The sequence below is a fragment of the Anomaloglossus baeobatrachus genome, chromosome 1 (genome assembly GCF_048569485.1).
Source record: "Anomaloglossus baeobatrachus isolate aAnoBae1 chromosome 1, aAnoBae1.hap1, whole genome shotgun sequence".
Lineage (NCBI taxonomy): Eukaryota > Metazoa > Chordata > Amphibia > Anura > Aromobatidae > Anomaloglossus > Anomaloglossus baeobatrachus.
This window is the reverse complement of record NC_134353.1, coordinates 141,103,185-141,247,363: the sequence shown is the minus strand read 5'-3', so window position 1 is coordinate 141,247,363 and position 144,179 is coordinate 141,103,185. Positions and strand designations below refer to the sequence as shown.

The window sequence follows — 144,179 nt, the reverse complement described above, 5'->3', positions numbered from 1 at the left end:
ACAAAATGTTAGGCTCAGGCTCTGTTCACACTAGAAAATGGGTTTTATCAAGAAATACCTTGAGAGTATGAAAGATTAGCACACTTGCGGTCAAAAAACGCACCAATAACGCACTGTGTTTTTTTCCATAGGTTTTGCTGGGGAATGTCTGCAGAAAGGTTACAACCATTTTCTCAAGAAATTTCTGCAGCAAAAACAAAAAAAAAAACGTGTAAAAACGCAATGTGCGCACAGGGCCTTAGGCAGTATATTAACAGTAATGCATTTACATTGCTATGTGACAAATGGTCGGGGAATTTTAAGGAAAATGTCTTTTCTGACAAACTCCCCACTTGGTAGGTGCTGACTTCTTAACATGAAAAAAAGAGGTAGTGTCTATAGTTTTAAAATCTTTGATTGTTATATTAGTATGTGGAGTATACGTGTATAGTCTTTCATGTAAACTTTTAGGGTATCATGCATATTAATGGGTTTTCCATCCTAAATATTACTCTTTACCATAATTTAGCACCTGACCATCTTCAAGTGTAAACTCAGTATGCAGTAAAGCACAGCAATTAATTAATTAATTAATTGTTTTATTTCATTTATTAATACAAGCATTTTATTACAAGAACTGTCTAGCAAAGAAGGTTTTTTCGTGTTTTTTTTAAGCAGCTCAAATTTATTTCTGAAACTAATTAAATAGGTTCACCTCACATATCCCACCTCCATTTCAATTCTGTCTATTCTTTCTTCTGCAGCTATGACATCCTGACATAGGAACATGTACCCGTTTAGCTAATAAGATTATCCTCACATGGTCTTTCTACGGTGAGCGCAGGTAAATTATGATTTCAGAATTTGTGTTTCAAAGCGGTTCTCCAGTTAAAGATAACATGTTTAAATGTGCCTATAGTATTAAAGGCACCCTGATCCTCAGTTCTCTGCTCCGGAGGTCTTCATAGCTCTACCTCCAGCTTGTATTTGGCGCAGCATTGCCTGTTACTACACACAGGGCGCTATCTGACTGGCTCATAATACCTAACCAGAGTTTCCAACTTGACTTTTTATTTTTTCTGGGCAGCTTATCAAAAAAAATCACAGACAAACAATATTTTTTGAGGTCACATTGTAAAACCATAATATAAGGGGTGTACTGGACTAAACAATTAATGATATATTTATATAATTAGTGGTGTCCGATACCCGGCACCTTCACAAATTGTCAGAAATATATTTTGCTTGAACACAGAATCATCTACGGATATTACTTATTATATGCACTATAAATAAAAATATGTTTTTATTTGCTGTAAATTGGCTGGTAAAAATATACTGAATATGTGCAGTTAAAATTTTGAACATTTTGCTTGTAAAAATGGTTACATGTCCCTGTAGGATACAGAACAGACAGAAGACCGCACCCTTCATTTATTCAGTAAAGGAACTAAATGCTCGACATTAATAGATGGAAAGTTTTTCCCAGAAAATCAAATGATGCCTCATTACATCTGTATTTCCACTCCAGACTGAGAGATTTGCATCACTATAATGGGAAATTATTACTTAGTGTTAGGGTAGAAGGATAATCAGATTTCCTAGTAATGAGTAATTAACTGTAGCTTAAAGGCAGCTATAAATGATGTGCACATGCACTAACAACCAAAGCTACAGAGGATATTGCAGTCCTACAGGTCACAGAATTGTGGGGGTGTAGACTGTATATGATAATTATATAGGGTTTTTCTCTTTAGTAAACAAAGACAGACAGACAGACAGACAGATAGAACCTCGCGCCCCCTTTCCCCACAGATCAGTGCCCCGTGATCACCTTTGGGTCACCTGACTATGGGTAGCCTCAGAGATCAGGCCTGCAGCATGATCACTAGAAATATCAAAAAACTGACCCACACATCCAACAAATGTGAACAGGTGCTAACTGAAAAAACATAGTAACTATAAATGCAAACAGTTGCACACTGAAAAAAGCAAAAATGTACTGGGAAAAATATGGCACTGCATTACTGCAAAAGAGAGATATTTAGTTTATGTATTGGCCAATGCATGTAAGCCCGGAAACCAAACGGCAAGGTATATCTCTGTATTCCGGGAACCTAACTTAAATGCCACTATCTAGGTTAAAAACATCCATATCTGGGAAAAAATGCCACTATTTGGACTGCAAACCTCCATGTATGGGCAGCTAGGCTCCTGCTATAATGGTTATGAACAGCCAGGTCTTAGGGCGGAGTGCCCAGTCAGAAAGAGACGCACTAGAAATATCAAAAAACTGACCCGCACATCCAACAAATGTGAACAGGTGCTAACTGAAAAAACATAGTAACTATAAATGCAAACAGTTGCACACTGAAAAAAGCCAAAAATGTACTAGGGAAAATATGGCACTGCATTACTGCAAAAGAGAGATATTTAGTTTATGTATTGGCCAATGCATGTAAGCCTGGAAACCAAACGGCAAGGTGTATCTCTGTATTCCGGGAATCTAACTTAAATGCCACTATCTAGGTTAAAAAAGAAAAACTTTTTTCAGTGTGCAACTGTTTGCATTTATAGTTACTATGTTTTTTCAGTTAGCAGCTGTTCACATTTGTTGGATGTGCGGGTCAGTTTTTTGATATTATTAGCGAGTCTCTTTCTGACTGGGCACTCCGCCCTAAGACCTGGCTGTTCATAACCATTATAGCAGGAGCCTAGCTGCCCATACATGGAGGTTTGCAGTCCAAATAGTGGCATTTTTTCCAGCTATGGATGTTTTTAACCTAGATAGTGGCATTTAAGTTAGGTTCCCGGAATACAGAGATATACCTTGCCGTTTGGTTTCCGGGCTTACATGCATTGGCCAATACATAAACTAAATATCTCTCTTTTGCAGTAATGCAGTGCCATATTTTTCCTAGTACATTTTTGGCTTTTTTCAGTGTGCAACTGTTTGCATTTATAGTTGCAGCATGATCACTGACACTTCTGAGTACAGCTCTGACAGCTAAACTTTACTGCAGTGATCAAGAATGGCAGTACAGTGTAGTTACAATAATAGCAGCAAAAGGTAATATCCCATATAGGAACTTAGTAAAAAAATTTAAAAAATGCAAAAATATTTTAAAAGAATCAGAAAATAAAGATCAAATTTTTTTTTACAATAAACAGTTATATTTGTGTACAAAAAACAATACAGGTACACTTATTTAGTATTATCCCCGTACAACCCAATCTGTAAAACTGTCACACTAGTTAACCCATTCAGTGAACACCATAAAAGTAGCAAAAGACAGCTGACAAAAAAAGTGGAATAAAACGCAATCAAAAAGTTATATATAAACAAATGGTACTGATGAAAATGTCATCTTGTCCTGTAAAAAGCTATCTGCCATTCAGCTCCATCAGCAATTTTTTTTTTAAAAAAAGCTATAGTTTTCAGACTATCGCAATGCAAAAATTGTTTATTTTCTATGAAATTGGTTTTATGATGTAAAACAGGCAAAAAATTAAAAAAAAAACTATATAAATGTGGTATCTCTGTAATCCCACTGACCTGAAGAATGAAGTACCAATCGATAGATTATTATCTTTGCCCTTTTGCCTGGAGTGAATATGGTCGCCGCTGTACAGCGCTGCCATGGAGTCCTTAGCGCGCACTGGCCCGACCTCGGCACTATGGTTTCTGGGTATGACATCACCGGGAGGATTTCCTGGAACCCGGAAGTCATATTGAGTGCCGGTATCCGGAGATATGCGCGCGCCCAGCTGAATCCGGACACAGCAGTGAGTGTCACAGCGAGCCCCCGCCTCCTGCGTCTCCATATTTATCCACCGCCGGCACACTGCTGGTCACGGTCTCCCGTCAAAGCACACACAAAACACGTGTCGGGACCGGTCCCACAAGTGAGGTCGACAGACTCCCCCCTTGGGGTACTACACTTTCCAAGGGTAGGTCTTCAGGTGCCACTCCACCACCAATGTATGATTGTCCATGATGTTGGGTACTATACATATATATCTTTGGTGGCTATGATGTTTTTTATATTGACACTCATATAGACCATACTTTTTGTGGGTTTTGTTAGTGTACAAGTATTTTTTTGTCCTATTGGTCCAAGGGGTATATACTTTTACTCTGGTTAATGTGAATACCTGTTTATGTGCCTCTCTTGGATCTAGGGACATCCCCTTATTTATGCAGGGGCCTGTCTCCCTTCATGGGACCCCTTTTTCCTCCTTTTGTCTTCTTTAGACCTGGTTTTTAATCATGTATGTCCAATTATTAATTGTTTATCACATGTGACTATAATATTTGCATTTTTGTAATAAAATTATACACTTTTTCACAATTGTTGTACCAGTGTTTAATCTTCAACATTTTAATACCCCTTATTTTTCATAAAGTTTTTGTATTATACCATGGGGTTCATGTATATTACCATTAAAGGTGGTATTTTCGGAAATACTTCCTGTGCCACGAGCCACACCAGAGAGGCAAAGAGAGATCAGGGAGGTTAACAGGTGGCTCAGGAATTGGTGTAGGAAAGAGGGTTTTGGGTTCCTGGAGAATTGGGCCGACTTTTCAGTTGGCTACAGATTCTATGCTAGGGATGGGCTGCATCTTAATGGGGAGGGTGCAGCTCTGCTGGGGCAGAAAATGGCTAGAAGGTTGGAGGAGTGTTTAAACTAGGAATGGGGGGCGAGGGTATTCACTTTATAGAAGGGGAATGTAGTGCAGATAGTGACCAGGGCACAAGTAATGAAATTGGGGGTGGTACGGGGGGAAGGGTTAGGACAGTTAATACAGTAAGCAGGAATACAGGTACAGAGTCATACGTAACGTGCATGTACACTAATGCCCGAAGCCTCACAAATAAGGTGGAGGAATTAGAATTAATATTGTTGGAAGAAAATTATGATATAGTGGGGATATCAGAGACATGGCTGGATGAGAGCTATGACTGGGCTGTTAATTTACAGGGTTATAGCCTATTCAGGAATGACCGTACAAATAAGCGAGGGGGAGGTGTGTGTCTATATGTAAAATCATCCTTAAAACCCATCCTGCGTGACAACATATGTGAGGGTACTGAGAATGTAGAGTCCCTATGGGTGGAGATAAGGGGGGGGAGAATGAATAATAAAATACTGATAGGGGTGTGTTATAAGACGCCGAATATTATGGAAGAGGTAGAGAATATCCTCATAATGCAAATTGATAAAGCAGCGAGTCTCGGAGAGGTAATTATTATGGGGGACTTTAACTATCCTGATATAAATTGGGGAACAGAAACTTGCAGTTCCAGCAAAGGAAATAGATTTTTGATAACAATGAAAGATAATTACCTTTCACAAATGGTACAGGACCCCACAAGAGGGGGAGCACTACTAGACCTTGTACTAACCAATAGGCCAGACCGCATATCAAATATACAAGTTGGGGGTTACTTGGGGAATAGTGATCACAAAATAATAAGTTTTCATGTATTCTTTAGTAAGATGTATAGTAGAGGGGCTACAAGGACACTAAACTTCAGGAAAGCAAATTTTAAACGGTTGAGAGATGATCTTAGTGCAATAAACTGGGATGATGTACTAAGTAATAAAAATACACAAAGCAAATGGGAGACTTTTATGAGCATCCTGAATAGGGCTTGTGCAGAAAATATACCCTATGGGAACAAACATGCTAGAAATAGGAGGAAACCCCTATGGCTAAATAGAGCTGTAAGGGAAGCAATAAAAGAAAAACAGAAAGCCTTAAAAGAATTAAAGAGGGTAGGTAGTGATGAGGCATTATATAATTATAGAAAATTAAATAAAATATGTAAAAAGCAAATTAAGTTAGCTAAGTTTGAGACAGAGAGACTCATTGCGAGAGAAAGTAAAAATAATCCTAAAATATTCTTTAACTACATAAACAGTAAAAAACTGAAAAGCGATAGTGTTGGCCCCCTTAAAAATAGTCTTGGTGAAATGGTGGAAGGGGATGAGGGTAAAGCCAACCTGCTGAATGACTTTTTTTCTACGGTTTTTATACAAGAAAATGCCATGGCAGATGACATGACCAGTGATACCATAAATTCACCCTTGAATATTACCTGCTTAACCCAGCAGGAAGTACGCCGCCGCCTCGAAATCACTAAGGTTGACAAATCTCCGGGCCCGGATGGCATACACCCCAGAGTACTACAGGAATTGAGTTCTGTGATAGATAGACCATTATTTTTAATCTTCTCAGATTCCTTAATAACAGGGTCGGTACCGCAGGACTGGCGCATAGCAAATGTGGTGCCAATATTCAAAAAGGGGACAAAAACTGAGCCGGGAAATTATAGGCCGGTAGGTTTAACCTCTACGGTTGGTAAAATCCTTGAGGGTTTCTTGAGAGATGCTATACTGGAGTATCTCAAGAAAAATAACCTTATGACAGAGTATCAACATGGGTTTATGAGGGATCGATCCTGTCAAACTAATTTGATCAGCTTCTATGAAGAGGTAAGTTCAAGCCTGGACCAGGGAAATGCAGTGGATGTTGTGTATATGGACTTTTCAAAAGCTTTTGATACGGTGCCACACAAAAGGTTGGTACATAAAATGAGAATAATGGGGATAGGGGAAAATATGTGTAACTGGGTTAAAAACTGGCTCAGTGATAGGAAACAAAGGGTGGTTATTAATGGTACGTACTCGGACTGGGTCTCAGTTCATAGTGGGGTACCACAGGGGTCAGTATTGGGCCCGCTTCTTTTCAACATATTTATAAATGACCTTGTTGGGGGCATGCGGAGTAGAATTTCAATATTTGCAGATGATACTAAACTCTGCAAGGTAATCAATACAGAGGAGGATAATTTTATATTACAGGGAGATTTATGTAAATTGGAGGATTGGGATGAGAAGTGGCAATTGAAGTTTAATGTAGATAAATGTAAGGTCATGCACTTGGGTAGAGGAAATAACATTTATGATTATGTACTTAATTGTAGAACACTGGGTAAAACAGACACAGAAAAAGACTTGGGTGTATGGGTGGATGGTAAACTTCACTTTAGTGGACAGTGTCAGGCAACTGCTGCCAGGGCTAATAAAATAATGGGATGTATTAAAAGAGGTATAAGTGTTCATGAAAAAATATAGTTCTACCTCTGTACAAGTCACTAGTGCGACCGCACTTAGAATACTGTGTACAATTCTGGTCACCGATATATAAGAAGGACATAGCTGAACTGGAGAGGGTGCAGAGAAGAGCCACCAAGATTATTAGAGGAATGGGTGGGCTGCAATACCAAGACAGGTTATTAAACTTGGGGTTATTTAGTTTGGAAAAACGAAGGCTTAGGGGGGATCTAATCACAATGTATAAATATATGAGGGGACAGTACAGAGACCTTTCCAAAGATCTTTTTACACCTAGGCCTGCGACTGGAACACGGGGGCATCCGCTACGTCTTGAGGAAAGAAGGTTTAATCATAATCACAGACGAGGATTCTTTACTGTACGAGCAGTGAGACTATGGAACTCTCTGCCGCATGATGTTGTAATGAGTGATTCACTACTAACATTTAAGCAGAGCCTGGATGCCTTTCTTGAAAAATTTAATATTACCAGTTATGTATATTAGATTTTATGACAGGGTATTGATCCAGGGAACTAGTCTGATTGCCGGATGTGGAGTCAGGAAGGAAATTTTTTCCCCATTGGAACTTGTTTGCCACATTGGGGTTTTTTTGCCTTCCTCTGGATCAACATGTTAGGCTACGGGTTGAACTAGATGGACTTAGAGTCTCCCTTCAACCTTAAAAACTATGATACTATGATACTATGAATATGAGGTCCGCTATACTTGGTGTTTGGTTTCTCAAAACGCATGTAAAATGCATGCAAACTGCATCCAAAATACATGCATTTTTGATGCATTCTTTTTGTCAACACGCAGCGTCAAGTCTGCCAGAGGGTGCATTTATTTCTCACTGGTCAGGACGCAGTGTGCGCATGAGCCCTTATACTGCATGGTGTGCGGTGTAAAAAATAAATAAATAAAGCGAATTCTCCAGCTGTTGTTGATTTGTTTTTTTTGCCTTCCTAAGATTACAATGCGTCGCGGCTCATATCTATTCTGTGCTTTACGCTGAGTGCTTACACCGGAGATTATGTGTACATGACCCCATCCATCCTCCCTTCAATATGGTGCTGTGCCGCCCCTGTTCCAGCAGCCGGGCTGCTCGGATCCAAATCCATGGTGGCTCGGGGGTCGTGCGGCCACTCGAATGAAGGGGGGTATTTACAGGGAGGGGTGTAGTGAGAGTTTATGAGAGTTTGTGATGCCACCCGTGGTGTGTGGTAAGGTGGAGTACCACCGCTGCAGCTGGGAGTAGCTGGTGGCGATGGAGTGGGCAGCCAGGTGTTTAACCCCTCCACGGGTAGGGTTGATGCCCCGGAACTCAGTGATGGTGGAGGGACGTGCCGTTGGGGAGGTAAGGGTCACTTTTGTACTCATTTAGTCCATGAAGCTGACACCGACAACTTAGTAAACGAAAATTCTGGACACCGCTGCCGCTGAGGGGGAGCACGTTTGGGTCTCGTTTCTGCTGGTGTTGCCTGTTGATCTGTGTGGCTAACTGAGGGAGCTTGCTCTCAGGGTTCACGCTTGGGATTTCTTGGACCGTATTTGTGGAAAGTCCTATCCCCCTCGTTGTGCTAGTACCCCGATTTTGGAGCGAGTGGAGAGCGGATCTTGAAGGCTCCATTCTCGTCAGATAAATTGTTAGGTTGCCTGAAGCTACTCCCTTACCTGGGGTCCACGTACCCCGTCGTGCCCTGGTCCCTGCCTGGTGATGGTACAAAGCCGCTGGCTGTCCTCCACAACAATGCCGTGCCCCTTGTCACAATCCCCTATGACCGGGGGTCCAGCTCCTACCTGGCCCAGATCAACGTCTGCTACCTAGTACTTACAAGGAGCGCAGCTCCTGACCTCCTCTCTCTTTCACCTCCAACACTACACGCTCCTACTCCTGACACTCCTGACCTCCCCTTAACCAACCACCCAAGTGGACGACCCTATTCTACTCAGGCCATCCACTGGTGTGTCTGGTGGGTGTGGTGCAGAGTGTTCCTAGGATTTTGATTAGCTGGTTTTGGCAACACCAATGGTTAGGGACCTGTAACCAAGGAGGAGGTGGATATTGCACAGAAGGGCAGATTGCACTATACCCTGTGACAACCTGATAGACCAGGGTGTCACAGAGCAGTCGTCCTTTCTCCTTTGCAGTAAAGCACCCGCAAAGTATGATAGATGAGGCTGCTGATAAGTCTTTGGCTTTTTGATCTCCTTTTGTTTCTATGGTAACGAATGTTACATGACATAAAATCCTTATGTGTCTAATACAGTATATGTTTTCAATGTTTCATGCGGGAAAACAAAATGGTCTAATGCGATATTCACAGCAATTGAGAGCAGAGGAGTTCCTTGTTTTTGCAAGGAAAGTCTGCAAAGGATATTCATGGTGATATGTTGGAGACATTTGGGGATCAATGCCCTTCATATTCCTCAGTTAAGAACTGGGTTGCCAAATTAAAACGGGCCACTTCAGCACCAAATTTGAGGAATATCCTGGATGACTGAGAGTGGTTATTGCTCTGGAGATTGTCGATGCTGTACACAACCTCATACTGGAGAATCGACAAATTTCAGCTAAACCAATAGCAGACATCATGGGGATTTCATGTGAACATGTTTGTGTCATTACCCATGAACATTTGGACATGAGGAAGCTATCTTCAAAGTGGGTCCCCAAATGTTTGACAACAGATCAGAGAAGCACATACCTCCCAACCATCCCGGATTCTGCGGGACTTGCACGATTTATCAGGGCTGTCCCGCACTCCCGCGGCTCACAGCTGATGTCCCGGCTCCTCCCCTCAGTGGAGTGAATAAATTAAATTAAATTATCATCGGCTCTGGATTTTTGGGGCGGCCGGGACTCGAACTCATGGAACTGTGAGTTCATTGTTTCAAAGGCAGCAGCTTTACCACTGAGCCACTGCCTGTATTGAAAGCAATAGGAAGATTTTGTTATCTTGACCTCTATACTGCAGGTGAGACACCAGAAGCAGATTATTCAGCTGCAAAGATGGATGGAGGGATGGATGAATGGAGAGATAGAGGGAGGGATAGAGGGAGGGATGAATGGAGAGATAGAGGGATGGATGATAGAGGGATGAATGGAGGGATAGAGGGAGGGATGAATAGAGGGATAGAGGCAGGGATGGATGGATGATAGAGGGATGAATGGAGGGATGAATGGAGGGATAGAGGGAGGGATGGATGGATGATAGAGGGATGAATGGAGGGATAGAGGGATGAATGGAGGGATAGAGGGAGGGATGAATAGAGGGATAGAGGCAGGGATGGATGGATGATAGAGGGATGAATGGAGGGATAGAGGGAGGGATGGATGATAGAGGGATGAATGGAGGGATAGAGGGAGGGATTAATGGAGGGATAGAGGGAGGGATTAATGGAGGGATAGAGGCAGGGATGGATGGATGATAGAGGGATGAATGGAGGGATAGAGGGATGAAAGGAGGGATAGAGGGAGGGATGGATGGATGATAGAGGGATGAATGGAGAGATAGAGGGAGGGATGGATGATAGAGGGATGAATGGAGGGATGAATGGAGGGATAGAAGGAGGGATGAATGGAGGGATAGAGGGATGAAAGGAGGGATAGAGGGAGGGATGGATGGATGATAGAGGGATGAATGGAGGGATAGAGGGAGGGATGGATGGATGATAGAGGGATGAATGGAGGGATAGAGGGAGGGATTAATGGAGGGATAGAGGCAGGGATGGATGGATGATAGAGGGATGAATGGAGGGATAGAGGGATGAAAGGAGGGATAGAGGGAGGGATGGATGGATGATAGAGGGATGAATGGAGAGATAGAGGGAGGGATGGATGATAGAGGGATGAATGGAGGGATGAATGGAGGGATAGAAGGAGGGATGAATGGAGGGATAGAGGGATGAAAGGAGGGATAGAGGGAGGGATGGATGGATGATAGAGGGATGAATGGAGGGATAGAGGGATGGATGGATGATAGAGGGATGAATGGAGGGATGAATGGAGGGATAGAAGGAGGGATGAAAGGAGGGATAGAGGGAGGGATGGATGGATGATAGAGGGATGAATGGAGGGATAGAGGGATGGATGCATGGATGATAGAGGGATGAATAGAGGGATGGATGGATGATAGAGGGATGAATGGAGGGATAGAGGGAGGGATGGATGGATGATAGAGGGATGAATGGAGGGATAGAGGGAGGGATGAATGGAGGGATAGAGGCAGGGATGGATGGATGATAGAGGGATCAATGGAAAGATAGAGGGAGGGATGGATGATAGAGGGATGAATGGAGGAATGAATGGAGGGATAGAAGGAGGGATGAATGGAGGGATAGAGGGATGAAAGGAGGGATAGAGGGAGGGATGGATGGATGATAGAGGGATGAATGGAGAGATAGAGGGAGGGATGGATGAATGGAGGGATGAATGGAGGGATAGAAGGAGGGATGAATGGAGGGATAGAGGGATGAAAGGAGGGATAGAGGGAGGGATGGATGGATGATAGAGGGATGAATGGAGAGATAGAGGGAGGGATGGATGCATGGATGATAGAGGGATGAATAGAGGGATGGATGGATGATAGAGGGATGAATGGAGGGATAGAGGGAGGGATGGATGGATGATAGAGGGATGAATGGAGGGATAGAGGCAGGGATGGATGGATGATAGAGGGATGAATGGAGAGATAGAGGGAGGGATGGATGATAGAGGGATGAATGGAGGGATGAATGGAGGGATAGAAGGAGGGATGAATGGAGGGATAGAGGGATGAAAGGAGGGATAGAGGGAGGGATGGATGGATGATAGAGGGATGAATGGAGGGATAGAGGGATGAAAGGAGGGATAGAGGGAGGGATGGATGGATGATAGAGGGATGAATGGAGGGATAGAGGGATAGATGGATGATAGAGGGATGAATGGAGGGATAGAAGGAGGGATGAATGGAGGGATAGAGGGATGAAAGGAGGGATAGAGGGAGGGATGGATGGATGATAGAGGGATGAATGGAGGGATGAATGGAGGGATAGAGGGAGGGATGGATGCATGGATGATAGAGGGATGAATAGAGGGATGGATGGATGGATGATAGAGGGATGAATGGAGGGATAGAGGGAGGGATGGATGGATGATAGAGGGATGAATGGAGGGATAGAGGGAGGGATGAATGGAGGGATAGAGGCAGGGATGGATGGATGATAGAGGGATGAATGGAGGGATAGAGGGATGAAAGGAGGGATAGAGGGAGGGATGGATGGATGATAGAGGGATGAATGGAGAGATAGAGGGAGGGATGGATGATAGAGGGATGAATGGAGGGATGAATGGAGGGATAGAAGGAGGGATGAATGGAGGGATAGAGGGATGAAAGGAGGGACAGAGGGAGGGATGGATGGATGATAGAGGGATGAATGGAGGGATGAATGGAGGGATAGAGGGAGGGATGGATGCATGGATGATAGAGGGATGAATGGAGGGATAGAGGGATGGATGGATGGATAATAGAGGGATGAATGGAGGGATAGAGGGAGGGATGGATGAATGGAGGGATAGAGGGAGGGATGGATGGATGATAGAGGGATGAATGGAGGGATAGAGGGAGGGATGGATGATAGAGGCATGATAGAGGGATGAATGGAGGGATAGAGGGATGAAAGGAGGGATAGAGGGAGGGATGGATGGATGATAGAGGGATGAATGGAGGGATAGAGGGAGGGATGGATGATAGAGGGATGAATGGAGGGATGACTGGAGGGATAGAAGGAGGGATGAATGGAGGTATAGAGGGATGAAAGGAGGGATAGAGGGAGGGATGGATGGATGATAGAGGGATGAATGGAGGGATGAATGGAGGGATAGAGGGAGGGATGGATGCATGGATGATAGAGGGATGAATAGAGGGATGGATGGATGGATGATAGAGGGATGAATGGAGGGATAGAGGGATGGATGGATGGATGATAGAGGGATGAATGGAGGGATAGAGGGAGGGATGAATGCAGGGATAGAGGGAGGGATGGATGGATGATAGAGGGATGAATGGAGGGATGAATGGAGGGATAGAAGGAGGGATGAAAGGAGGGATAGAGGGAGGGATGGATGGATGATAGAGGGATGAATGGAGGGATACAGGGAGGGATGGATGGATGATAGAGGGATAGAAGGAGAGATGAATGGAGGGATAGAGGGAGGGATGGATGCATGGATGATAGAGGGATGAATAGAGGGATGGATGGATGGATGATAGAGGGATGAATGGAGGGATAGAGGGAGGGATGGATGGATGATAGAGGGATGAATGGAGGGATAGAGGGAGGGATGAATGGAGGGATAGAGGCAGGGATGGATGGATGATAGAGGGATGAATGGTGGGATGAATGGAGGGATAGAGGGAGGGATGGATGGATGATAGAGGGATGAATGGAGGGATAGAGGGATGAAAGGAGGGATAGAGGGATGGATGGATGATAGAGGGATGAATGGAGGGATAGAGGGAGGGATGGATGATAGAGGGATGAATGGAGGGATGAATGGAGGGATAGAAGGAGGGATGAATGGAGGGATAGAGGGATGAAAGGAGGGATAGAGGGAGGGATGGATGGATGATAGAGGGATGAATGGAGGGATAGAGGGAGGGATGGATGGATGATAGAGGGATGAATGGAGGGATAGAGGGAGGGATTAATGGAGGGATAGAGGCAGGGATGGATGGATGATAGAGGGATGAATGGAGGGATAGAGGGATGAAAGGAGGGATAGAGGGAGGGATGGATGGATGATAGAGGGATGAATGGAGAGATAGAGGGAGGGATGGATGATAGAGGGATGAATGGAGGGATAGAAGGAGGGATGAATGGAGGGATAGAGGGATGAAAGGAGGGATAGAGGGAGGGATGGATGGATGATAGAGGGATGAATGGAGGGATAGAGGGATGGATGGATGATAGAGGGATGAATGGAGGGATGAATGGAGGGATAGAAGGAGGGATGAAAGGAGGGATAGAGGGAGGGATGGATGGATGATAGAGGGATGAATGGAGGGATAGAGGGATGGATGCATGGATGATAGAGGGATGAATAGAGGGATGGATGGATGGATGATAGAGGGATGAATGGAGGGATAGAGGGAGGGATGGATGGATGATAGAGGGATGAATGGAGGGATAGAGGGATGGATGGATGGATAATAGAGGGATGAATGGAGGGATAGAGGGAGGGATGGATGAATGGAGGGATAGAGGGAGGGATGGATGGATGATAGAGGGATGAATGGAGGGATAGAGGGAGGGATGGATGATAGAGGCATGATAGAGGGATGAATGGAGGGATAGAGGGATGAAAGGAGGGATAGAGGGAGGGATGGATGGATGATAGAGGGATGAATGGAGGGATAGAGGGAGGGATGGATGATAGAGGGATGAATGGAGGGATGACTGGAGGGATAGAAGGAGGGATGAATGGAGGTATAGAGGGATGAAAGGAGGGATAGAGGGAGGGATGGATGGATGATAGAGGGATGAATGGAGGGATGAATGGAGGGATAGAGGGAGGGATGGATGCATGGATGATAGAGGGATGAATAGAGGGATGGATGGATGGATGATAGAGGGATGAATGGAGGGATAGAGGGATGGATGGATGGATGATAGAGGGATGAATGGAGGGATAGAGGGAGGGATGAATGCAGGGATAGAGGGAGGGATGGATGGATGATAGAGGGATGAATGGAGGGATGAATGGAGGGATAGAAGGAGGGATGAAAGGAGGGATAGAGGGAGGGATGGATGGATGATAGAGGGATGAATGGAGGGATACAGGGAGGGATGGATGGATGATAGAGGGATAGAAGGAGAGATGAATGGAGGGATAGAGGGAGGGATGGATGCATGGATGATAGAGGGATGAATAGAGGGATGGATGGATGGATGATAGAGGGATGAATGGAGGGATAGAGGGAGGGATGGATGGATGATAGAGGGATGAATGGAGGGATAGAGGGAGGGATGAATGGAGGGATAGAGGCAGGGATGGATGGATGATAGAGGGATGAATGGTGGGATGAATGGAGGGATAGAGGGAGGGATGGATGGATGATAGAGGGATGAATGGAGGGATAGAGGGATGAAAGGAGGGATAGAGGGATGGATGGATGATAGAGGGATGAATGGAGGGATAGAGGGAGGGATGGATGATAGAGGGATGAATGGAGGGATGAATGGAGGGATAGAAGGAGGGATGAATGGAGGGATAGAGGGATGAAAGGAGGGATAGAGGGAGGGATGGATGGATGATAGAGGGATGAATGGAGGGATAGAGGGAGGGATGGATGGATGATAGAGGGATGAATGGAGGGATAGAGGGAGGGATTAATGGAGGGATAGAGGCAGGGATGGATGGATGATAGAGGGATGAATGGAGGGATAGAGGGATGAAAGGAGGGATAGAGGGAGGGATGGATGGATGATAGAGGGATGAATGGAGAGATAGAGGGAGGGATGGATGATAGAGGGATGAATGGAGGGATAGAAGGAGGGATGAATGGAGGGATAGAGGGATGAAAGGAGGGATAGAGGGAGGGATGGATGGATGATAGAGGGATGAATGGAGGGATAGAGGGATGGATGGATGATAGAGGGATGAATGGAGGGATGAATGGAGGGATAGAAGGAGGGATGAAAGGAGGGATAGAGGGAGGGATGGATGGATGATAGAGGGATGAATGGAGGGATAGAGGGATGGATGCATGGATGATAGAGGGATGAATAGAGGGATGGATGGATGGATGATAGAGGGATGAATGGAGGGATAGAGGGAGGGATGGATGGATGATAGAGGGATGAATGGAGGGATAGAGGGAGGGATGAATGGAGGGATAGAGGCAGGGATGGATGGATGATAGAGGGATGAATGGAAAGATAGAGGGAGGGATGGATGATAGAGGGATGAATGGAGGGATGAATGGAGGGATAGAAGGAGGGATGAATGGAGGGATAGAGGGATGAAAGGAGGGATAGAGGGAGGGATGGATGGATGATAGAGGGATGAATGGAGAGATAGAGGGAGGGATGGATGATAGAGGGATGAATGGAGGGATGAATGGAGGGATAGAAGGAGGGATGAATGGAGGGATAGAGGGATGAAAGGAGGGATAGAGGGAGGGATGGATGGATGATAGAGGGATGAATGGAGAGATAGAGGGAGGGATGGATGCATGGATGATAGAGGGATGAATAGAGGGATGGATGGATGATAGAGGGATGAATGGAGGGATAGAGGGAGGGATGGATGGATGATAGAGGGATGAATGGAGGGATAGAGGCAGGGATGGATGGATGATAGAGGGATGAATGGAGAGATAGAGGGAGGGATGGATGATAGAGGGATGAATGGAGGGATGAATGGAGGGATAGAAGGAGGGATGAATGGAGGGATAGAGGGATGAAAGGAGGGATAGAGGGAGGGATGGATGGATGATAGAGGGATGAATGGAGAGATAGAGGGAGGGATGGATGATAGAGGGATGAATGGAGGGATGAATGGAGGGATAGAAGGAGGGATGAATGGAGGGATAGAGGGATGAAAGGAGGGATAGAGGGATGGATGGATGATAGAGGGATGAATGGAGGGATAGAGGGATGAAAGGAGGGATAGAGGGAGGGATGGATGGATGATAGAGGGATGAATGGAGGGATAGAGGGATAGATGGATGATAGAGGGATGAATGGAGGGATAGAAGGAGGGATGAATGGAGGGATAGAGGGATGAAAGGAGGGATAGAGGGAGGGATGGATGGATGATAGAGGGATGAATGGAGGGATGAATGGAGGGATAGAGGGAGGGATGGATGCATGGATGATAGAGGGATGAATAGAGGGATGGATGGATGGATGATAGAGGGATGAATGGAGGGATAGAGGGAGGGATGGATGGATGATAGAGGGATGAATGGAGGGATAGAGGGAGGGATGAATGGAGGGATAGAGGCAGGGATGGATGGATGATAGAGGGATGAATGGAGGGATAGAGGGATGAAAGGAGGGATAGAGGGAGGGATGGATGGATGATAGAGGGATGAATGGAGAGATAGAGGGAGGGATGGATGATAGAGGGATGAATGGAGGGATGAATGGAGGGATAGAAGGAGGGATGAATGGAGGGATAGAGGGATGAAAGGAGGGACAGAGGGAGGGATGGATGGATGATAGAGGGATGAATGGAGGGATGAATGGAGGGATAGAGGGAGGGATGGATGCATGGATGATAGAGGGATGAATGGAGGGATAGAGGGATGGATGGATGGATGATAGAGGGATGAATGGAGGGATAGAGGGAGCGATGGATGAATGGAGGGATAGAGGGAGGGATGGATGGATGATAGAGGGATGAATGGAGGGATAGAGGGAGGGATGGATGATAGAGGCATGATAGAGGGATGAATGGAGGGATAGAGGGATGAAAGGAGGGATAGAGGGAGGGATGGATGGATGATAGAGGGATGAATGGAGGGATAGAGGGAGGGATGGATGATAGAGGGATGAATGGAGGGATGACTGGAGGGATAGAAGGAGGGATGAATGGAGGTATAGAGGGATGAAAGGAGGGATAGAGGGAGGGATGGATGGATGATAGAGGGATGAATGGAGGGATGAATGGAGGGATAGAGGGAGGGATGGATGCATGGATGATAGAGGGATGAATAGAGGGATGGATGGATGGATGATAGAGGGATGAATGGAGGGATAGAGGGATGGATGGATGGATGATAGAGGGATGAATGGAGGGATAGAGGGAGGGATGAATGCAGGGATAGAGGGAGGGATGGATGGATGATAGAGGGATGAATGGAGGGATGAATGGAGGGATAGAAGGAGGGATGAAAGGAGGGATAGAGGGAGGGATGGATGGATGATAGAGGGATGAATGGAGGGATACAGGGAGGGATGGATGGATGATAGAGGGATAGAAGGAGAGATGAATGGAGAGATAGAGGGAGGGATGGATGCATGGATGATAGAGGGATGAATAGAGGGATGGATGGATGGATGATAGAGGGATGAATGGAGGGATAGAGGGAGGGATGGATGGATGATAGAGGGATGAATGGAGGGATAGAGGGAGGGATGAATGGAGGGATAGAGGCAGGGATGGATGGATGATAGAGGGATGAATGGTGGGATGAATGGAGGGATAGAGGGAGGGATGGATGGATGATAGAGGGATGAATGGAGGGATAGAGGGATGAAAGGAGGGATAGAGGGATGGATGGATGATAGAGGGATGAATGGAGGGATAGAGGGAGGGATGGATGATAGAGGGATGAATGGAGGGATAGAAGGAGGGATGAAAGGAGGGATAGAGGGAGGGATGGATGGATGATAGAGGGATGAATGGAGGGATGAATGGAGGGATAGAGGGAGGGATGGATGCATGGATGATAGAGGGATGAATGGAGGGATAGAGGGATGGATGGATGTATGATAGAGGGAAGAATGGAGGGATAGAGGGAGGGATGGATGGATGATAGAGGGATGAATGGAGGGATAGAGGGAGGGATGAATGGAGGGATAGAGGCAGGGATGGATGGATGATAGAGGGATGAATGGAGGGATAGAAGGAGGGATGAATGGAGGGATAGAGGGATGAAAGGAGTGATAGAGGGAGGGATGGATGGATGATAGAGGGATGAATGGAGGGATGAATGTGTTGCGGGCGGGGAGGAGGGTGTCAGCACACTACGCTCACCCCTTCTGCTCGGGTCCGGCGGCTGCTGCTCAATGGTGGCTCGAGCGGTGGGCCGGATCCCGGGGGTTTCTCGAGCGGCACTCCTCGCCCGTGAGTGAAAGGGGTTTGTTGGGTGTGGGGATTGTTTATTGTCCGTGACGCCACCCACGGTTGTGGTGATTTCACCACCACTGCTCAATACGGGGCTCCCGGGGGTGGTGATGCGGAGCAGCCAGGTGTTGTGTTGCCCCTCCGTGGGTAGGGGTGGTGATCCCGGGGCCCGGTGATGGCTAGGGAGGTGCAGGGCCTGGTGGGCGCAGGGGCGCGGGGGCAGCGCTGTGCCTTGCGGCACTGTGGTACTCACTCAGCCTGAGACGTTGACACAGTTTTTACGGTAAACCAAACGGCTGGTAAGACGGTCCCACGGACGGCTGCGATTGCTCTCCCAGTAGGTGACAGTGATGTCCCTCTTCCTTGCACCTTTGTTTACTTGTTGGTTGCGATGGGTCGCCACCGGTAACCCGCTCCCCGGCTTCAAGCTGGACCGGAGGAGCTCTACTCTTTGCCCGCAGGCGCTGGCCCTAAGAAACTGGTGCCTTGGCGGTGGCGGTGTCTCTCTTACACTGGCTGGGCTGTTGCCTTCAATCGGGACTTGGTTGTTGGGGGATCTACGTCCCCTTCACTGACGGATTCGGCAAATTTGGCGACTCCTAGCCTTGCCGGGGTCTGAGAGGCCCCTGCCCTGGTGCTGACTGTCCTTCGGAACACTGCTCCAGACCGCCGGGCACACAGCCTCCGGGGTCCTTCCAGGAACTTCCAAACGGTCCCCCTCCAGACAGTCACCGCCGTTGCTGACCTTGCTGACCTGTCCTGCACACAGCTGGACTACTTCAGGCTTTTCTCTCTCTGTCACCACTCTTGCTTTCCTCCTTTACCACTTTCCTTCCTTCACTTTCACTTAGTTGTTTACTCCTTTCTAGCCCTCAGCTAGACTTCAACTCTTGCCCTGCCTGGGCTCAACTCCTCACTTCATCTGCCCCTAGCTGGACTGCCTGGTTTCTTCTTGCCTCCAGAGCTGTGAACTCCTCGGTGGGCGGAGCCAACCGCCTGGCCCACCCCCTGGTGTGAATCATCAGCCTCTGGAGGAAGGCAACAAGGATTTTTGGTTCAGCTTAGGTGTTCCTAACTGGGATGTAGGGTGTGGTGGTGTGTGACCTGTGTCCCCTGGCTTGCCCAGGGCGACACATTCCCCCTTAGCAAAACGCAGACCGTCCGCGGGCTGCCGTCCAACACCGGTTTTATTTTTCTGCAAAAGATAACATGGTAATTCAAACAAAAATACATTTTTAATAACTCTTCCCTTACGGGAGGCACATTTTACTTTAACGTTGCATAACGGTTTACAGTTACGGTTTCCGCTCTCTCCCACCCAAGTAACCTGGCCCTGATGCTGCCCCTAAAGCCCAGGCAGCACCCTTTGACCCACAGTCCAGCACACGGTACCCGAGCGGGATCTGTCCTTTCCCTCCAGAGGGTAGCCACCGGTTCCTTTGGTGGCTGGGCCCTAGCCTGCTCTGCTCAGGGCCCTCCCTCCAACCTGCCTCTCCGGAGGCGGCCTGCGGAAAACGGTAACGGTAAACAACATATTTACAAGCCACTAACGTCTGTGGTTGCCCTGCAAGTTCACGGGCTTGTCCATGGATAGTTCCCGTGCAAAACTTTTTAAACGGTCCCCACGGGGACAACGGTGCCGGCTCCGGCCGGTTGCAAATCACAAGCAAATCAGGTAACTTCTTCGGTAATCATTTTCATCATTAGCAGAACTTTCAAACTTTTCAAACAAACAAGCACTGGTGGTCCCAACGGGGACTGTGCTGCGGGCATCCGCTGCCCTACTCCGGTTCCTCTGCTAAGGCGGACCCATCCTCTGCCACCAACACATCAAACATGCACTGACATGCCTGCTGTGACAGAGGTACCCGGTACCCATTTCCACCGGTACGCGGGGTATGGTAAACCACGGGGTCTCCCACATAGCGGGAACGCTCACTTGCTCCTTCAACTGCAACAGCGGACCCGAAGCTGGGGCAGGAGTCATCATCCCTTGTTCCTGCGTCAGGCGGGTTGCCGCCAGCTGCCGCAGCCCCCTGATCTCCAGCATCCAACGCTTCAGATCCCTCGGCAGTAACGTGGCATAGCAGACCAGGCGAGTCTACACTGAGGCACCCCATAAGTAGCGGCAAGGGTGATGCATAGGCCGAGACTAGGCCGGGCCCCTCAGCCGCAGCGGCCGGTCCTGGGAGGACATAGGGACGTGGGTCACCAGTCGACTCTGCTACATCGGTTCCCTCTCCGTACATCGGGACGGCTGTAATCAGCATCTCCACCTCGTTGGTCCACTGCTCCATCATCCGGAGGAGTTGTCCCTGCTGACGCCGGTGGAACTGAATCACCCGGGCCTTCATCCAGGCCACGGTTCCGGGCTCAGGGTCTGGCACAGTCTCTACTGGGACTTCAGGCACCACGCTGTTAAGGGGCCGTGGTTCTAGCGGTTCCCCTTGGTGCACTTCAGGGCCGTCTTGAACGTCTGCAGCCGGCTGGTCCGCCGAAGCGGCTGGGCAGGGTATCGCTACCGATGGGGCAGGTAGCGGGCCTAATGGCGGGGCGGCAGCAGCTATTACGGATAGCGGGGAGAGAGGCAGGGTGAGCGGAAGCCGGCCGGGCCCCTCAGCTCCAACGGCCGATCCCTCAGGAATACAGGGGCGTGGGTCGCTTACCCGCTCCTCCAAATCCTCTTCTGCCTCGCGTCTCCACATAGCAGCCACCACGTCCGCCATGTCGGTCTCCCACTCCTCCAGGAGGAGTTGCATATGTGCCTGCAGACGGTTACTCAGCGGGACGGTCCGGTCCCTCAACCACGTCGCCGTGCCGGGCGCGGGGGCTTCCTCGTTGGGAGTAGGGTGGTACATTTTGGCAGTCGTGCCTTCCAGGAACCCAATACTGCTGCAGAGTCCTGGCGTCCCTGCTTCTATAGCTGCAGCTACATGCGTCCAACCGCCATCGCGTCCCCCTTAGCTCTTCCCGGCCCCTCCTTTTTCGGGGCGGGGTTTTGGCCTTCGCGCCTCTACTACTCGAGAAGACGCTCGAGCGGGAACTTTTCGCGCCAAAGATGGTGGCTTCTGAAATTTTCCTGCCGGATACCTCCGGCGGTAACAAGGCGCACCTCTACCTGACGGCAGAGCGGTAAGATCCTGTTTGTGACGCCAAGTTGTCGCGGGCGGGGAGGAGGGTGTCAGCACACTACGCTCACCCCTTCTGCTCGGGTCCGGCGGCTGCTGCTCAATGGTGGCTCGAGCGGTCGGCCGGATCCCGGGGGTTTCTCGAGCGGCACTCCTCGCCCGTGAGTGAAAGGGGTTTGTTGGGTGTGGGGATTGTTTATTGTCCGTGACGCCACCCACGGTTGTGGTGATTTCACCACCGCTGCTCAATACGGGGCTCCCGGGGGTGGTGATGCGGAGCAGCCAGATGTTGTGTTGCCCCTCCGTGGGTAGGGGTGGTGATCCCGGGGCCCAGTGATGGCTAGGGAGGTGCAGGGCCTGGTGGGCGCAGGGACGCGGGGGCAGCGCTGTGCCTTGCGGCACTGTGGTACTCACTCAGCCTGAGACGTTGACACAGTTTTTACGGTAAACCAAACGGCTGGTAAGACGGTCCCACGGACGGCTGCGATTGCTCTCCCAGTAGGTGACGGTGATGTCCCTCTTCCTTGCACCTTTGTTTACTTGTTGGTTGCGATGGGTCCCCACCGGTAACCCGCTCCCCGGCTTCAAGCTGGACCGGAGGAGCTCTACTCTTTGCCTGCAGGCGCTGGCCCTAAGAAACTGGTGCCTTGGCGGTGGCGGTGTCTCTCTTACACTGGCTGGGCTGTTGCCTTCAATCGGGACTTGGTTGTTGGGGGATCTACGTCCCCTTCACTGACGGATTCGGCAAATTTGGCGACTCCTAGCCTTGCCGGGGTCCGAGAGGCCCCTGCCCTGGTGCTGACTGTCCTTCGGAACACTGCTCCAGACCGCCGGGCACACAGCCTCCGAGGTCCTTCCAGGAACTTCCAAACGGTCCCCCTCCAGACAGTCACCGCCGTTGCTGACCTTGCTGACCTGTCCTGCACACAGCTGGACTACTTCAGGCTTTTCTCTCTCTGTCACCACTCTTGCTTTCCTCCTTTACCACTTTCCTTCCTTCACTTTCACTTAGTTGTTTACTCCTTTCTAGCCCTCAGCTAGACTTCAACTCTTGCCCTGCCTGGGCTCAACTCCTCACTTCATCTGCCCCTAGCTGGACTGCCTGGTTTCTTCCCGCCTCCAGAGCTGTGAACTCCTCGGTGGGCGGAGCCAACTGCCTGGCCCACCCCCTGGTGTGAATCATCAGCCTCTGGAGGAAGGCAACAAGGATTTTTGGTTCAGCTTAGGTGTTCCTAACTGGGATGTAGGGTGTGGTGGTGTGTGACCTGTGTCCCCTGGCTTGCCCAGGGCGACACAAATGGAGGGATAGAGGGAGGGATGGATGCATGGATGATAGAGGGATGAATGGAGGGATAGAGGGATGGATGGATGATAGAGGGAGGGATAGAGGGAGGGATGGATGGATGATAGAGGGATGAATGGAGGGATGAATGGAGGGATAGAGGGATGGATGGATGAATGGAGGGATGAATGGAGGGATAGAGGGAGGGATAGAGGGATGAATGGAGGGATGAATGGAGGGATAGAGGGACGGATAGAGGGAGGGATGGATGATAGTGGGATGGATGGATGATAGAGGGATGGATGATAGAGGGATATATAGATACACAACAGATAATAGATAGATAGAGATAGAATTATAGATAGATAGAATCATAGAGAAATAGAATCATAGATAGAGGGATAGAGATAGATAGATAAATACTGTATCTCAATGTTGGTGAAAGAGTCAGATTCATTTGTTCCCATAAAACTACTATAAAGAAATGAGGAAAAAAATACAAATACAAATTTTTTTTTTATTTTTTTATTTTTACCACCTTGGATTCAAACCAGCAACGTTCAAAACTTGTGTCCAACAGCCTCCTGGCTTTCCTAGCTGCTCTAGCTGTTGAGCCACTAGGATTGATGATGTCAGAGGGAGGATTTCACATAAATAAACCTACAATGCAGCCTCTTACACAGCAGATTACACAGGACACAGCTGCATTGTACAGAGCAGCATCTCTATGTCCTGTATTCTAGAGGGAGAGGAAAAGAGGATTTTTTTTTCTTCTAATAAAGTTACTAAAAATAATAAAAAAAAATAGAATAATGTAATTTTATTGCACTTTTTTATAAAATAATAAACATCACAAATCAGCAAATAACATGGACATATTTGGTGTCCCTGTAATCGTAATGACCTGAACAACACAGCGATCAGATTATTTATGGGGATCGGTAAATGGCGGGAAAAAAAGGCGCAATTTATTTTTCTTTATTAAAACCCATAAAAAATGTAATAAAAATGGATCACTGAGGCCGTGTTCACACATATCGTAAATGCTGCATTTTTTCTGCAGGTGTCCGCGCCACGAGTGCAATAACAATGTTCTCTGATTATTGCGTGTTTGCGGTATTTTTTATACATTGTCCCCCTTATTTGATACATGTTTGTTGCTGATGTGAATCCTGAAGCTTATAAAGAAAGAAACACCAAATCCGCACAGTTCAGCGGCGTCTTTCCACGCACCAGGAGCGGAGATTTCAGGACGTCTCATCCACTTTGCTTGGACAATTAGTCCATATTCACATGTAGTGTAAATGCTGCATTTTTTTCTGCTGTTTCTTTGCACATTTATTCTGCTGTGTTTAATTGTCCAAGTAAAGTGGATGTGATTCCATGAAAAGACGCTGCTGAATTCTGCGGTTTTCGGGTTGGGGTTGGGGGGTTCTCTGGAGGTTTCTATGTGGAGCTTAAAAAAATGCAGGAAAAAACTTCTCTGTATGATAAAAACACTTAAAAACGCAGATTCACATCTGAACCAAAAACGCATTAAATAATGGAGAAAAGGCAGAAAAAATGCAGCAAAAATGGAAAAAACAGAGAAGATTGTTATTGTGTAGTTTGGTGCCGACAGAAGCAAAAAGAAACAGAATTTATGCAACGTGTGAACACGGATTGATAGGCACAAATAAGCAACATGTCATATAGTGACACAGAAATATAAAAAAATTCTGACTGCTATGAATATGAATGAACAGTGTGGGACATCTGCTGAATGACCCTTACTGCCAAATGGGTGTGGCTAGGGGTGTGGCTAGGGGCGTGGCGCGCCACATACTTTGTCCCTCTTTCCTTTCTTGAAAAGTTGGGAGGTATGGAAGCATGCGAGTTAAAACTTCCCGATCCATTTGTCAGTGTTTCCGGACTGATAAGGACTGATAAGGACTTCCTGGATCGACTGGTCACTATGGATGAGACCTGGATTTATTTGTATGACCCTGAACACAAGGAGCAGTCAAAAGAGTGGAGGCACAGTGGTTCTCCTCGTCCAAAGAAGTTCAGGGTGCAAAAATCAGCCACTAAGGTGATGGCGTCTGTGTTCTGGGATAAGGAGGGCGTGCTGCTAGTTGATTACCTTCAAAAGAGTTCCACCATCAATGCAAGGTATTACATTGAACTCTTGGATCAATTGAAGGCAGCTCTGAATGCCAAAAGGCGTGGCAAGCTGTCCAAAGGAATCTTGTTCCTGCAAGACGACGCCTCCGCTCACACTGCACAAGCGACCACAGCAAAACTGTTAGGCTTTGTCCGCACGTTGCACATGTCAATTGTTTTTGCCATTTGGGTTTTGCACTGCAAAGCTGAGTTTTTGACCAAAGTTCTGCAACAAAAAGGCTGGAGTTTGAACTGCATAGTGCGGACAAGAAACCCAAATTCCCATAGACTTTGCTTGAAAAGCAGAACACAACCATTTTGGCATTAAACGCTGCAGTCGAAAAAGCAGCAAAAAAGCAGGTAAAAAGCAGGTAAAAAGCAACGTGCGGACATAGCCTTAGAGCTGGTTGATCACCCACCTTATTCACCAAATCTATAGCTCCCTCCGACTATCTTCTGTTTCTAAACCTGAAGAAACACCTCAAGGGTACCAAATTTCACACCATTTCTGATGCCATGGCTGCTATGGATGCCTGGTTTGAGTCACAACAAAATCCTTCTTTTTGCTAGGCTTACAGAACTGGAAATACTGATATAAGAAGTGTGTTGACATCAATGGCGAGTATGTGGAAAAGGGTAAGCACACACAGCGAGTAATACAGAGCGATTGGAATGCGATAAAAAAAGTCACATTCCACTTGGACCAATATTACGCTATGGGGTCACTCCCATGAGCGATTTTTTTTTTTTCTCAGCTCTAATCGGACCGAGAAAACAATCGCAGCATGCTGCGGGTGGAATGTGATCCTGTTTCACTTGCACCCATTCAAGTCTATGGGGGCGAGAGAAACATCACACTGCACTCGCATTACAGTGGAGTGCAATGCGATTCTCACATCAGCCGGCAACGGAGGAGATGGGGAGATAAATCCCTCCCTCTCCTCCGCAGCGCTAGCCCTACCCTCAGCAGCTGTGGTCTGATTGCAGGATCGGCCACAGTCGCATGACACTCGGCTCCCTCTGTGCTGCGAGCATGAGTAGAGTGTCATGCGAGCACTCGCACTATTCCCCTTGTTGTCTCAGCCATAAACGTAAAGTTTCATCATCCTATCTCGTTTCTTTCTGGGTAAAGCCAAAGACTTATCAGCAGCCCCTCGTATTTATATCCCCATGCTTCATGGTTGGGACGGTATTCTTGGAGTTGTACTCATCCATCTTCTTCCCCCAAACATGGCGAGTAGAGTTAATACCAAAAAGTTCTACTTGGACTCATCTGATCTTCTCTCATGTCTCCTCTGGATCATCCTGATGGTCATTGGTGAACTTAAAATGGGCATGGACATGTGATTTCAAGTGCAAAGAGACCTGTTTGTGCAGGATTTTAATCCATGATGGCATGGTGTGTCTTGAGTGTGTGTAATCTTTGAGACTGTGGTCCCAGCTATCTTCAGGTCATTGACCAGGTCCTCCCGTGTAGTTCTGGGCTTATTCTTTACCTTTCTCAGAATCATTTGTGGCGCCCCAGAGGCTCTGGTCGCCACAGGGTGCTGCAGCTCAGTTAAGGCGCAGTATCTGTGCCGCCCTCACGCCCGCAGCAGCCGGGCTGCTCGGATCCGGACCCGCTGTGTGGCTTGAGGGATCCTCCGGACCCGGGGGTCACGCGGACACGCCGAATGAAAAGGGGGACGTAGTTGTACGGCCTTGGTCGTATTCGGTTCGTGATGCTACCCACGGTGTGTGGTGAAGTGGGACACCACCGCTGCTGTTGTGGGATACCCGGGGGAGATGTAGTGGCAGCCGGATGTTAACCCCTCCGTGGGTAGGGATGGTTGCCCCGGGGCCCAGTGTCTCTGTGCAGAGTATGGCGATGGCAGGCGCTCGCGCGCCCGGACGTACCAGGGGATGTTTGGTTACTCACAATCAAATGAATCACATGATTATTTTGGTAAACCAAGGTGCTGGTGGCCAGCCGCCACCGTCCGGTTGTACTGTGGTCCCCCACCCGGGCTGGTGGTCGCCGTCTTTTCCTCTGCACTAGTTGTGGTTGTTTGCTAAGCTTTCTGTGTGCCTGAGGAGCTGTGCCCACTGACGCTGACCCATGGGATCCGTGGGCCCTGGCGGTTGCCCTATTCCTCTCTGTAGGTGGTTGTCTGCTTTTGGGACTTTGGTTGGGACAGGACCTGTAATCCTGCCCTCAATTGGTTGATTAGCTAGGCCGTTGGTTCCGGTCCTGGCTTCAGGGTCCGAGTACCCCCTCTGTGCACGGTTTCCGGTTGGGTCTCCGGTGTCGGTACCGGCGGGCTCCAACCCTGTCCCGGTCTTCCTCTGATCTGCAGAGCCGTCTTCCCGTCTCCTGCTAACGGAGACCACCGTCTGCCACCTAGCCAAGGTACCAGGGCTCCAACCCTGGCACTGTTCAACTTTAACTTCTCCTCTGCTGGAACTAAGCCTAGCTCCAGCCTCCACTCCTCTCAACTTGAACTCCAACTTTAATGTGAAGCTTAACTACTTGTTTTACTGCCCCGGGCTGTCTAGACCCCTAGGTGGGCGTTTCCTAACCGCCTGGTCCCGCCCACTGGTTTGCCTGTCTTGCCCTGTGGGGGTGACTAGAGTTTCAGGTCGGCTGTATGTGACCTAGGTGAGGGAAGGTGTTATGCGGGGGCCTAGTGTGTGACTACCTGGTTTTTCCAGGGCGTCACATTCCCCCTTGGTTTTATACAGGCCGTCCGCGGGCTGTCCAACCACCAACATTTATTTAACAGTAACTGAAAATAGAAAAAGGAACAGTTTACAGGTATACTAACATTGAATACATTGGTTTCTTTCTTTCCTTACGGGAGGCACATTGCTTAAACGTTACACATTTAAAACTGGGACGGGATGGACCGGGTCCTTCCCACCTCACCCCCACCCAAAACAACGTGCCCCCTGGTGCTATCGCTAAGCACTGATGCGCACCCCTTGCCCAAGTCCAGGACAGGTCCGGGTGTTGCCCTTAAAAAGTTCCTTACCCGGCAGTCTATCTCAAGGGCCCCACGTCCAGGGGACCCCTGGCCCGGAGGGTAGTCACCGGTTTTGGTGGTGACTGGGCCTCAGCCTGTTAGGGTGAACTCTTACAAATGTCCACAAGTTGCCTACTGCCTGATTCTAATTGGTGTTCATCGAGTGCATGCTTGAAAAATGAGATCAGACACACTGTCGGATATTCATCCTTCCTTGACCAAAGTCGGCCCAGACTCTGCCTGATTTATTCAAGGGCATGCCTTTATATAACCTAGGAAAGGGGCATGGTCGGCTCTACAGTGAGCATACTTGGATGTGTCCATTGGTCAGTGGGTTGAACAATGTGTTAGTCCATGAGCTGATTGGTGGGCGTCATCGTAAGCGGGTCTATGACGTCATTGGATGGATCCATGGTGATGGTGATGGGAGGGATGTAATCTGGTGAATCAATGCTGATGGTACAGTCTGCGATGTCATTGGGAGCCATCTTGGGTTCCTCTGAAGAGTGACTGGCTTAAGTATAGAGAATTGATTTAATTGAACACACTTCTCAGGCTATGTGCCCATGCTGCGGATTTTGCGCGGATTTTGCCGCGGATTTGCCGCGGATTTCCCGAAAATCTGCAGCAGCGGCACTTCCAAGCCATTTCAATGGCATTTTGGAAATGCTGTGTCCATGCTGCGGATTTTTCCGCTGCGGATTTGCCGCTGATTTTGATCCGGAAAAATCTGCAGCATGTCAATTGTTTGGTGCAGATTTGGTGCGGATTTTTGGTTTTGAATGGGGAAAAAAAAATCTGCATCAAAATACGCGGCAAATCCGCGGCAAATCCGCGGGTGCGGATTTGCCGCGAAAGTCGCGGATTTTCAGGCAGAAAAATCCGCAGGTACATTCTACCGTGGACACATAGCCTTACAGTGCTCTATGTCCAGAGGTTAATTAAGTATTTCATCTTATGGCTCTCTCCAACAGTCCCCCCTAAATACTTTATTAACCTTCTGACCCTACCGTGGTCCTCTAACACATCAGCTCTAATGCTTTAACTGCAACTTTTTTCATTTTGCTATCTACTATACAAGAAATGCTAAGCCTTTGCCCCCACTGGTACAGACTGTTGATCAAAGAGTTTATCACATCCAACACACACAGTTCACAGAGCCATAGGTAACGTCCCAGTCCTTAGAACAGATTATTTAATGCTGAAGAGCTCACCCAGATTTTCAGATTAATCGATTAGAAAGAGTAAGGCAATTGTAAGAATAAGCTTCTTAAGGTCCAGTCACACTAAACAACTTACCAGCGATCCCAACAACGATAGGGATCGCTGGTAAGTTGCTAGGAGGTTGCTGGTGAGATGTCACACTGCGACGCTCCAGCGATCCCACCAGCAACCTGACCTGGCAGGGATCGCTGGAGCGTCGCTACACGAGTTGCTGGTGAGCTCACCAGCAACCAGTGACCAGCCCCCAGCGCCGCGTGGAAGATGCTGCGTTTGGTAACTAAGGTAAATATCGGGTAACCAACCCGATATTTACCTTGGTTACCAGCGCACGCACCTACACGTGCAGAGAGCAGGGAGCAGCGCACACTGAGCACTGGCTCCCTGCTCTCCTAGTTACAGCACCCATCGGGTTAATTACCCGATGTGTGCTGCAGCTAAATGTGCACAGAGCAGGGAGCAACGCACAATGCTTAGCGCTGACTCCCTGCTCTCCTAGCTACAGCACACATCGGGTTAATTAACACGATGTGTCCTGCAGCTACATGTGCACAGAGCAGGAGCCGGCACTGACAGTGAGAGCGGCGGAGGCTGGTAACAAAGGTAAATATCGGGTAACCAAGGACAGGGCTTCTTGGTTACCCGATGTTTACTGTGGTTACCAGCCTCCGCAGAAGCCGGCTCCTGCTGCCTGCACATTTAGTTGTTGCTGTCTCGCTGTCACACACAGCGATCTGTGCTTCACAGCGGGACAGCAACAACTAAAAAATGGCCCAGGACATTCAGCAACAACCAACGACCTCACAGCAGGGGCCAGGTTGTTGCTGGATGTCACACACAGCGACATCACTAGCAACATCGCTGCTACGTCACAAACGTTGTTCGTTAGCAGCGATGTTGCTAGCGATGTTGCTTAGTGTGACGGGGCCTTTACTGTTATGCTGCAGCTTTTAGCGTTACTGTTTCTGAAAGACTGATTCTCAGTCAACATCTGAGTGCTATCCGCGTCCTTGAGACTTTTCTACCTGAATACACCTAATTGTATCACAACTCGGTGGACAGCCAAAGTTAATACATGTTGACCTGCGTAAAATTGGTATGCTTGAGGGTCTACTTACTCTCCTAGTGGAAATGGCAGGTACATCGACTGCAGGAATCTCTGATTCCATTATGACGGGTGGTTCTTCTGCTCTAGGCGTTTCAATGGGTCGTGGAAAAGTTATCATCGGTATCAAGTATACACCATCTACTTGTGGCCAATCTGCAGGAAGTTTTCCTAAAATTGTCTTGACTATTCTTTATTTCTCTTCTTTTCTCTGAATAGGAACTCTCTCTACTGGTTGCAGCTGTTGAGGGTATTTCTTTAACCCTTTCAGCCCCCGGGCACTTTCCGTTTTTGCGCTTTTGTTTTTTGCTCCCCTTCTTCCGAGAGCCGCAACTTTTTTATTTTTCCGGCAATCTTGCCATATGAGGGCTTGTTTTTTGCGGGACAAGTTGTACTTTTAAATTACCATATAGTGTACTGGAAATCAGCAAAAAAATTCCAAGTGTGGAAAAACTACAAAAAAATTGTGATTGCACAATAGTTTTTGGGATGTTTTATTCACGGTGTTCACTATATGGTAAAAATTATGTGTGGGTATGATGCCTGAGGTCGGTGCGAGTTTGTAGACACCAAACATGTATAGGTTTACTTGTATCTAAGGGGTTAAAAAAATTCACAAGCTTGTCCAATAAAAGTCGCGTACGTTTTGCGCCATATTCCGAAACCCGTAGTGTTCTCATTTTTTGGGATCTATAGCTCACTGATGGCTTATTTTTTGCGACTTAAGCTGACGTTTCTAATGGTACCATTTTTGCGCAGATGCTACATTTTGATCGCCTGTTATTGCATTTTGCGTAAAACTTGCGGCGACCAAAAAACGTAATTTTGCCGTTTGGAATTTTTTTGCCACTACACCGTTTACCAATCAGATTAATTGATTTTATATTTTGATAGATTGGGCATTTCTGAACGCGGCGATACCAAATATGTGTATATTTATTTACAGCGCTAGACCCAATATTGCAATGGTTCTGCAGCTAATTTTTCTAGGCAAAAAACCCTTTAATGCCTTGAAATAAATTCATATGTATAATATAGAGATACCTATATGTAAAAATTTGCGCTGAACCACAACAATGTATTGAGGAATAATGTTTTATTTTGTTTTATTCTCCACTCACACCAAAAAAATATATAAACTGTACGAAAACATCACATAACATAAAGGACAAATATACAAGTACTTGATTATGATTTAAAACAACTGAATATAAATCTCAAGAAAGGGGACCTCATCCCTACTGTACCTAAATTTACCTATAGAAAAGCAAATAATATAGGGAATTTAGTTGCACCCAGTATACAGAAAAGTATGGCCAATCGACAGATTAAAGGCAATATTGGCAGTACGAAAGGTTTTTTTCCATGTAAAAAATGTATTGTTTGTAAGAATATAAAAAGTGAAACCAGGAAAAGTTTTTTTAAAGGACAGGAAGAAATTATTATTAGGGATTTGATCACTTGCCAAACAAAGGGAGTGATGTACTGCATTCAATGTCCGTGCCAAAAAGATATATTGGGAGGACTATAAGACCCCTATGTAAAAGAATTGGGGAGCACATTAGAAATATAAAAAACAAATGTAGCAAACACCCCCTGTCCAAACATTATCTATTGGAACATGGAGGATCCTTAGTGGGATCCAAAATATGGGGCCTTCAGAAAATTATAAAGGATTGGAGGGGTGGAGACTTTATTAAAAAAAATGTCCAGAGCTGAGAGCCAGTGGATCTTTGAGCTTAATACATTAATACAATACAAAAATCGTGACCGCGCATATATACATCTCGCTGCCAGACTTTGGCAGCGAGATGTAAGGGGTTAATGCTACGGGTGGAATGCGATTCCACTCGTAACATGCAGGCACACATGTCAGCTGTTGAAAACAGCTGATATGTGCGCCGATCGCTGCATCCTGCCTGCGGCAGGGGGCGGGGCTTAGCAGCACATGCTCCATGACGGAAAGATCCGTCAAAGGTCGTTAAGGGGTTAAATGATCCCTGGACACCGTTGTTGTTATTTCACCTTTGACTTTGCTAATCAAACAGGTTTTCTGGTTGTTGAAGTTTGATGGTTGTACACTGTAGGGTTCTGCTTCCCATTGATCATCTAACTTATGCAGTCGTCTTTTTCTCCTTAAGACTAATTCACCTGGTAATAAGGGTGTTCCTTGAGCATTTTTGTTAAAGTTTGCTTCTTGTTTTTCCTTTGATTTTTCCAGGCTTCTCTCGACACATTCTTTTTCTGTATTTTCTGATACTGCTCCTTTCTTTTTACTTCCCAATCTGCATCTGAGGTATTTTCTTCAGGAACTACTATGTCCATCTTCAAATCCACCATCAATTTTCCTGGTCTTCCTCTCATAAGGTATGCAAGGGTGCAATTTGTTGGGTTTACTGGAATGTTGTTATACATGTCAACTAGATCTGGTAACTTCTCTGGCCATCTGTTCCGTTCCTCCAAGGGCAGAGTTTTTAGCAGCTCTATCACTATGTGATTCATTTTCTCACACATTCCATTAGTCTGAGGATGATAAGGCGTAGACGAATTTTCTTGCATCCGTATAATTTACAGAATTCTTGAAATAGTTCAGATTCAAAAGTCGGGCTTTGATCTGTTAATACCCGTTCTGGATATCCATGTGGTCTCCAGAAATAGGCTTGGAATATTTTTGCTGCTGTTCGAGCCATTAAGTCCTTCACTGGAGCTACTACTAGGAACCTTGAATAGTGATCCACCATGGTAAGAGCATAAGTATAACCGGATCTGCTGGGTATGAGTTTGACGGGATCAAGGACTACCAGCTCTAATGGCTGTTTGGTAATGATGGGCTGTAGTGGTGCCCTCTGACTATTACGGTCTTTCCTTCTTAATGAGCATGGTCCACAATCTCTACACCATTTCTCTATAGTAGATCTCATGCCGATCCAGTAAAATCTTTCGCGTAACAGGATCTCCAACTTCTTACATCCAAAACCTGATTGATTATGATACATATCTAACACCATTTGGGTGTCTCTTTTTGGAACCACAATTTGCCAAACCATCTCATGTGTACTACGATTAATATATCTTCTGCACAGTTTATCTTGATAGATAAATAACCTACTTCTTTCTTTCCACAATTGCTTGGCCTCTAGTGGGGAATCTTTGTCAAGTTTGAAGCTTGGTTTGGTTACTAGCTTTTTCACTAGACTCACTGCCGGATCACTATCTTGGGTTTCTTTCCAATTATAGTGAGGTAACGGGTTCAATGCTATATTCTGCTGGTATTGATAGATAACCGCCTCTGTCACTTCCCATTTTCTGTTCTTATGGAAAGCTGGGAGTTCTACTTCCTCCAAGTGATCCTCCTCTACTTCTGATCCTGGTAGATATGCCTGAGGATTCCTAGACAGGGCATCAGCATTGGCATTTTTACGGCCTGTCCGGTACTTGATGATAAAATCAAAATTTGACAATCTGGCCATCCAGCGTTGCTCCAGTGCACCGAGTTTTGCGGTGTCCAGATGCGTCAATTGGTTGTTATCCGTATAGGCGACAAATTTTGAAGCAGCCAGATAATGTTTAAACCTTTCCGTTATGGCCCAGACCAAGGCCAAAAACTCCAAATTAAAAGAACTATAATTTTCAGGGTTTCTTTCGGTGGGTCGAAGTTTCCTGCTGGCATAAGAAATTACCCTTTCTTTTCCATCTTGTACCTGAGATAATACTGCTCCTAGGCCTACATTACTTGTGTTGGTGTACAGGACAAATGGTAGGTTATAATCAGGATATGCCAATATTTCCTCACTAGTCAGAGCTGTCTTCATCCGTTGGAAGGATTCTTCTTGCTCTTTTCTCCATACCAATGACGGTTCTGACCTTCTTCGTTTAGCTTGGCCTACCAGTAGGTTTTATAAAGGTGCTGCCATTTTCGTATAGCCCCTTATAAATCTCCGGTAATATCTTACCAAACCCAAGAACTGGCGTACTTCTCTGACGGTAGTTGGTCTCTGCCAATCTTGGATAGCTGTTATCTTCTCCGGATTTGGTGCTATTCCATCTGCGCTAACTACATGTCCAAGATATTGGACTTTTGGTTTCAGCAGGTGACATTTTGATGGTTTAAGCTTCATTCCATATTTTGCTAGAGATGCAAATACCTCAGCCAAGTGTTCCAGGTGATCTTCATAGGTCTTGGAGTATACGATTACATCGTCTAGGTACAAGAGTGTGGTCTCAAAGTTCTTGTGTCCCAGGCAACATTCCATGAGCCTTTGAAATGTTGCTGGTGCATTACATAATCCGAACGGCATCCTATTAAATTCACATAGGCCCATTGGTGTTGTAAATGCCGTCTTCTCTCGGTCTTCCTCTGCCACGGAGACCTGCCAATATCCACTAGTGAGATCTAATGTAGAAAAATAATTAGCAGTCCTGAATGCAGCAAGAGACTCCTCTATACAGGGTAATGGGTAAGCATCTCTGTGAGTGATCTTATTTATTTCCCTGTAATCCACACACATCCTCATAGTGCCATCCTTCTTTCTAACTAGGACTAAGGGGGCTGCCCAGGGGCTACAACTATCTCTTATAACCCCTGCATCCCTCATGTCCCGCAGCATCTCTTTTTCACACTGGTAGTGTTTTGGTGGCACGGGTCTATGTCTCAGTCTAATTGGGGGGTGATTCCCTGTGGATATGTGATGACGTACCCCTTCGACCTTCCCAAAGTCTAACGGATGCTTACTAAATACCTGTTCGAATTCTCGTGCTACCCGATAGATTCCATGTTTTTGATAGGAAGGGGTGGTATCAGTCCCTACTTGCAACTGCTGACACCATTCCTCCAGCTGTCCCTTGGAGTTGTTGTCCTCCGCTTGATTTGACGGGGGCAAGGGCTCTATCGCCTGTATATGGCTGTCACAGACAGTGTACAGCTTTGCTACTGTAGCATACCTGGGTAATTTTACTTCCTCTTCCCCACAGTTTATGATACGAATTGGTACTCTTCCTTTGCGTACATCCACCACCCCTCTGGCTGTCAGCCGCATAGGTCTGTGCTCTGAGTATACTGGTTCTACAACTGCCTGGTATTCCTTTCCTCTAAGACCCATAGCTGCTCGACACCAGATCATCATTTCACTTTTAGGTGGTAACATAATAGGAAATTGGTCTGTAACCCGTACACTGCCAATTTCCCCTCCAGACAGATTTACCTGTTGTCTGTGTGTCAGGACTCGAATCTCACGATGTAGCTCTCTCCTCTGTCCATGATCAGCAGTCACAGCAATCTGTCAGAGCAAAAACAATACTTCCCCAAGGCAGTTTTCAATTACATTTGTTCCAAGTACCATGAAGAGGCATTTATTGTTGGGGTCATCTTCTACCACACATAATCCTTGGTCTTTTAACTCTACTCTCCCCAGTTTTAATGTGACTTCCCTAAACCCAACCTGGTTTAGTGGTAGTCCATTGGCTGCTAGTATAACCAAACTAGAATCTGGGGGTCTAAGATCGTCATCATACCAATAGTGTTTGTACTAGATATGTGGGATGGTGGTTACTTGTGACCCAGTGTCCAAAAGAACTGACATGGGGATTCCTTCTAGTGTAATATTAAGGTACGGGCAGCCTCCCACGTACCGACTACGCCAGTCTTTTGGGGCCGACCGTCTTATTCCTGAGGCTCGGCCCTGGGCCCCAGGAATCGCCGGTTTAAAAGACATCCTCTTGCGAAATGGCCTGGCTTGTTACAACGAAGGCAGACGGGTTGTCCTGAAGAATCCGTTGGTACATGGCTCTGCGTTGGAATGGTGCGTTGGTGTCCTGAACGGGCGACTTGTTGGTCCCCTCCATGAGCGACATGTTGGTCCCCTCCACGGGCGATATGTACCTTTTCTTCATCCATGGAACATCCTCAGGAGAATCAGCTAACTGTATTTTACTGGGTAGTTGTGGCCCTGGCTGGTTCTGCAAGAGTGTTAGCACAAAGTCCATCTTTTTAGTCAGCTGCTGTTCTTGGTTGCGCAAATCATCCTCTCTGTTTGATGTCTCAGCCGGCTTTACAACCTTTACCAAATCTTTGGAAGCATTTGTTATGCCGGCGGGAGAAGTATCAACCTGCCAGGACAAGTCCACTGACTTGGTCGGCAACCTGTACTGTAATACTGTTATTGCTTTATCTTTTATAGCATCAAAGTCAACATCAGGGTGATCTAAAGCTGGGTTCACACATAGCGACAGCAACAACGACGTCGCTGTTACGTCACCATTTTCTGTGACGCAACAGTGACCTTGTAAGTCGCTGTTATGATCTCTGCTTAGCTGTCAAACACAGCGACGCAGCAGCGATCATAACGTCGCTACATGAGCAGAAAGCAGGGAGCCACGCACACTGCTTAGCGCTGGCTCCCTGCACTCCTAGCTACAGTACATATCGGGTTAACTACCCGATGTGTACTGCAGCTACATGTGCAGAGAGCAGGGATCCGGCACTGGCAGCGAGGGCGGATGCTGGTAACGAAGGTAAATATCGGGTAACCAGGGAAAGGTCTTCCCTTGGTTACCCGATGTTTACCCTGGTTACAGCTTACCGCAGCTGCCAGATGCCGGCTTCTGCTCCCTGCTCGCTTCATTTCATCGCTCTCTCGCTGTCACACACAGCGATGTGTGCGTCACAGCGGGAGAGCGACGACCAAAACATGAAACTGGACATTCAGCAACGACCGGCGACCTCCCAGCAGGGGCCAGGTCGTTGCTGGACGTCACACACAGCGACAGCGAAGGGACGTCGCTGCATTGTCACAGAAAATGGTGACGTAGCAGCGACGTCGTTGTCGTCGTCGCTGTGTGTGACACCACCCTAAGACCCATATGTGCACCTGCTGACGACTGACTTCTGACCTCAAGCCAGCTATGAACTGTTCGGCAAGCATTCTATCCTCGTCGTCCACACTTGCTGGATCCACTTGCTTTAAGGACCAGAGTGCTACGTGTAGACATAAGGCATAATCTCTGATGGTTTTCTTTGGTCCTTGTTCACATTGGTAGAATATCATCCTCATCTCAGCCCGGGTGCGTTTCTCAAAAGCAGCTTTTAACTTGGCAAATGCATTTTCTACGGAGTCTCTGTCAGTATCTTTCCATGACTCCACCTCCAGCTCTGCTGCACCGATTAATTGTCCCAGCACTATTGCGGCTCGCTGTTTCCCGGTCATAGCATACATAGACAGCACCGCACATATTTTCCTCTTAAAAGCTGCCAGAGTGCCTGGTTCCCCCTCATAGATTGGCAACCATTTTGCTCCAGGCACATATGGCAACCTTATTGGCATTATTGAGGCTACTGGCACGGCTCCTCCCTCTGTAGGGACCCAGGAATCATTGTCCTCACTCATGGCGGTGCCCCCTTAGTTAAAGGGGTGGTTCACCCATTTTTTTTATTTTCCCAATGAGTGTCACTTACCATTATATGCATCTTCTCCATTGGCTTGTATTTCCAGTTCTGGCACTGAGCGGCGCTATCCTGCACGCTCAGTGCCTGTCACATGACCCCCTGGAGCTGTGGCCGCCAGTATCCTCTGACGTCCCGGCATTTCCGGGCTCTCAAACTTGACGCTTACGTCAGAGGATGCCGGCACCACTCACACTGATTGACTGGGCTGTGGGCGGTGACTACCGCACGTCACAGCCCAGCATCGAGGGGAGGATCCGGAGGACGCCAGTGTGGAGCGGTGAAGGCAGAGCGCGCCGCTTACCATCGGTCAGCTGTGGGAGGTACGGTCTCCAGTGTGGAGTACAGGGGGGTTTCCTCCGCTGAAATCCCCCCTGTCACGCAAGTATGTGATCACACTGTCCACCCGCCCGCTGTGCTCAGCTGTCAGGAGAGCGGGCGATGTCGGCAGTGTGATCATATAATCCTACCAGCAGCACAGGTGACCGGACGCTGCATGGGACCAATCTGCTCCACTCTGTCACCTGCACAACAAGTCCCACAGTGGAGACAGTGACATGCTCTGCTCTGACACATAGTGTGCTATATGTCACTAACTGTCTCTGTCGCGGGCGGAGGAGGGGACGCTGCGCTCTCCCACTGCTCGGGTCCGGCCGCTGCTGCTGCGGCTGCTGCTGCTTGGTGGTGGCTCGAGCGGTGGGCCGGATCCCGGGGACTCGAGCGGTGCTCCTCGCCCGTGAGTGAAAAGGGTGGGGATTGGATTGTGGGGATTTGGTTATTGTCCGTGACGCCACCCACGGTTGTGGTGATATTGGTGACACCACCGCTGCTCTGGACGGGGATCCCGGGAGCGATGACAGGGAGCAGCCTGGATGTTAGTTCTCCCCTCCGTGGGTAGAGGGTTGGTTGTCCCGGGGCCCGGTGATGGGGTAGGGATGGATGGTAGGCGGGTTACGGGGCCTGGCGAGGTGCAGGGTCGCGGGGGCAGCGCTGTGCCGCACGGCACGGTGGTACTCACTCAGCCAATGATGAGGACACAGTTCTCGGTAAAACACACGGCTGGATGGACGGGTCCCACAGACGGCTGCGGTGTTTCTCCTCCCGGCAGGTTGATGGTGACTGCCTTTCCCTGCACCTGTGTAACGTGTACGGTTCCAATAGGTTCCCACCAGTAACCCGCTCCCCAGCTTGGATGGGTGCTGAAGGAGCCCCTTTTGCCCGCAGGCTCTGGCCCTGGGAACTTTAGCCTTGGCGGTGACTGTGTTTCCCTCTCTCTGTTGGACTGTTGCCTTCTGACGGGACTTGGCTGCTGGGAAACCCAGGTGGTTCCCTTCGCTAACGGATTTGGCAAATTCACGGCGACTCCTAGCCTTGCCGGGGTCCGTAAGCCCCTGCCGGATGGTGCTGGCTTCTCTTTGCGTACCGGTCCGGTACCGCCGGGCCACCGCCCGTCCACGGTCCTTACGGCTAGCTCCAATAGGCCACTCCTGCAGATGGTCACCACCGTCTGCCAACCTTGCTGATCTGTCCGGGCCACACACCCGGACCAACTTCAGGCTGCTTAACTGCCACTTTCCTCCTTCCACTTTCACTTCCAAACTCTATCTGCCTTACTTTTCCCGCCTCCAGGACTGTGAACTCCTCGGTGGGCGGGGCCAACCGCCTGGCCCACCCCCTGGTGTGGACATCAGCCCCTGGAGGAAGGCAGCAAGGGTTTTTGTATGACTTCGGTGTGCCTGACCGGGAGTGTGGGGTGTGTTGGTGTTGTGCTTGTGACCACCGCCCGTCCACGGTCCTTACGGCTAGCTCCAATAGGCCACTCCTGCAGACGGTCACCACCGTCTGCCAACCTTGCTGATCTGTCCGGGCCACACACCCGGAACAACTTCAGGCTGCTTAACTGCCACTTTCCTCCTTCCACTTTCACTTCCAAACTCTATCTGCCTTACTTTTCCCGCCTCCAGAACTGTGAACTCCTCGGTGGGCGGGGCCAACTGCCTGGCCCACCCCCTGGTGTGGACATCAGCCCCTGGAGGAAGGCAACAAGGGTTTTTGTCTGACTTCGGTGTGCCTGACCAGGAGTGTGGGGTGTGTTGGTGTTGTGCTTGTGACGTCCTGGCTTGTCCAGGGCGCCACATCTCCACTCTGGGACTTGTTGTGCAGGTGACTGGATGATACATGTCACTAACCTGCTCCACTCTGTGACTTCTGCTGCATAGTACCAACTGTATACACCATGATTACCATGATTAGGCAGTGCACACAGGAAGGAGGGGAGGGAACTGTTGTGGTGGAGATCTGAGGGGAGGGAACAGTTTGGGTGGAGCTCAGAGTGGGTGTGAGATAGATTGCTAGTTACTGCAAAGGATTATGGAAGTTGTAGTAACTGAACCCAGGAAGTCAAGAGAGCGATTAACTCCATCAGAGCTGGAGCCAGAAATGAAGATGTTATGCTAGAGCATGATAAAAGGTAATATTGGTAAAATAACGTGATAGATGTGTGGCGAGGCACATAATAGCAAGATTTATCAGAAAAAAAAAAATCAGTTTTGGTAACTGGACAACTTCTTTAATTGCGGCCAGTTGCAGAGCCTTTAGCTACAGTCAAAGTTCAGCACACACTAGGCTTTTGCATAGACAGACCAGCCTTTTGTCAGTTCTCGGGTCTTTTCGGAACCAGCCACTGCACTTCGGGTAGTCTGAGCAGAGCGTTAAGCGGGACTTATCCTCGCTCTCCTTTTCACCTGTTGTGTGGCGCAGCTTTCAGACCGATGAGCAACGCTGTTTAATTACAATCACTATGGCAGTTCTGTGCCCACTTTACATAGCCAATAAAGTCTTTTTAAAGTCACACATTGTTGGTTTTTAAGTACGATCCTTTTCGTGACGCCAATTGAGTCGACCATCAGGGTTTTCGGTAGGGGTACTCTGGCGCCGGGACTACGGCTACTTTACTCTCGATGGGGTTATCACAGGTGGTCAGTCCCGCCTTCGTGCCCTGGGCACTCACTCTGCGGCTGGGGAATGGGGTACAGGGATGATTTTGGGGATATACGTGACGCCACCTGTGGTGTCTGGTAAGCAGGATATACCAGCGCTGCCCGCGGCCGGCCTCTGAGGCGATGGTGACGACAGCTTGAGACCTCTCAGCTCCCCATAGGTGGAGCTATTTTACCTCAGGGCGGCGGGTCGCTGACCAGGAGGGAAGCGACTGAGTGGTGATGACTGCCTTCTTCTCTGACGTTGCAGGGTCCTGTCGAATGGCGGAGAGACGACACACCGAGTCCACATCAGCTCAAACAAGTCCTTTTTACTAGCATCTGGTTTGTTTTGCACGGTACACAGCAGAAACAGTTCGGTTACCAGAAGGCCAATGGTCACAAATTTCGGAGGAGATTTAATGACAGAGTCTTTCTCTGAGGTAACCTTTCTTTGTCTCTTTCTCGGTCCCTGCTCTGAGGGCTCTGTGACTCCCTCTTTAACCCACTCGTTAGTCTCGTCACTGGTTTTCCCAGGGGTCTGATGCTGCACGATTTCTTTATCTATCTCGCAACAGTGTCGTGAACTCGGCTTGGGGTTAGTAGTCAGACTCTTGATGGGTACCAGGACACCTCTTATTTAGGATCCCAGGTTAATGGTCAATGGTTTGGGGATAAACCTGACAAACCTCCTCGGTCCTGTTATACTGGTGTCGACCTGAACTCTTCAGCCGGCTCTCGCCAGACCTAAAGCGTCCCCTTTCCGTCTGGGTTACCCCTTTTCCAGTGTCTTTCTTTTGGGGTACCCTCGCTCAGGACGTCGGGCCTATGTTATTTCTAGCCCTTCATTCTGTCATTAATTTACTCTCATCTCTTCTTGTCGCTCCTTACTGACTGACTGTTAACTGACTAACTGTCACCCAGTCGTCCTGTCAATCACGTCGCGTCTCATGCTCAGCTAGGCTCCACCCCCCTATGGACCTACTATATAAACAGTCCCAGGAATATGAAGGTAGGGGCTGCTGAGTCAATGTTACTCAATCTAATATAAGACTCTGTATTTCCTCTCTCTTTCACCTGTGACCAAAGGGCACTGCACCTTGATGTTAAGGTGCTGTATTCCCCTGTAGCGCCTAACCACTGGGGTGCCACACAATCCTCCTGAGTGTTGCAAGTTGCATATTTAGATCCATTATCTGGGCTTCCAAGTATGTAACACGCTGGCATTGAGAACAGACATATTCACTCTCAAACGTTTGTTCAAGGCATGAATACATCCCACAGAATGCACAGCTGGTAGCATTGATCATGGAGCACATATGTGGCGCCCCTGAGGCATCAGGTGCCACAGGGTATTACATCCAGTAACAGGTGCAGTTCTAAACCCGGGATTCCTGGAAGACCAGTGCCGGTAAATACCATTCAAACACACACATCCATGCCCTTTTTCCCAGACTGGGTAACAGGCTATAGACGGATCTGATGGATGGCCACCTATTGGTCGGAACTTATCCAATCCGCTGGTCAGACACCTGGGAGGAGGAGGGGCTGGTCAGAGCAGTTGAGAGTAGACAGACATCTTGATAGTCAGTCAGTCAGACAGTCTGTGGACAGTCAGTCAGAAGTCAACGCTCAGACAGAGAGTGTAAAGTGACTTATTGGGCTAAAGGAGTACGGTCACCAGGGAGAGTACGGTGTGAGTACTCATGGGACCGAGAACTGGCGGGGTGCAGAGCCCTAGTTCAGGAAGAAGCTTTAAGCTCACCTGATAAATCTGGACAGTGAGGGAATCATCAGGGTTCCTCACCAACGTTAGTGTCCGGAGCACAGCAGCAAAGAGGGAACCTGGAAACGGGGGCAGAGGTCCGACCCAAGAGAGGTTCAAGCTGCCTGCCATACGGGCCAGGATTGTGACAACAAGAGGGGACCCCAGAACGCTACAGGCCACAGGGACCCACCAAGTGCAGACGGGTGCATGGAAGTAAAGTTCACCAGGTCACTACACCGACACTGGGATCAAGGGAATACAGGATTACCTGAGGCCCAGATTGGTAGAGACCAGCACCAGCCAGGTTGCAGCTACTCCGAACTAGTGAGTAAAGCACAAGTTAAGCCGCAGCCCCTGTGTTGTATGAATTCTTCCTACACCTCTGCATCCCCAACTTCCACCATGCTACAACCACCATCATTTTCCCCTGGGGCTTAGCTCTACTTATGGAGAGCCATAACATCCAAGCTGCTTAACACCACCACTCCCAGCAGTGAGAGACTTTGCAGCAGCGGCTTTCCCCACATAGCCGCATACCGCAAGTGGTGTCACAAAAAACATTTTCCTTTTTATTTTTCCCCTTTTTTTAAGCGACCCCCAGGGTTACGGAACCGGGCACCGGCCATTCCCGTGACACGTCCCTGTGATTCAAGGCCCGGGACCGAGTACCCCAAGGCCCTGGGGTGCGTCACATACTAAATGGGGAGAAACAGTACACATGTACAGATAAAAGCAGAAAAACAATGGAAAGCAGCAAACTATGCTATTGTGTTAAACTATGATATTGTGTTTAATTATGAGCATGTGTTAAATGCTCTGTGAAGCTTTCGCTGAGTGGACGCCTGCCAACCACACGACTGATGAGGATACCCGTGTGTTCACCTGCCTGTGCCAGTGTTAGGGCTACAACAAGTAACCAAGGCAGCAGCAGTAACAGCTACAGTATATTATTTGACACGGACCAGATATTATATATCTGCCATTGTGACAACTACACACACTTTAGCAAACAGAAACTAAAGCAGCTTGTGAAAAGTCAGGTGAAAAAGCAATGGAGTAATGTTATTTCCTGTGGCTGTGGGGCTTCACTTAGTGATGTCTCAGATTTCACTGTAATGATAAGCGATATGCTCAGTTTAGGTTTTCTGCGGGCTGCTGAGCTCATACTTCACTGACTTTATTTAGATGAGCTCAGAAGACCTACGAAAAACAGATACTCTCTGCTCCTGTGATAAAACAAACAGGCAAGGAAATGTGATACCTTACACCAGAGGTTCCCAACTCCAGTCCTTAAGGCACACCAACAGTGCATATTTTCAGGATTTCCTTAGTATTGCACAGGTGATCATTTAATCACCTGCAAAGGTGCTGAATCCAACACCCATGCAATGCTAAAGAAATCCTGAAAACATGCACTGTTGGTGTGCCTTGAGGACTGGAGTTGGGAACCTCTGCCTTACTCAGGGACATATCTGAAACAGCTTCTGCCCATGACATTATGATAGAATCTGTGTATGCACGACTATCAGCTACAGCATTTCTACATGGCCTTTATAAGCTTATTTCAGCACAGCAAAATTTTTTTTAAATACATTCAGTTGTTGAACTTCATAATATTTCAGTATTTGTGGATTATAATGTTCTCGGACATCCATTTTAAGGTGAGTTTACACATCTCGAGTACAGCTATTAAACCATAAACCGCTACATGTGTATGTGACGCCCCTGGACTAGTCAGGTCATCACAGGGTACTGCACGCTCTTTATTCTTAGTGCAGGACTCAACCCCCCATGATTCTGGGTTCCCAACCTTTAGTACTTCCTCCATCAGCATCCAAAATCCCAACCACACCTCACACCACACCCTGCCAGACACACCAGTGGGCTGCTGAGCTGGAATAGGACCATCTACCTAGGGGTCAGGCAGATTGGTGAGAGGGGGGAAGTCAGTGAGGGAGGAAGTGGATAGCAGAGCAGAGCTGACAGGAAAACAGGAGTAGCTCCCAGAGAGTGAGGAGCTGGGAGTAGCAGCTCCCCAGTGAAGAGTAGTAGCTCCCAAAGGATGGGGAGCTGGGAGTTGGAGCTCCCGGGGAGTTACAGGTTGGGTCGCAGACAGTGGCCTGGGCCGGAGAAGTCTGAGACCCGGTCGCAGGGTATTGAGGCTGAGTGCCTGGACCCGGTCTTGGAGGACGGAAGGCATCTGAGTCTAATAACCGGTCTTGGACCGACAGCACGGCGGGGTACTGAACCCTAGGTCGGGGAGTAGCTTCAGGCAACCCGGCAATTAACCTGCAGAGGAGAGTGACTTTATGGACTGTCCCCAAGAAGCTCAGAGATCAGGGGCACTAGCGCAACGAGGGGGATAGGGCTTTCCAACCTAAGCAGCCCACTGAAATCCCAAGTGTGAGCCCTTGAGAGCACAGCTCCACTACAAACAGTAGGGAGCGGGTCCCGGACAGCTTTATGCCAACGGGCCAAAAGAACACTTCAAATTTGTGCACTGAGGCAGGCTCCGGACCATCAGGCAGTACTGTTGGGGATGGATACCCGGACGGGCTCCCCCAAGAGGGAAGCGGCATCCAGAGACTTGGTTTACCTTGTTGTCTGAGTCTGCTTTTCATCACCGATGCTGTCTCAGTGAGTAAATGGTCATCCTCTGCTTCCAATCCGCACCCCGTTCCCCAACACCACCATCCAGAGTCCCGGGGTCTCCCCTACCCGTGGAGGGCAACGTCATCTGGCTGCCCCACTCCATCTCCCCAGGTACTCCCAACACCGGCAGCGGCGGTACTCCCCTTACCACACACCACGGGTGGCGTCACAAACTATTATCCCCTGTAAATAGCCTCCTTTATATTTGAGTTGCCGCAAGCCCCTGGGTCCGGAGACCCTCGAGCCACAGCAATCCCGGATCCGAGCGGTTCGACTGCTGCAGGGGCGGCACACCTCAAATTTTCTGGCGTCACGAACAGGATTCGGATAGAACCCACTAACCTGGGTGACGTGCGCCTTGAAAATCCAAGCAGCGGTGTCAAAATCCCATTCATGGCATTTTCTGCCATCTTTGGGGCCAAAACGCTATCTTCCAGACTAAAAGCACGCAAAGCTGAAGCCCCGCCCTTCGTCCTGAGAGTGTGGCCGGAACCGGAAGCTCCCAGGGTTTCCCAGCGCGAGAGTGAGTGGCTGGCGAAAACCAAATGCGGAAGTAGAGCAGGGACACCAGGACTCTGCCACAATGTTCCTGGACACTGCAGCCACAGCAATCCTGGATCCGAGCGGTTCGACCGCTGCAGGGGCGGCACATGTGTACCACCCAGCGGGCACGGCTGCGACCACCGAGCCGCTCGGATCCGTGTCGTGTGGTGGGTGGCTCGAGCTCCTCACGAGCCCGGAGGTCACGTCGCTCTGCAAGGGGTTGGTGCTACACGCAGGGACTTCGGCGGGGAAGTTTCACGGCCGGGGCCGCAGGGGTTTGTAAGGGATGTAAGTTCGTGACGCCACCCACGGGTTGTGGTGAATAGATGGATACCACTGCTGTCGTTAACTAGGCCTCCCGGGGATGGTGTTGCGCAGCTTGGTGTTGACCCCTCCGTGGGTAGGGGAGTGATAGTTGACGGGGACCCGAGGGAGGTGCTGAGGGGGGGGGAAGGGGGCGGGCGTATGCTGGTGCGGTGCGGCGCGGTGCGCGGCCCGAAGGCACTGGTGTACTCGCTATGACACAATACACGGGAGTCTCTGGTAAACCAAGCGGGATGATGAACGGGGCCCGCAGCCGGCTGCAGCTTCTCCCTTGTCAGGTTGGTGGTTTCCGCCTTTCTCCTGCACCTCTTTGTATGAATGTGTGACTCCTATGCCTAAGCAACGGTAGTCCACTCCCCGGCTTGCTGGTTGTCGGAAGAGCCCTGTTTGCCCGCAGACGCTGGCCCTTTGGGTCTCTATGCCTTGGCGGTGGCTTTACCCTGTATGGTTGGGCTGTTGTCTTCTAACGGGTCTTGTATGGGATAGGTCCTTAAGTGCAGTCCTCAATCAGTTGATTTGACTCAGCCCTGTCAGTTCGGGGCTTTGTACTTGGTCTGAGTACCCCTCCTGGTGCTCCGGTTTCCAATCGGTTCCCCTGTTCGGTACCGGCGGGCCACCGGTCCCTACGGTTCCACCGGCTGTAATCCCAGCTCCTGCAGGCGGCCACCACCGTCTGCCTCCTTGCCAGAGGTGATTGGGCTCCAACCCAGCCACCTGAGTAGACTATTGGCAGGCCTGGTCACAGGTCTGCCCTTGAACTTTATTATGGGGAGATAAGGTATGCACACCAGTGACTATGGAAGGGGAATACATGTAATAGCAGAAACTGCTGTGTGAATACTGACATGAAAAATTCAATAGCTATGTGTAAGAATGAAATGTGAAAAATGGAACCTGCATTACTGCCATGAATAGATGAATAAAGAGAAATTTAGCTACTGAATTGATCAATGCAGAAGAGCCCCAACACTACGCCAAAGTATTTCTCTACGTTGGGGTCCCTAGCTTGTGTGTGTCCTCTCATGCAGTTAAAAAACCTACCGTGTATGGGAAGCTGAGACCCAGGCTATATATACGATGTGGATTGGCAATAGGTGTGTATGGGGAGGGTTCACAAACGAAAAACTACTAACATTTCAATCCTATTGAAAATTTAAAAGGAAAGATGAAAACGCAGGTGCGAGCAAGGCGACCTACAAACATGGCTCAGTTACACCTGTCAGGAAGAATGGGTCCAAATTCCTTCCAACTATTGTGAGAAGCTTGTGGAAGGAGATCCAAAATGTTTCCCCTAAGTCATACAGTTTAATGGCAATGGTAGCAAATACTAATGAAATGTATGTAAACGTTTGACTTTGCAGAAAGTAGTGAAAATGCCTTAAAACATTCTCGCCCTCATTATTCTGGCATTTGGCAAATATAAATAATTTTGGTTCCTTATTGATCTAAAATGAGAAAGATTTATTCTGATTTCATGTCAGATAGTGAGAAAAACCTGCAGATGTGTCTTTATAGAGAGTGGATGGAAACTTCTGGTTTCAACTGTAACTAGATAGAGAAATAGTTGTGTATATGATGGATAGATGGGTAGATTGGTAGATAGATAGATAGATAGATAGAAAGATGTGTAGATGGATGGATAGATGGATAGAGGGATAGATAGATAGAGGGATAGATAGAGGGATAGAAGATAGATAGAGGGATAGATAGATGTGTAGATGGATGGATGGATAGATAGATAGAAAGATAGATGGGTAAATAGATAGATAAATGATGGATAGATAGAGGGATAGAAAGATAGATGTGTAGATGGATAGATGGATGGATAGATAGATGGGTAAATAGATAGATAGATGATGGATGGATGGATGGATGGATGGATAGATAGATAGAGGGATACATAGACTGATAGATGATAGATAGCTAGATGTGTAGATGGATTGATGGATGGATAGATAGAAGGATAGATGGATGGATAGATAGATAGATAGTTGATACATAGACAGATAATAGATTATTCTACAGTAGGTGCCCCCCATATCCCTGCAGCTCTGATCTCTCCACCCTTCTCATTAGCTGTATAGCCCTGTCCCTTGCTATCTTCTGGTTTCCAGCTTCCTAGCTCCATATTCCGGAGGCAGTGAGTGCTGCGGCGCAGGGAGGGTTAAGAGCAGCACCTGGTGAGGAGGAGCCTGCCTCATCCCCGGACCCTGGACGTCAGCTCCCAGCAGCAGCCAATGGCCTCCAGCAGCCTCCTGCACTGAGCAGCAGAGCACAACATGGAGCACATCAGGCTGCCCAAGGTTAGTACGAGGGGATGAGCATGGCCTCCGTGCTCTGCAGCCAGCCCTGCCTGCCCATGATGATGCTGCAGGAGGACATGGAGCATCCTGTGCCTGTCCATGGTGCGGGCCCTGCTGCTGCACAATCTGGGATTATGAGGTCATTGCCATCATGGAGCCTGTCCTTACACCGATCACTGCTGTCTGCTATAGAAAGGAGCTGCCTCCTGTGATGTGTGATGTGTGATGTGAGCTGTGTGCATAGACATGCATGTAATATGTGTGATTCTGTGCAGGTATGATGGTTTAGCTATAATGCATTATTACAATATTTGTATCACCAGCTCTTATGGTCTTGTTGTGGAGGGCATGCTCAGTATCTAATGGGGGGCAATGCCCATCCTAAGAACATTGCTGATGGAAACCGGAGGCCTGATTGCAGTATTATTCTTGTGTATCAGGCTGGTAATCTAGTGTAGGTGACATCATCTCCAGATGTGACATCATTGGGGTTACATTTACTGCTGCAGAGGTCACAGGTCACGCATCGGCAGAACAATGCCCCCTATGACAGGAGGACACGCCTGACATGTATGTACGGTCTGCACAGAGATCTGGGGACATGTTATGTCTGGGCTCTGGGAACGCAGCATCTATACTTATGGCCTGCAGGGTGCTGTGAGGAGACAGAACACCCTAGATGACGACAGGCGTGACAGGGCACAGCCAGCGTGTTATCTGCCTGCATGGTGGAGGAAGGAGCCACATGGTAAGAAATACCTAATATTCTTTCTACGAGAAGTGACATCACCCCGGAATCTATAGGATCTATGGTGGTTATACATTAGCATATGGCAGGGTCACCTTAGCTTAGTCATTCCAGCACCTCTTATTATTGCCAAAATCAGCAGCCGCTTCACTATCTCAAGGTTAGATTTGCTTGTTGGCTCCTATGAGCCGGGGCTGGCACAGTCTTCTCCGTCCCACCTAATATGTACCAAGTTCAATCTAAAAATGGTCACCCGGTGCGGCATATCATAGGGAAATGCTGAATAAACGTCTGTATAATATAACATTGTACACGGAGAGACGCTCCATCCAATGTCGCACATGTAGATCTGACTGCATGTGATCGGATATTCTCAAGTAACGGAACTGACATATCCTATGTAGACCAAAACACTTCATTAATTATGATTTCTTTTATTAAATGGAATCTGTCATCAGGTTTTTACTATGTAATCTGAAAGCAGCATAATGTAGAGGCTGAGACCCTGATTCCAGACATGTATCACTTTTTGGTCTGCTTGCTCTCATACAATCACAGGTTGTTTTCTTCCTGCAGATCTAGCAGTGCTCAGAATGCTGAGCTCAGTATTATCCCACCGACACCACTGATTGGCAGCTTTCTGTGTACACTGTACATTGACAGAAAGCTGCTAATCACTGGGAGGGGAAGGGTTTGTCTCAACCTTCGTACAATAGATGTCATGGGAATAACAGGATCAGGCCGCTGGATGTCAACCTACCCAATCCTTTTGTTCTTAGAGGGAGTAAGTCACCGCCACAGGAGTCTGGCAGCTGCTTACTGCCTATCTGTACTGAGAACACATGCACGCTCAGCCAAGCCAAGCATGAATGTCTATGAGGAGGTATGGAAGAGCAGATATTAGTACCAGTATATGGTCACCTCTACTCTTGGTTGTCATGATCCTTATCATGTGTCCCTAAAACGATGACATTCAATGATTAGCTATTTTTCGGTAAGCTATAACTGCAGAAGATGGCTGTTACAGAGGGAAACTTGTAGATAAAAACCTAACATTTTCTAGATAACCCTGATGACTTTTAGGATGGCTTAGAAAGGTACATTGTATAAAAAGGTAAGAAAATATAGCACCAGCTGTACTCATTGTACTTTAGTCTCTCCATGAATACAGTAAACTGCACACAATGGGAGAGACCACCTACCTGTTCTACCCAGAGCCGCCTCAGAGCAGTCATGGACCACACTTGCCGGAAACTCTGCTGCTTCATGTCAGTAGAGCAGTTCCTCCTCTTCCGCTCTGCTCTGTCGATGGGGCCTGACTGCCGAAGTCATGTTGATTGGCAGGCACCTCATTGCAGTTAGACAGCAGGGAGACGGTGCTCAATCAGCATGACATTGGCAGTGACGTCCTGACGACAGAGCAGAGTGGAAGAGAAGCAGGTGCTCTGTCCATCGCTCTTACCGGTAATTCTGCAGATTCCGCTGATATCACATCAGCGGAATCTGCAGAATCATTGGTAAGGGCGATCTTTGTTATATTCTGGAAAAGATCTGCAACAGGCAGAACAAGTAGGTAGCTAGCAACGACCTGCCTGTTTGTTCTTAGGCCCAACGTTAAAAAATAAAATTGTTCCGGACAACCCCTTTAAATCTAGACTAAAACTAGACCTGATTGGCAAAAAATGATGCCAAATGATGCTCAATATATGACAAAAATACTACATTTCACAAGACATGTTAGACACTTTTCCTTTCTCCATCTTTTGAGTGCTGAACACTGGGTAGCAGCAGCTGTGAATTCCAGGGTCAAATGAGAATAAAGCCCGGAGGACCAAAGTTCATCTTGCAAATTTGGTGCTGAATTTGACTACAAATATACATTATAATTGAAATTCACATGATCGTGCAGAGGATCTGGAGGGATTCCCTGAAGCTGACAATGCGGTGTGCTCACGTGTGGACATCTGTGCAGCTGACAATGCAGTGTGCTCACGTGTGGACATCTGTGAAGCTGACAATGCAGTGTGCTCACGTGTGGACATCTGTGCAGCTGACAATGCAGTGTGCTCACGTGTGGACATCTGTGAAGATCACAATGCAATGTGCTCATGTAGCGCCCCTGAAGCCATCAGAGAGTTACAAGGTTCTGCATCCTCATCAAGATGCAGGGCCTACCCCCTAGGGCCCCCCCCCAGGGCCCCAGAAGACCAGTGCCGGTCACTCATAAACACTTCACAAAATCACAGTTTTTCCCCAACAATCCCCCATAAAATGGTACACAGCTAGGGTCGGACCAATGGATGGCCGCCTAGAGGTGGAGCCAGTCCAGTCCACTAGTTGACCAGGTGGGAGGGGCAGACAGTGGATAGTCAGTCAGAGGAGTGAGACCGTGAAGATGGACTTGGAGTGAACAGTAACCCGGTGCCCAGGAGGGTAGTTGCCGGCGGAGTACATCACAGTACTCCCGGAACTACGCACCAACGGGGTACAGGACCCTAGGTCAGGCAGAAGCTCCAGGCAGGCCTGATAACACCTGTACAGCAAGGGAACCATCAAGGACCTCACTGACTTTAAAAATCCGAGACTCAGTAGCAAAGGGAGAACTGGGTACAGAACCAGAGACTCCAACCCCACAGGGTTCACGCTACCGTCATACGGACTGCAGTGGAAAACCTCCGGACAGGGACTCCCAGTTGCTCTACGCCATGGGGACCCACCAACCAGAGACAGGTGCATGGGAATTAGGCACCAGATTACTAAAAGGTGAAACCAGCCGGCCTCGGGTGACATGAAGCTAACAATGCAGTGTGCTCAAGTGTGGACATCCGTGAAGCTGATAATGCGACAATGCAGTCAAAGTGCGCATTCACAGGAGTGAAATGGCGGTCTCCTTGTGGATGGCGTAGGATGCGTCATCCACATGGGGCTGGGAAGTAGGACGAAGACTGCACAAGATGGAGGAGGCACCGGGCAGAGAGCAACGACACCCATTGGATCTAACAGCTCCCTAGGGGAGTATAATAAAGATATTTTTTATATTCTACAGAGCAGCCTAGGCTATTATGTACAGTATTCTAGAATACTGTTTATAAAGGTGCTGGCCGTAGCTTATAGGGGAAAATCCTGGTGACAGGTACCCTTTAAGTAGTGGACAACCTCTTTAATGTCCTCACACAAACATCTGAGGCCTTCACAGAGCAGCTGTAGTTATACTGAGAATAAATAACACACGGGAGGGCTCAATTCACTTATGACATTAACTAAAGGCAATTGGTGACTCAGGATTTAAAATATTTAGAAATTCTTGTAATATTTCCTTTACACTTCACAAATACTTGGCACGTTGTGTTGGTATATCACATAAAATCCAAATAAAATACATTTAAGTTTATGAATATAATAAACAATGTGGAAAAGTTCACGGGATATGAATACTTTTTCAAGGCACTGCATGTATATTTCCAGATAATTCCTTTTATTTGTGACTTTCTGCCTCTGATTGTGTCATTGGGGTCTGATATAACAGCCTTACAGCACTACATTTGTGTATTTGCTTAGATTTATAAACCTATGAGCAATCGGAAGACAATGTATCAGTGCCCAATTGATCAATAGTGGCATTGTTCACGCCGGTGATGATGAGGAGGGTTGCTGGAGGCAGATGCTCCTGATTCATGAAGAGGTGAATGCCCTTTCATGAATCTGGATCGTCTGATGAATGGTGTGCAGCTTCGTTCCATACTCCAGAAATCTCACTACAGTCAGGTATTGGAGTGAGATTTTTAGCGTAAGGAACACTACAGATTATTATGAATTACATCAGTTGTGTTGACCCGCCATACCTCCATCCAGCCCCAACGTAGTCCAATTTGCAAGATGAAACTGGTGTTAAAATGCTAGACGTTGTTAAATTTTGGTACAAATCTAAGTTGTGCCTAAATTTTGTGACTTTTCACAGCTTTTATTCCAGGATTCTGGCTTAAAGGCTTTGGTGAATTGGGCCAAAAGTTTCAAAGGGAGTACCAATACCAGATCACAATACCTTTTCATGACATCACTAAAAACTTGAACACTCCATTACACAAAGCCGATGTAAAGGGAACATCTTACTCAATTGAATCATGAATCAGATTCTTGTTGAATGATTACAGCCAGGAATATTTTTTTCTGAAACGCTCTGTCATTTCAGAGGAAACATGGTTTGACTGGCTTGGTACTATTGCAATGGGTGTGACTAGTCTGGTTCTGGCCTCGGCCTGCTTCTCCCCATATCGCTCTAGTTGATTGATAGGACTCTTCCATGTGGGGATTGTCTGAGCTTGCATGTTTAGATAGCTGTTATGTGTATAGCCAACATCATCTGCATCGCTTTTGCTCATGTGATATTACCATTGTAGTGACTTGGGCGGGCTTTGCACGTTGCGACATCGCAAGCCGATGCTGCGATGTCGCACGCGATAGTCCCCGCCCCCGTCGCAGGTACGATATCGTGTGATAGCTGGCGTATCGAAAACTATCGCTACGCTAGCTTCACATGCACTCACCTGCCCTGCGACCGTTGCTCTGGCCGGCAACCCGCCTCCTTACTAAGGGGGCGGGTCGTGCGGCGTCATAGCGACGTCACACGGCAGGCGGCCAATAGCGGCGGAGGGGCGGAGATGAGCAGGATGTAAACATCCCGCCCACCTCCGTCTTTCCGCATAGCCGTCGGCAGATAAGGAGATGTTCCTCGCTCCTGCGGCTTTACCCACAGCGATGTGTGCTGACGCAGGAACGATGAACAACATCGTACCTGTCGCGGCACCGGCATTATAGAAATGTCGGTGAATGCAACGATGATACGATAACGACGTTTTTGCGCTCGTTAATCGTATCATCTAGCATTTACACAGTACGATGTCGAAAGTGACGCCGGATGTGCGTCACTTTCGATTTGACCCCACCGACATCACACGTGCGATGTCGCAACGTGCAAAGCTGCCCTTAGCGCAATCTTTCATTTTTATCTGTTTTACCTACCTTACCATTACTGAAGCTACTGTGTCCCATAGTCTCATACCCATGGAGAAGTTCTCCATATTTTACAGCCAGAGATGACAATATACTTTGTTATATGATGTGATAATACTCTATGACGAGACGCTATCCGGTGTCACCATGCAGATCCTGCCTTGCTCAAGGAGTTTGAATAGACCAGAAGACAGAGCCGGATTTTCAAACTTGCAAATACTAGAGGGGCTTGTTTGGCAGCAGGCCACACAGGACCGACCTGTAATTGGGAACCAGTGCCACGGGTGTGCACCACTTTCAACACTTCCTGCATTCTGTGGATGATGATTCTGTTTAAACCACGGTGAAACAGAAATATATTTTCCTTCCCTGACACTATCGCAAATCTCAGGTTGATTCAGGTCTCTGGCATATGAGAGTCTGGGGGCATGCTGAGGGTGGCAGTGGCCCAATGCAGGTTACGTGGAGACATCACTGCCACGTCACTACTCACCAGTGGGCAGCAGAGACTGACGAAGGCCACTCATTGTAGGAAAAGAGTTGGGTAGTTAGGGGCACGATTAATCTACTAATAACTCCTACGGTATGCATGTAGAAAGAAGCATTACTATTGTGTCAGAGCATAAAGATGGACTAAAATTGTGTGTGACAGCATAGGAGGAGATTCCCAATTTGTGTGTGGGGGGGCTTAAGGGGGTTAAAAGGAAAAAAAGTAAAAGCACAAAACAAGGTGTGTGTGAGGCCTAAGGGGGACTGTTCTTCGTTGGATGGTTTACAGATCTTTTTTTTTGGTCCACCTTATGGATAATGTCATCTAATTTATGGCTTGTTGAGCATATCTACTTCAAAAGGAGCGGTTTAGCGAGGTATGGGAAGTTTGTGTAGATGATTTCTGTCAAAGATGCCCTGTTTTTCAATCATTGTTTTCTTATTTCACATTATACAAATGACACAAATTCCAAATATGCATATCTTATTAAGACTTAAGCGGGCTTTACACGCTACGATTTTGCTACAGCGATCTTGTTGGGGTCACGGAATTTGTGACGCACATCCGGCCGCTGTAGCGATCTCATAGTGTGTGACTCCAAGGAGCGATTTTGGATCGTTGCAAAAATATCCAAAATCGCTCCTTGTTGACATGGGGGTCCGCTCCCAATTATCGATACTATCGCTTTCCCGTTGTTGTTCCTCGTTCCTGCGGCAGTGCACATCGCTGTGTGTGACCCCCGTAGGAACGAGGAACATCTCCTACCTGCCGCCGACCACAATGCGGAAGGAAGGAGGTGGGCGGGATGTTCGTCCCGCTTATCTCCGCCCCTCCGCTTTCATTGGGCGGCCGCTCAGTGACGTCGCTGTGACGCCGAGCGGACCGCCCCCTTAGAAAGGAGGCGGTACGCCGGTCACAGCGACGTCGCTATGCAGGTAAGTATGTGTGACGCGGGTGCGCGATTTTGTGCGCGACGGGCAGCGATATGCCCGTTTCGCACAAACAATGGGGGCGGGTCGCATGTTAGCGATATCGGTACTGATATCGTAGCATGTAAAGCCACCCTAAGTTGTTCCACCACTTGCATTCTTCAAAGCCTTAGCAGTGCGGCAAAGAGCTTCGTCTTTCACGAACTTAGTGGATGTGTTCAGCAACCCACCTAGGAAATTAGTTAAGATGGGATGCTGAACAAACCTTCACTCGGTTCTTAGAAGATGGAGCTACTTGTGTCACTGCTACCCCCCCCCCCCCCCTTCCCTACAAGATTTGTAAGCAATAAAGGCAGGCATCTGGAAGCCTCCATGGGCCACTCAGTTACCTGAATCCTACCGAACATTTCTTGACCATTGCTTGACCATGCAGTTCACAAAAACCTGCTTCCTATGGAGAACTTTCATGGCTCCTTTATACAAGTCAATAATAATCTGCTCACAGGTATTTGTAGAATTGTTTGTTCTTGATTATAGGCTTGTTTAACCCCTTCAGCCCCCGGGCACTTTCCATTTTTGCGTTTTTGTTTTTTGCTCCTTTTCTTCCGAGAGCCGTAACTTTTTTATTATTCCGTCAATCTTGCCATATGAGGGCTTGTTTTTTGCGGGACGAGTTGTACTTTTAAATGAAACCATAGGTTTTACCATATAGTGTACTGAAAAACTGCAAAAAAAGTGTGATCGCACAATAGTTTTTGGGATGTTTTATTCACCGTGTTCACTACATGATAAAACTGATGTATCTATGTGATGCCTCAGGTCGGTGCGAGTTTGTAGACACCAAACATGTATAAGTTTACTTGTATCTAAGGGGTTAAAAAAAATTCACAAGTTTGTCCAAAAAAAGTGGCGCACGTTTTGCGCCATTTTCCGAAACACGTAGCGTTCTTATTTTTTGGGATCTATGACTCAGTGATGGCTTATTTTTTGCGTCTCGAGCTGACGTTTATAATGGTATCATTTTTGCGCAGATGCTACGTTTTGATCGCTTGTTATTGCATTTTGCGTAAAACTTGCGGCGACCAAAAAATGTAATTTTGGCGTTTGGAATTTTTTTGCCACTACGCCGTTTACCAATCAGATTAATTGATTTTATATTTTGATAGATTGGGCATTTCTGAACGTGGCGATACCAAATATGTGTATATTTATTTATTTTTTAACCCTTTAATTTTCAATGGGGGGAAAGGGGGGTGATTTGAACTTTTTAGGTGTTTTTTTTTTTTTTATTTTTTAAAACTTTTTTTTTACTTTTTTATTTTATTTTACTAGTCCCCCTAGGGGGCTATAGCGATCAGCAATCCGATCGCTATTATCTATCTGCTGATCACAGCAATACAGCTGTAAACAGCAGATTCAGTCAATTTGTTTTTCCCTCTGCTCTCGGCCGAGGGAAAACGAAAGTGAAACATCATAGCTGCAGGCGTCATCACATGACCCTGTGCTGCGATGGCAACCACCGATAGTCACGTGATAACGCACGTGACTTCCGGTGGGGGCGGCGGTAAGTAAAAAACATGGCCGCGCATGGCATTTAGATCTTGCTGCCAGACTTTGGCAGCAAGATTTAAGGGGTTAATGGCCGCGGGTGGAAGCGATTCCACCTGCGGCTAGCAGGCACACATGTCAGCTGTTGAAAACAGCTGATATGTGTGCCGACCGCCGCCGCCTGCCCGCGGCAGGGGGCGGGGCTTAACGGGACACGATCCTTGACGGATAGATCCGTCCAAGGTTGTGAAGGGGTTAAACTGAGCCGTCACTCAGCAAATGGATAAAAGTTTCATTTGTTGGGTGCAATGATTTCTTTATCGTTCCTATGGGAGACCCAGACATTGGGTGTATAGCTTCTGCCTCCGGAGGACACACAAAGTATTACACTAAAAAGTGTAGCTCCTCCCTCTGAGCATATACACCCCCTGGATAACCAGATCTAGCCAGTTCATTGCTTTGTGTTCAGGAGGCATACATCCACACATGCATTCTCATCTGATTTTTCATTTTTGGAAAGATTTTGAAGAAAAGCAGGTCCAAGCCTGGACCCCCGGCATGTCCCTTCTCACCCCACTGTGTCGGCGGTGTTGTTAAGGTTGATTCCAAGGCTGGAGCCTTACATGCCGCGCTCCTTCACCATCCCTCGGGCTCTGGCTTGAAGTGGGAGCCAGCACGGTTCTCCATGCTTTGCAGCAGACCGGTCTCCATCCGCAGCCCTTCAGGATCCTGCTGGACGGAGCACTCATCCCCAGGGACATGGCCCTGCGTCTCAGCAAGCTAAGTACCTGAGACGTTTATGTTCTGGGGGTCCCTGTACTTTTATTATGTGGGGAGAGTGTGCTGAGTGTTTTTTGTGACATTTCCGGCCGGTTCTCTGGCTGTCGCCTGAGAACCGCGCCGATTGTGCCTGCGCGCCTGCCGCACCACTCAAATTTAGGCCCCGGCTTCGCCGGAGGCCTACTTTCGGTTTCACTGCCCTCGCATGTCATTCATGCAGAGGGACAGTGTGGCTCCGCCCAGCGGCCGTTCTGCACAGGGGAGAGACACTCCTCACTGAGTACATGTCTCCTCCCCTGTAAGTCTCTTTGGCCCTCCAGATCCCGCTCTCAGGGTTGGCCCCGCCCCCTCTCCTCGCTCCGGCGCCATTTTATCAGCGTTTTCTCTGCAATCAGCACTGGCTGCAGCATCCCTGCTGAGGTGCTTGGGGGTCCGGGCTTTGAGATCTGGAGGGCACACAACACCGCTCCAGCGGTCTGGTAAGCCACAACCTCTGGTTGTGGGTCTCCGTATATACTCTCTGGGGGTCACTCTGGCAAGAGCCCCCACTTCAGCAGCATGTCTCACACGAGGAGCAAGGCTCCAAAGCTATATTCAGTATGCACTGCATGTAAGCTCTTGCTGCCTGAACCGAGCACATATCCACATTGTGATGCCTGCTCTGCCCTGACAATGCCTCAGCCTGGAATCGCCCCCCAGTGGTCTCTCCGGCTGCTCCGGCTTCGGTAGCTGAACCCCCGGCTTGGGTAGAATCCTTCTCTAGGTCAATCTCCCAGTCTTTTGCTGACTCCATGGGACAGCTGTCCCGGACTTTGCTGAACATGCATCAGCCCCCTTCACAGGGTGCCTCTGCTGCTAGGGCTCTCTCAGCGGAGCTCACAGAGGATTCATCATCTGGTCCCAGACCCCGTCCTCCTAAAAGGAGACGCAGGGTCCCCTCTCCTTCCTCGTCCCGCGGCTCTGATTCAAGAGCTGACTCGCAGGACGAGGAGGATGCCTTTACTGGGGGCTCGGAGGCTACCTCCATGTGCCCCATTGATCTGTCCGAAAGTGACTCAGATGTTAGTGATTTGATTGCGTCCATTAATTCTGTACTGGACCTCAATCCGCCAGTATCAGAGGAGCAACCCTCTCTGGCAGAAAAGCACCAGTTTACCTTGCCTAAGAGGACAAGGAGTGTGTTCTTTAACCACTCCAGTTTTCAGGCCGCTGTGACCAAGCCTAGGGCCTGTCCTGACAAACGCTTCCCAAAGCGTGGTTCTGATGACCGTTTTCCCTTTCCACCTGAGGTGGTCAAGGAGTGGGCTCATTCACCAAAGGTAGACCCTCCGGTGTCTAGACTCTCAGCCCGGACCGTTGTATCAGTGGCTGATGGCACCTCTCTTAAGGATTCCACTGACCGCCAGGTTGACCTTCTGGCCAAATCTGTATATGAGGCGGCAGGGGCCTCGTTCTCCCCATCTTTTGCAGCAGTGTGGGCTCTCAAAGCCATCTCTGCTTCTCTAGAGGAGATGCATTCCCTCACCAGGGAATCTATGCCCGAAATGGTTGCCTTAACTTCCCAAGCTTCAGCTTTTTCATCCTATGCCATGTCTGCCATGCTGGAGGCTTCTCACCGCACTGCGGTGGCTTCGGCTAATTCCCTCGCTATCCGCAGGATCTTGTGGCTTCGAGAGTGGAAGGCAGATGCTTCTTCAAAGAAGTTCCTTGCTGGGCTCCCTTTTGCTGGATCCAGGCTATTCGGTGAACAACTGGATGAAATTATTAAGGAAGCTACTGGCGGGAAGAGTACTTCCATGCCACAAACTAAAACCAGGAAACCTGCCCAGGGTAGGAACCAGTCGAGGTTTCGTTCCTTTCGTTCCTCCAACTGGTCATCCTCTAAGCCCTCGGCCTCGTCCACTAACTCAGCCAAGGACCAAAAATCCAACTGGCGCACAAAGGCGCGTCCACAGAAGACCGCAGGAGCTTCTGCCACTAAGGCAGCCTCCTCTTGACTATCTGGCCGCGCCAGCAACGTCCTTAGTCGGTGGCAGGCTCTCCCACTTTGGCGTCGTGTGGTTTCAACACGTCTCCGATCAGTGGGTGCGGGATATCATCTCCCACGGCTACAGGATAGAATTCTCTTCCAGCCCGCCAAACAGATTTTTTCTGTCAACTCCCCCCTGCTCCAAGGCCGCCGCCTTCTCTCAGGCCGTGGCATCCTTGCAGGCCAACGGAGTAATTGTACCGGTTCCCGCCCGGGAACGGTTCAGAGATTTCTACTCAAATCTCTTCCTAGTCCCCAAAAAGGACGGTTCCTTCCGGCCCATCCTGGATCTCAAGCTTCTCAACAAGCATGTTCAGGTGCGGCATTTTCGCATGGAGTCTCTGCGATCAGTCATTGCCTCAATGACCCAAGGAGATTTCCTGGCATCCATCGACATCAGAGATGCCTATCTGCATGTGCCAATTGCAGTTTCACACCAGCGTTGGCTACGTTTTGCAATCGGAGAGGAACATTTCCAATTCGTGGCTCTCCCCTTCGGGTTAGCCACGGCCCCTCGAGTATTCACCAAGGTCATGGCAGCAGTGGTTGCGGTTCTGCACCTCCAGGGGTTGGCAGTGATTCCTTACCTGGACGACCTTCTAGTCAAGGCTTCATCCAGCGCAGACTGTCAGCGGAGTGTCTCGCTCACTCTCGCCACTCTAGCCCAATTCGGGTGGCTTGTCAATCTGCCCAAATCCACTCTCCGACCCAGAGGCTCACGTACCTAGGGATGCAGTTCAAGACTCTGCCGGCACTTGTGAAGCTGCCCTTAGTCAAACAGCAGTCCCTCCATCTGGCGGTGCGCTCTATGCTGAGGCCCAGCCGTCATTCCATCAGGCACCTAATGCAGGTGCTGGGTCAGATGGTGGCGTCAATGGAGGCTGTTCCCTTTGTCCAGTTCCATCTGCGTCCTCTGCAGCTGGACATTCTCCGCTGTTGGGACAAGCGGACTTCCTCCTTGCACAGGCTAGTGGCTCTGTCGCCACAGACCAGGAGCTCCCTTCAGTGGTGGCTTCGGCCCCTCTCTCTGTCTCAGGGGCGCTCTTTCCTGGCCCCGTCCTGGGTGATCCTCACCACGGATGCCAGTCTATCCGGCTGGGGAGCGGTATGTCTCCACCACCGAGCGCAGGGCACTTGGACTCCGTCCGAGTCAGCCCTCTCGATCAATGTGCTGGAAACCAGAGCTGTGCTTCTAGCTCTCCTAGCCTTTCACCACCTGTTGGCGGGCAAGCACATCCGAGTCCAGTCAGACAACGCGACAGCGGTTGCCTACATCAATCGCCAAGGCGGGACACGCAGCCGCCTGGCAATGTTGGAGGTTCAACGCATCCTTCAATGGACGGAGGACTCCAAGTCCACCATATCCGCAGTCCACATCCCAGGCGTGGAAAACTGGGAAGCAGATTATCTCAGCCGTCAAACCGTGGACAGTGGCGAGTGGTCCCTGCATCCGGCAGTGTTTCAGTCAATCTGCCGCAAGTGGGGCACTCCGGAAGTGGATCTAATGGCATCCCGGCACAACAACAAGGTTCCGGTTTACGTGGCTCGCTCCCACGATCCTCAGGCCTTTGCAGCAGACGCTCTGGTTCAAGATTGGTCCCAGTTTCGTTTGTCCTACGTGTTTCCCCCTCTAGCTCTCTTGCCCAGAGTTCTGCGCAAGATCAGAATGGAGGGCCGTCGGGTCATCCTCATTGCTCCGGACTGGCCCAGGCGAGCTTGGTACCCAGACCTGCTCCATCTGTCCGTAGAGGTGCCGTGGCATCTTCCGGACCGTCCAGACCTTCTCTCACAAGGTCCGTTTTTCCGCCAGAATTCTGCGGCTCTCAGATTGACAGCGTGGCTCTTGAGTCCTGGATCTTGACGGCTTCTGGTATTCCTCCTGAAGTCATCTCCACTATGGCTCGGAAGTCTTCCTCGGCCAAAATCTATCACAGGACCTGGAGAATTTTCCTGTCCTAGTGTCGCTCTTCCGGCCATGCTCCTTGGCCTTTTTCCTTGCCAACCCTTCTGTCCTTTCTACAGTCCGGTCTGCAGCTAGGACTATCCCTCAATTCCCTCAAGGGACAAGTGTCGGCTCTGTCAGTGCTGTTCCAGCGGCGTATCGCCCGGCTGGCTCAGGTCCGCACCTTCATGCAGGGCGCGTCTCACATCATTCCGCCTTACCGGAGGCCCTTGGATCCCTGGGACCTCAATTTGGTCCTCACGGCCTTGCAGAAACCCCCCTTTGAGCCTCTTAGGGAGGTTTCTTTGTTTCGTCTTTCACAGAAAGTGGTCTTTCTAGTGGCCATAACTTCCCTCAGGAGAGTCTCTGATTTGGCTGCGCTCTCTTCGGAGTCACCTTTTTTGGTTTTTCATCAAGACAAGGTGGTTCTCCGTCCGACTCCGGACTTTCTCCCTAAGGTGGTTTCTCCTTTCCACCTTAACCAGGACATTTCCCTGCCTTCCTTTTGTCCGGCTCCTGTTCATCGCTTTGAAAAAGCGTTGCATACTCTGGATCTGGTGCGGGCGCTCCGGATCTATGTGTCTCGCACCGCTGTTCTTAGGCAGTGCACCTCTCTTTTTGTGCTAACCACAGGTCGGCGTAAGGGCCTCTCGGCTTCTAAGCCGACCTTAGCTCGTTGGATTAGGTCAGCCATTTCCGATGCCTACCAGTGTACTCAGGTGCCTCCCCCGCCGGGGATCAAGGCACACTCGACCAGAGCTGTCGGTGCCTCTTGGGCTTTCAGGCACCAGGCTACGGCTCAGCAAGTCTGTCAGGCTGCCACCTGGACTAGCCTGCATACCTTTTCAAAGCACTACCAAGTGCATGCTCATGCTTCGGCAGATGTGAGCTTGGGTAGACGCATCCTTCAGGCGGCTGTCGCCCATTTGTGAAGTTAGGCTTTGCCTACTTCTCAGTTTCTCTGTTTATTCCCACCCATGGACTGCTTTGAGACGTCCCAATGTCTGGGTCTCCCATAGGAACGATAAAGAAAAAGAGAATTTTGTTTACTTACCGTAAATTCTTTTTCTTATAGTTCCGTATTGGGAGACCCAGCACCCTTCCTGTTGCCTGTTGGCAGTTTCTTGTTCTGCGTGTTATCACCGGCTCTTGTCGTGGACAGAGTCTCCGGTTCTTCCGGTTCTTGCTCTGTCTTTACTTGTGGGTGGCTATTCTCCTTCAGCTTTTGCACTAAACTGGCTAGATCTGGTTATCCAGGGGGTGTATATGCTCAGAGGGAGGAGCTACACTTTTTAGTGTAGTACTTTGTGTGTCCTCCGGAGGCAGAAGCTATACACCCAATGTCTGGGTCTCCCAATACGGAACTATAAGAAAAAGAATTTACGGTAAGTAAACAAAATTCTCTTTTTTTATGCATTCAGAACACCCAGTATAAATGTGACGCCCTGGCCTATCAGGTTGTCACAGAGTATTGTGCAATCTGCCCTTCTGTGCAATATCCACCTCCTCCTTGGTTACGGGTTCCCAACTAATGGTGTTGCCAACATCAGCCAATCAAAATTTTAGGAACACTCTGCACCACACCCACCAGACACACCAGTGGACGGTCTGAGTGGAATAGGGTCGCCCACTTGGGGGGTTGGTAAGGGGAGGTCAAGAGTGTCATGAGTCAGTCAGTTTAAGAGTGAAGGAGAAAGAGGAGGTCAGGAGCTGGGCTCCTTGGAAGTCACTGGGTAGCAGACGGTGGTCTGGGCCTAGTAGGAGCTGGACCCCCGGTTGCAGGGGATCGTGACAAGGGGCACGGAACTGTTGAGGAGGACAGCTGGCGGCCTTGTACCATCACCGGGCTAGGACCAGGGCACGACTGGGTACGTGGACCCTAGGTCAGGGAGTAGCTTCAGGCAACCTGACAATTGACCCGACGAGAACGGAGCCTTCAAGATCCGCTCTCCACCCGCTCCAAAATCTGGGTACTAGCGCAACGAAGGGGATAGGACTTTCCACTAAAACGGTCCCAAGCGTGAACCCTGAGAGCAAGCTCCCTCAGTTAGCCACACTGGGGAGCGGGACCCGACTAGTTCTACACTACAGGAGCCAACTAGTAAGTGAACTTAGTGCCAAGAGGAAGGTCACAGATCATCAGGCAACAGGACCCAAACGTGCTCCCCTCGGCGGCAGCGGTGTCCAGAACTTTGGTTTACCAAGTTGTCGGTGTCAGCTTTATGGACTGAGTGAGTACGCAAGTGACCCTTTCACTCCCAATGGCACTCCCCAACACCATCACCGAGTCCTGGGGCATCCCCTCTACCCGTGGAGGGGTTAAACACCTAGCTGCCCACTCCATCACCCCCGGGTACTCCCAGCTGCAGCGGTGGTACTCCACCTTACCACACACCACGGGTGGCGTCACGAACTTTAAATATACAATCCCCTGTAAATACCCCCTTTATTTGAGTGGCTGCACAACCCCCGGGTCCGGACGCCCCTCAAGCCACCACGGGCCCGGATCCGAGCAGCCCGGCTGCTGACGCGGAAGCGGCACATAAACATGCCAATAATATGTGCTGTACATGGGAATAGGACAATCGTATTAGTGATCGATCTGTCCCCATCACTGTTTAATCAGTGTGTGTAAACAGGGTGTTCACCACTGATCAGCTTGTATATAGCAGATCAGTAGTTATTTATTGGCCTGTATTGTTGGGAAAGTGGAGTGTTTTGAATTCTGAGTGGATTAACATTACACTGGTCAAGATAGCAAAACTCATTGATTCCATGTCCAACTGGATAAAAGATAGCCACAAGTGAACCATGGGCAGCATAAATCAGAGTCAAACAGCGCCATTTCAGCTGTGTGTGTATAGGGAGAGTCCTGTAACTCAAGGGGAGTGGGGCGCGGAGAATCTGCTGGGGTGCGGCCTCCTGGACTATTCACCTGAGCTGTATAGAACCCTCCACGACTTTTATGCGGGCATCACACGAGACGAGCTATCGTGCGATGCATCGTCGGGGTCACGGTTTTCATGACGTACATCCGGCATCGTTTGCAATGTCGTTTCGTGTGACACCTCCGAGCGAAGCAGTATCGCTCACAAATCGTGAGTCGTGTACATGTCGCTTATTTTTAAAAAATCGTTTATTTTTCATGGCGCCGGTTGTTCATCGTACCTGGAGCAGCACACATCGCTCTGTGTGACACCCCGGGAACGATGAACACAGCTTACCTGCGTCCCGCGGCACCCGCCGGCTATGCGGAAGGAAGGAGGTGGGCGGGATGTTTACGTCCCGCTCATCTCCGCCCCTCCGCTTCTATTGGCCGGCGGCTGTGTGACGTCGCTGTGACGCCGAACGTCCCTCCCCCTTCAGGAAGAGGATGTTCGCCGCCCACAGCAAGGTCGCTCAGCAGGTAAGTACGTGTGACGGTGGTTTAACGACTTTGTGCGACACGGGCAGCGATTTGCTCGTGACGCACAAACGACGGGGGCGGGTACGATCGCTCGTGCGATCGCACGATAGATCGTACCGTGTGACGCCCGCATAAGGTCTAAATTCAATAAATATTTTTATGAGTTTCTGACACTGTGTATTTTAATATCTGCAACATCACCCCCCCTTCCTCTCCCAAAACACTTTGTGGTAACTTAATTTTAAAGGGAAGCCATCACTAATGAGTCACATGACACCCGGGAGGGAAAATAGCTAATAGCCTCAACATGGCCATTTTTACTTAGGGATGTATTTACTTTTGTTTTCTAAGGTTTGGAAATTAATGGCGGTGTGCTGAGTTATTTAGAGGGCACATTAAATTTACACTGTTATACAAGCTGTACACTGACTACTTTACATTGTATCAAAGTGTCAGATCTTCAGTGTTGTCCCATGAAAAGATATAATAAAATATTCACTAAAATGTGATGGGTGTACTCACTTTTGTGACATACTGTATATGGTCATATTGCTCCTTGAAAGATCATGCTATTGCTCCCTGACTGAAAAAAATGAATTCATACACAAATGAGGCTTAGGTGTTCTTGGAACGTCAACACGTTCTTCTGCTGGACTGACCGCTCACTGTCTGTATCACATAAAATACAATGTTTAAATTTAATGTTTACTTATGGGTTGTTTCTATACAATCAGCAAAACATCTTAAGGCTATATTCACAAGACCATTTTTTGTTATGACTACTGTTGAGGGGGAAAAACTGACTGCACTAGAACCAATGATAATCTTTCGGGATGTTCAGATGACCACTTTTTACGCAGAAAAACTGTCCACTTAAAAAAATTGCAGTATGCATTAGTCTCTGCCATTTTTCAGATGAGACTCATCTATTCAAATCTATGGAAAACAAATCCGTACGGATCATCCATATAACATCAGAATTTTACATGTACATTGCAGTTATTAGCATAGGAAACTGTATTTGTTGTAAATCATAATTACTGGTGAATAGTGCAGTGGCAATCTGGGTACCATGGTTATCTTCAGCTATGACCGCTTATAACCTGAGTGATGTTACGCAGCGGCTTAATCAGTTTCTGCTTGAAGCCACAGCGTGTGGCCATGTTCTGGGCCCGCATGCTGCGACTTCAGAGTCGGGATCATCGTGGGACTCGTGTGGATTACTTCAGAACTGGGTGTTTAGGGTTAATAAACAGGTGAAAGAGTGTAGTTTTTTTATTTCAAAAAAAGAATTTTTGGTGTTTGTGTTTTTCTTTTCACTTACAGATTAGTAATGGGTGGGTCTTATTGACACCTCCCATTACTAATCTAGAGCTTAGTGGCAGCTGTGAGCTGTCATTAACCGCTGATGTTACCCTAATTGCCACTGCACCAGGGTAATTGGGATGAGACTGGTAAAGTGCTGGAATTATTGCATCTAATGGTTGCGACAATTCTGGGTGGCTTCACGTTGCTAGTTTTAGGCTGGAGGGGCAAAAACCATGGCCCTCCACAGCCTGAGAATACCAGCCCCCAGCTGTCAGCTTTATTGTGTCTGGGTATCATAATTGAGGGGAACCGCATTCTGTTTGGTTTTTTTCTAATTATTTATTTAAATAATTTAAAAAGCCGCATGGGGTTCCTCTTCTTTTGATACACAGCCAAGATAAGCACATGGCTGGGGGCTGCAGCCTGTAGCCGTAGGCTTTATCTGTGCTGGGTATCATATTGGGGACCCTATGCCAATTGTTTTATTTATTTTTACACCACGCTAGACCTGCACAGAGCACCTGTGATTCCAGGCAGTCAGCTGACACTCAGGGATGGGGTGCGTTTTTACTGCAAATCACAGATGCCAGAACTGCCAGTGGGCGGGGTAAGCAGTGCATATGCATGAGAGTAATGAGCGGCCCCAGAAGTAGTGTTACAGCCGCTCGGAGACTGGTAAGTATAACGCTCCTGCTTTATTTCTATGTCCTTTCCTTTTCCTTTATTTATTTACTTTTTTTAATTACCCGTGTAGTCGGTTTCAGAACCGAAGTCGGATGCCATGAGATCAGGTATGCAGAGGGAAACACAAAGGGCACAGGTAACAGAAGACAAGACCAGAGAGTGAGGAGCCACAAACACGGGAGGGAGGATGAACCAGGTTGGGTAACCAACTGACAGGAGCGGGAAGTCAGTTCCTGGGACAGACGGACAAACGGGGAAGGATATACAGTTAGGTCCAGAAATATTTGGACAGTGACACAATTTTCGCGAGTTGGGCTCTGCATGCCACCACATTGGATTTGAAATGAAACCTCTACAACAGAATTCAAGTGCAGATTGTAACGTTTAATTTGAAGGTTTGAACAAAAATATCTGATAGAAATTGTAGGAATTGTACACATTTCTTTACAAACACTCCACATTTTAGGAGGTCAAAAGTAATTGGACAAATAAACCAAACCCAAACAAAATATTTTTATTTTCAATATTTTGTTGCGAATCCTTTGGAGGCAATCACTGCCTTAAGTCTGAAACCCCTGGACATCACCAAACGCTGGGTTTCCTCCTTCTTTCCTTCTTAATGCTTTGCCAGGCCTTTACAGCCGCAGCCTTCAGGTCTTGCTTGTTTGTGGGTCTTTCCGTCTTAAGTCTGGATTTGAGCAAGTGAAATGCATGCTCAATTGGGTTAAGATCTGGTGATTGACTTGGCCATTGCAGAATGTTCCACTTTTTTGCACTCATGAACTCCTGGGTAGCTTTGGCTGTATGCTTGGGGTCATTGTCCATCTGTACTATGAAGCGCCGTACGATCAACTTTGCGGCATTTGGCTGAATCTGGGCTGAAAGTATATCCCGGTACACTTCAGAATTCATCCGGCTACTCTTGTCTGCTGTTATGTCATCAATAAACACGTGACCCAGTGCCATTGAAAGCCATGCATGCCCATGCCATCACGTTGCCTCCACCATGTTTTACAGAGGATGTGGTGTGCCTTGGATCATGTGCCGTTCCCTTTCTTCTCCAAACTTTTTTCTTCCCATCATTCTGGTACAGGTTGATCTTTGTCTCATCTGTCCATAGAATACTTTTCCAGAACTGAGCTGGCTTCATGAGGTGTTTTTCAGCAAATTTAACTCTGGCCTGTCTATTTTTGGAATTGATGAATGGTTTGCATCTAGATGTGAACCCTTTGTATTTACTTTCATGGAGTCTTCTCTTTACTGTTGACTTAGAGACAGATACACCTACTTCACTGAGAGTGTTCTGGACTTCAGTTGATGTTGTGAACGGGTTCTTCTTCACCAAAGAAAGTATGCGGCGATCATCCACCACTGTTGTCATCCGTGGACGCCCAGGCCTTTTTGAGTTCCCAAGCTCACCAGTCAATTCCTTTTTTCTCAGAATATACCCGACTGTTGATTTTGCTACTCCAAGCATGTCCGCTATCTCTCTGATGAATTTATTCTTTTTTTTCAGCCTCAGGATGTTCTGCTTCACCTCAATTTAGACCGCATGTTGTCTGGTCACAGCAACAGCTTCCAAATGCAAAACCACACACCTATAATCAACCCCAGACCTTTTAACTACTTCATTGATTACAGGTTAACGAGGGAGATGCCTTCAGAGTTAATTGCAGCCCTTAGAGTCCCTTGTCCAATTACTTTTGGTCCCTTGAAAAAGAGGAGGCTATGCATTACAGAGCTATGATTCCTAAACCCTTTCTCCGATTTGGATGTGAAAACTCTCATATTGCAGCTGGGAGTGTGCACTTTCAGCCCATATTATATATATAATTGTATTTCTGAACATGTTTTTGTAAACAGCTAAAATAACAAAACTTGTGTCACTGTCCAAATATTTCTGGCCCTGACTGTAGGTAAGGACACGGTAAGGCTATGTGCCCACGGGAGATTAAACCTGCGGATTTATCTGTGGAAAATCCGCTGATTTTCTGGATTTTCCAGATAAATCTGTAGGTTTCAGCATATACAGACACTCCCCATGTTATCCTATGGGATAGGGGGAGTGCTGTGTCCATGCTGCAGATACGTGCGGCTGCGGAACATGCTGCGGATGTCCTGCAGCCGCACGTAATTGCTTTCTGTGGAATTACCTGCGGAAATCCCGGCTCTCCACTATGGAGATAGGGCCGGGACTTCCGCAGGTAAGCCGCATGAATGCCTACAGGTTAACCGTAGCTATTTCGCTGTACTACCGCAGCTAAAAATAGCTTCGGATTCTGGCGATTAGCTGTGGGAAACCTGCGGCCGTACCCGTGGATATATCCGCAGGTACAAACTTCCGTGGGCACATAGCCTAACAAGGAGTCAGATCAAACAGGAAATCTCAGTAGAGTCAGTCACAGGCTGCAGAGCAAAACTATAACCAGCACAGGAATGCAAGTGCAGAGACCAGATATCGTGTCTGCTGAAACCAGAACGAGTCTGATGGGAGTTAACCCCTGACATGACCAGGCCGGGTCTGGGAAACTGGAGCGGAGAATACCGGCCGTGGATCATGACAATATACCAAATTTGTATGATAGATGCAGGCCCTACCACACGGATCTGCACATCTTGAGAATGGGACCCTGTCACTCGCCTACGGAGGAGTAGTGTTTGCACATTCTCGTCTCTCTCTTTTTTAATTTCTATCATTTCTACAAGAATGTAAAACTACATTTCACCATAACGGGCCAGCAAGTGTATCAGTGGTGTTATTTTCAGAAATGATTTGGCAATTTGTAAATGGCAGACAGCAGAATTGTGAATGCTGCACTGGATGCATAGTACAACCCTAGCAAATTGGAAGAGAAATACTATTGCAAATGTGCCAGAAAAAGGGTGTAGATGATGATTGTATAGGTAATTATCAACCCATGGGATGGGGACATTGAAATTTAGCATCTGACCCTGTGTTCCAAAAGGAGACCTGACGCTGCTGGTGGAGCCTGGCATCTCTGTACTATATTCCTCACAAGTTCTCTATTTATTGTCATCAAATGGGAATGTATGCAGCCAGGGCAAAATATGGGAATAATTCTCACACTACTGCTATATCTAGACAGGCCTAATGTATACTGTACAGGCTGATATGTTACCTGCACTGATACATTGTATCTAACAGGGCACTACAGAGAGGAGGGATGAAAATGAAGATTAGAAAATAGTGCAGCATGGAGCAGATGTCATTTACCTCATAATTAGGGTTCACTCAGATGTCAGTTTCACGTTCAGGTTTTGTCCCTGTTCTTCATATAATACACATGTCTGTGTATTTTTCCTAATCAATCGGTCCGATATTTGGTTCGAGAAGCTTAGAAATCTGCATCAGTTTTTTTTCTTTCTTATGAGCAAAACAGCTCCTATGGCGAATACTGAGTCAGCAATGATGAAAATCTGATCAAAACGCTGATAAAACTGCGATGGTCCATGTTTGACTTTCTGCACTGCCTGAATCCTTCTGGACATGCTCTCAATCAGATTCAAGCATGTCTCAACCAAAATCTGCTGCCAGGTCTTTTCTAGGTGGTCCCACTTGTGCATACTTGGGTATGTATACAGCTTTGTCTTCAGCTCTACCTGCAAGTGTTCAATTGTGTTGAAGTCTGAAGACTATGAACCATTTATTCGCCAATCTTGACGCATGCTTTGGCTCATTGTCCTGCTGGAACACAATGGCGTCCTTTACATACCTATAGTACTCGAGTGTACAAAGTAAAGGGTGCTTTACACACTGCGACATCGCTAGCGATCTTATTAGCGATGTGACACTCCAGATCACAGATGCAATCTGCCGAGATCGCACATAGGTCGATTTTATAGCGCCGGTCACATGTGCGATCTTGGCAGATCGCATCTGCGAACTGGCGTGTCACATCGCTAACGGGATCGCTAGCGATGTCGCAGCGTGTAAAGCACCCTTAACTGGTTTTGTAGGATACTCACATAGCTCAGCATTGAGACAACCATAGATCCTGGTCAAGTATCCTAAGCTTTCAGCTGTGAAATAACCCTATATGGTCAGGCTTCCTGCACCGAACTTGGCAGTTACTTTTATTTTCTCGATCCTTTGGGGACGTTACTACATAATGAATGGGGGAAGATACTTCTATGACTTTATAGGATTTAAAACGCTACAAGGGCCCATAGATTTGACCAACATTCGGAGGGGGGGAGGCCCAGGCCCAAACTCTTCATCGGTGCCTATCGGACTCTAGTTATGCTACAGGGCCTAGACTATATCCGCACGCTGCATCTTTGTGGTGACTACAGAATTTCACCCTGTGGTTACAGAAACGCAACCTGGGGCTCAAAAACACACCCAAAAAACACATTCTTTTCTACTCTTACTTTCACCTATTTTAGATCTAGTCTAAAACATATTTGGCCACTTTTTTTGTTAGAGAATGACAAGAAAAGTTATACATATCACCACTAAAATGTGACATTTCATCCCTTTGATGCTGTGTGCACACAACCGTTTTCTCTCCATCCGAGAAAAGTGGCTGGATTATTTTAATCACACTGTTCAGAGGTGGAGAGAAAAAAAGTGTCTCCACCTTTTTCCTTGAGTCAGTGAAAATCAGACTGCACTCGGATGAACTCCGTGCACCGTCCGATGTTTTCTATGGCCCCATATAGTTGCATTGCCGATTTTGATCCGACACTCAGATCAAAATTGTACGTCACCGATTTTTTTTTTTTTTACTTATCACTTGGAGGAAAAAACTAGCCGTGCATAGCCCTGTAGGATATCATAGGTCCAAGTGCAATCCGTTAAAACCAAAGATAGAACTTGGAAGGAAAATCGGTTATTTTAGAAGAGCATTTCATATCAAAGATGGTGTATTGTTCTAGATGTTATTCTTCTATTGTTCTTATTCTAGATGTGGGCCAGTATGTACAATAGGGCAGCATGGTTGCTCACTGCTTTGCAGCACTGGGGTAACAAGGTGTTTACTCTCAACTGAGACAGTGATGATGATAGCTGTACAGCGCTGTGGTATATGTTGGCGCTATATTAGTGAGCATAATAATATGAACTAATCTGGTTTTTGTTCCATCTTTCCTACTGAAGGTTGAAAATGTCCGCCTGCTTGACCGGATATCTTCTAGAAAGCCAGTCTTGGGAACCTTGTATCTCACAGCCACCCATGTCATCTTTGTGGAAAATATCTCAGAAACTCGCAAGGAAACTTGGGTTAGTTAACATTTCTTTAGTATTTCATAGATAGAAAATATTCTGTAGTTGTACATATCTGTTACCTTTCTTTAATTCATTTATTTTTTTCTAGATCTGTAAAGTGCTCTGTGCCTCATAGCTGTGTCGTGACATTACCATACAGAGTTGCTCAACACTACATTAATATGCTCCATTAATATGCTCCTGATGAAGGGTACATTAGTATTATTCTGTCTTCTCTTGAGGCAATTCAATCGCAGTTAAGTAGGACTCGCGGAAACATATCATTTGCACAGACCCAGTCGCCCTGCACGTTCTTAAGTAGAAACATTTGATGGAATCCAATAACTTGGTCATCGTCTGATAAATACAGAAAACACTACGGGCCTGATTCATCATTTGTGATTTATTGAAATCACTTTTCTTTTTTTGTCTTGTGGTAATTGCTGATATTTTTTGCATCAAATTTTTCAAAATGGTGCACGCAGTCCATGAATTTGGTGCAAAATAAAAAAAATGTGCTTAATTCTTATTTTTAAAGCACCACATCAGCATTTTTTTAACTCTGGAGTGGTGCTTTAAATCTGCCCATTCATATACTCGCCCACCAGCTGCTTTATCCTTTTTCAGTGTCGCTCCAGCCCGTTGGCGCCATATTAGTCCCGTAACTTCTGAGTGGCTGGAAGTCAGAAGTTACATTTTAAGCACTTAAAACAAGTCTATCAGAGCAAGAACAAGGATCTCATAGAGATGTACAGTTAGGTCCAGAAATATTTGGACAGTGACACAAGTTTTGTTATTTTAGCTGTTTACAAAAACATGTTCAAAAATACAATTATATATATAATATGGGCTGAAAGTGCACACTCCCAGCTGCAATATGAGAGTTTTCACATCCAAATCGGAGAAAGGGTTTAGGAATCATAGCTCTGTAATGCATAGCCTCCTCTTTTTCAAGGGACCAAAAGTAATTGGACAAGGGACTCTAAGGGCTGCAATTAACTCTGAAGGCGTCTCCCTCGTTAACCTGTAATCAATGAAGTAGTTAAAAGGTCTGGGGTTGATTACAGGTGTATGGTTTTGCATTTGGAAGCTGTTGCTGTGACCAGACAACATGCGGTCTAAGGAACTCTCAATTGAGGTGAAGCAGAACATCCTGAGGCTGAAAAAAAAGAAAAAATCCATCAGAGAGATAGCAGACATGCTTGGAGTAGCAAAATCAACATTCGGGTACATTCTGAGAAAAAAGGAATTGACTGGTGAGCTTGGGAACTCAAAAAGGCCTGGGCATCCACGTATGACAACAGTGGTGGATGATCGCCGCATACTTTCTTTGGTGAAGAAGAACCTGTTCACAACATCAACTGAAGTCCAGAACACTCTCAGTGAAGTAGGTGTATCTGTCTCTAAGTCAACAGTAAAGAGAAGACTCCATGAAAGTAAATACAAAGGGTTCACATCTAGATGCAAACCATTCATCAATTCCAAAAATAGATAGGCCAGAGTTAAATTTGCTGAAAAACACCTCATGAAGCCAGCTCAGTTCTGGAAAAGTATTCTATGGACAGATGAGACAAAGATCAACCTGTACCAGAATGATGGGAAGAAAAAAGTTTGGAGAAGAAAGGGAACGGCACATGATCCAAAGCACACCACATCCTCTGTAAAACATGGTGGAGGCAACGTGATGGCATGGGCATGCATGGCTTTCAATGGCACTGGGTCACTTGTGTTTATTGATGACATAACAGCAGACAAGAGTAGCCGGATGAATTCTGAAGTGTACCGGGATATACTTTCAGCCCAGATTCAGCCAAATGCCGCAAAGTTGATCGGACGGCGCTTCATAGTACAGATGGACAATGACCCCAAGCATACAGCCAAAGCTACCCAGGAGTTCATGAGTGCAAAAAAGTGGACATTCTGCAATGGCCAAGTCAATCACCAGATCTTAACCCAATTGAGCATGCATTTCACTTGCTCAAATCCAGACTTAAGACGGAAAGACCCACAAACAAGCAAGACCTGAAGGCTGCGGCTGTAAAGGCCTGGCAAAGCATTAAGAAGGAGGAAACCCAGCGTTTGGTGATGTCCATGGGTTCCAGACTTAAGGCAGTGATTGGCTCCAAAGGATTCGCAACAAAATATTGAAAATAAAAATATTTTGTTTGGGTTTGGTTTATTTGTCCAATTACTTTTGACCTCCTAAAATGTGGAGTGTTTGTAAAGAAATGTGTACAATTCCTACAATTTCTATCAGATATTTTTGATCAAACCTTCAAATTAAACGTTACAATCTGCACTTGAATTCTGTTGTAGAGGTTTCATTTCAAATCCAATGTGGTGGCATGCAGAGCCCAACTCGCGAAAATTGTGTCACTGTCCAAATATTTCTGGACCTAACTGTATTTTGTTGTGACCGGTGCGCTCCATGAAACCCGAGCTGCCGTCAAGTCACAGATCACACGAGACTGGCCAGAGCGTCACTGGAAAAAGGTGAAGATGGCAGCAGGTGAGTATGAGACAGGGGCCGCGGACTTAAGGGGGCTTTACACGCTACGATATCGTTAATGTTTTGTCGTCGGAGTCAAGTTGTTAGTGACGCACATCCGGTGTCATTAACGATATCGCAGCGTGTGACACTGACCAGCGACCTTAAGCGACCTCAAAAATTGTGAAAATCGTTCACCATGGATAGGTCGTCCCAAACTCAAAAATCGGTAAGGGTTGTTTATCCAGGTGGTTCATCGCTCATGCGGCAGCACACATCGCTGTGTGTGACACCGCAGGAGCGAGGAACATCTCCTTACCTGCCGCTGGCCACAATGCGGAAGGAAGGAGGTGGACGGGAGGTTATGTCCTGCTCATCTCCGCCCCTCCGCTTTGATTGGCCGGCCGCTTAGTGACATTGCGGTGACGTCGCTGTGATGCCGAACGTCCATCCCCCTTGAAGGAGGGATTGTTCAGCAGTCACAGTGACGCTGCCGTAGCGATAATGTTCATACCCATGTGACCTGGTATCCAGCTTTGTTGGCTGAGGCCCCGCCCCTTCTGGTCACATGGGTATGACCTCACAAAGGTCCTGCAAGAGACAAAGTGAATTTTTTGTATAACGCATACTAATTCTAACAGGGGGAGGAGATAACTATGAATATATTATCTGCTCCTCAGCTACTGTCACTCAACAAGCAGCTAATTTTATAAACTTTACTTTTTTGGATTTCAAAACCAATACATCAGAGCTGACCACTATAGGTATGTATAGAATCAGCCTGATAGTGCCAGTATAGCACTGACTTTAGCTTATATACGAAAACCCTGGTGATTGGTTCCCTTTAAGTAGGATTATAAGTCTGGAGCTTATTCCAGGAGTGGCATTTTCATTTGGAAGCAGTTGTTGTGAACCTACAACATGCTGTCAAAGGAGCTGTCAATGGAAGAGAAAGAGACCTTCATTAGGCTGAAAAAAAGAAGAAATCCATCAGAGAGATAGCAGAATTGTTAGGAGTAGCCAAATCAACAGTTTGATACATTCTGCAAAAAAAAAAAAGAGGTCCCATGTGAGCTTGGGTACTCAAAAAGGCCTGGGCATCCCTCAGAAGATAACAGTAGTGGATGATCGCAGAATCCGTTCCATGGTGAAGATAAATCACTTCACAACCTTCACCCAAGTGAAGAACACTCTCAAGGAAGTCGGTGTTTCAGTAGCTAGGTCTATCATAAAGAGGAAGACTTCATGAGAGCAAACACAGGGGGTTCACCACAAAATGCAAACCATTAATCAACCTTAAATATAGAAAAAGCAGATTAGACTTTGTCAAAAAGCATCTAAAGAAGACAGCCCATTTCTGGAAAAGCATTGTATGGACAGATGAAAGTAACATCAACCTATACCAGAATGATGGCAAAACAAAAACCAAAGACGAAAATAATATGGACATATACCCTGTGGTAACTGAATATGTGCATATAAATAAACATAGGGCACTTAGTAAACACTCTTTTTGATAAAAAAAAAAAAGCATAAAGCCATCACACCGCGACAAGGTGTACCCAGTCGGGACAGTACCTACACTCTCTAATATTAAAACCTCACCATGGGTCAAAATAGGCCTCAGTGTGAATAAGGGCAGAGAGTGGCTGGGTCCCAACTGGACACACAGCCATGGGAAGCATAGAATGAAATGCCCAGCTCACTGAGAGGGGGCCACACCCTATTTGTACTAAATACAAAAGACTACATAAAAACAAAAAAGTGAGCCTGAGTATGAGTTGGTATGCATGGAGTTTGTAAGCTTATGTATGCCAACTCATACTTCGGCTCACTTTTTTGTTTTTATAGAATGATGGGAAGAAGAAAATATGGAGAAGGTTTGGAGCGGCTCTTGAACCAAAGCACGCCACATTATCTGTAAAACATGGTGGAGGCAGTGTGATGGCCAGGCATGCATGGCTTCCAATGGCACTGGGTCACTAGTGTTTATTGATGATGTGACTGAAGCCAGAAGCAGCCGGATGAATTCTGACGTGTACAGGGCTGTACTTTCTGCTCAGTCAACCATATGCAGCAAGGTTGACTGGACAGCGCTTCACCGTACAGATGGACAATGACCCAAAACATACTGCAAAAGCAACCCAGGAGATTTTAAGACAAAGAAGTGGAATATTCTGCAATGGCTGAGTCAATCCCCAGATCTCAACCCCATTGAGCAACATTTCACTTATTTAAGACAAAACGTAAGGCACAAAGACACACAAACAAGCAACAATTGAAGTCAGCTGCAGTAAAGGTCGGCAAAGCATCACAAAGAAGGAGACCCAGTGTCTGGTGACATCCACGGCTTCCAGACTTCAAGCAGTCATTGCCAGTAAAGAATTCTCTAAAAAGTAATAAAAATTAACATTTTATTTATGGTAAAGTTTATTTGTCCAATTACTTTTGTGCCCCTGAAATGAGAAGGCTTTTTGCACCTACCGATCTTTGGAATTTAATTGCACATGGACCTTCTGTTGCTGTTGCATGGTCTGTCAGCAAAAATCTTTTACACATTGTCAGTGTTATATCTAGTTTTCTGTGATTTCTTTTATATTTATAGATTCTTCACAGTTTGATCTCTGGGATTGAAAAACAAGCAACGACAGCTTCAGGTTGTCCATTACTTCTGCGTTGTAAGAACTTTCAGATTATACAGCTCATCATCCCTCAGGAAAGAGACTGCCATGACATCCACATATCTCTATCCCGACTCTCGCGACCAGGTATTATATGAATAGGATTACTTTACTACTATCAAAATAGATGATTTTAAACTATTTATTGACTATTAATATCTTTATAGTATGAAGTAAGGAACACTAAACCCTTCATGTCGTATATCATAGTTAAGATAACGTCTTGGCTACATCCATCAGGGTAGGTCCACAAAACTTCGGGAAAATCTGGGAGTTTTTTTACTCCCAGATTTTGAGCGGGTCTGCTCCAACAAGCACCTAAAAATTGTTCCCAGAGAATGATAATAAAAATAAACATAAACATCTTTATATAAAAATGACTTGCTCTGTATATTTTTAGGCTGTTGAGCATTTTTTAACTGCTTCAGATTTTCCAAAGCGATAAGCCGCTAAAAAAAGGTGACAGGACCATTTTTCAGGTGTATTCTGATTGGAAGGTGCTCGACATTTTACAATACAAGTCAATAGAAAGGCTCTAAAGATGCTTGGAAGATGCTTGGGGTTCTTTTTGAGCATTTTGTCAGAGTTTCAGCTTTTAAAGGTAAGGTGTCGCGTTTTTTAATTTTTGTATTAATAATAGTGATTATGAAATCAAGTATTTTTAATACAAAAATAAATTGACTGTTTATTTAGTTTTCATTTAATTCTAGTTTTACTGAAACACTGGGGGCTGCCATCTTTGATTTGCTGTGAGTAATGACAGTTACTCATCTCAAATACGGCAGCGCCTGGGTATAGAAGACCGTTGTCGGGCTCCGACTCCTATACTTAACACAGAGACAGCTTCTGCTGTGAAATGGATGCGCCCCCTGTGCTCTCCAGATCACAGCAGAAAGAGGAGATCAGCGCCATCTTTGTGGAGCCCACAGCGTGTACTGTGTGCTGCGATTTCCTCCTTTCACCTGCTCGGGATGTGTGAGTACCGGCTCCGGGCCGCTGCTACACCCCCCCTCTCCCCCGCTACCCTTACCCCTCCGCCACCAAAAACAAACCACCGGTGATCAATATAATTGAAAAGGCTCTTGGGAAACAGTGAAAAAAGCTAAATAAGATGTTTCAGGAAAAAAGCATTGTTGATTTCTAAAGCAGTTCTCTCTTGAAAACCTTCTTGGGTTTGCCTGCATGGAAAAAACGTCTTGTCCACATCTCCTTCGACAGAGCAGAGGCACACATTGGGAAGAGTGAGGGGGGACGAGAAGAGATGCAGGCCACTGTGCGAGATGCTTTTATTCCTTCCAGAGGGTTTTTGTACACTCTCTACTAGAAAAGTGATGCTTCACAGCTGTGTTATACAGGCATTCCCTCCTGTCAGGCTTCTGGTTCTCCTCATAGATAATAGCCAGAGAAGGCAGGAGACACAACTGGTCCTTCTGAATTCAGGATAGGTTTTGTGCTGAGTAATGTGATAACAGCCATTATAAAATGAATATAAAAAATTAATAATAATTGTCGCTACACAAGACGAGCATAAATAAAATAATCTATATATGCTTGTCTTGGGTAGTGACAATTATTATTAATTTTTTTAATATTAATTTTATAATGGCTGTTCTCACATTATTCAACACAAAACCTATCCAAAAGTATCTCTCAATGTATCTAAAATAATGTAATTTCTCACTTATTTGTTTTTTGTTATTCCCCTGTAGAGCCCCATTAGCAGAGACCACATCATTAAGAAATGGGGATTACAGGGATGTATTTTTTTACTTTAATTTTACAAGATTTAGTTCAAAATTTGGTGACATTGTCTTCTCTGGGACTGTGAGAGAGGAATCAGGATATGTCCGCATGCTGCAGATTAGGTGTAGAGATTTTCTGCACCCAAAAACGCACCTTGTGGCAGAAAATCCATGCGTTTTTCGGTGCATTTTTGGTGCGTTGTTTGGTGTGGGGTTTTTTTGCCATGCGTTTTTTGGTTAACTTAATGCCTGGAAGAGCTAAAAAAAAAAAAAAAAAAAAACCCGCACCAACAATTGACATGCTGCAGATTTTTTTTTTGGCACCTAAAAATGCAAGAATAAAATAACCAACATGCGCACAGTACTACAGAATTCTCATTGACTTTGCTGACATAAGGAGAGGCATGCAGATTTGGGCAAAAATCTGCACAATAAACTGCACCAAATCTGCAACAAAAAACTCAGCGTATGGGTGCAGTTTGTTGTCCTAAACTGTATGGATTTCCTTCTCCAGAAAAGTATATGGGAATTCAAAAAGGCTGTGCGCACGTTGCTTCTTTTTCCTTGCAGTTTTGGTTGCAGAAAAAAAGAAGCAGCATGTCCAGTTCTTTCTGCGTTTTTGACCTGCGTTTTTCCATTGCACATAGTGAAAAAACGCACCCAAAAATGCACAAAAAACACCAAAATGCGGCAGAAACGCATGCCTTTTTTGGCCAAATGTGCGTTTTTCTGCCAGAAGGTGCGTGTTTCACTGAAGAAACAAAACTGCAGTGTGCGCACATAGCCTTACAGCATCTGAATAATAACTGGAGCCTCGTGCTCAGGCCTTACACGATTGGGCCTGTATTGGCATTTTGTCAAGTAGCTGCTCTAAAAGAATACATTAGGATAATCGGGTAACCAATTTTCTTTCCTTCATAAATTTGCCAAAAGAGTACAAATGGGGGGAATTCATACACCAGTGCAACCCAGTGTACAGGGTATCAGCAAAATGCAAATCAGGCAAAAATATTTCTCATCTTCCAAATCTTTTTCACATAGAATATTGTTATTTGTCAGCTATCCAGTAAATCTTTGTGTGACATACAGCTTAAGGCTGGTTTACACGCAGCGACATCTCTAGTGATGTCGCTCGTGAAAGCACACGCCCCCGTCGTTTGTGCGTCATGGGCAAATCGCTGCCCGTGGCGCACAATATCACCAGGACACATAACATGTACTTACCTTCCTAGTGACGTCGCTGTGGGCGGCGAACAACCTCTTTTTTAAGGGGGAGGTTCGTGCGCCGTCACAACGACGTCACACAGCAGCCGACCAATAGAAGCGGAGGGGCGGAGACCAGCCACATTAACGACATGCCCACCTCGTTGCCGGAGGACGCAGGAACGCTGCTGTTTGTCGTTCCCGGGGTGTCACATGTAGCGATGTGTGCTGCCTCAGGATCGACGAACATCCTGCGTCCAACACCAGCAACGATTTTTTGAAAATGAACGATGTGTCAACGATCAACGATTAAGTGAGTATTTTTGATCGTTAGTTAACACTTGCTCATAGATGTCACACGCAACGACGTCACTAACAACGTCGGATGTGCGTCACGAATTCCGTGACCCCGACGACATATCGTTAGAGATATCGTTGCGCGTAAAGCCCCCTTTAGACAAAGGAGTATACAGCCGCTTCTAAAGGGTTAATCTACTAGAAGAAATAGCTGCTTGTAAAGGGTGTCTCTACTATGAAGAGTAGAGATAATCAAAAAGATTTGCAGGCAGTATATACAGTAGTTATTCAGTGTATGGACAGAAGTATTGTGATATCTACATATTACATCTACATGGTCTTTTATGGCAACACATCTAAATCCATAGCCAGCAATATGGCCTTGGTCCCCCCTTTGCAGCCATAATGGCTTCCACTCTTCTGGGAAGGTTTTCTACAAGATTTCGGAGTGTGTCTGTAAGAATTTTTGCCCATACATCCAGAAAATCATTTGTGAGGTCAGACACTAATTTCCAGGCCCACAATCTCTGTTTTAGTTAATCCCAAAGGCATTGTGAGGATTGAGATCATGGCTCTGCGCAGTCAGTAATGTCCATACCTTAATGGATCTTGCTTTGTGCACTGGAGCAGTCAAAGGGATAAAAAAAGACTTCACCAAACTGTTCCTATACAATTGTCCAAAATCTCTTGTTATGGTGAAGCATTAAGATTTTCCTTCACTGGATCTAAGGCGGGCTTTACACGCTGCAACATCGCTAGCGATGTTAAGCGCGATAGCACCCGCCCCCGTCGCACATGCGATATGTGGTGATTGCTGCCGTAGCGAACATTATCGCTATGGCAGCTTCACACGCACATACCTGGTCGGCGACGTCGCTGTGACCGCCGAACAATATCTCCTTCAAGGGGGAGGTGTGTTCGGCGTCACAGCGACGTCACTAAGCGGCCGGCCAATAGAAGCGGAGGGGCGGAGATGAGCAGGACATAACATCCCGCCCACCTCCTTCCTTCCGCATTGTCGGTGGAGGCAGGTAAGGAGATGTTTGTCGTTCCTGCGGTGTCACACATAGCGATGTGTGGTGCTGCAGGAACGACAAACAACATCGTACTGCCAGCTGCAGCAATATTATGAAAAGGAGCGACGTGTCACCGATCAACGATTTTTGACGCTTTTGCGATCGGTGATCGTCGCTCCTAGGTTTTACATGCTGCGATGTCTGTAACATCGCTGGATGTGCGTAAGCAACGACATGACCCCGACGATAAATCGTTACCGATGTCGCAACGTGTAAAGCCCGCCTAAGAAGCCTAGACCCAACCCCTGAAAGACAACCTCTGTGCCTCCACTCTTTGACTGCTCCTTGCTTTCAGGGTCATATAAATAAATCCAGGTCTCATCTAAGTGACCAGTCGATCCAGGAAGTTCTTATCAGTCCAGAAACGCTGACAAATGGACCGGGAAGTTTTCACTCGCGTGCTTCTCTGATCTGTTGTCAAACATTTGGGGACACACTTTGCAGATCCCTTCCTGATGTCCAAATGTTCATGGATAATGACACAAACACATTCACGGGAAAGCCCCATGATGTCTGCTATTGCTTTAGCTGAAATTCGTCGATTCTCCAGGTTGTGCACAGCATCGACGATCTCCGACAACAACCACTCGGTCGTCCAAGACGTTCCTCATCATTGGTGTTGAAGTGGCACGTTTTAAATTTGGCAATCCAGTTCTTAGCTGTGGAGTATGAAGGCATTGATCCCCCAATGTCTGCGACATCACCATGAATGTCCTTCTCGGACTTTCCTTGCAGAAATAAGAATTGTATCACTCTTCTGCTCTTAGTTGCTGTGAATATTGCATTAGACTCTGCCATTTTGTTTTCCCGCGTGCGTAGAACACTGTTGCCATAAGCAACACAGACAAAATTTTGAAAAACATATATTAGACACAAAAGGCTTTCATGTGATGTAACATTTGTTACCATAGAAACAAAAAAGCTCACAAAGTCAAAGACTTATCAGCAGCCCCTTGTACATTGCACTGCATTTAAAGCATAACCGATACCCCTTCAAGAAGCAGTTTGTGCTGGTAGGTGCTGTATACTTGCTGACTTAAGCTATCTGCCCACGGGACAACGTACCCATGGATATTTCCGCAGGTTTGTCCGCAGGTGTACCGCAGCTGCTCCCCGGAATCCGCAGCTATCCATTGCTGTGGGATTCGAGCATTTTTGTTGCTGTAAACTTGCGGGACAAGTGCGGAAATACCTGAGAAATTCCCGTCCTGTATCTCCATAGTGGAGGAGCGGGAATTCCGCAGATATTTCTGCATGACTAATTGACATGCAGTTACGTGCGGCTGCGGACATCCACAGCATATTCCGCAGCCGCACATACCGCACCATTGATACAGCACTCCCAAAATCCCATAGGATAACATGAGGAGTGTCTGTACTTGCTAGAACCTGCAGATATAGCTAGAAAATCCAGATAAATCCGCAGGTTTTCCGCGGCAAAATCCGTGGATATTTTGTACCGTGGACACATACCCTTACTGTGCAACATTAAATTAAGCCACAAACCCACATCTTTTACACCCCAATTATGCTATGGATACACTTCTAATTTTTGCTTAAAATTTTCATAGTAAAAATACCAGCTGAGACCCCCAACATTTTATAGACTTCGAGGACTATATCTAAGTGCAGGAATAAGTCTGAGCACTTTCCTGGTTACCTTTCTCCCATAACACTTGTGTAAATGTAAGAGGCCTGCAGTCAGTTGTTAAATGACGTAGATATCAGTCTGCACCTATCCTCATCCTCCTTTTTTATAATCTTAACCGAAATTATTTGTAGGCCGATAGTAATAACAATAGACCTACAAATTCATTAAGCCAATTTTTTTTTAATACATATGGCTTGCTGATAACCCAGATGGCAACCTGGGCCAGTCATTGCCACCTTATAACAAGCTTCACCAAACCCTTTTAGCACCTGAAGCTACTGGTGTCACTACTGATTCTTGCTTCCCTCCTAACTCTTCTGAGCCCTCATCTAGGTGCCTCCAAAGTTTTGTGACCCCTGGTGCCCTGGTTAACCAACCTTGACTGGTCCACTATAGGACTATAGGAAGGAGCATATCCTTTAAGGATGTTAAAACATTAGATAACTGTGATAGGGCAGAAGGGAGGTGGGTATGATGGGGACTGTGCTCACCTCCCACAGACCGGTCCTCCTGAATGAAGACTCATCTGATTAGCTAACTCTCATCTCACCTTAAGCTTGAACACCAGGAGGACCAGCAATGTCTTTATCTAGCTGGTGGTGAACCGAACCTGATCTGGTATGCTCTGGTGGTCCCTGCTGCACTCCAAAGTCCTCCCCGTCTTCCAGGGATCCTGGATCATCTCACTAGCGAAGGAGAGTACAACACCTTTCGTCGTCTTGGTACATGATCTATTGCACATGATGACATCACGACCCCTGACAAGGCTCTGATTACTTTTTCACTCTGCACTTCTGGAATGCAGCATGCGAACGCAGAACATCTTCTGTGGGAAGTCCAGGCACCGTTGTAGGTATTCGAGGACTCCTTCATTGCCAGTCTTCTTCGGAGTTTCTCCAACAGGGCATCCATTCTTCAGGGACAGTGCAGCAGCTCCAGGTTTCCGATGCTGAAGTCTGTCACATTAACATGACTTTGCCATGTTTTATCTCCACACTGCCTTGTATATTTACTAATTAGCGTACCAAATCAAAATTAGTCGCCGGACATGACACTTTAACCTTCTCCTGCAACGGCCAGTTTACTGGCTACACTCCCTCATCAACCAGCATCCCAGGGGGCACCACGGACGTGCAGAGAGCTTAGGTGGGAAAAGTACAACAATTAACTCTTCCAGGAAAGGAACATCTAATACATGGTGTGTTCCCCTACTAAATATTTAGTGTCTGCCATTGCATCATGAATGTTAGAAAAGACAGACTACATGGCTAAGGCTGGAAACACACCTATGCGAGTAAAATCGGTCCGAGTTGGCTGAAAAAAAATCGGCTGATTTTAGTTCACGTTAGGTCAGAGTGCAATGCAACTGCACTGTGATCCTGAGATTTTTCTCATGATTGCAGTGCGTGTGTGATCCGTGTGTGATCCTTTTTTTACTTAGCAGCTGTCATCTGCCATTCAGCTCTGCTACATGGCCGCTGACAACAGCCACAGACAGCCATGTAGCAGAGCTGAATGGCAGATGACAGCAGACACAGACAGAGACGGACGATCAGAATGAACTCGGGTGAACTTCACCCGACTTCATTGTCATGCCGCGGCTCTGTCTGTGTCGCGTCCTGATTAGTGGTCACACCGTGCAGGACTCACCGGTGACCGCTAATCCCCTCCCCTGAGTGACTGAATTGAGCAGCACGATTAGCGCTGCCGTCACTCAGGTTACCCGCGGCCAACTGGATCCTCCCCCCGTGACCGCAACTCACCTGTGACTTCATCGCTGTCACTCGGGCAACTTGCTGTCACTGTTGGAGGATCCAGCGGTGGCCGCGAGTTACCTGACTGCCATCATCAGCTGATCGCGATACTCACCTCAGTTGCTGCGTGGAGGTGACAGGAGCGGCGGTGTCTTCTGCAGCTCCTGTCACCTCCATGTAGCAGAGCTGAGAGCGTCGAGGGACCTCCGTGGATTACGTCGGACAAGGATGGGTTTTTTTCCTACTTAATAAAGTGGTGAACAAGGGTCTTTGTTATTGTTTATTATTTCAAATAAAGGATTTTTTCACTGTGTGTGTTTATTAACTTTAATTTACAGGTTAATCATTGGGGGTGTCTCGATGCCTGCAATGATAAATCTAGGATTTAATGGAAGCTATGGGCTGCCATTAACTCCTTATTACCCCGATTGCCAACGCACCAGGGCAAATCGGGAAGAGCCGGGTACAGTCCCAGAACTGTCGCATATAATGTATGCGCAATTCTGGGCGGCTGCTGACTGATATTGTTAGGCTGGAGGGCTCCCCATAACGTGGAGCTCCCCATCCTAAGAATACCAGCCTTCAGCCGTGTGACTTTATCTGGCTGGTATTAAAATTGGGGGGAAACCGCACGTCGTTTTTTTAAATTATTTATTTATTTTACTGCTCAGCATAGACACGCCCACCGGCTGCTGTGATTGGTTGCAGTGAGACAGCTGTCACTCAGCATGGGGGCGTGTCTGACTGCAACCAATCATAGGCGTCGGTGGGCGGGGAAAGCAGGGAATACGAGATTGAATAATGAGCGGCCGGCTTTTCAAAAGAGGAGAAGCTGCCGGAGCAGTGTGAACGCCGTGCAGAGCCGCGCTGGTGATCGGGGATCGGTAAGTATGAGAGAGGGGGGGGAGAGGGATAGACCGTCATGGACAGAGAGTGAGGGACAGAGATCGTGACCGACCGACAGACCGACCGACAGAGAGAGAATAGAGACCGAGAGGGAGAGACCAACTGACAGAGAATAGTGATTGACAGACATTGTGAGACATCACTCGTTTCCAGTGTTTTAGGAAACATGCGAGAAATGTATTTAGAAAATCGGATGTCACTAGGATGGTGTGAGTGCCGTCCCGTGACATCTGATTTTTTTTTTACACGCTCCCATAGACTTGCATTGGAGAGACTCGCAGTAGAAACTTGCAAAAAAGCAGCATGCTGCGATTTTTTTCTCAGTCCGATTTGGACTGAGAAAAAAAATCGCAAATGCGAGCTGAATCATTCACTAACATGTGTCCGATTCCAATGCGAGATTTTCTCTCATTGCTGTACTGCGAGAAACTCGCAAGTGAGAAGCAGCCCTTAGTGCTAGAATTTATACACCTGTGGCAATCAGTCTGAATTAAAAATATGAATTCAATTATTAATAGGTGTGTCCCAATAGTTTTGTCCAAAGAGGGTATTAGTAATTGGCCACTTTAACTAATGTGACATGGTTTTGGCCAATCTCTCACATATATTGACTGTAACACTTTTTATTTTATTGTGCTCTTTGTGTTTCTACTTCTATAAACCATACATTTCTCCTTTCCTCATAGTCAAGTATGAAGAGCTGTATTGCTTTTCATTCAATCCAAAACTGGACAAGGCTGAGCGGGAGGAAGGATGGAAGCTAATTGACTTGAAAGAGGAATACATCCGAATGGGCGTTCCCAAAAGCCTGTGGCAGCTCAGTGATGTAAACCGTGACTATCGTGTAAGTAACAATAATCAATTAGTAGCTCAAATCAGATATTTGTGAATAAAGGGGTCTTTTTCTACTGTAATAGTAAGCACAAAAAAAAAGAAATGTTGAGGAACCATGGCACTTGCCTGGCGAGCAGGTTTTCTCTTCCCGGTTTCCTGGTGGATAATTTGCTGTGTATGTGAAAAAGATCTCATCTACATGGCGCTTTGGAGAAAATCTGCAGATGACAATGATCGACATTATGGATTTGATATCTACAGTATGCAGATTTGCATTGCAAGTAATAAAAACCTTTGGTACATCTACAGTGAAATTCTCATAGTTTGTAGCAGATTGTTCCTCTGTGGATTTCCACTGTGGGAATCCACAGGAGATAAATGATGATGATGTAAATGATGATGATAATGTGATGTACCCTTTTAATTCTCCCATAATTGTTGGCAACTGGGAAAATCTAATTTTTCAAATAACAAAATTCACCGATATTTGTAATCTGCACTGATGCTTTATATACAGTGTGTCCACCCATATCTTGTCCACCGGCATTAACTTGAGAACGGCAGCAGCTATAGGCATAGAAGTGGTGTCTAGGTATAGTAAAGTAGCCATGCGCTACGCAATGAAACCACCTATAGCGCCACCTGGTGGAAAACAACGTTGTTAGCATTTTTATCTCGAAAACGGAACGGGGTTAGAGAAAAAAGTGAATTAAAAAATTGTAGGGCATCATCAATTCAATCGAATCGACACCTTGCATACAGAAATGCTATGATTTGAACGTGTTAAACTCACAAGGCTGCAGACGTGAAGCGATACCTCATGGATACCTTCCTACAAGCCAAAACATTGAATGCTGGTCACGCATATGGTGCTCATTTAACTTTGATGCTCAAAGTGGCGACCGTCAGCTGCAATGCACATCTGGACTATGGACAGTATACTGTATCTTGCTGCACGTTGTGCAATATGGTAGGTGACACGTTTAAACAAGCAGCTGTGATACGTCGTCGTAGGTCCTGCAATGTTAGTGGAGGGGTCGCATACACCTGCTGTTTAACATGACCTCACAGAAAGAAGTCCAATGGGGTCAGGTCAGGTGAGCGTGGAGGCCACTCCATTCAGCCACCATACCCAATGACTTGTAGGAAGGTCTCCATGAAGTATCACTTCACGTCTGCAGCCTTGTGAGTTTTACTCATTCAAATCATAGCATTTCTGTATGCAAGGTGTCGATTCGTATTGAATTGATGATGCCCTACAACTTTGTAATTCACTTTTTTTCTCTATCATCTCGTTCCGTTCTCAAGATAAAAATGCTAACTCCGTTGTTTTCCACCAGGTGGCGCTATAGGTGGTTTCATTGCATAGCGCATGGCTACTTTACTATACCTAGACACCACTTCTATACCTATAGCTGCCGCCGTTCTCAAGTTAATGGCGGTGGACAAGATATGGGTGGACACACTGTATATTGTAACCATTTGAGTATTTCTGAGCACCTAAGTTTATTAGTCCAAAAGGTGTATTTAGAGCGTCATGCTGGAATTCCTTCTCAGATTTACTGACATTTTCCTCTTGGTGGTATTATATCAGGCACAGAAAGCATAGTAATATGGCTGTAAGAAAAAAATTATGAACGCATGATCATCATCAGCTGCTAAATGAAAATTACTGATAGCTTCCAAAATAGCTTGACTGTTCCCAGTTATTGAAGCTTTGTGATCTGAGGAGCATTCATATCACATATCAGCGCTAATATTGTGGTGGAAGGATCTTCACATTTTTTAAACATCTTAGGGTCCTCTTATGCCGACTGAATACAGGCATGGCTCCTCCGCTAACCAGAAAACCTTTACCAATCAATACTGGCATAATACATCCGCTGACCAGTAAACCTTTTACCAATCGGCAGTTCTTTAGTAGACTGTTTACATAGGTAGGCCACAGTAAATGATGCACACTGAGCAAATTTTGATAGATCGCTCATTGCGCATAGGCTGCCACAGCTCGTGTGAGTCTGGTTTACACAGGATGATGCATCAACAAGAACTATGATCTTGTGCACTGTGCAAAAGATCATATTCCCCCAATAAACGAGAGTTACATTCATTCATCAGGTGTCGAGCAGCCTGTTTACACTGCAAGATAATCAAGTATTTTTATGAAGGCTCGTTCATGGTTATCTTTCAGTGTAAATACAGCTTTACCCAATTTCCCCGACCTGACCTGGTATTTCTATAGAGTCCCGTATTTTAGTAGTAAAACAATAGGATCAGATGGGTTTAATCCAACCTTTCCATTAAGGGGTACTTCACACACAGCGAGATCGCTACTGAGATCGCTGCTGAGTCACGTTTTTTGTGACCTCATTAGCGATCTCGCTGCGTGTGACACTGAGCAGCGATCTGGCCCCTGCTGTGAGATCGCTGCTCGTTACACACAGCCCTGGTTCGTTTTTTTATTGTTGCTCTCCCGCTGATAAGCACACATCGCTGTGTGTGACAGCGAGAGAGCAACAATCCTGAATGTGCAGGGAGCAGGAGCCGACGTCTGACAGCCTGCGGTAAGCTGTAACCAAGGTAAACATCGGGTAACCAAGGTGGTTACCCGATATTTACCTTCGTTACCAGCCTCCGCAGCTCTCACGATGCCAGTGCCGGCTCCTGCTCCCTGCACACGCTAAGCTAAGCGGTGTGCGCTGGTAACTAATGTAAACATCGGGTAACCATACCCGATGTTTACCTTAGTTACCAGTGTCCGCAGCTTCCAGACGCCGGCTCCGTGCAAGCGCAGCGTCGCTTGCACGTCGCTGCTGGCTGGGGGCTGGTCACTGGTCGCTGCCGAGATCTGCCTGCTTGACAGCTCACCAGCGACCATGTAGCGATGCAGCAGCGATCCTGACCAGGTCAGATCGCTGGTCGGATCGCTGCTGCATCGCTAAAGTGTGAAGGTACCCTTACTGTTTCCCTCATGACCATATAGCAAGAGACTCCAGTGAGGTGGCCATACACATTAGATGAAAGTTAAACATTAGATGATTTCGACCATAACGAACGATTCTCAGCAGTTTCACTTAAGCCATCATTTAGGATATGATACAGATGCAATTATGATGTGTCCAGGCTGCATATTTATAGCTGATAACAGTATTAGTACTAATTATAAAGATATACTGGGTCAGAATTGAACTATACATATGTCCGGTTTTGTGGATATTTGGTATGTTTATCTAAAATCCATGCAAAGCTCTCATCTAGAATGGATAACACCAAAGTGTAACATTAGATATTTATTACTGCATTACAGATTTATATATAATGTTAATTTACTTTTTAAAAACTAAAAGAAATGTCTTTCAGGTGTGTGACACATATCCTACCGACCTGTACGTACCTAAACCTGCCAGTGTGCCAATCATCGTTGGGAGCTCTAAATTCAGGAGCAGAGGCCGATTTCCCACTCTGTCCTATTATTGCCAAGATAACAATGTAAGTATTAGACATGACAGTGTATTGCCATTATACCAAACTATTAAACCTGGTAAAAAGTCACCATTAGTGATTGTTGCTGAATTAAATAAACCATTGCTGACAATTAAATGAATGGATGAGCATATAATACACTGACCTTATTCACGTCTTCCCTCTATGAGGAGTAATCGCCATAACCGAGCATTTGGAAAATAGAAGTTATGGTAGAACGAAAAGTTCAATCTGACTTGCATAATAGATTGTGTGATTAGTAGTGATGGGCCGACCTGGACAGTTAGGGCTCATGCGCACGTTGTTTATTTTTTTGCGTTTCTGCAGCGTTTTAAGCTGCAGCGTTACATTGTCAAAATTCATGCGTTCTACTTCCCCAGCAAAGTCTATGAGAATGATGCATAATCTGTGTGCACAATGCTTTTTGAAACGCAGCATTTTGATTATCAAAAATTTGTCAAAATCTCTGCGTTTAGAAAAGCAGCATGTCAATTCTTTTGAGCGTTTTGGCAGCGTTCTACACCCATTGAAATCAATGAGTTGTAGAAAAACGCTACCAAAATGAAAAGTAGTGCATTTGCACTGCATTTTTGTTGCGATCCGCATGTTTTTTTTAACATAATAAACGCAGTTCTTTCGGTCTCTCTCTCTGTCGGTCGGTCTCTATCTCTCTATGTCTCTCTCTCTCTCTCTCTCTCTCTCTCTCTCTCTGTCCATGTCGGTCTCTCCCTCCCACCCCATCTCTCATACTCACCAATCCACGATCACCGACGCTGCGCTGCACGGCGTTCACACTGTGGCGGCTTCTCCTCTTTTGAAAATGCCGACCGCTCATTAATCCATCTCGTATTCCCTGCTTACCCCGCCCACCAGCGCCTAAGATTGGTTGCAGTCAGACACTCCTCCACGCTGAGTGACAGCTGTCTCACTGCAACCAATCACAGCCGCCGGTGGGCGTGTCTATATCAAGCAGTAAAAAAAAAAATAGTTAAAAAAAAAAAAGACACTGCCGCTCCTGTGAGCTCCATGCAGCAACTAAAGTGAGTTGCGCGATCAGCTGTGCTGTCACTGAGGTTACCCGCGGCCACCGCTCTCAGGTGGAGGACTGCAGCTGTGGCCGCGAGTAACCTGAGTGAAAGCACAGCTCATCGCGCGGCTCACTGCAGTCACTCAGGGGATTTGCGATCACAGGTGAGTCCTTCACGTGTAACTGCAAATCAGGCTGCAACACAGAGAGAGCCGCGCGACGTCAGTGAAATCGGGTGAAGCTCTGACGTCACTGCTGCTGACTCCTGTGTCCTGGCACTGACCTCGGAGGTTCATCTGAGTTCATGACAGCACACACAGACAGAGCTGAGGGATGACAATGAAGTCGGGTGCAGTTCATCCAAGTTCATTCTCATCGCCCGGCTCTGTCTGTGTCTGCTGTCAGCGGGCATGTAGCAGAGCTAAATTGTCGGGGGACCGCACTGACAAAAATGCATCCAAAATGCATGCAAAATGTATCCAAAATAATCTCTGGAGAGTGCACTGATTTTGTTGATTTTTGGACTTTAAATTTTCACTCAGTTCACTGGCACCTCAAAAATCCTCGCAGTGTGCACGTATAAAATATTTTTGTATCTATATATATATATATTGGTGTAAAAATAAATAAATTAAAATATTGGCGTAGGGTCCCCCATATTATGATACCCAGCACAGATAAAGCATACTACTACAGGCTGCAGACCCCAGCTGTGCGCTTATCTTGGCCGTGTATCAAGATAAGATTGCAAGTGGCAATCCCGGAGCTTTACCTGGCTCATCCTGATTGCCCTGGCGCGATGGCAATTGGGGTAATATGCTGCAAAAACCCTAATACATGCCCTTATTATCTCCCGTCTGGATTATTGCAACCTCCTACTCTGTGGCCTCCTTTCTAACAGTCTCGCATCCCTACAATCTATTCTAAACTATGCTGCCCGGCTAATCCACCTGTCCCCCAGCTACTCCCCGACCTCTCCTCTCTGCCAATCCCTTCACTGGCTTCCCATTGCCCAACGACTCCAGTTCAAAACACTAACCATGACATACAAAGCCATCCACAACCTGTCTCCTCCCTACATCTGTGATCTAGTCTCCCGGTACTTACCTACATGTAACCTCTGATCCTCACAAGATCTCCTTCTCTACTCCCCTTTCATCTCCTCTTCCCACCATCGCATCCAAGATTTCGCCTGTGCCTCCCCCATACTCTGGAATGCTCTGCCACAACACATCAGACTCTTGCCTACCTTGCCAAGCTTCAAAAGGAACCTGAAGACCCACCTCTTCCGACAAGCCTACAACCTGCCGTAACCCTCAGTCTGATACAGCGCCGCTCAATCAGCTCTACCCTAAAGGCTACTTTACACACTGCGATATCGGTCCCGATATCGCTAGTGTGGGTACCCGCCCCCATCTGTTGCGCGACACGGGCAAATCGCTGCCCGTGTCGCACAACAGCCGTCACACATACATACCTGTCCGGCGACGTCGCTGTGACGGGCGAACCGCCTCCTTTCTAAGGGGGCGGTCCGTGCGGCGTCACAGCGACGTCACTGAACCGCCGCCCAATAGCAGCGGAGGGGCGGAGCTGAGCGGGACGTAACATCCCGCCCACCTCCTTCCTTCCTCATAGCGGCCGGGAGGCAGGTAAGGGGAGCTTCCTCGTTCCTGCGGCGTCACACGCAGCGATGTGTGCTGCCGCAGGAACGAGGAACAACCTCGTTACTGCTGCAGTAACAAGATTTGAGAATGGACCCCCATGTCGCCGATTAGCGATTTTGCACGTTTTTGCAACGATGCAAAATCGCTTATCGGTGTCACACGCAACGGCATCGCTAATGCGGCCGGATGTGTGTCACGAATTCCGTGACTCCATCGACTCCGCATTAGCGATGTCGTAGCGTGTAAAGCCCGCTTAACCTACTGTATCCTCATCTATACCTTGTAGACAGTGAGCCCTCGCGGGCAGGGACTTCTATCCTCCTGTACCTGTCTGTGTCTTGTATTGTTTATGATTATTGTACTTGTCCCTATTATGTATACCCCTTTCACATGTAAAGCGCCATGGAATTGATGGCGCTATAATGATAAATAATAATAATAATAATATGGGGTTAATAACAGCTCACAGCTGCCACTAAACCGAAGATTAGTAATGGAAAGGCGTCTATGAGACCGCTCACTAATCTGTAAGTGAAAAGAAATAAACACAAACACCGAAAAAATCCTTTATTTGAAATAAAATAGAAAAACCACCCTCTTTCACCACTTTATTAACCCCTAAAACACCCAGGTCCAACATAATCCACATGATTACCAATCTAGAAACACACAGCGTCTGTGATTGAAAGCAGTCAGACGCTGTCTCACAAGGTGGGGGCGCATCTGAATGCAACCAGTCAAAAACGCGGGGACTCCTGGTGAGCGGGAGAGCAGCGCATATGTATGAGGTTAATGAGTGTCCATGGAAGTAGCGTTAGAGCCAGGCGGGAGACTCTGTAAGTATAAGGCTACATGCGCATGCTGCATCTTTTTGTGTTCACAAACTGCAGCCAAAACTGCAGCTAAAATTGCACGTTGTCAGAGAGAGACTGGAAATGTCACAAAAAATGCTTGTAATTGTAGGTGTGTTTTTGCTGCGTTTTCAGTGCGTTTTTCACAACATGTGTTTTTGCTATGTTTTTGTGACAAATGTTGACAAAAACACAAGGATGAACATGCTGCATTTTTTTTGTCACAAACTTTTGACAAATAAAACGCTGACAAATAAACTGCAATGTGCGCATAGCAAATCTGACTTCTCATAGACTTTGCTGGGAAGTCAAATGTCAGAAAGTTCTGACAACAAAACTGCAGCCAAAACCGCAGTAAAAAACGCAGCGTGCGCATGTAGCCTAAGGCACCTACTCCAATCCTCCTATCTTTTACCACCATTTTGAAGCTCCTGATTTGGGTCCCCATAGACTTTATAGGGACCGACATCTAGCCAGATATAAGGGATCAATTCCGGACCTGAACTGGGTTCTTTTTTTAACCCAGTTGGACCCGCTGATCCTGGTTATCAGCGAGTACACCCATCACTAATGATTAGCCCTCAGATGTTGTATAGTAGCCAGCACCTCAGACAGTAAAATAGGGGTGTTGAATTCCTGGCCCAGGACCTCCCCGGGATGTATGCCTCCGATGGTAGCCTGCGGTGTATGCAGCAATATATGTTGCCAATGGCTTTCTATATATTCTACAGGGTATACTTTTTTGTAATGGCTCCCTCTGCATGAAATAGTACAGTCTTAAAGTAGATACATAAGGCCTAAGCCACACGGCGAGAAAAACAGTGCGAGTGGAGTGCGATAAAACATCGCATTCCCCTCGGACCAATTCTAGCCTGTGTGTCAGCACACATGGGCGATTATTTTCTCAGCCCTAATCGGACTGAGAAAACAATCGCAGCATGCTGCGTGTGTAATGCGAGACTCTTTCTCGTGCACCCATTCAAGTGAATGGGGCGAGAGAAAAATCGCACTGCACTCGCGGTACAGCGGTGTACTGCTAGTGCAGTGCGAGAATGGCAATAGCTGGCTACGCAGTAGAGAGGGAGAGAAATCCCTCCCTCCCCTCCTGAGTGCCGGCCCGCCCCCCTGCAGCTGAGGTCTGCTCGCACGAACGGACCTCAGTTGCAAGGACACACGCATGACACTCGGCTCTGCTGTACTGCCAGCACGAGCCGAGTCTCATGCAAGTGGATCGCAGTAGTGCCCGTGTGGCCCCAGCCTAATGGTCAAATTCACTTATAAAGGACACCCTTTTGGTATATGTTGAGTACCTATAGATAATATCTTTTTATGCATCTGCAGTTTCCTGATGTATATGTGAACATAGCCCTAATCATCCTGTGACCCAATTAATGGTTTCCAGGACCAGTTACTGATATAAGAAGGCTAGATAATTGGATGTCTGGCAGGAAAAATGTCATGTGGTGCATTACTGTAATTTTTACTTTCTGAAATCAAACCTTTTTTTTTTTGGTAGGCCTCCATTTGTCGAAGTAGTCAGCCGCTCTCTGGCTTCAGTGCTCGCTGCCTTGAGGATGAACAGATGTTACAAGCAATAAAGAAGGCAAATCCTGGAAGTGATTTCCTTTATGTTGTCGACACGCGACCAAAAGTGAGTGTACTGTGAGATTCCTACTGGGGCAAGCCTTAGATTTTATTTATGGATCCATAGTGGGGAAAACATACTGGAATACGGATCTATATTTCTGCCTGCTTTGTATTATATGTAGCCAATATAGCTCCATTATAGTATTTACTAACCAGCAGTGTCCCTATTTCTATGGTGGCTTCCATATCCAGTGCCTTGTCTTCTACTGAATGACATGTATAAAGGTTTATGGCGATGCAATTGTGTCTCCCATAAGGATGATCAGCCACAATACGGCAGTAATTCTGGGTAAAGTAAAATATTTGTTAAAAGGGTGCATATTTCTAATCCCTGCCTAACCGTCCCCTGTATCTAGTAGCATTGATAAAGAGATCTTTAGAAAAAGTATTTCTAAAGATCTTTTATCGTATCCTAATGAGCACAGGGACTAGTCCCCTGGGCGTTAGTTCCCTTTTCTAGTCCATTAGCATGTTAGTATGCTCCTGTGTGTCCCTGTGGGTGTGCTAACATGCTAATGAATGCGCAGCATCAGAGGATGTTCTCACTCACCTCTCTGCCGCCATCGCCTCCAACGCTGGATTTCGGCTCCGTGCGCATGACCCCGGAATTTCGGTCATGTGCACAATGATGCTGGGTGTACGCATTCTGGCTTCAAACTGAAGTAGTGCGCATGACTGAACCTCCGGGATTATGTGCACTGAGCCGAAATCCAGCGTTTGACTCGATGGCGGCGGAGAGGTGAGTGAGATCATGCTCTGATGCTGCACATTCATTAGCATGTTAGCACACCCACAGGGACACACAGGAGCATACTAACATGCTAATGGACTAGCAAAGGAAACTAACGCCCAGGGGACTAGTTCCCTCGCTCATTAGCATACGATAAAAGATCTTTAGAAATACTTTTTCTAAAGATCTCTTTATCTATGCTACTAGATACAGGGACAGTTAGGCAGGGATTAGAAATATGCACACAGTGTTGGACCAGTTACTGTTGTGCTTGCAGTAAATGGAACGTTTGGGGAGTAAAAGTTAAAACTAGTGGCGAAGTGGACTTTGAGCGGCGCTGTGGGAGGGGCCGGAAGGGTGTGATTGATGACTAAATAGGGAGAGAGAGGCAAGCGGGTATGGAAATATGATGCGGAGCGACACGGCTGATGGAGGAGGCTTTTCTATTAGACTGAGGTATTATTGCATAATTTAACTTTTGTTTATCTGTGGAGCCATGTTGTTTGTAGGCTCAATTTATATAACTGATCTAAGAATCCTTTTTTCTTTTTTTTTTATATGCAGAGTAAGAACCTGATTTATAGACAACATATGTTTTTTCAATGTACACCTTTACTAGTTATATAAGATGCAATATATTTTCTCTGTATTGATTCCTAGTTGTTTAATAAAAAAGATCTGATTTAAAAAAAAAAAAATATGCACACAGAGCTGCTCATGGTTATGGGTGCATATTGGACCTGACAGGTTCCCTTTAACAAATATTTTACTTTACCCAGAATTACTGCCGAATTGTGATTGATCATCCTTATGGACGACACAGCTGGATCGCCATAAACCTTTACGCTAAAAAGAACAGCCTACCTACCATGAAGCATGATGGTGGCTTGGTGATGCTTACAGGAAAGCCTGTTGGGGGGTGTGTGATACCCTGCAACTGCTTTGCTTCCTCTGGCACTGAAAACCTGCAGTGTATGGAGGGCAAAATGGATTCAATTAAGTTTCGGGAAATCCTAGAAGAAAATAGTGTCTTCAGTTAGTGAGCTAAAGCTTAGGAGCCATTGGACCTTCTAACAGGAAAATAATCCCAAGAACACCTCAAAATATACCAATTCTTTATCTCAGATAAAGTCCTGTTTTATACAGATGGGAAAAAAAGCAGATCTGCACTGCCTCATTGAATATTATTGGTCCGAGTGCAATCCCTTTTTTTATCGGATTGCATTCATCTGATTTGTACGCTCATATGAGTGAGCCCTAACAGTTATCCAATAATTCTACACACATAGATATTTTCCTAAGAAAGACAAAATCTCACTTTTACATTGTAAGGCTATGTGTGCACGTTGCCTTTCTTTGTGACCACGAAGATGCAGCGCTTTTGTGCATTTTTGGCCACTAAAAAAGGCAGAAAAACACACCCGCAGTAAAAATTGCATAAAAAAAAGCATGCGTTTTACTGCGATTTTGCTGCTGTGTTTTTTCCAATGCATTGCATGGGTGAAAAACGCTGGCAAAAACGCAGAAAGAATTGACATGTTACATCACTTTGTGGTCACCACTAAAACGCACCTAAAACAAAACTGTACTGTGCGGACAGCAAAAATGAAAACTCATAGACTTTGCTGGGGAAGCAAAGACATGCAGTTTTAAGACCAAAAACGCACCCGAAAAATGTGCAAAAACGCACCGTGCGCACATAGCCTAACTGTTCAGCTTATTCACCCTTTGGATTGACTGACAACTCTGTAGTTGTTCAATAACCAGGTGAGTCATGAAAAATACAAATAGTCTAATAATTCTGCACATATTTTATATTGTTCTTGTTTGATTGCTTCTTTGCAAAAAGGCAGAAAGTTTGTAACTTTTGCTAATGCACCAAATTTGCAGTGGGGGTTAAATCATTTTTCATAGTGACTTGACATTCTTGATGAATACCTTCACAAAGTAATGAATAGATGGGCGGCACTCGTTGTATGTATAACCGTAGTCCTCATTCCTTTCCTGCATTGCTTAGTTAGATAGGACGTGCTGCCACCCAATGTCTTCTCTGTGATATGCACTCGCCACTTATATTATTCCTGTATCACAAAGACATCAATGCAAAGTTCAGCTATATACCTTACTAGCTGTACTACCCGGCTTCGCCCGGGTTAATAACTGCTGTTAACAAAATAGAATGTATTAACAAAAATGTATTCTACACAAAAACTTCAAAACAAATACATAGAAATGTAATTATTAAAAGGCAAAAACCTAAGCTAATAGAAGCATTTCACAACATATATTTTAACACAACAGATATTCCACACAGATTTAGCTAAATTGGCCAAGTAATGTGCTCCGTCTGTTTCTTTCCAGGTCTGTCTCTTTCCCCATCTGTCTCTTTCCCCGTCTGCCTGTCTCTGTCTGTCTCTTTTTTTGTCTGTCTCTATCTCTCTGTTTCGTTCCCCATCTGTCTCTTTCTAGGTCTGTCTCTTTCCCTGTCTGTCTCCCCATGTCTTTGTCTGTGTCTTTTCCCGTCTGTCTCTTTCCCTGTCTGCCTGTCTCTGTCTCTTTCCTTGTCTGTCTCTGTTTCTCTGTCTCTTTGCCCGTCTGTCTCTATCAAGGTCTGTGTCTTTCCCCATCTATCTTTGTCTGTCTCTCTGGCCGTCTCCTCCTTCCCTATCTGCCTGTCTCTGTCCCTGTCTGCATGTCTGTCTGTCTCTTTCCCCATCTGTCTCTTTCCAGGTCTGTCTCTTTCCAGGTCTGTCTCTTTCCAGGTCTGTCTCTTTCCAGGTCTGTCTCTTTCCAGGTCTGTCTCTTTCCAGGTCTGTCTCTTTCCAGGTCTGTCTCTGTCTATCTTTTTCACCGTCTGTCTTTTTCAAGGTCTGTCTCTGTCTGTCTCTTTCCCCGTCTGTCTCTGTCTGTCTCTTTCACCGTTTGTCTCTGTCAGTCTCTTTCCCTGTCTGTCTCAATCTCTCTGTCTCTTTCCCTGTCTGTCTCTCTGTCTGTCTTTCTGTCTGTCTTTCTGTCTGTCTCTCTCTATCCGTCTCCCCACCGACATCTTATTACCTCACATATAAGCTTCTTATACTATGAATATCTTTTCTTCCTATAGCAACCAATCACAGCTCTTACTAATAACCTGTAGTTCCACGCTCCATTTACTTTAACGGAGGCATGTTTTTTGGAGAGTAACTGTAAAGCACGGGGTTAAATTTTCCTGTCAAAACATAGTCTACGACGTTTCCTGGATCACATGAGGCGTCTGTGCAAAATTTCGTGACTGTAAATGCGACGGTGCGAATACACTTTTTGTTTCATTTTTTCCCCATTATGTAGATAGGGGCAAAATTGATTGGTAAATTGGAACGCGAAGTGTTAAAATTTCGCCTCACAACATAGCCTATGATGCTCTCGGGGTCCAGACGCGTGAGTGTGCAAAATGTTGTGGCTGTAGCTGCGACAGTGCAGATGCCAATCCCGGACATACACACATACACATTCAGCTTTATATATTAGATGTATAATTGTTAGATATACTAATAAATTTACCACTGCTGTGGTAATGTGATGTGAATGTGCCTCTGCTATATAACTGTTTGGTCCTTGTGGCTCGGGATCAGTGTCTGTTGCTTTATTGGTTTCCAGATGTTTCAAACCTTACATAACAGAGATAAACTGAGTACTCTATAGAGTAAGGGGGGCTTTACACACTGCGACATCACTAGCATTGGCTAGCGATGCCGAGCGTGATAGTACCCGCCCCCGTCGCACATGCGATATCTTGTGATAGCTGCCGTAGCGAACACTATCGCTACGGCAGCTTCACACGCACTTACCTGCCCTGTGACGTCGCTCTGGCCGGCGACCCGCCTCCTTCCTAAGGGGGCGGGTCGTGCGACGTCACAGAGACGTCACGCGGCAGGCGGCCAATAGAAGCGGAGGGGCGGAGATAAGCGGGACGTAACATCCCGCCCACCTCCTTCCTTCCGCATAACCGGTGGAGGCAGGTAAGGAGATGTTCCTGGCTCCTGCGGCTTCACACAGCGATGTGTGCTGCCGCAGGAACGAGGAACAACATCGTATCTCCTATTGGTGCGACATTATGAAAATGACCGACGCTACATAGATCACCGATTTTTGACGCTTTTGCGATCGTTTATCGGCGCATCTAGGCTTTGCACGTGCGTCACTTTCGATTTGACCCCGACGATATCGCAGTAGAGATGTTGCAGCGTGCAAAGTACCCCTAACAGTCATGTGTCCCTATGGCTACTTACCTTTTTTAATGCCACTATAATGCCCTTTAACAGTGAAACTTCAATATATGAGCTGAACTAAAATAACTACTTCTACCCAGATTGGAGAGTATTGTGAAGTGCCCCATAAGCAGGGAAAGCAGCTGCATCCAAGATGACTGGTTCTCCTGCTTGATCTTGACCCTAAGGTCTCGGCTCCACTTGCACACATCGGATTGCACTCAGACCATTGTAAAACTATTGGGTAATGTTCATCTGCAATTCTTTTCTCATTCCACATTGGCTTGAGAAAAGAATCACAGCATGCTGTGTTTGGCAGCAAGTGTCTGCTCACACACACCCATATAAGTCTATGGGTGTGTCTGAAACATTGCACTGCACTCGCATGTCATCTGAGTGCAGGGTAATGTATGCAGAGACAGGTCACAGAGAAGAGGGAGTAAGTGCTCCCTCTTCTCTGTACCTGTGATCCTTTCTCAAGATTGGATCAAAGTAACATGACGCTCACGATCAAAGCAGAAGATGAGCCTAGAGTCATTAGCATATCGCTTCCGATGCTCTCACTTTGGAAGTGATACGCAAGTGGAGCTGAGCCTTATTGTGGCTATATGTTATAAAAATAAACATTCTCATACGCGGGTAATAGAAAAGAGGAAGATGTAATACAGAGAGAAGATGCACCACACCCTATTGGACTGTCTATAGACTAGAAAGACCCTAGCCACACAACTAACAACACTACCTCAAACCTGACTCCCTAAGAGTCCGTCAAGTGGTTTCTTGTCCCTCCTGAAGGACCAGAGGGGAGGCCACAACACATTTCCAAAAAGGGGAGAGAAAGGTGTGCAGAAAGACACAAAAATCCAGCGTGAGAGAACTAAAACACTTTCATACAAAGTGAAAGGAGTAGGTACTGGAAAGAAAAAAAAAACAACTCATAGCAGGAACTCAGCTGGTATTTGCCTCATGGTAAAACCCTAAGCTGAAGGGCTGAAACTCCTAGAAACAAGTCCACCTAGAGGTATAACCAGCATGGAATTGCAGTGAAAGATGAACAAATATAACCCAACCCAGAATGTGATAGGGCAGACCAAAACGGGAAAATGAGAAACACCTGGAGAGGAGTGGAACAAAAAGTGAGAACACATACAATAGAAACCATCAGCATTTGAACAGAGAAGAAAAGGCAATAGCCCAGCAGACAAAGGGACCAACTATGCAACACCACGTGTCAGGATCGAATCCCCCAAACTAAGCCATGGCAATATATACAGTATATTATTATTCATTATAAGACCACTAACATGAAATGCAGGTTCAGTATTTTAAAAATAAGATGCCCATATGGAGGTAACCTAGTGTGCACTAATCTAGGAACTCTCAGAGTCTTGAGGCCCCGGTATAGATATGTTCATCTTCTAGGCAGGTTTTCCTAGTCAGTCAGTATTGCAGAAAACAGTGCCAGTGATTCTGATAGGTTGAGAAGAGCTGACTATCGGGAGCTCACAATGCTCCTTCCAAATATCTTTTGCAGCCAGATACCACATGTGCCTTAAAATTTGGTTCCGAAAGCTGTGGTGACAACTCATGTTACGGTAGTTGTACTTTATACTTCTTTAAAAAAAAATGACTCCCTGAACTGAGAATGTTACAGTATGAAACTTGCTTAAAGGAGCGGCCTGAAACTAATATTGAGTTTAATCCTAAATGTGTATCTATTCATTGTAATCTAAGGGGCACTTTGCACACTGCGACATCGCAAGTGCGATGTCGGAGGGGTCATGTCGAAAGTGACGCACATCCGGCGTCGCACTCGACATCGTAGTGTGTAAATCCTAGATGATACGATTAACGAGCGCAAAATTATCATAATCGTATCATCGGTGTAGTGTCTGGGATTTCCATAATTACGCGACTGCGACAGGTACGATGTTGTTCTTCGTTCCTGCGGCAGCACACATCGCTGTGTGTGAAGCCGCAGGAGCGAGGAACATCTCCTACCTGCGTCCTGCAGCTCACGCCGGCTATGCGGAAGGAAGGAGGTGGGCGGGATGTTTACGTCCCGCTCATCTCCGCCCCTCCACTTCTATTGGCCGCCTGCTGTGTGACGTCGCTATGACGCTGCACGACCCGTCCCCTTAATAAGGAGGCGGGTCGCCGGCCAGATCGACGTCGCAAGGCAGATGAGTCCATGTGAAGCTGCCGTAGCGATAATATTCGCTACGACTGCTATCACAAGATATCGTTGCTGCGACGGGGGCGGGGACTATCGTGCTCGGCATCGCAAGCATCGGCTTGCGGTGTCGTTGTGTGCAAAGTGCCCCTTAGTGTTATTAGTAATGTCCGTCTTAGAGGCTGGGCTAGTTCCCACTCTTTTGAGCATGTGTCGGTTGCCGATTCCGACGTATGCTCTTACAAGCTCCTTTGTCACTGTACAATATTCTTTTCAATGCACAGTGAAAGTGCGCTCTCATACCGGCTCTAAAGGGAAGTGACAGAGCGCACTATCAGAAGGTGGTGAGCAGAGACCAGCCCAGCCCCTGATAGTGATGTCTGTTTTTCAGGCGGCGCTGGTCTCTACTCGCTGCACTTTCTCCGTACAATGTGCGCTCACAGTGGCGAGAGAGCACACTGTCAATGTGCATTGAAAAGTATATTGCATTGACAAGGGAGCTCGTTCTGAGCATACGTCAGAATTGACAAACAACTCATGCCAAGTAGAGCAGGGACTATCCCAGCCCCTGAAATGGATGTCACTGATGACGCTTTGTTTCAGGGTGGGAATAGAAGCTGCAGCAGTGACCGGAGCATCTGCCCCTTGATAACATCTTGTTTGAGTATCCCAGCGTTTACTTGAGTTTCTCAATTGAAGTGCCATCAAACAGGAAGCCGGTAAAAAAAAAATCTCAATTTTTCATGAAACCCAATAGCAAAAATTATTTTTAATCTTAACATACAGTATGCACTTATGTAAAAGAAAATGGCCTCAAAGGTGTACAACCCCTTTATCCCCTTCATGACCGAGGACATACCAGTACGTCCTAAATCATGAAGGGTTGATCATCGCCAGCTGCTGATATGAGCTGGCGGCAATCCCTGCACATGTCTGCTGATTTGAACAGAAGACATATGTGGCTATCAGGCACGGGTGAATCTGCAATTCACCCATGCCTGTTAACCCCTTTAATCTCGCTGCAAAATGTGACAGCATGATTAAAATTGCCACGGCAGGGAAATTGCCTTTCCTGACCGCAATCGGAGGCCCTGTGACATGATCACAGGGAGCCAATAGTTGCCATGGTAGCAACGGGTCATGTGATGACACATGTCGCTATCATGACATAGCTCCTGTTACAGACGGTAGAGCAGTGGCTGTAACATTTGTGCTGATCAGGGCTGTGCAGCTCTGATCAATAGAAATGAATCAGCGATCAGACTACTGATCCTTATAGTCCCCTAGGGGGACTAGTAAAATGAAAAGAAAAAAAAAAGTAAAAAAAAGTTCAAAGAAATTAAAAAAACAAAAACAAATAAAAGTTCAAATCACCCCCCAATCGGCCCACTGAAAATTAAAGGATTGAAAAAATAAAAAAACATACACATATTTGGTATCGCCGCGTTCAGAAATGCCCGATTTATCAAAATATGAAATCTATTCATTCAATCATTAAATGGCGTAGCAGCTAAAAAATTCCCAAAGCCAAAATTATGTTTTTGGTTGTCACAAATTTTGCACAAAATACAATAACAGGCGATGAAAAAGTAGCATCTGCTCAGAAACGATACCTTTTAAAAATGGTAGTGAGACTTCAGCTTAACATAGGCAACTGCGCTCCAGGACTTGCAGGTGCTCGTAGTCCTCCAGACTGGTATATAGCTGAGAAGTGAAGAGTGGACCCAGCACCACAAGGTGCCCTTATGCGTGTTCTCTCAAGTTTTGGATCCTTTGGATTTTTTAATATCTAATACATTTTTGATATTTTAAAATACTGGATTGTGGTGCTGGGTCCACTCTTCACTTCTTCTCACCTTTTAAAAATGTCAGCTCAGGATACGGGTTGCAGAAAATGGCGCAAAAAATGTGCCACTTTTTTTGGTCAAACTGCTGAATTTTATTTTAACCCCTTAGCTAAAGTAAACCTATACGTTTGGTATCTCCGAACTCATATTGACCTGACCTGAGACATCACACCGACACATCAGTTTTACCATATAGTGAACATGGTGAATAAAATACCCCCAAAATAATCGTGCAATCACACTTTTTTTTGAAATTTTTCCGCACTTGGAATTTTTTTGCCATTTTCTAGTACATTATATGGTAAAACTCATGGTTTCATTTAAAAGTACAACTCATCTCGCAAAAAATAAACTTTCATATGGCAACATTGACGGAAGAATAAAAAAGTTACGGCTCTCGGAAGAAGGGGAGCAAAAAACAAAAACGGAAAAATCGCCCGGGGGTGAAGGGGTTAAACAACAGGCAGTAATGCAGCTTTTTATAACTCCTTAAAATAACCTCTTGATATGTTTCCAGCTGAACGCAATGGCAAACAGAGCAGCGGGAAAAGGCTATGAGAATGAAGATAACTACTCAGACATCAAGTTTCAGTTTATTGGCATCGAGAACATCCATGTGATGAGGAACAGCTTACAGAAGATGTTGGAAGGTAAATATTGTTCACTAATGTCTTATAAGACTTGTAACAGCATCTCCTTGGCCTGAATAAAAATTTGTAGCAGGATCCCCTAACTACCATCATTCATATTGCTGGCGGCTTCTTGTCTTTTGTGCCCCTATATTCCCCTGCATTATGTGCTGTTGGGTAAATTGTTTATTACCGGTTTATAATATTTTGTAATAGAAACATTGATGACTTTCATCCTTTGTAAGATATAGGACATGATAAAATAAGAAAATTAAATCTATAAATCTGTCAATACCGCCCAAGCCAGAACTGTTCTACTCACAAAAAGTTAGGACTATTTGGCTTTCAGATTAAATTTATGGGAAACGTAATAAGTTCACACTACACTGATATTTATCATGACAGTAGGGCATTTAAGTAGAACCAAAAGCCAGCAACAGTGGTGGGTATATCCGCCCCCCCCAAAAAATATGTCAATATCTCAATAACTTGTCATATGGCCTTGAGAATCCGTTACAACTTTACGACATCTCCTGCTGTTCACAAGTCTTGTTATTGTCTGCTGAGGCAGCATCCCACTCTTCTTGAAGGGTTTCATTGAGGTTCTGGGGTACAAAGTTACAAGCCTCTACATGGCAACTCAGCTTTTAGGTTTTCTATCGGATTCAGGTCTGGAGAACGTGCAGGTCACTCTATTTGAGGTACCACAGTCTCCAGCAGCCATTTCCTAATGATGCGACCTTGATGAGCTGTTGTCCATGAAGATGAAATTAGGCCTGTGTTGTTCATGCAGAGGCACAATGACTGGATTAATAATGTTCTTCAAGTAGTAGGAAAAATGGATAACCTGAAGGTGTGAACTGGTGCATACTGAACATAACATATACTCTCACAATACCAGTTGAACTCAAGCAAGAGGTTAAAAATGTATAAAGCCATTTAATATTGGAGGTGTAGGGTCACTTTAAGAGAATTTCCAGCTTGTCCCTTAAAGAGCCAAGTGAATGCTGTGTCTGATCAGGACAATGATGGGGGTAGGGGGATGAAATCTACTTGTACACTTGATAAATGAGTTGGCTTCTTGGGCTTAGATTTGGACTATGCTCGCTGTAGGCCTTATCTTTACAGTGTACTGCCTTCCCTCTGTTTACAGCCTAGGAAGAAATATGATAAGCACAGGTAATATGATCTGTAGGAAAAAAAATGGATGAAGCAGGACTGCGGCACTAAGTTTAGATCAAGTGCGTAAGTAACCTTTGGTGAGATAAACAGGTCACAGTGGTTCACTTTCATTTTGGATCTCGTGAGTACAGATAAACATGAATGAGCACAGACAAGCACTGCACGAATAGACTTGTGTATCGAAGCTGACAATCAGCTACAGACAATATAACCAGTCCACTGACGTTCATATGAAGTCTTTTCACATGACTGTAACTCAACCCTATACACTTTGTGTATTGTCGGCGGCTCATCCTGTTTACATGGGCAGATCTGATGACTAGGTACACCTGCATAAATGATCCAATTAGCCAACAAACGGAAGTTTTAAAAAATAATGCATTGTGCCTGGTTAACATATCTTTGGGGGGACCTGGACCTCCTAAAATTAGCACTTTAAAAACCCCAAATATTTTAACGTTGATAGTGATGCTCAATGTCAGTCTCGTTTCATATGCCACAACCAGGCCGACAGTAAAGCCCGCAATACACGCCAACATGGTCTCAAACTAGACTTTTTAATTTTTCTGAATCGCAAATAAAAAAATCATGGACAGACAATATTGTTTTTTACGACCATATTGGAAAATTATAATAAATTATATGATCAGTGGTCAATGTCTACAGTCCATAATTCTGACCAGAAGACAAAAAAAATTATGAAAGGATCAGAATCACAGTCAAAATAATTTGCAGAAGTTTCTTCAGCTTACAAAAGAATCACAGACGCCTTTAATTATTTTTTTAAGTTCACCCCAATAAAGTGCCCTATTTTTACGAACTCCCCTTGAATTTCTGGACAGCTGGCGACCCTGACTGTGGAACAATGGTTCAACCGATCATTCAGCCTACAGCCATCTCGGCAGCCTCTCTACTATAAAGATTGCTCGTTTGGCCAAATACTCCTGTGTTGTCTATCTGTGAGCCGCTAACAGATATCTCTGGTGGCAAATTATCTCTGGGGAAAAAAAGGATCACCAGTATAAAATCGGATATGTTAGAAACCTAACTCCACCAATCAATTGTCCAGGGCTCCTCTACACAATAGTGTGTCAGCCGAACTTGTCAAAATTGATGGGCTCGGCCGACATTGGTCTAATGTTTATGGGGGTCTTCAGTCAGATATTTTGGTTTGATTATAGCTAAAGATACCAGTAGACCAGTACAGTTTATATAATGGGCTTTAAAATGGTCACATCAGGCTTTGAAGCCCCCACACTACCAATGCCTTGAAAAACTATTTGTACCCCGTTAATTTTTTTGTATTCTTTTAATGTTACACCCACAAACCTAAATGTATTTTATTGAGATTTTATGCGCTATACCAACACTAAGTAGCAAATATTTGTGAAGTGTAAAGGAAATGATACATTGTTTTCTAAATATTTAAAAAATATAAATCTGAAAATTGGGATGTGCATTTGTATTTAGCCCCCTATAGTCTGATACCCCTAAAAAAATCATGTGTGATCAATTGCCTCCAGAAGTCACTGAATTAGTAAATTTAGTTCACTTGTGTAATTTATTCTAGGTATAACTACAGCTGTTCTGTGAAGGACTCAGATGTTTGTTTGAGAACAATAGGGATCAAACAGCATCAGAAAAACCAAAGAACACACCAGACAAGCCAGGGATAAATTTATAGAGATGTGTAAACCAGGGATAGGTTATAAAAAAAAAAAAAATACCCCAAGCTCTGAACATTTCACAGAGCACTGTTCAGTCTATTATTCAAAAATGGAAGCAGTATGGCACAACTGCAAACCTACCAAGACATGGCCGTCCACCTTAACTGACATGCTAAACAAGGAGAGCACTAATTAGAGAAGCAACTAAGAGGCCCATGCCTCAGGAAGCACTGCAGAGATCCACAACTCAGGTGGGAGACTCTGTTCCCAGGACAACTATTAGTCTTATACTATTCAAATCTGTCTGTCTTTTATTGAAGAATGTAAAGGAGTAAGTCATTTTTGAAAGCAAGTCATGAAAAGTCCTGTTTTCAGTTTGCAAAAAGCCATGCAGGGGACACAGCTAGCATGCGCGAAAAGGTCAGATGAGACCAAAGTTGAACTTTTTGGGCTAAATTGTATGTGTGGTGAAAACTAACTCTGTACATCACCCTGAAACCACCATCCCCACCGTCACACAAAGTGGTGCAACATCATGATTTGGGGATGCTTTTCTTCAGCAGGGACAGGGAATTTGGTTAGAGTTGATGGCATGATGTATGCAGTTAAATACAGGACAATCCTAGAAGAAAACCTGAGACTGGGGCATAGGTTAATTCTTCAGCAGGACAACAATCCTAAACATACTGCCAGAGCTACAATGGATGGTTTAGATCAAGGCACATTCATGTGTGTGTGAATGGCCCAGTCACAGTCCAGATCTAAATCCCATTTAGAATCTGAGGCAAGACTTGGAAATTCTTGCTCACATACACCTCCATCCAGTCTCATTGAGGTACAGCTATTTTGCAAAAGAGAATGGGGGACAATCTCAGTCTCTAGATATGCAAAGCAGGTAGACATTCCAAAAGATTTGCAGCAGTAAGGCTCTGTGCCCACGTTGCGTATTTGCATGCAGTTACGCTGCGTATTGAACTGCATGCGTCCTGCGTCCCCAGAACAATCTATGAAGATTAATCCATGCCCTTGTTGCGTTTTAGAACGCAGCAATTTGCATGGTGCCAAATCGCTGCGTTCTAAAAAGCAACATGTCACTTCTTTCGTGCGCTCTGCATGCTGTCTCCATTCTGTCTATGGGAGAGGCAGCATCCAGAGCGCAGGAATTCTGCAGTCACCAAAGTTTCAGAACGCAGCTTTTCAGCTGCGTTCTGAAGCGCACATGCAGTGACTTTACGCTGCGGTGCAGAGCGCACTCACGTGGGCACATAGCCTAATTGCAGCTATAGATAGCCCTACAGAGTATTGACTCAAGGGGGCTGAATACAAATAAATGCACACCACAATTTTCAGAATTTTATTTTTAAAATATTTCCAAAAACATGTGTTACCTTTTCACGTCACAAATACTTGCTGCTTTGTGTTGGAATATCACCTAAATCCCAATGAAATACATTAAAGTTTGTGGGTGTAACGTAAAAAAATGTTCACAGGGTATGAATACTTTATTAAAGCACTCTAGATTCCAGTATTCCACATGATAGAACATTTACCGCATTTTATTACAGTTTGGCCTTTGTAGATCCTTCCTTCCATGAAGAACGGATGCAGCCGCGTGTCCCAGAGTACTAAGAATTATTCAGGGATGCTTCTTTGAATAGTCAGGTATTTTCTTTCTTTTTTTGTCAATGTCCTGGAAAGAGGTGAGGGCCCAGCAGGAGACCCCTAAGATGATCATTTCTTCATAGTGTGTAATTGTGGAGTCTTCAGATGTTGTCTTCTCCCAGCATGACCTCTTCCCGTTAGGAGGAAGCTTTATATTTACCACGTCAGTGTTATGCATTGTTACTTATTTTTATATTATGTGAATGTTTTATACACGAGAACACTGACCTCTGAGCCTTTATTATATAATTCTCGGTAAAGCTGCTAAATATATCCTAAAGATAATATACAATTACATTTGTTGGACCTGCAGAATTTTATTACAGTGACTTCCTTCTTCCCGACTGGCTGTGATTTGACCCCGAGTTAAGAAGAGATTTAGATTAAATACTATCTGACTGGGGGGTCATTTGTGAAGTCAAGTGTTAGCTAAGCTTTTCCACAAGTGTTAACGACTTAAAGGGAATATATCACCTAGAAATTTCTGTAATTATTTAAACCATGCACTGACCTATATTCCGTTTTTATTTTCTGATTGTCAACAATTTTTTTTTCTTCATTTAAAGGGGGCTTTACACGGTAGCGATATCGCTAGCAATTTCTAGCGATAGCGACCGTGTAAGTACCCGCCCCCGTCGCGCATGCGATTGTTTGTGATCGCTGCCGTAGCGAACATTATCGCTACGCAGCGTCACACATACTTACCTGGTCGGCGGCGTCGCTGTGACTGCCGAACAATCCCTCCTTCAAGGGGGAGGGACATTCGGCATCACAGCGACGTCACCGCAACGTCACTAAGCGGCCGGCCAATCAAAGCAGAGGAGCGGAGATGAGCAGGACGTAACATCCCGCCCACCTCCTTCCTTCCTCATTGGGGCCGGCGGCAGGTAAGGAGACGTTCCTCACTCATGCGGTGTCACACATAGCGATGTGTGCTGCCACATGAGCGAGGAACCACAACGCTAAACAACCCTTACCGATTTTTGACTTTGGGACGACCTCTCCATGGTGAACGATTTTCACCATTTTTGAGGTTGCCTAAGGTCGCTGGTAAGTATTACACGCTGCGATATCGTTAATGACGCCGGATGTGCGTCACTAACAACTTGACCCCGGCGACCAAACATTAACGATATCGTATCGTGTAAAGCCCCCTTTATTCTCTCTCCATTGTTATGGAGGCGGCCATGTTGTTGAGCTGCATTTAACAGAATTCATAGATACAATAGGGGAAATAAGTATTTGATCCCTTGCTGATGTTGTAAGTTTGCTCACTGACAAGGACATGAACAGTCCATAATATTAAGGGTAGGTTAATTTTAACAGTGAGTGATAGAATAACCAAAATAAAAAAATTAAAAAAAATAAATAAAAAACAAACACCCCCCCCCCCCAAAAAAAAACCGCAGAAAATCACATTGTATAAATTATATGAATTTATTTGCATTTTGCAGAGAGAAATAAGTATTTGATCCCCTCTCTCTCTCTCAGAGGTTCCTTCTATAGGTATAACAACCTCCAGACACTGAGCATGTGTCAAACAGACACCATTATAACAGATGAGACACACCCAAGGGTGGTGGTATGTGGCTAGGCAGACCCACCCTAATAAGTCTCCTTGTACTACAGGTAATAGAGCCACCATCTTACAATACATTATTTATAGAATCACTGGACCTGGAAGGAGTGAAAAATGTTATGCGGAAGTATATTTGCAAATAATGATATGTATGTTGGCACTTGAGGACATTGTATCTAACTGCTGCTGATTTATAGTTTTTCATGAATGATTATTTCGTGCAAAGCAAAAAGTATGCATAAGACATTTCTCATAAATTCTAAATTTCCAGTATTAACAACCATGGAAGTATGAGTTATATACAGTTAGGTCCAGAAATATTTGGACAGTGCCCGAATCATCATAATTTGTGCTCTGCATGCCGCTATTTTAGCTTGAAAATGAAAAAACGGAGATGCAATTAAAGTGTCGTCTTTCAGGAATAATTAAAGGGGTTGAACAAAAATATACTGTGAAACGTTTAGGGATTACAACCATTTTTCTACAGCCTTCTCATTTCAGGGGCTCAAAAGTAATTGGACAATATTTACTTTACCATAAATAAAATGTTATTTTTTAATACTTTTGTAGAGAATCCTTTGCAGGCAATGACTGCCTGAAGTCTGGAAGCCGTGGACGTCATCAAACACTGGTCTCCTTCTTTGTGATGACTTGCTGGCCTTTACTGCAGCTGACTTCAGTTGTTGCTTGTTTGTGGGTCTTTCTGCCTTACGTTTTGTCTTCAAGGGTTATTCCAAGATACTATCCTACTATGTAGTAGGTATAATAATAATAATAATAATAATTATAGCAAATACCTGCAAGTAGAAATGTAGTATAGTTCTTCTCATTCACTATGTTGCTTACCTCATGTGCAGGGCATTGCAGGAAATTTCCAATTGGAGGTATTTGCTATTATTATTATTATTTTTTTATTATTATTATTATTATTCCTTCTACATATTGGGATAGGATCTTGAAGATGGGAATACCCCTTTAAGCATGTGAAATGCAGCTCGATGGGGTTGAGATCTGGTGGTTGACTCAGCCGTTGCAGAATATTCTATTACCATTGGAAGCCATGCATGCCCAGTCATCACTCTGCCTCCACCAAGTGTTGCAAAGGATCTTCTGTGCTTTGGATCATGAGCTGTTCCAAGCCTTTTCCATACTTTCTTCTTCCCATCATTCTGGTGCAGGTTGATCTTAGTTTCATCTGTTCAAAGAATGTTTTTCCAGAACTGGGCTGGCTTTTTTAAATGTATATATTGGCAAAGACTAATCTGGCCTATTTTTAAGACTGATTAGTGGATTGCACTTTGTGGTGAACCCTCTGTATTTGCTTTCATGAAGTCTTCTCTTTATGATAGACTTGGATACTAAAACAACTGCTTCCTGGAGAGGGTTCTCCACTTGGGTGGAGGTTGTGAAGGGATTTTTCTTCACCATGGAAAGAATCCTGTCATCATCCACCACCGCTGTCTTCCGTGGACATCCAGGCCTTTTGAGTTCCCAAGCTCACCAAGGCCCTTTTCTTTTTTTCTTGCACAATGTACGAAACTATCGATTTTTTTCCACTCCTAATATTTCTGCTATCTTTTTGATAGATTTCTTCCTTTTTTTCAGCCTAATGATGGTCTTTTTCTCTTCCATAGAGAGCTTCACAGCAACAGCTTTTAAATTCAAATGCCACACCTGGCATCAGCTCCAGACCTTTTACCTACTTAATAGGTGATGGATTAACCAGGGAATAACCCATTAAAGGAATTTTGAGATAATTGTCCAATTACTTTTGGTCCCTTGAAAAAGAGAGAACTACATATTAACGAGCTATATTTCCCAAACCCTTAAGGCCACATCACACTAAGCAACATCGCTAGCAACATCGCTGCTAAGGAACAACTTTTGTGACGTTGCTAGCGATGTTGCTGTGTGTGACATTCAGCAACAACCTGGCCCCTGCTGTGAATTTCGTTGGTTGTTGCTGAATGTCCTGGGCCATTTTTTAGTTGTTGCTCTCCCGCTGTGAAGCACACATCGCTGTGTGTGACAGCGACAGAGCAACAACTAAATGTGCAGGCAGCAGGAGCCGGCTTCTGCGGACGCTGGTAACCACAGTAAACATCGGGTAACCAAGAAGCCCTTACATTGGTTACCCGATGTTTACCTTCGTTACCAGCGTCCGCCGCTCTCAGCTGTCAGTGCCGGCTCCTGTTCTCTGCACACGTAGCTGGAGTACACATGGGGTAATTAACCCGATGTGTACTGTGGCTAGGAGTGCAGGGAACAGGGAGCCGGCACTGACAGCTGAGAGCGGCGGACGCTGGTAACGAAGGTAAATATCGGGTAACCAAGGTAAGGGCTTCTTGGTTACCCGATGTTTACTGTGGTTACCAGCGTCCGCAGAAGCCGGCTCCTGCTGCCTGCACACGTAGCAGAGTACACATCGGGTAATTAACCTGATGTGTACTGTGGCTAGGTGTGCAGGGAGCCAGCGCTAAGCGGTGTGCGCTGGTTCCCGATATTTACCTTAGTTACCAAGCGCAGCATCGCTTCCACGCGGCGCTGGGGGCTGGTCACGGGTTGCTGGTGAGACCTGCCTGTGTGACAAGCTCACCAGCAACCCGTGTAGCGACGCTCCAGCGATCCCTGCCAGGTCAGGTTGCTGGTGGGATCGCTGGAGCGTCGCTTAGTGTGACATCTCACCAGCGACCTCCTAGCAACTTACCAGCGATCCCTATCAGGTTGTATTGTTGTTGGGATCGCTGGTAAGTTGTTTAGTGTGACTGGGCCTTTACTCCTATTAGGATGTGAATACCCTCAAATTTAAGACCAGATTCTACACTTTAAACTCACATTGATGATATAACTGTATTTAGAATATGTTTTGGTAAATAGCTAAAATGTCAAAACTTGGGACACTGTCCAAAAGTTACCAAATTCTTTAAGATGATGTGTTGGAAGCAGGAAAAATGGGCAAGCCTATGATCTGATCAACTCTGACATTGCCCATATGATGATGTCTAGAGATCTCATTATACCCAGAGATCTCAATATGCCCCTTGTCAGAGGAGCTCAGACGAGTGTCATCAGATCTCTAAAACAGCAGATCTTGTGGGGTGTGCCTGACATGCAGTAGTTAATTCCTACCGAGGAAGGTCATCCGGTGGAAGAGTCCAAGGCTCATTGATGCATGTGGAGAGCAAATCGTAGACTTAGGCTATGTGCGCACTAGAAATGAGAAGTTTCTCAAGAAAATTTCTTGAGAAACTTCTGGGAGTGAAAGATTTCCGGACCTCCGGAAAAAATCCGCACCAAATCCGCATGCGGATTTGCCGCGGAATAGCCGCGATTTTCCCGCGGGTGGTTCCCTGCGGATTTTTGCAGGCTGTACTGCCGAAATCCGCAGGGTACCTGCGGAAATAATGGACATGTTCATTTTCTCAAGAAAGTTTCTCGAGAAATTCTTCTCAAGGAAATTTCTTGAGAAAAATCCGCACCAGTGCGCACACCTATTTTTTTTTTACCATAGGATTTGCTGGGAAATGTCTGCACAAAGATTGCAGACATTTCTCAAGAAATTTCCGCGGCAAATCCGCGGGTAAACCCGCGGGTAAAACGCACTAGTGCGCACATAGCCTTAGAATGCTGCAGGAGAAACACTGTGAAACAAATTTCAGAAAAAATGTAATTCTGGCTATGAAAGAAAGATGTCAGAACCAAAATATTTCACATACAGAATGTATTGACATAGTGAGCTTATTGTTCTGTTCATGATTGCAGTTTGTGAGCTCCGATCTCCTTCCATGGGTGAATTTCTCTGGGGTCTCGAATCCTCCGGATGGTTAAAACACGTGAAAACAATTCTGGATGCTGGTATCTTCATTGCCAAGGTATTCAATATCTGTCCATAGTCTACCTCTGGTTGTCTTGTGTTATTCAAGGTATCGACTGAGGGTTGTAATTGTACAAATGTGTAATATTTTACATTTAATATGTATATTTAGGCCGTGTCAGAAGAGGGCGCCAGTGTGCTTGTTCACTGTTCTGATGGCTGGGATCGCACGGCTCAGGTCTGCTCTGTATCCAGTCTGTTACTTGACCCCTATTACCGAACCATCAGAGGCTTTATGGTAAGCAGTTCTGTTTCATATACTCTACATGCTGATGGGGATTTACTCAGCTGATATTTTTTTGCATATTCCTAATATTATTTTTATTTTTCCCCAATTATTATTAGGTGTTAATAGAAAAAGACTGGATTTCCTTTGGACACAAATTTAATCACAGGTAACGCTGGTCACTATACATGCTGGAAAAGTCAAACATAGAGCCACTTATTTAAAGAGGACCTTTCACCAAAATTTTTCATGTTGAATATGGACAAACAATGTAAAAGTGGCTGCAAAGCAAAAAAGAAAAACTTTTTTTTAAAATTTTGACTATGTTGCGGATATTTTAACAAAGTATTTGGAATCTAATGAGTTAATTTACATTATGTCCAAGTGGGTGTTATCAGACAGTTTTCACTGGGGTATGTATTTCTTCCTGTATATTGTTGCCCAATCATAAGCAGGGAGCAACACATAGTGTAAAGAAGAACATGCCCCTACATAGCTTAGAAAAGGTTTCTCATTGGGTGAGATATGACAGCCCCGATCTCCTGGTCTGACCTCCTGCATGATTAGAAAGTCATGTGTACTCTTATCCAAGCACTAACACCTATCAGTTAAGGTCACAGTATTCCGTGCATGGGGAGGGGCGGCACAGCTGAGTTTTATCCATATCACATTACAAACCCTTCTATCAACTCTCCTTCTCTCCTATCACCACTGCTGTACTGCCCCTCCCCCACGCTGCCTGTCCAGAGATGTGTCAGTATCACACTTTAAGGGCTCTTCTCCACTTGCGATTTTTATGTGCGAGTTCGATCAGATAGAAAATCGGATCTCACTCGCACCAGTGTTAATCAATGAGGCCGTGTCCTCTTGCTAAATGTTTTACGGCACGTCTCGTGCTCTCAGTGAAATCGCAGCATGCTGCGATTTCACCGAGTCTCAGCTCTTGCACCCCCATGGAATCCTATGGGAGCGAGAAAAAAAATCAGAATCCGGGTGGCATGCGCATGTCACATGGATCCTTGACACTTGCATACCGCGTCAGACTGGCTACCGGAGGGAACTCCAGTAATACCAGGCCTGGCCGCGGTTACATGCACTGAACTCCGAAGCTCTCACCTGAGCAGCCTGAACAGCGAGCGCCGAGTGATTGATTCCCCGGCGATTGCTTTTCAGTTCAGGACTGCTGCAGACAGACCGGGCTGATCTCTAGAGCTCAGGTGCAGGTAACCGCGGCCAGGCCTGGTTTTACTGGAGATTCCTCCTGTAGCCAGTCCTACACTGCTTGCATAAACACTCACATAGCACTCGCATGACGCTCGCATGTCATACGGATGCTATGTGAGAAAAAAAAAACCACCGTACGCAGATCACACGCAGGACAGTCGACTCACATTTTGAGTATTGCTGTGATTTTTTAAACTAGTGGAGAAGAGCCCTAAGGGAAATTGTCACCAGATTTTTGCTCTCCCAATCTGAGAACTCATAATGTAGAGACGGAGACCCTGATTCCAGCCATGTGTCACTTACTAAGCTGATTGCCGTCATTTTGATAAAATCAACATTTTCTCTGCTACAGGTCTAGCAGTTTTACACAGCTCATGAATATGCTGGACTAACTGGCAGCATGCCAAGTATTCATCTAATGAAAATCTAGTGCTGATTAAATCGTGATTTTATCACAACTACACTAAGCAGCTCAGTAAGTGAAATACCGCTGGAATCAGGCTCTCTGCCCCTACGTTATGCTGCTCTCAGATTAAGTAGCGAAAACCTGGTGACAGATTCCCTTTGAGTCTCTTCCTTTAATCTCTCAGTATTGGTATCAGAGCAGAGTCTCGTTACATCTCACATAGGAACAGTCCAGGTCACAGGCTGCTATTGTGGGGCCTGTTCTTTCTATAGTATGCTGTTGCCTGGTTATGACTGCACTAATTTTAATAAATTTCACTTTAACTCCATAAGAAGGCTTTAAAGGTCTTATTTGGGAAAATAGGAGAACGAAAAATCCCAAAGGCCTAAAACACACTTCCGCAAAAAAAACGTACGTGTCTTACAGTCCGTTTTTCGGGTCCGTGTTCCGTTTTTTAGGGGCGTTTCTCCGGTACGTATGGCATCCATGTAATGGCGTATGCGAGCCGTGTGTGCGTGTGGAATGTCCGTATTGACAAAAAATACGTACGTGTGCTGTCCGTGTGCTGTCCGTTTTTAAAGGCCCGCATTCTTACCCAATTAACGATTTTAATCATTCATCATGAGATACTGGTGTTGTTGTTTGCTTTCTATTGACCTGATAGATTGGAAACAAGTGTTGCAGATTTTGTGATGAAAAACGGACACGGACGATACGTGCTGAACACGGACATACTCCGTGCGCGGTCCGTGCAGGCATGGACCCATAGACTAAAGCCGGTCCGTGCCTGCGTGTTGCCGGCAAAAAACGTACATGTCGTCCGTGTAGAAAAGCGCACACACGTACTTACCACACGGACACACGTTCCGTGTGATTTTACGTGCGTGTCCATTCTACCATTGAATAACATGGGTCTCCGTGTGTCCGGTATGTGCAAATACGTACCGCACACGTACAAAAAAAACAGATGTGTGTTGCGGGTCAAACATGGTAATATTGGACTTGTAGTTACTTTGTGCCGTCCCCATTTTCAGGTGGTTTTGGGAGCAGAATCCGCTTGAAGAGCACATTGCGTGTATTGCTTCAGCATATCTTTTTTTTTTTAAGGTATGGAAATTTAGATGGAGATCCGAAGGAAGTGTCCCCAGTGATAGACCAGTTCCTGGAATGTGTCTGGCAGCTCATGGAGCAGTTTCCCTGTGCATTTGAGTTTAATGAGAGATTCTTGATCCACATACAACACCATATATACTCCTGTCAGTATGGAAACTTTCTGTGCAACTGTGAGAAGGAGAGGAAAGACCTGAGGTGAGAGAATAAAAGCTATGTGTATGATCACTATGAGCTCGGAATAGACGAAGAGCATGGATGGCCACCACCCATTTTTCATACAAATGGTCCCGATGATAATCTGATCACTGGTGCCCCACAGTCTCGTTATACAGCAATCACCTATGAACTAATAATTGTGCAGTGTCACCGCAGGAAAAAATGGATAAAGTGATTCCAAATCGGGAAGACATGCCATCACTTCATGATGGTAGGGGAGTCAGACCTACTGATCCCGAGACTAGATGGGTACATAAAGCTACACAATCTCCTGCACATTCAGGTGCCTGGCAGTGCCACTATCTAGGGAAAAATTAGAATGATGAGGCTGACCCACCGCTAATAAGATAATCTGGGTATATGATATTTGGCATCACACAGTGCCTGATGAAACCACTAGTTCACTATAGGTCACTTGAAGAGATTCTCTTTTCTGAGACATGATGAAATCATGGAGATCCTCTATCGCTATTGCAAAATTCCTTAACCTGCATGTAGCCAAGGACATATGAAATATATCCTTGTAAATAAAGGTTAGAGTAGCAGAGATCCTAGCTTTAAAGTGATTTTGTCAAAATAACAATCTATCCCTTATGCTGATCACTCAGACACTAACAGTCCTGAGAATGGAGCTCTGGAACCCAGAGAACGTCTCGAATCGTCAAGTACGCTCTGCAGAGGCCCACTATCAGCATTGCTAAGGGTCCCATCAGTCAGACCACCAGCATTCAGCAAGTTATCTCCTAACCCCTGAAAGGGAATCTATCAGCACAGAATGACTGTGCAGATCAAGTACAGGCATCATGGCGGGGCCAAACATATAAGTGCACCTTTCCATCTACTTATTTCCCATCCATCTCCACCCTTCTGTGGCTCTATAAAGCCAGTTGTCAATCAAAATAGAGGTGGGGGAGTGGAAATAGGGGGGAAACCAATAGGTTGGAAGGTGCACTGATCTGTTTAGCCACACCATAATGGACCGAGCGCCTGGGCTTAATTGGAATAGTCACGATGAGTGTATAGATTCCCGTTAAGGCTGAGATGTCAGACGTTTTGTAGCCTCATTTTCCAATTTTGACAACCTACAGCTATTGTGAAAGGCATATAACTTGGGGATCATTTGTATGAGAAATTTGGTCTGAGATTCATCAGTGGGGTTGTTTTTAACCAGCGTTTGCTCAATATGTAAGTGTTTATCATTCGAGTTTAGTCCCAGTTTTGCTAGGATGAGAAACAAAAAAGAAAAGTTTATCTTTTATGATCAGTCTGTGAAAAACCGGAAAGCACTTGGATGGCAACATCCACCCATAATCATCTTGATCTGACACACATTTTGATCTGACACTCAGATCACTATTAAACATGTCTCTGCACTTTTTTTTTTGCTGATTAATACTTTCTCTAAAAGTCACAGACATGTGAACGGGCCCGAATTACGATCATAGGTACGAGTGCTGTCCGTGAAAAAGACAGATAGTAGTCAAATGTGAAAAATAGACGTCTGAATGAGCCCTGAGCGCTGGGGCAGGTTGCAGGGGTGGCTGGATGGGTTTGACGCTCTCATAACACATAAAAGATAATACCTTTTAGATCAGTGATGTCATCGTCATCTTACAGAATTCAGGAGAGAACCTACTCCCTTTGGTCTTATTTGTGGAAGCAGAGGTTGGATTATATGAACCCTTTGTACCGACCAGATCACAGTCAGACACAAGGAACTCTGAGACCAAACACCACTCCATGCTATTTCAGGTAAGAGGTTATACTGGGTTTCTCCTCTGCATTTAATAAATCAGCAGAACTATTATACACTGTCTACTTATCATTCAGAGAATGAAACCGCAACCCCAAAAATACAGGTCTATGGGTCTATGCAATAAGATGATGATCTTGAGCACAGTGTTAAGTGTCTTTCAATGGAGAGATCCAAGGCACCACGCTCTTGAGGTATAAAAATTAGAAGGCTTCAGCTTACCTTAGGCAACTGTGCTCCAGGACTTTGGAAGTGCTCACAGTCCAGCTAAGCTGGTACAAGACTGAACAGGATTGAGGGAAATGGTCCCAGCACTGAAAATCCGTATATATAAAAATCAAAAAACTTTATAGAACAATCATATGTCTATTATTAAGGACTTGTTTTTATTTTTCGTCCGAAACGCTTAAGGTGCTCTTATGTGTGTCCTCTCACCTTTTGGATCCCTTTGAAGATTTTAAGATGGCCAATAAAGGTTTTTTTTTTATATATATATATATTTGGATTTTCAGCGTTAGGTCCATTTCCCTCAATCCTTTTCAACCACACTCGTTAGGCCATGTCCCTGTACAGTCAGACACGGCCATTACACAGTACATCGCAGGGACACATATGGAAGATTATCGCAGTGCAGGAACATTTTTTTATTAACACATCCAATTGTGGAAATTATTATTATTCCAAGATCTATTGATTAAAATGAACTTTAAAATTAACTTTGGAGGGAAAACCCCTTTATGAACAGAACAGATCATGAGAGTTGCTGGATGATAATTTTGCATAGCTGTGCGTATACTGACTCTTCAATCTTGTTTCTCCACATGGAAGGTTTTGGAGGGGCCTCTATAACCGATTTGAGAAAGGAATGCACCCCCGACAGTCGGTGACTGATTTTCTACAGGCAGTAAAAGAAGAGACCCAGCAGCTAGAGGAGGAAATGGAGTTCATGGAGAAGGTATGGCGGCAGTACTGCACTGAAAATGTACCCTCCTGACCTGTCCCACTAATAGGCAGTCACCATAGTTACATTTTTACACCTCAGCTTAGATTTCAGTTTATACCAATTTAGTTGTGAGAAACAATTTTAAGGATTAGGCCGGGGCTACTAGTGTGATGTTCGCATGACACTCGGCTCGCGCTGGCAGCAGAGCAGGAGCCGAGTGTTATGCTAGTATCCCTGCTACTGAGGTCCGACTGTGCGAGCGGACCTCAGCTGCGGGTGGCGGGCCGGTGCTGCGGAGGGGCGGACCGGCACGAAGGAGGGGAGGGAGGGATTTCTCTCCCTCTCTCCTCCGTAGCTGGCTATTGCGATTCTCACTCTGCACCCGCCGTACACCGGTGTACTGCAGAGTGGAATGCGATTTTTGTCTCGCCCCATTCACTTGAATGGGTGCGAGAGAAAAGACTCTCGCATTACAGTCACAGCATGCTGCGATTGTTTCCTCGGTCCAATTAGGGCTGAGAAAATATTCGCTCTTGTGCGCTGACACAGGCTAAAATTGGTCCGAGTGGAATGTGAGGTTTTATCGCACTCCACTCTCACAGATTTTCTCGCCGTGTGGCTTAAGCTGGTGTCACACACAGCGACAGCGACAACAACGTCGCTGCTACGTAACAATTTTCTGTGACGTAGCAGCGACGTCCCGTAGCTGTCGCTGTGTGTGACATCCAGCAACGAGCTGGCCCCTGCTGTGAGGTCACCGGTCGTTGCTGAATGTCCTGCTTCATTTTTTGCTCGTCGCTCTCCCGCTGTGAAGCACACATCGCTGTGTGTGACAGCGAGAGAGCGACGAACTGAAGCGAGCAGGGAGCAGGAGCCGGCGTCTGGCAGCTGCGGTAAGCTGTAACCACGGTAAACATCGGGTAACCAAGAAGCCCTTTCCTTAATTTACATTAGTTACTAGCACCGCGCTCTCACGCTGCCAGTGCCGGCTCCCTGCTCCCTGCTCTCCTAGCCAGGGTACACATCGGGTTAATTACCCGATGTGTACTCCAGCTACGTGAGCAGGGAGCCGGCACTGGCAGCGTGAGAGCACACCGCTTAGCGCTGGCTCCCTGCTCACGTAGCCGGAGCCGGAGTACACATCGGGTAATTAACCCGATGTGTACCCTGGCTAGGAGAGCAGGGAGCCAGCGCTAAGCGGTGTGCACTGGTAACCAAGGTAAATATCGGGTAATGGTTACCCGATATTTACCTTAGTTACCAAGTGCAGCATGGCTTCCACAGCGACGCTTGTCGTTATGATCGCTGCTGCGTCTGCTGTGTTTGACAGCTAAGCAGCGATCATAACAGCGACTTACTAGGTCGCTGTTGCGTCACAGAAAATGGTGACGTAACAGCGACGTCGTTGTCGCTATGTGTGAACCCAGCTTTAGGCCTTATAAAGAGCCCTGTAGAAGAGAACAAACAAAAAAGAGCAATAGTTCCTTATCTCTTTGGGATTTCACAACATGATGACTGGAAGAGACGGCCATTAAAAGCAGGGCTGATCTACCTCATGTCTTTTCAGTGACAGTAAACCCTGAGCACCGAGGACTTCCACGGCTTTTTAATGGCACCAGAGAAGTTTGCTCACTGGTATACAGTGAGTACGGAAAGTATTCAGACCCCTTTAAATTTTTGACTCTTTGTTTCATTGCAGCCATTTGGTAAATTCAAAAAAGTTCATTTTTTTTCCCATTAATGTACACTCTGCACCCCATATTGACAGAAAAAAAACATATAGAAATTTTTGGAAATTTTTAATCAAGAAAAACTGAAATATCACATGGTCATAAGTATTCAGACCCTTTGCTCAGTTTTGAGTAGAAGCACCCTTTGAGCTAGTACAGCCATGAGTCTTCTTGGGAATGATGCAACAGGTTTTTCACACCTGGATTTGGGGATCCTCTGTCATTCTTCCTTGCAGATCCTCTCCAGTTCCGTCAGGTTGGATGGTGAACGTTGGTGTTATTTTAGAACTTGTTGGTGATAATTCTAAGCGGTATGTGTGGAGAAAACCAGGCACTGCTCATCACCTGCCCAATACAATCCCAACAGTGAAACATGGTGGTGGCAACATCATGCTATGAGGGTGTTTTTCAGCCACAGGGACAGGACGACTGGTTGCAATTGAAGGAAAGGTGAATGCAGCCACGTACAGTGATAACCTCTTCCAGAGTGCTCTGGATCTCAGACTTGGCCAAAGGTTCACCTTCCAAGACAATTACCTTAAGCACACATATAAAATAACAAAGGAGTGGCTTCAGAACAACTCTGTGACCATTCTTGACTGGCCCAGCCAGAGCCCTGACCTAAACCTAATTGAGCATCTCTGGAGAGACCTGAAAATGGCTGTCCACCAACGTTCACCATCCAACCTAACGGAACTGGAGAGAATCTGCAAGGAAGAATGACAGAGGATCCCCAAATCTAGGTGTGAAAGACTTGTTGAATCATTCCCTAGAAGATTCATGGCTGTACTAGCTCAAAAGAGTGCTTCTACTCAATACTGAGCAAAGGGTCTGAATACTTATGACTATGTGATATTTCCGTTTTTCTTATTTAATAAATTAGCAAAAATTTGTACATTTGTTTTTTTTCTGTCAAGATGGGGTGCAGTGTACATTAATGAGAAAAAAAATTACTTTTTTGAATTTACCAATTGGCTGCAATGAAACAGTGAAAAATTTAAAGAGGTCGAATACTTTGCATACCCACTGTAGTTGTATTGCAAGCATTGAAATACATTATAACTGTCACAAGCCTCTTAGACCTTGCTTCTGGCATGATCTCACAGGTATGCCATAAATAGCTGACCCAGAGGTCGTCGTCTTGCCCTCGGGTTGCGTGGCAATGATTGGGGCCCTTGATGACATTGCAGGGTTCCCGATAGGGTGGGAGAGGGAGTGCACTTCCTCTCGCAGTGCACGCAGGGACCGTCCCTGATTTTGACAGCTGGAGCTCCCCTATAACTTACACCAAGCTCTCAATGGCAATGATGTGGGCACAGCTCCTGTGTCCGCATGATTGCCATGACTTAAAGTACATTTCCATCATTTTGCATGAATCTCTTCCCGACCATGATGTAAGTTTACGTCAAATGTCTTGAAGGGGTTAAACCATTGCCGATCGGTTTGTACGTAGCCAATCTGCAGTTGTGTAATGGCCATTTTTGGCATGTCTAATCCCATTGTAACTATGAAATAGATGTAACTTCTGCTCTTGTCTAACAATTTCTCCTTTAGAGACTAATAAAACTGGAAACCCGAGAGGCGAACGAAACCAACAAGAATCTCAATGAACAGCCAAAAATCCACAACTTCCAGATATGCATCACTAAACACTCTCCGGCTAATACACCCCAAGATTACAGCACCAACCTGAAGCTGTTTCCCTCTCGTAGCCCATCCCAAGGAGAGGAAGACTCAGCCCTCATCTTAACCCAGGACCATTTGAAGAGCTCTGACCCTGACCTGTCGGCTAACAGTGACCAGGAATCTGGAGTGGAGGACTTGAGCTGCCGGTCTCCGAGTGGTGGAGACTCATTACCCAGCGAGGACAGTGGAAAGGATCCCGATTCAGATGAAGCAGTGTTCCTGAATGCTTAGAGATCCTAGTAACCACTTGCTATTATATTATTGCTTCTATTTATTTATTGGGAGCTGTGTGACGTAACCTGGGAGGAATATATTGGGGAAAAAACGTTTCGACATTTCACATATATCACAGGTAGTTTCTGCAGCGGAGACTAGATACTAATGTCACGTGTAGACAGCCTGATCCAGGCTACTAAATGATTGACAATCGACTGTATAAAAGCTGAGCAGCGCTCTTTTACCGGCCTCAAGGAAGGGGACAACAATCATGTAATCATGTTATCGGCAGCACTTTCCCTGTTTACATAGAGCGATGTGCTGCCGATAATTTTTGTGAATGCATAAAACCTATGGCTCCGATGAACAAGTGCTTTCCTCGTTTATCAGTGATTGCCATCCTGTTTAGATGGGAGAATAAATCGTACAATTATATAATTCTTATAAATCACAGATTATTGGCCTGTTGAAATGGGCTCTGGGAATATGTATAAGCATTTTTTCCCCTTTTTTACAGAAGGTACTGAGTCAAAATGATGTTTAGTTTTCTTACATGATTTCAAAACGTGTCCTATATGGGCTACATCCAAGGCATGAATCCTGTCCCAGTATTTGGATAGTTAAGGCTTGTGATTGACACGAGTGCCGTGTACTGGGAATATGGATACTCACATATAGGTTTTGAGTTTCGGTCCACTGTTCATCATGATAAGCAAATCTCAGAAGTGAGAAGAATCTAAATGTGCTTTTCTTCTGTAAAAATTGCTGGTAGAATAATGGTGGTCATCCAGGATCTGACATTGGATAATTAGTTCCCTGCCCCCTAGTTTTGTTGAGGACGGCTATCACCTAAAATGTATATGTGGCTGACTAAACCGCAAAACACAGCCCAATAAGAGACACATCACTAGAATTAGGGTTTCTGCCCCTAAATCAGGCTGCCCTCAGATTACATAGCAAAAAACAACTCACCTATTCCTTTTAAAGAGTGGAGTTTTGTGCTATGGTTTACGATTGGTTCAATCTTATGGCACTTTATATTGACTGCGAATAAAACAAAACCTCATATTCTCATTTGAAGACTTCACTTATAGAAAAGGCATCGGTGCAGATCGATTTAGGTTTTTCTGAACCACAAAATAGGTCAATCCTTCAAATTGATGCCAAAAAGCACGTTGCAAACTTCAGTGGAAACATTCCTATATGAAGAGAGTATGGAGCAAACACACAAAAAAAACAAACATTGGCACTTTTATGTAGGTCCCCCCAAATATCCCCAGGAGGGACTTTCTTGTGAATTTGTAATAAATATTTGTAATAAGGGCGGAGTCACACTTGTGAGAGACTCGCGCTAGTCTCACATCACATCACCCGACACGGCCGCACACTCTCCTGACAGGAGCGGGTCAGCTGCATGTATTTCTGTGCAGCTGAGAGGCTCCTGTCAGGAGAGTGTGCGGCTGTGCCAGGTAATGCGATGCGAGACCAGCGCGACTTTCTCGCAAGTGTGACTCCGACCTAAGTAACAGAGTGCTAATCCCATAGAAGTGGCATTTTCTTTTTGGAGGATGGTCCTATACATTGCAATTCCCAACACTCCTTCTAGAATGCGCTGGGTAGAAAAGTGGTGGTGAGGTGGGGGGTGTGGACACTTTTAAAAAGCAAAAATTAGAGCAAATCTCAAGATATAAGCACTTGTAAATCAGAATTTACTCTTCATTTTGTGTTTCTGTAGGAACTCCATCCCTGTACCTTGCAGATATCCTGCTCGTCAGTGGATTAGCTGGGTCCTGCGTACTTGAATCCTTGCATTTTAGCCGGGTCTAAGAGTATAGGGCTCTCAAAGTGCTTCCGACACTGGTCATCAGAAAGCATACTGATCTTTTTATAACCGTGCTTCAAGGTAGTTACATACGAAGTTCATAGCGTCACATTACTGGGATAGTATGGTAAGAGTCAATGTCGTGTAGTACCTCCCTTGCCATCTTGTAACGTGTCTGCCTGCTGTGCATAGCGAACGGCTGCCATCTTGAATGTTCATTGAAGCTGCTATTAGTTTTTGTTTGTTTTTTTATAACTTGCATGTGTAATACCAGAATAATCGTTCTCACTTCTTGACTTTGCTGCTCATTGTGACTAATAACCTATTGGTTTTATAGAATGGTTTACAAGCGCTTATAGTGCTACTATACAAGAACAAACCACTAGATGTAATATTAAGACCATCAAATATCCGTCCCTCCTAACTATGAATTCCAAAATCTTATGAAGCTGTTGCCAGAAGCAGCGTCATCTATCCACAAACGGTGCCTGGTGTTGTATTCAGCGTCGGGTAAAGTGAATTTGGGCTGATGGCAATAACAGCTGTGGCACGGTTTCTGGAGATGGAAGGTGACATTTTGTCTTTCTACTCCAGGACAACCCTTTTAAAAGTAGAACTCCCAAAAGTAAGGTCAGTGAAGACTCTTAGGCTGTGTGCACACATTGCGTTTTTTTGATGCATTTTTAGTGCTGATGTCACAAAACCTAAAAGGAACCCTGATGGCAGCAAAGTCGACAAAAATACTGACATCTCATGGACATGTTGAGTATTTTCTTGCAGATTTGGTGCACATTTAAATCTTTAGCATGTCAGTTCTTGCTGTGTTTTTGCTGCAATTACACTCATTTTGATAAATAGGAAAATCTGCCAAAAAACGCATGAAAAAAGCACCAAAAAAGTTCGTTTTCATCGCGATGTTTTTCCTGCCAAGAGATGCTGAAATAGTGCAGAAATTTGCATGATCCTAAAACAGATCTTGTAGTAATCCTGCAGAGAACAAAAGGGGTTAATTTGCTGTTGATCGGTTCATTAGCTGATGGTCAGTTGAACAGTTGAAGCAACAGCCTCTCCGGCTGGCCGTACACAATAGGCCTCCTTCACACGTCAGTGATTCCGGTACGTATGACGCCGTTTTTATTTTTTTTATACGTACTGGAATGACGGGCATACGCAGATCCATTAAAATCAATGGGTCTGCACACACATCAGTGATTTCTCACAGACTGTGTGTCTGTGCGGCGCACACGCTTGTCCGTGTGTCCCACAAGTAGACAAGTCCGTTCTTCTTCAGCATCACTAACGTGACACGGACCACACACTGATGTGATCCATGTGACCCCGTACCAGAGAAAACACATGCCTGTGAAATAAAATTATTTTTACACTCCATGTTTCCAGTGCTGTTGTCTTCGGAGCTGCCGTCTCCTGCTTCCAGACTGGCTAATTATGATCATGAATACTCACTGCACTGCGCCATGGAAATAACAGCAGCGGCCAGAGACCGCAGCCTGGAAGTCATCAGTACCACGGACAGCAGCGCTGGGGACAGGTGAGCATAAAGTTCTTGCTCTCCGTGAGCTTTTGCCGATAGCACACAGAGAACACACGTGCCAAAATCATGGCACACTGAGGGCCATATGTGTGTGTTTTTCACTGACGTCTAAAACAGACCTTAGATGAAGCATCATTCAGCGGATACCCATCTCAGCTGACTCTCCCACACACGAGCATCCCTATGTCCTCTTTGTGAGAAATATGCCGACTGATGCGTCTGCAGGCGACTTATCTCAGGGAGAACAATGTGATAAGTACTTCAAAATCAGATGCACAGTCGGCATCTCTCCCGACCAACGAGTCGAACACATTGCTATTGGCAGGTTGAGCTAACTTTAGCCTAATGTGTATAGGGGATCTAAGTCTAGGGCAAGGGCTTTAGCTTTTCTCCTACTGCAGCTGGAGCACAGGAGGGAAGTTTCTGCTGCAGCCAGTTATACTACAGCCAGACACAGGACAGTGAGGAAAAGGGACAAGACTGGGCTATTGAAAAACACATATGTTTCTTTATGATTTCTCAGTTTAAACTGTAATTTGAGGCAAAGTAGGATCAAAGAAAGAGAGAATAAATTGCCGGGATATTTTTACATTCTTTGCTCATTTTCTACTTAATGTTCCTTTAAGCATGCTAAAAAAAAACATGATCCACCTTTAAAAAAATGCTTGGTCTCCATGACACCTTAGAGGTGCTATGTTCTGATCCCCCTGTATGATCATATACTGGGAAGTGTTGTTGTGGTGTCTCTAAGGGTATGTTCCCAAGTAGCATTTTTATCATAATCACCCTAGAAAAACATAGCGGCAATTATGGATTAAAATGTGCATTTTTATTTTTATTTTTTTTTTGCTGCTCAGCCTCATTGACTGAAGGAAATGCAGTAAGAAAGCTGAAATAATTGACATGTAGCTACTTGTTAATAAATGCACCACAGGTCAATAAACACATAAATATTTGCAACTTGTAAATGAGATTTTGCAGGTAATGTAAAAAGATCTGCAAAAAAGAAAAAAAAAATGCAGAGGCGCAGTGTGTGACCAAGCCCCAGCTATGGTCCTGTAGTTCTTTTGGGAGTTCTGCTTAAATGCAAACAATTTTTTTTTATTCAGAAAATCACCTTTTTTGTTTTATTTATTTATTGATGGCATCATTGCTTATTTTTGTGATTAGTAAAATAAAATGTCATGATCTATTTTTTTATTTTGTGTTGCATATTTTGGCTGTAATTTATATGCAGAAATGGATGTATTTTAAAGTATGTTGTCAAGCAATATTTCCCTAGTTGTGACTATATCAACACAGAATACATATGTAAAAGTAGTTATTCCGTAATGTGTAATTAAAATATTTTTTTAAACTCCCTTGTGTTGTGCGTGTGTCTGTGTATAGCTTAGATTGTGCCTGTCCTTTACGGACATAGTATTGATGGCGTATTATAGCGTACACATATAAAATGCTACAGAATTATACACAGTGGGTAAAATAAGTACCATATTTAATACACTGCTGATTTTGCAAGTTTTCCCACCTACAAAGAATAGAGAAGAATTTTTATTGTAGGTACACTTCAATTATGACCGACAGATTCCCCCAAAAATCACATTATTTAAAAATTATACAACTAATTTGCATTTTATTGCATGAAATATAATTGGTACGGAAACCTTTGTTTGCAATTAGATTTTCCATTGGGTTCAGGTCTGGAGACTGGCTAAGCCACTCCAGGACCTTGAAATGCTTCTTACGGAGCCACTCCTTAGTTGCCCTGGCTGTGTGTTTCGGCTCATTGTCATGCTGGAAGAGCCATCCATGACCCATCTTGAATGCTCTTACTGAGGGAAGGCAGCTATTGGCCAAAATGTCGCAACAGATGACCCCATCCATCCTCCCTTCAATACAGTGCAGTTGTCCTGTCCCCATTACAGAAAAGCACACCCAAAATATGATGTTTCGACACCCATGCTTTATGGTTGACAGTGTTCTTGGGGATTTACTCATCCTTCTTCAAAAACACGGCGAGCTGATACCAAAATGTTCTATTTTGATCTCATCTGACCACATGACCTTCTCCCATGCCTTATTGGTGAACTTCAAAAGAGCCTGGCGTGAGCAGGGGGGCCTTGTGTGCCCTGCAGGATTTTAATCCATGTTGGCGAAGTGTGTTACCAACAATAATCTTTGAGACTTTAGTCCCAGCTCTCTTCAGGTCATTGACCAGTTCCTCCCTCCCATGTAATTCTGGGCAAATTCCTGATCTCTCTGACTCATCCTTACCCCACGAGGCATAGAGCCCCAGATCAAGTAAGATTAACAGTCAACTTGTGATTCTTCCATTGTCTAATAATTGAACCAAGAGTTGTTTCTTTCTCACCAAGCTGCTTGCCTTTTGTCCTGTAGCCCATCCCTGTCTTATGCAGGTCTACAATTTTGTCCCTGGTGTCCTCAGACAGTTCTTTGGTCCTGGCCATGTTGAACAGGGTAGAGTGTGATTGATTGGGTGGACAGGTGTCTTCTATACAAATAACGAGTGCAAACAGGTGCAATTAATACAGGTAATGAGTGCACAGTAGGAGGGCTTCTAAATAAATTAAAAAAAAACAAAAAAAAAACCAAACAGGTCTGTGAGAGACAGAATTCTTGCTGGTTGGTAGGTGATCAAATACTTATTTCATGCAATAAAATGGAAATTATTTTTTATTTAAAACTCCTACAATGTGATTTTCTTGATTTCTTCATCGTTCCTTATGGGAGACCCAGACCATGGGTGTATAGCTTCTGCCTCCGGAGGACACACAAAGTACTACACTAAAAAGTGTAGCTCCTCCCTCCGAGCATATACACCCCCTGGATGACCAAATCTAGCCAGTTCAATGCTTTGTGTTCAGGAGGTCACACACACATGCATTCTCATCTGATTTTTGATTTTTGATTTCAAAGAGTTGGAAGAAAAGCGGGTCCAAGCTGGACTCCCGGCATGTCCCTTCTCACCCCACTGTGTCGGCGGTGCTGTTAAGGTTGATTGTACAAGGCTGGAGCCTTACATGCCGCCCTCCTTCACCATCCCTCGGGCTCTGGCTTGAAGTGGGAGCCATCACGGTTCTCACTGCTTTGCAGGAGACCGGTCTCCATCCGCAGCCCTTTCAGGACCCTGCCGGACGGAGCGCTCACCCCTCAGGGACCTGGCCCTGCGTCTCATAAGCTAAGTATTGAGACGTTATTGAGGGGTCCCTTGTACATTTATTGTGGGGAGAGTGTGCTATTTAACTTTGCTGTGATTTCCGGCCGGTTCTCTGGTTTTCTCCTGAGAACCGCGCCGAGGGTGCCTGCTTGTCGGCCGCATGGAAAAATTTAGGCCCCGGCTTCGGCTGCGGCCTACTTTCGGTTTCACTGCCCCTGCATGTCAGTCATGCAGAGGGACAGTGCGGCGCCGCCCACCGGCCGTTCAGCTCAGGGGAGGACACTCCTCTCTGAGGAGACGTTTCCCTCCCCTGTATTTCTCCTTGGCCCTCCGGTTCCCGCTCTTGGACTAAACCCCGCCCCCCCTCCTCATTCCGGCGCCATTTTATCAGCGTTCTCACACTGATCGGCGCTGGCTGCTGCAGCTCTGCATCTGGCTGGGGGTCCAAGCTGTGGAATCCGGAGGGCACACAAAACGACTCTGGGGGTCATTCTGAAGGAGTGTGTTCTTTACTGCAGAACCTCCACCTCAGCAGCATGTCTCTCACTAGGAGCAAGGTTGCAAGGCTTTACTCTATATGCTCTGCATGTAAGCTCGTACTGCCTGAACCGAGCACATATCCACATTGTGATGCCTGCTCTAACATGGTGGTGCCTCAGCCTGGAGTCTCCCCAGGGGTCCCTCCGGCGGATGCGCTGGCCAGCCCCGGTGGCTGAACCCCCGGCTTGGGTAGCATCGTTTTCTAAAGCTATCTCCCAGTCCTTTGCCGACTCCATGGGACAGCTGTCCCGGACTCTGCTGACCATGCATCAGCCCCCTTCTCAGGGCGCCTCTGCTGCTCCGACTCGCTCTGCAGAGCTCACAGAGGATTTTTCATCTGTTCCCAGACCCCGTCCTCCTAAACGGAGACGCAGGGACTCTTCTCCTTCCTCGTCCCACGGGTCTGATTCACGAGCTGAATCGCAGGGCGAGGAGGATGCCTTTACTGTGGGCTCGGACGCTACCTCTATGTACCCCATTGATCTAACTGAAGGTGATGTGGATGTTAGTGACTTGATTGCGTCCATTAATTCCGTACTGGACCTCAATCCACCAGTGTCAGAGGAACAAGTCTCTCTGGTAGAAAAACACCAGTTTACCTCACCTAAGAGAACAAGGAGTATGTTTTTTAACCACTCCAGTTTTCAGGCCACTGTGACCAAGCCCAGGGCCTGTCCTGACAAACGCTTCCCAAAGCGTAGTTCTGATGACCGTTTTCCCTTTCCACCAGAGGTGGTCAAGGAGTGGGCTCATTCACCAAAGGTAGATCCTCCGGTGTCTAGAATCTCAGCCCGGACAGTTGTATCTGTGGCCGATGGCACCTCACTTAAGGATCCCACTGACCGCCAGGTTGACCTTCTGGCCAAATCTGTATATGAAGCGGCAGGGGCCTCGTTCTCCCAGTCTTTTGCAGCAGTGTGGGCTCTTAAGGCCGTCTCTGCTTCTCTGGCGGAGATGCATTCCCTCACCAGGGACTCTATGCCCGAAATGGTTGCCTTAACTTCCCAGGCTTCAGCCTTTTCATCCTATGCCATGTCTGCCATTCTGGAGGCTTCTCACCGCACGGCGGTGGCTTCCGCTAATTCCCTCGCGATCCGCAGGATCTTGTGGCTTCGAGAGTGGAAAGCAGACGCTTCTTCCAAGAAGTACCTTGCTGGGCTCCCCTTTGCTGGGTCCCGGCTGTTCAGTGAACAACTGGATGAAATAATTAAGGAAGCTACTGGCGGGAAGAGTACTTCCTTGCCACAAACTAAAACCAGGAGACCTGTCCAGGGCAGGAACCAGTCGAGGTTTCGTTCCTTTCGTTCCTCTAACTGGTCATCCTCTAAGCCCTCAGCCTCGTCCACTAACTCAGCCAAGGATCGAAAACCCAGCTGGCACACGAAGCCGCGTCCTCAGAAGAACGGAGGAGCCGCTGCCACTAAGGCAGCCTCCTCTTGACTATCTGGCTGCGCAAGCAACGTCCTTGGTCGGTGGCAGGCTCTCCCACTTTGGCGACGTGTGGTTTCAACACGTCTCCGATCAGTGGGTGCGGGATATCATCTCCCACGGCTACAGGATAGAATTTTCTTCCAGCCCGCCAAACAGATTTTTTCTGTCCACTCCCCCCTGCTCCAAAGCCGCCGCCTTCTCCCAGGCCGTGGCATCCTTGCAGGCCAACGGAGTAATTGTACCGGTTCCCGCCCGGGAACGGTTCAGAGGTTTCTACTCAAACCTCTTCCTAGTCCCCAAGAAGGACGGTTCCTTTCGGCCCATCCTGGATCTCAAGCTTCTCAACAAGCATGTTCAGGTGCGGCACTTTCGCATGGAATCTCTGCGATCGGTCATTGCCTCAATGACCCAAGGAGATTTTCTAGCATCCATCGACATCAGAGATGCCTATCTGCATGTGCCAATTGCAGTTTCACACCAGCGTTGGCTACGTTTTGCAATCGGAGAGGAACATTTCCAATTCGTGGCTCTCCCCTTCGGGTTAGCCACCAAGGTCATGGCAGCAGTGGTTGCGGTTCTGCACCTCCAGGGGTTGGCAGTGATTCCTTACCTGGACGACCTTCTAGTCAAGGCTACATCCAGTGCAGACTGTCAGCGGAGTGTCTCGCTCACTCTCGCCACGCTTGTTCAATTCGGGTGGCTTGTCAATCTGCCCAAGTCCACTCTGACCCAGAAACTTACGTACCTAGGGATGCAATTCGAGACTCTGCCGGCACTTGTGAAGCTGCCCTTAGTCAAACAGCAGTCCCTTCATCTGGCGGTGCGCTCTCTGTTGAAGCCCCGCCGTCATTCCATCAGGCACCTCATGCAGGTGCTGGGTCAGATGGTGGCGTCAATGGAAGCGGTTCCCTTTGCCCAATTCCATCTGCGTCCCCTGCAGCTGGACATTCTCCGCTGTTGGGACAAGCGGACCTCTTCCTTGCACAGGCTAGTGGCTCTGTCGCCACAGACCAGGAGCTCTCTTCAGTGGTGGCTTCGGCCCCTCTCTCTGTCCCAGGGACGCTCCTTTCTGGCCCCGTCCTGGGTGATTCTCACCACGGATGCCAGTCTATCCGGCTGGGGAGCAGTGTTTCTCCACCACCGAGCACAGGGCACTTGGACTTCGTCCGAATCAGCCCTCTCGATCAATGTGCTGGAAATCAGAGCTGTGCTCCTAGCTCTCGTAGCTTTTCACCACCTGTTGGCGGGCAAGCACATTCGAGTCCAGTCAGACAACGCGACAGCAGTTGCCTACATCAATCACCAGGGCGGGACTCGCAGCCGCCTAGCAATGTTGGAAGTTCAACGTATCCTTCAGTGGACGGAGGACTCCAAGTCCACCATATCCGCAGTCCACATCCCAGGTGTAGAAAACTGGGAGGCAGATTATCTCAGCCGTCAAACCGTGGACAGCGGCGAGTGGGCCCTGCATCCGGCAGTGTTCCGGTCAATCTGCCGCAAGTGGGGCACTCCGGAAGTGGATCTAATGGCATCCCGGCACAACAACAAGGTCCCGGTTTATGTGGCTCGCTCCCACGATCCTCAGGCCTTGGCGGCGGACGCGCTGGTTCAGGATTGGTCCCAGTTCCGTCTGGCCTACGTGTTTCCCCCTCTAGCTCTCTTGCCCAGAGTCCTGCGCAAGATCAGAATGGAGGGCCGTCGGGTCATAATCATTGCTCCAGACTGGCCCAGGCGAGCTTGGTACCCAGACCTGCTCAGTCTGTCCGTAGAGGTGCCGTGGCATCTCCCGGACCGCCCAGACCTTCTCTCACAAGGTCCGTTTTTCCGCCAGAATTCTGCGGCTCTCAGATTGAGGGCGTGGCTCTTGAGTCCTGGATCCTGACGGCTTCAGGCATTCCTTCCGAGGTCATCTCCACTATGACTCAGGCTCGGAAGTCTTCCTCGGCCAGGATTTACCACAGGACTTGGAGAATTTTCCTGTCCTGGTGTCGCTCTTCCGGCCATGCTCCTTGGCCGTTTTCCTTGCCGACCATCCTGTCCTTTCTACAGTCCGGTCTGCAGCTAGGACTATCCCTCAATTCCCTCAAGGGACAGGTTTCGGCTCTGTCAGTGTTGTTCCAGCGGCGTATCGCCCGACTGGCCCAGGTGCGCACCTTCATGCAGGGCGCATCTCACATCATTCCGCCTTACCGGCGGCCTCTGGATCCCTGGGACCTTAATATGGTCCTCACGGCCTTACAGAAACCCCCCCCCCCCTTTGAGCCTCTTAGGGAGGTTTCTTTGTTTCGACTTTCACAGAAAGTGGTCTTTCTGGTGGCCATAACTTCTCTCAGGAGAGTCTCTGATTTGGCTGCGCTCTCTTCGGAGTCACCTTTTTTGGTTTTTCACCAAGACAAGGTGGTTCTCCGTCCGACTCCGGACTTTCTCCCTAAGGTGGTGTCTCCTTTCCACCTTAACCAGGATATTTCATTGCCTTCCCTTTGTCCGGCCCCTGTGCATCGCTTTGAGAAGGCGTTGCATACTTTAGATTTGGTGCGGGCGCTCCGGATCTATGTGTCACGCACCGCTGCTCTTAGGCGGTGCACCTCTCTTTTTGTGCTGACCACAGGTCAGCGCAAGGGTCTCTCGGCTTCTAAACCGACCCTAGCTCGTTGGATTAGGTCGGCCATATCCGATGCCTACCAATGTTCTCAGGTGCCTCCCCCGCCGGGGATTAAGGCGCACTCGACCAGAGCTGTCGGTGCCTCTTGGGCTTTCAGGCACCAGGCTACGGCTCAGCAGGTCTGTCAGGCTGCCACTTGGTCTAGTCTGCACACCTTTTCGAAGCACTACCAAGTGCATGCTCATGCTTCGGCAGATGCGAGCTTGGGCAGACGCATCCTTCAGGCGGCTGTCGCCCATTTGTGAAGTTAGGTTTTGCCTACTTCTCAGTTTTCTGTTTATTTCCCACCCATGGACTGCTTTGAGACGTCCCATGGTCTGGGTCTCCCATAAGGAACGATGAAGAAAAAGAGAATTTTGTTTACTTACCGTAAATTATTTTTCTTATAGTTCCGACATGGGAGACCCAGCACCCTCCCTGTTGCCTGTTGGCAGTTCTTGTTCCGTGTGTTTTCACCGGCTGTTGTTGTAGACAGAGGTTCCGGTTATTCCGGGTTTTACTCTATCTCTACTTGTGGGTGGATGTCCTCCTTCAGCTTTTGCACTAAACTGGCTAGATTTGGTCATCCAGGGGGTGTATATGCTCGGAGGGAGGAGCTACACTTTTTAGTGTAGTACTTTGTGTGTCCTCCGGAGGCAGAAGCTATACACCCATGGTCTGGGTCTCCCATGTCGGAACTATAAGAAAAAGAATTTACGGTAAGTAAACAAAATTCTCTTTTTTTTGTTATTCTGTCACAGTTGAGTACCTACTATAAAAATTACAGACCTTTCTATTCTTTGTAGGTGAGAAAACTTGCAAAATCAGAAGTGAGGCGAGGTCCCAGGAAGCTGGCGGTGGCACAAGTGGGGTGATGCTGCAGGCCCTGGGCTGAGAGGAGGGGGACTCACAGCGGCATAAGGCAGGCGTCATTAATCTCCCAGCAACGAGTGCAAAAGGACTTCAGGATAATGGCACCTTTCCTGAAGTCCTTTGCAGCCTCCGCAACACCCCCTCCTACCAGCCCAGGGCCCGTAGCATCGCCCCACTCGTGCCGCTGCCGGCTTCCTATTAACCCGCTCCACCGCTCCTTGGGCCCCAACTCCTGGTAACCTACACTTGTCTTATAAGACAGACCATAATACTACAAGACGGACCCAATTTTAACATTAACAATTCTTTTTGGTCCTATTTTCCTCTAAAAATGGGGTGCGTCTTATAGTCCAAAAAATACAGTACTTTTCCAACTGTACATAAAATTCCTTAAAGGGAATCGCCCAGTATCATCAACCCTCCCAAGCTGTCTACATTGGCAAGCAGGACATGTCTGCATGCAAAGTTGAATAAAGTGAAACCTTGAAATCTGTGATCCAATGTCTTATTCCAGAAAAATCCAAGTTTTTCTTAAATATGTAAATGAGCTTTTAAGAGTCATGGGCCGGACACCAATCTACGTGAAAATCCACCTCTAGGGGTTATTATGAATTTAAAGAGGGTTTTATCAGTGTGAGACATGTAGGGACTGACAGTCTGGTGTTTTCCATGCAGACGTCATGTTGACACCACTCCAACCAAATCAGTGAGCTCAGCGGCTCCAAGTGATTTGTGCAGTTAACTTAGCAGAGCCGCTGAGCTCACTAATTGGCTTTATCGCTGCGGCCATGATGTTAGTACTGCAGACAAAAACAGACACCTTGGGCAGTAGTGGAGACTCATTGCTGGACTCAGGGAGGTTGACTAAACCAGTTTAAAAAAATAAAATAAAAACCCAAGCTGCGTCAAGGGTTAAAGGGAATCTGCCACCCGGTTTTTGCCACCTAATCTGAGAGCAGCATAACGTAGGCGCAGAGATCCTGATTCCAGTGGTGTGTAACTTACTGGGCTGCTTGGACGTAAATGGGTTAATATACAGGTGGATTAACCCAACACTTTACATGGACATAAATCTGCACTGTTATACTGTAAGGCTGAGTTTACATGTAATAATCCATTGGAAAAAAGAAAGAAAAAAAAAAAAAAAAACTTTTGTCCATTGTTAAATAACTTACGGCTGGCAAATCCATTTTTGTTAACATTGGAGTCTAATGGTGGCGTCACACGGTACGATATATCGTGCGATATATCGTCGGGGTCACGAAATTAGTGACGCACATCCGGCATCGTTAGAGATGTCGTACCGTGTGACATCTCCGAACGACTGTGAACGAGCAAAAATACTCACCTTGACACGTCGTTCATTTTCAAAATGTCGGTCCTCCTTCTGTGCTCCGGTTGTTCATCGTTCCTGAGGCAGCACACATCGCTCCGTGTGACACCCCGGGAACGATGAACACAGCTTACCTGCGTCCCGCCAGCTATGCGGAAGGAAGGAGGTGGGCGGGATGTTACGTCCCGCTCATCTCCGCCCCTCCACTTCTATTGGCCGGCGGCTGTGTGATGTCGCTGTGACGCTGAACGTCCCTCCCCCTTCAGGAAGAGGATGTTCGCCGCCCACAGCGAGGTCGTCCAGGAGGTAGGTACGTGTGACAGGGGGTTAACGACTTTGTGCGTCACGGGCAACAAATTGCCCGTGACGCACAAACGACGGGGGCGGGTGCGATCGCACGATAGATTGTCTCGTGTGACGCCGGCATAAGGAGGATGGATCAGTTGGTGGATTGCCATTTGGTCATCTGTTATTCTTGAATTTGTAATGAATCAGTTTTTTCTTACAGGATCCGTTTGGAAGATAAATTGCAATCCGCTAACAGATCCATTCTCCATGGACTCCCATATAAAAAAAAAAAAAAATGGATCCAGCAGAACTCCTTTTGCCAAGGGGTCTCTGCAGGATGCATGGAAACTGATGATTACAGGATATGTGAACCCAGCCATACATTCCCTCTCCTATCCAACTCCCTGTATAGTGACAAGACCCTCCCAAAGACATACTGTTGGGAAATTTAGATTGTGAGCCCCAATGGAGGCAGTGATGACGATGTCTGTAAAGCGCTGTGGAAAGTAAGTAAAATAGGAGTTGTAATCAGCTGATTGTGGGGGCTTCCTATTGGCAATACATCTGTTTCTTCCATCACAAGTCATTTTTATTGGTACTACCTTAGGGTGCATTTGATGGGTTTTTTTTTATTATTTCTTTCTTATTTTATTTAAATGTATTTAACCCGTAGAATAAATAATACATTTTAATATTTCAGATTATTATAGCTGTGAAAAAAACAATTATTCTTATGTTTTGCATAAAAAAGGGGGTGGAGGGTGTTACAAGATTAATCTCTTGTATTTTTTTTCCTTTTAAAACAAAAAGTTGATTTTATGCTGCATACACTGAAACATTTCTTAATAGCAATGTACCGGTCAGTCTTATTTCATTAAGCATTAGCTCTCTCCTGTTGAAGAACTCTCAGCCCTTTCACGTCAGAATATGCTCTCTTTCCTCCAGGTTTGGAAGGCTTGGCAGGCCTATAAGTCTAAACCTCAATTTTCAGTAGTTACTTCGCAGACGGCAACATAGGGGAATGTAAGTCATCCTACCCCCCACCAATGAGATGAATGACAGCTGGCTGACCGTCCTTGCCACGGATTGAATGGACCCAAGACCAAAATCCTCTCCTTTCGCCTTTCTCTTCTATCCCTTCCCCCCCTCTCTTCGTTTCTTGAATCCATTACCTCTAATCCCTTAACTGAATTTCATGCGATATAAATTCGCTCTCCTAGATTCTAGCTACCCCCCTACCCCTAGTTCATATGGTACTTACTGTTAAAAATTGTTTCATATTAATCCAGAAACTATGCTAATAATCTAGATCGGATTCTCCCACAGCGTGATGGATAAATCTATCATTTGGATAAGCTCAGACAACACATAAGGAGTCTGAGTCTTAGGTTCTGTGCGCACTAGAGCAAAATACCCGCGGATTTACCCGCGGATTTGCCGCGGAAATTTCTTGAGAAATGTCTGCAATCTTTGTGCAGACATTTCCCATGAAATCCTATGAGAAAAAAAAATAGCTGTGCGCACTGTGCGGATTTTTCTCAAGAAAATTTCTTGAGAAACTTTCTTGAGAAAATGTGCATGTCCATTAATTTCCGCAGGTACAGGGGGTATTCCGGGGGTATTCCGCAGGTAGCAATGATGTGCGGTATACCACCGGAATAGCCGCGAATTACCTGCGGTAATGCTCATCGCTCCCTGCGATTTTGCAGGAAGCGATGTCATTATGCCAGGAAGAGGAAGCGGAGAGAGTAAACACAGACGTCACACTCCCTGGACGCCGCACAGAAGCACTTCCGTGCGACCTCCAGGTGCCCGTGAGTCTGTGTCCCGCTCCAGCCTCGCGGCTGCCTGCACTGCAGGGTGTCAGTGTCTGCCCGCAGTGTCAGCAGCCTGTCACCCGGCAGCGCAGGCAGACACTGACACAGGCAGACACTGACACTGCACTGCAGCAGTGCAGTGTCAGTGTCTGCCTGTGTCAGTGTCTGCCTGCGCTGCCGGGTGACAAGCTGCCGATACTGCGGGCAGACACTGACACCCTGCAGTGCTGGGAGCCGCGGGGATGACTATCGCTGCTGTCAGGAGGTGAGATCATTACCTGCTGTGACGATCTCCTGCCTCCTGACGTCAGCGCGGTCACTGCTGTCTATGGCCGTCTCGCGGGCGGCCCGAGACTGTCACTATCGGTGACGTCACGGGCTCTCGCGATACTTCTGACAACGTGAGAGTCAGTGACAGCGGTGACGTCAGCAGTACAGGAGATGATCACAGATGGTAATGATCTCACCTATCCTCCTGACAGCAGCGCTCGGCATCCCCTGCAGTGACCTGAGCTGACCTATTGATGTTAGCTCAGGTCACTGCATTGCTCTCCCAGCCAATGGGGAACATTCTGTTCTTCATTGACTGGGACAGTGACTATGGTATGGATCGCCGTGGGACCCTCCCCCCCCCCCTTATTGGATTACGCCGGACGTGGATTGATAGTTCTTTTCAATAAATTGGTTAAAGAGGCTATGTGGGGAGTGTTTTTTCAAATAAAACTTTTTTTGTTGTCTATTTTTTATTTCTTACTGACTGGGTTGGTGATGTCGGGTATCTGATAGACGCCTGACCTCACCAACCCCAGGGCTTGATGCCAGGTGACATTACACATCTGGCATCAACCCCATATATTACCCCGTTTGCCAACGCACCAGGGCGCGGGATGAGCTGGGGCGAAGCACCAGGATTGGCACGTCTAATGGATGCGCCACTTCTGGGGCGGCTGCGGCCTGCTATTCTTAGGCTGGGGAGTGTCCAATAACAGTGGACCTCCCTAGTCTGAGAATATCAGACCCCAGCTGTCCGCTTTACCTTGGATGGTGATTCAATTTGGGGGGGACCCCACGTTTTTTGTTTTAAATTATTTATATAATTTAAAATAACAGCGTGGGGTGCCCTCTGTTTTGGATTACCAGCCAAGGTAAAGCTGCCAGCTGTGGTCTGCAGGCTGCAACCGTCTGCTTTACCCTAGCTACAAAAAATGGGGGGACCCCACGTCGTTTTTTTTAAATTATTTATTTATTTTATGGCTAAATACAAGGCTAAGCACCCTTTAGTGCCACATGAAAGTCACTAAAGGGTGCCAGCTTAGAAAATGCAGGGAGGTGGAATATTATATAGGTTTTTCTCATATATCTATCTATCTATCTATCCCTCTATCTATCTATCTATCTATCTATCCCTCTATCCATCTATCCCTCTATCTATCCATCTAACCCTCTATCTATCTATCCATCTCTCCCTCTATCTATCCATCTATCCCTCTATCTATCTATCTATTCATCTATCTATCTATCTATCTATCCCTCTATCTATCTATCTATCTATTCATCTATCCATCTTTCCCTCTATCCATTATCTGTCTATCGATTATCTTTATTATTTATTGCAGGGACAAACCCGCGGTAAATCCGCGGTAAATCCGCGGCAAATCCGCATGCGTTTTTGCCGCGGATTTTTCCGCAGGTGCGGAAATCTTTCACTCCCAGAAGTTTCTCAAGAAATTTTCTTGAGAAACTTCACATTTCTAGTGCGCACATAGCCTTAGAGATAAAATGGGAAGCATCCGATTCAATTGCAATAATATTAGTTAAGACTGTGCTTTCTGTTGACTGTGTATTCTTATTTTTCGCTTCAATAAACAAAACATTAAAACAAACAAGCATTAGCTCTCTCCTGGCATAGTAAATTGTAAATGGCAGCCAGGAATTTAAAGAAGTTGTCACCTGCTTTTACATTGATGGCCTATCCTTAGGATAGGTCATTAATGTCTGATCGGCCGAGGTCAGACAGGAGGCACCCCAACTGATCAGCTGTTCTTTGTCACGGCGGGGGCAGCAGCCAGCTAGAAACGCTCAGTTCTGGTACAACTCCATCTTCTGATAGTGGCCGCAGCCGGGTACTGCACATCTGACTTCATTCTAATCAATAAAAGGTGGATGTGCAGTATCCGGCTGCGGCCACTATCAGAAGACGGAGCAGCGCCGTAACTGAGCATTTCCACCCGCCTGCTGCCACCGCCAGGACCAAGAACAGCTGATTGGTGGTGAAACGGGGAGTCGGACCCCGGCCAATCAGACATTGATGACCTTTGTAAAAGTAGGGGACTACCTTCTTAAATTCCTGGCTGCCATTGTGTTTAACATTTACTATGCCAGGAGAGAGCTAAGGTTTAATGGGTTAAGACTGACAGATACATTGCTATAAAGAAAGGTTGTAAACCGTAGAAAATACCCTTTAAAAATTCACTTTTAATTAATTTAGATTAAAATAGATATCCCATATGACAAAAAACACACACACATATATATACATATAAATAAATAGAAAAGTGCTGCAGTGCAGAATGGGAGTGGTCAACACCCTCACACTTCTCCCTACCTAGCCTGCGGAGGTCGGCACCCTAGGTTACGTAATGGCGCCCCCGCTCAAACGTCGGCTTGCCCTCCTCTCCCTGCACTAAGTTAAAAGTGCAGCTAGTCTGGGAGTAAAGGAGTGCTCAAAAAAGTTTTTCTGCACTGTCAAAATAACACAAGGTGCAAAGAATTAACTGTCAGGGGTAGAACCTGTTATCAGTAAATACATATGTGAGTATGACTCTACAGGAATAGGGTTTAATATCAAAACAGGCTCTGTCATGGAAGATGTTTGAAAAGGGTTCAAACAAATCAATACCCAGTTTTTATGAGGACAAAGTGCAATGGTGCTAAAGTGATTCAAGGGAGCCCTATGCACATATGCTAGTTGGCCTGTAAACATTCCACTCACTAGCTGCATATAAATAAACAGGTGTTAAAGTGCTGTGCATATAGCAGCCACAACTTGCCCAAAGGCTCTATCAGGCCAAGCATCAAACTGCTCCCACCAGTGTCAGATTATAATATACTGGCAGCATAACAAAGGCTCCCCAAGCAGCACATATAAAGGTCCTCAAAACAGCCCAGCAATGATAATAACATAAATAGATATATCAGAGCGGAAAAAGTGTCCCACTTAAACCAAATCACCGTAGATGATGTAACGACAATATAATGATATGATATTTCCTCAGGCTAAAGAAATACTTAGCTTTAGCGCAGACTTGGACTAATCGCCAGACAAAAATACTTCAGTATAGTCACTGGAGGCCTATATACAGGCTCAATAC

The 144,179-nt window shown here is 46.4% G+C and overlaps 1 protein-coding gene across 3 annotated transcripts; it reads left to right on the top strand.

Moving 5' to 3' along the window:
* Positions 1 to 48,667: 48,667 nt before the first annotated feature.
* MTMR7 (myotubularin related protein 7) lies at positions 48,668 to 126,700 on the top strand. Of its 3 annotated transcripts, none has more exons than XM_075347086.1 (14): positions 48,668 to 48,828; positions 72,822 to 72,944; positions 78,023 to 78,185; positions 87,414 to 87,571; positions 90,922 to 91,050; positions 96,103 to 96,237; positions 105,745 to 105,877; positions 115,709 to 115,818; positions 115,933 to 116,058; positions 116,166 to 116,215; positions 118,784 to 118,984; positions 120,623 to 120,757; positions 121,587 to 121,713; positions 124,986 to 126,700. In XM_075347086.1, the coding sequence occupies exons 1-14, from the start codon at positions 48,805 to 48,807 to the stop codon at positions 125,346 to 125,348; spliced, it is 1,977 nt and encodes a 658-aa protein (XP_075203201.1). In that variant the 5' UTR covers positions 48,668 to 48,804; the 3' UTR covers positions 125,349 to 126,700. The 3 variants fall into 3 exon arrangements, with proteins under 3 accessions (XP_075203201.1, XP_075203200.1, XP_075203199.1); XM_075347085.1 differs by lacking the exon at positions 48,668 to 48,828 and adding an exon at positions 49,071 to 49,103; XM_075347084.1 differs by lacking the exon at positions 48,668 to 48,828 and adding an exon at positions 49,493 to 49,576.
* The last annotated feature ends 17,479 nt before the right edge of the window (positions 126,701 to 144,179 follow it).

Excerpts from the sequence above, each read along its gene's own strand:
- MTMR7 (XM_075347084.1), top strand. The coding sequence starts at position 49,508 with ATGACGACAGGCGTGACAGGGCACAGCCAGCGTGTTATCTGCCTGCAT. Across the intron at positions 96,238-105,744 it reads TTGTCGACACGCGACCAAAA|CTGAACGCAATGGCAAACAG; the intron begins GTGAGTGTACTG and ends ATATGTTTCCAG. Across the intron at positions 121,714-124,985 it reads AAATGGAGTTCATGGAGAAG|AGACTAATAAAACTGGAAAC; the intron begins GTATGGCGGCAG and ends TTTCTCCTTTAG.